This window comes from Notolabrus celidotus, chromosome 1 (assembly GCF_009762535.1).
Source record: "Notolabrus celidotus isolate fNotCel1 chromosome 1, fNotCel1.pri, whole genome shotgun sequence".
NCBI classification, from domain to species: domain Eukaryota; kingdom Metazoa; phylum Chordata; class Actinopteri; order Labriformes; family Labridae; genus Notolabrus; species Notolabrus celidotus.
The window spans coordinates 28295270-28434170 of NC_048272.1; the positions used below are offsets into that span (position 1 = coordinate 28295270).

Genomic DNA, 138901 nt, shown 5'->3' on the forward strand with positions numbered 1-138901 from the left:
TGTAAATAAACCACTACCCAGAGGGAAATTTTACTGCTCAAGGCTTTCTCTTCTAAGTCTCTGGAGACAAATCTGAGATTCTCACTTCAGCCTCATTCAAGTTTCAAATTGTTCTCATTCGTTTCTCATTAGTTTCTCCTAAAATTCACTAGGAGAAATAGTTGAGACCATGACATGAGTCTTATTTGAGACTTAAATGAGAGATCTCATTAATGGCTAATTTTCTTCCCTTTTTTAAATTATATTTTTGGCCTTTTTTGCCTTTATTTGACAGGACAGCTGAAGAGAGACAGGAAATGTGGGGAGTAGTGAGCGGAGGAAGACATGCAGGAAATGGTCAACCAGCCGGGAATCAAACCGGCGACCCCTGCGACGAGGACTGTAGCCTCTGTATGTGGGACGCTTAGACTGCTAGGCCACCAGCGCCCAAAAGAGTCCACCCTTTTAATTGTAATAATCTGGATATTTTAAATAAATCATCTGTCATACCTGGTATGAAATCTCTATCTTTTGTAATTTCTCTCAAATCCACTAAATCTTTGTGACGTGGTTTTGTTCTCAAACAGACTTGTAAAGGAAGGACCATATTGTGAAGTCAAAGAAGAGATCATTTCACATCTAAATAGCTGATCTTGCAAGTGGTTCAAATGTTTTAATGAGAAGTGTAAGTTTGTGGACAAGTACATTGAAATGTTAATTTTGCCAGGCACTATAAATGTTCATGAAAAGATGAGCTCAGGCTCTTTCTTTTCTCCATCTGAGCTCAACTTGAGACACAAAAACTGAGTCTGACAAAAACAAATGGATGAGGTTAGATTGAGACAATTGAGAGAGCTCCCTGATTTCTCCACCTGAGCTCAAAAGGAGTCACAACACTTGAGAAATACCTGAGAATCATTTCAGATTTTGACCAGATCTCCTTTTGAACTGAAAGGGAGACTAAGCTGAGACTTTTTGCAACTTTTTTTCTGGAGGAAAGAATGAGAAACAGGAGACATAAGCTATGGTCTCATTTTGCTTTCAAACAGATCTCATTGTTGTCTAGGAGACATAAATGAAACACTTTTGAGATCTCCTCTCTAAATTTCTTTTCCTATGGGTACTGCCCCTCCACAGTGCAGTCAATAGTTGTTGGTTTTTGCTGTATAACTTAAAGGCAAACAAATGACATCATGGTCTGAGACTTAAACTAGATTTTCTTTCAAATTAAGGACAGCATAAAGTGGAGGCATCATACCTGTCAAAATATCGGGATATTTGTTTCACTGTAAGGAAGTGTCTTTCAAATGTAAATGTTTATGCTTTTACATCTACAGCCCTCATTACTTTGTTGTTTCATGGTGAAGCCATTTGTTATGACCACTGTTTGGGAGTCCTCGTTTCCCTTCAGAGATGAACTCTGTTTTTCATGAGGCCTTTTAAGATTTCTTGATGAACCCTCTTACTTCTCCTGCCCATGCTCTCTGGAACATTTTCCAATCCTGCTTGTCCCGACCTGTCCATGAGCCTCCCTCAGCCTGTTCCGCTGATCCTGGTCACCTGAGGTCTACATCCATCTGCTCACACTCCCAAATCAACTCCACCTGCTAACACACCTGCATCTCATTTTCTTATTAGTCTTCAATGTAAATAACAAGCTCACCTTTCCCTTTACCAGGTTGTCACTTTCCATCTGTTACCTGTTTATCATCTGACTGCATTACCATTTTAAATGTGTTTAGTTACTTAGTCTGTTTAGTCTTTACCTTTAAGTATCCTTAAACTAAGTCATACCTTGGTGTTTGTATACAAGTCCTGAATACTACTCTCACATTCACATTTCTGTGTCAGCCTCAGTATGCCTGAAACCTAACCCTGAAACCTTTATCTAAAGTGTCATCTGAAAAAGTAAAGTCAGTCTATCCGGACACATCAAAGCTTTTATCAAAGCCTTGAAGGCATCCAATGCCTCCCTTATCTGGACTCCTAAAATGTAGTCATCACATCTTCACAGTCAGTGATGGTTTGCAGAAACAAGGATATCAGGTCACACAATGAGACAGGCTGTCTTTCAAGGTGTTCCTGTTGTTTTCATTGGTTAAACATATAGGAAAATTTACAAAAGTAATCTTGTAAAGAATTTAGAAATAAGAGCTTGGAATGAGAAAAATATCTTGCCTCCGTTCTCACAGAGGGAAACAAGGGAGAAAGTGGAGAGTGAAAAAACGATGTTGCAAGTTACAAAAATACCAGGAATTTAAAACAATGTTCGTTCTGATACGGATTTATTGCTAGGCTTATTTTCCTCAAGTCTAGTCTTAAAGTTACTTGTCAGGACCACAACAACAATTGTATTGAGAACTTTACATTCCTATGTACAGAGGTGGAGTCTTCACCAGAGCAGCCCCAGGTTCAGTTCCAGCCCTCAGCCCTATGTGCAGGACATTGTATAAAACTTTGGCTATCATTTGCTGTAGTACTTCAAACTTGATTGAATAATGTTGTAAACATCACTTAGATCCTGCAGGAATCTGCTAGTCTTCTCTCTAGCTTACTGCATGGTGATCATCAACAGACCCACCAGCCTGTGCCCTGGGCTGACTGTCCTACTTTGTGGCATCTGAACCCCATGCTGTAAAAACAAAAACATTCTTCTTTTATTAGTATTCTTTTGACTTTTTGTACATTCAGCAACAGATCTCCCTCATGTCTGATTATTTGTTTGGTCAGTTGTTTCCATAAATTGATGATCCCGCCTCCTAAAAAAGCTAATTTACTCACTGGCACACAACAGCGACAAAGAAACATTGCACGCCTATTGCACTGTTTAATTGATCCATCCACCTATTTTATTTGGAGTTGGTCCTCATGAAACAGGGTTGACCGACTACTTTACCCTTGCCATAAGGTCTATGACGTGAGTGTAGGATCAAGGGAGTGTTGAAAAATCCTTTGTTCTGAGGTGAACTCTCTTTCCGGAGGGATTAAAGTTGCCTCACTTCCCTCACATGTCAACAACTGCAACTGTTGTCATTAAAGTTCAGTTTGTCACCATTTGTCCGGTTAAGCTGCTTTAAGTTTTGGCTGTCCTTTCATGCCCACCAGGGTCCGTAAAGTGGCCTTCTTAAAGAGAACATGACATCATACACATCATAGCATTACCGTGATATGCACAGTATCTCAGTGCTTGTTTTAGTTCCCACAATAAAATCATGAATATCATCCAACGGATACTAACCATAGAAAAGATATCTGCATCCAAAAATGTAAAGCTGAAGCTATCAAATTATACAGATTTAGCGTTCCTATATCACATATTGATTTCTTCTTGCTATACTTGAAAAAACAACAATGGTGGACAATATTTGCAACTGGGTGTTATGATGGAGGTCAATGTGAGCTCAAAATTTAAACGTATGTATTAATGAAAGGTCTCCCACTTAATCTCCATTTTAACGGAGCGGACAGATATCCGCTTTAAAACAAGATTAGTCTAGCAAATTGTGTAACCTAATGAGCTCTTAGTTTTAATTACAGTTCAAAGTAAGGTCCCTTATTCCAGATCTGCTGCTAAGTATCACTGCCAACCAGCACACCACGGAATTAATGTGATTTTGACCTAATCCCATCAGAAGTCTCTGAAGCATAGGTATAAAAGCTAAAGTCAGGGTTGAAGCACCAGTCACCCAAGGAGGTTGTAAGTGACAAGAAAGGCCAACTGCTGGGGACCTCCTTCCAAGCACAGCATGGCAGAAGAGTGGGGAAAACAGTCATTTGCTGCCAGGAGGCACTATGAAGACACGACAAAGGGGAGTGTCTTCGTTTACACAAACAGCAATAATACCAGAGGTACAGTATCATCATTTTGTTTTTCACTGACTAAATAGATATGTCAATTATAGTAGTAGGAAGAAAAAAAAAAAAGGGATATAAAACATTCTGGACGACTTGCAGTGACAGCAGCAGGAACTCACATAATAGCAAAGCTGTTTTCCCATGAAGGATGATTAAATGTTATAACTTAACATCAGTATTGTTTTGTTCTTGAAACACACTTTATGTTTTGAGTGATATTGTGTTTGGTTTAAAGAATGAAATGCTAAATCTTTCAACTTCTGTGTTTTTAATGGTTAGTTTATTTTGTACTTCAAGAAATCTGTACTGCTCTATCAGTTCTCAAAATGTTATTGTACAATGTTGATCGCATTTCTTTTGTTAGGAAGCAGAATTACATAGAAATATACAGCTTAAGATTAATCGACAACATTTTGCCTCAGAGCTTTTTATAGCTCCTTTAGTTTACTCCTTGAGTTTACTCAGACAATTGAATCACATCCTGTTTTTTATTATTGTTATTGTTTTATGATTGATGAAATATAAACCAATTGGCTCAGAAGGAATGTGTGTTTAATTGTAAAGACCAAACAAAATTGAATATTTTGTCTCCACCATTAGAGTAAAGAACGCTTTACAGCATTTATATATTATTTAATACATGTATGTGCTGTCTCAGTAAAATATTGCTTCCAAGGCTTTACAAAATAAGACAATTTTAACTTATGAGAACACGAGATTCGTAATTGAGAAATGTTGTATAAACTTGTTGTCCTCTCCTTTTCCTCCCAGATCCTTTTGAGGGTCCCAATTACCACATTGCTCCGCGATGGGCTTACAATGTTGCAACATTTTGGATGCTTGTAGTGGTGTTCTTCTCAGTCCTCACCAATGGTCTCGTCTTAGTGGCCACAGCAAAGTTCAAGAAGCTCCGCCACCCTCTGAACTGGATCTTGGTCAATCTTGCAGTTGCAGATCTTGGAGAGACACTTTTTGCCAGCACCATCAGTGTATGCAACCAGATTTTTGGTTACTTCATTCTTGGACATCCAATGTGCAAGTTTGAGGGCTTTGTTGTCTCAACTTGTGGTAAGTGCAGACAGTTTATCTCTATGATAGCAAAGGTTTTGGTGACTATTTTTGGAGACAAACAGTGTCAGGCCGCAAGTTTAAGCTGAGTATCATGCTTTCTTGCACAGGTATTACAGGTCTCTGGTCCCTGACGATCATCTCCTGGGAAAGATGGGTTGTTGTGTGCAAACCCTTTGGAAATGTAAAGTTTGATGCCAAATGGGCCACAGGTGGAATAGTGTTTTCCTGGGTCTGGTCAGCAGCGTGGTGTGCTTGTCCCCTCTTTGGATGGAGCAGGTAGCCTGATGATTTATCTTCACTTTGAAACCAAGAGTTTTAAAATGATATGCCAAAAATGTTAATTTTACAATTTCTTGTATCAGGTTCTGGCCTCATGGACTGAAGACTTCCTGTGGACCTGATGTATTCAGTGGAAGTGATGACCCTGGAGTCCAGTCCTACATGATTGCTCTTATGATCACATGTTGTATCATTCCCCTGGCTATTATCATCTTGTGCTACCTTGCTGTCTGGATGGCCATCCGTGCTGTAAGTGTTCTCACCTTCATTTTCATAAACCTCCACATAAACCAGACCACAGACGGCCAGAATCTCACACTGTGCTGATGTGTTGGTCACAGGTTGCCATGCAGCAGAAAGAATCAGAGTCAACCCAGAAGGCTGAGAGAGAAGTATCCAGGATGGTCGTTGTGATGATCTTTGCATACTGTTTCTGCTGGGGACCTTACACCTTTTTTGCCTGCTACGCTGCAGCTAACCCTGGTTATGCTTTCCATCCTCTTGCTGCATCCATGCCTGCATATTTTGCCAAGAGCGCCACCATCTACAACCCTGTTATCTATGTCTTCATGAACCGACAGGTGGGCAGAAAAAATTCACATTGCTGTATCAAACAACGTTCAATGTCTTATTTTGATGTTCTTTGGGTACATTTTAAACATGCCTTATTATTCTCTCTTTCAGTTCCGCGAATGCATCATGAAGCTTTTTGGCAAAGAAGTGGATGAAGGCTCTGAAGTATCCACGTCAAAGACAGAGGTCTCCTCTGTGGCTCCTGCATAAATCTCCATGTTTTCCCTTTTGGAAAAAAAACTGAGAACCATTGTAATTTGTACAGTAAATATTTAATGTGTTTATTTTCTTTATATCCATTTTTTAGCAAAATGGTAGATTTCTTGCAAATACAAAACATGAAAAAAAAACAAAGCAAATAAATGCAAAGTATACTGACGAAAGTTTCCATTTCACAATTCTTGTGTTAAAAAATAAGACAAAATGCTAATGGACAAAGATTTGTCTTACAAAGAGAGAAGGTTGGTCTATCCATGATGCCCTCTAACGATGCATATTTTTTAGTTATATTCTGGACATTTTTGCCTTTATTGGATAGGACAGCTGAAGAGAAACGGGAAATGTGGGGAGTAGAGAGTAGGGGAAGACATGCAACAAATGGACGAGTCCGGGAGTCAAATTTGAGGTTTTATCAGCTGAGATAGTTTGCATTGTTCTTCAATGTCTGTAGTTCTTAAAATGTCATGTCCCCATGCAACCAATGATTCAGTGAGCACATTTAATAAGAGTGGTTTAAACATTATTTACAGGGTTCCACTTGCTTTTATTGCCCTCATAGTTTTGTTCTCAGTGTTCTACTTTTTTTCCTCTTTAATTTCCTTAAGCATTAGTGCAGCAGTAACAGTAAAGCAAAATTCAAAAATTGACAGGTGTGTTTTAAGTCCCACCAACACCTCTGCCATTTGCATTAATATTGCAAACTGGTTTGCTTTGAGTGGAAATTGGCAATTGTGGTAAAGTGGTAATACTTAAATTGAAAGTCATCCGCTTCTTTGCTCTGATAGTGGGCTGCTCTAAAAATGTAGAATGTGCGTTTTCTCAAAATTCCAGTGCTTTAGGAAAAAAATAGACAAAAACCTTAAATTCTTTTGCATTAGGATTTCTGCTCTTAAAGGTACAATGTGTGGTAATTAGCAAAACCTGACATGGATTAAAATATTCAAAGGTATGTTTAAATAATCACCTGAATCTAAAAATTGTTTCTGTTTCTGCTTACTTAGAATGAGCCTTTTATATCTGAATAGGGCGGATCCCAAGGCCGTTATCTGGCACGGCCATGTTTCTGCAGTAGAATGGAACTGACAAATTAAGTAAACAAGCCAACTTATTGTAAGACAAAAAGAAAAGAGTTGTTTTGGTGTGCAGTTGAATTTTTACACTTACAGTAGATGTTTTTGATGGTAAAAACTTGCTATTGGATCATACTTATCATGCATGAAGTATTTTTTCTAACTGCTAGGTGTCACTAGATATTCTAATGTCTTCACACCGTACCTTGAAGTGAAGAGTCTGTCGCTATTTAAACACAAATTTCTCTAAATCCTATTTTAAACATCTTGTTTTGATCATCTCTAGTATTCACTACAAGTAACAACAGATGGGCATATTGGCCTGAATGTAACATTCCTTGGTAACACAATACAGTGTCCAACTTCACACTTGTAAAAGCTTACATCCCCTGTTTTTTTCAAGCAACTCAACACAAAACAATTGACCTTCTGCATCACAATAACAAAAACATGCAAGTGCAACAAGTAGCCTCTATTTGTCAGTTCAATTTTTCCATCACTCAAAGATCATTCCCTGGATCCTTCACACTTGAAGCATTTAATCTCACACATAATTGTGTCTCACCTCTCATTGGGGAAAAGACTTTGCTGGATAGTTTGCCACTGAGATACCTGGACATCTTTGGCAAAGAGGAGGAGGGCTCTCTGCATCAGATGCCTGTTGCATTCAGTGCACCTCATGCATTCAGACTTCCTGCATCCCTCTGTCTCCCCCTTTTAGATTTGCTTAGCACTGCATGGTGACCTTGGCTTCCCTTCTCCACTTATTGTACAATCACTCGATGCTTGCCTAAATCATTCATCCCACAGTTAAATCGTCCCTCAAGTTCCAATCTCTCATTGATTTTGCTAAAACCACCAAATTGATTATTCAAAAATGTTGTAGGTAGGGTTGCCAACTGTCCTGTATTAGCTGGGACATCCCGTATATTGGGCTAAATTGGTTTGTTCCATTAGGGACCTCAATTGTCCCGTATATTGACTACTACCTCTTGTAAATACAGCATACTGCACTCTACAGATCCTAGATCAGATCAAACAACAGTGGATCATGTGCCAATCACACCTGCAAAAAAGTGTGGAGAGGATTTTTTCTCTGATGGCCATTAAATGGTCAGACTCAAGAAACAGATGCAGCACAGAGCTGATCAAAAATGAACTTCAAATATCTGTAAACTGTGACTTGTCATGTAAGGACTTCTCTCTGGCTGTGCAAAAGGACAAAAGACTGCTTGAGTCAGTCAAGAGCAGCAAAAAGTATCCATGGAAAAAGTACATTTGGCAAGTCATACTCCTCTTTTGCATTTAATTTGAATTGTGCCTGTTTTTTGATGTAAAGAGCCAAACTGTGGTTTCTCTGAGGTTTATTCATATGAGGTTACATGATGATACAGTAAGGATTAAAGGGAATATACACACTTTATGGATTTCCAGTTGAATCAGAATATGAATATACGCTGAATTCACACATCATGCTCACACCACCATGGCAACGTGCACCTGTCTCTTATTTAGTAGTGAGAAAGTTGGCAATCCTAGTTGTAGGCAAGACTGGACAGACAATGGACCCGACTCCCTGGGCGAACTCTTCACTTCATTAAAAGTAATCCTTATATTCTTCAACTCCAGTTTCTATCATTTTCCCCGCGGAGCTTTAGTTTTGCTTTTCTGTTGGCCAAATCCCACAGAAGCTGGGCTTCAAATCCCCACCGTCTCTTATTTTTTAATGTTATTTATTTTCACACCGTCTTTTATTTTGACACTGACCGGATACAGTGGGTGACGTCAGAGAGTGCGCATGTCAACCACCCGTACTGCTCACACGTGAAGAAAGTGGACCTCAAACTCTGGTGAACCAATGTCCAAAGCAAGTAAGTATTTCAGCTCTATGTACACAATGACTTCACTCCATGATATTCATTTTATTCTCCGTTTTCTTTGTCGCAGAACAAAAACGAACTAAGCGGCTCTTCCTCGGAAAACTCAAGGTAAGCACTGACAGGCTAATGTTGTCTACAACGAGCGACGAGTCAGCCTCTCAGCTGACATTTTACAGCGCCTAGGTCTAAAAGTGATTTGATATGTGCTAGATATTGTACATAAATTCAAGGTCAGCACCACTACAAGATACTTTTAGTCATTCTGGAGCTTTTTATATGTTGCTTCTTTGTAATTGTTTACGTCTTCACAGAGACTTCTCAGTTTGTATAGATCTACGGTGGCCCTGAAGGACAAAACAATTTTACAAAAGATGAAACACTTATACAAACTTGGAGACAAATTTACATTTTATAAAACATTTTTACATTTTATAAAACAAAATTACATCAGCAAAACACATTTACCAAGGCCAAAAGAAATTTTCATTTAAGAAAACAAATTTACAAAATCAAAATAAACACATTTACAAGTGGTGAGACAATTTTACCAATGGCGGAACACTTTTATCATTCCTGAAATAAATGTGCTTTTATTTTTAACATAAAGGGAATGTACCAAACACTGGAAGTGATCCAGTACCAAACAAAGTACCAGTACCAAACTCTCTGTTTGGTTTCTCTCCATCTAAACAAACTAAATGACCCCTCACTCGATCACTACCGGTATTTGATACATTCCCTCTCCGTTAAAAATGAATGTAAATTTGGTTCAGAAATGGTAAAAGGGTCCACCATCTGTAAAGTTGTCTCACCGCTTGTAAAAGTGTTTTGATTTTGTAAATTTGTTTTATAAAAGTCTCCAACTTTGTAAAAGTGTTTCATCTTTTGTAAATTTGTTTTGTCCTTCAGGGCCACCGTATAGATCAGATACTGTCGACATTTACATTACATACTCAAAATACATACACTATACGAGGCTAAAGAGGAAGCCTAATACAGATTTACAATACAATTTTCAAGTCAATGTTTTGATGTTTAGGCGATTATTCTACTAAATATTTGTGTGTGCTTTTTTTCAAGATCAATTTGCCATAGATTTGCTATGTTTCTTGTTTACAGAGCACAGATGGAAGAAAGGCTGATGCTTCCGGTCATACTAAGAATTCAGAGCAGCATGTCAAAAATCCCAGACATCCGGAGGAAATCCGGAAGCAAAGGGTAAACATTTGAAAGTCCTAAACTGAAAGGTTACATTGCACTGAGGTTGCATTGCAAATATCATCTAATTAATTGTGTTCCTCTTTAGCTCCAGGACCTCCAGGAAAAGCAGAGAAGGTCAAGAGAGCAGGAGCTGATGAAGAGGAGAAATTTACAAAGCTTTCAAAATGACATCCTACAACGACAAAGGCAGTTTGAGCAGAGGGTAATTCTCACCCTAATTAGTATGTATGTGAATTACACCTCAAATATCTGTTGTGATTTTTGTTTCCATCTTTGTTTTCACAGGAGACAGAGATGCAGAGTTTGGAGAAGCATGTTAATTTTGAGAATGAAAATTCAAGAAAGGCATATTACAGAGAGTTCAAAAAGGTATGTATGTTTGTTTACATTCCACAAACTCATCCACATCTGACATTATCACAGCTGGAGAGGCTCCTACATAGGATCACCACTCTGTAGTTTGAGCAAAGTGTCTCTCTTCAAACGGCTACTATAGTGCGAATTGATCCCACATTATGTATCCGTTTCCTATATGAATGTAATTCTAGGTACTACGGATGCACCGAAAGGAAAATACTCAACCGAACCGAAAATGAGGCAACCAAGGCCAAAAACAGAAACACCGGAAGAAATTATTACGCTGATTATTTGAAGGGAGTAGGCCATGCATCTTCTGTTTGTGTTGCACAGGCATTTTCTACGCCATTTATTAGCAGACACTTGAAGCTAGTTTGTATAGCAGTTTGAGCAAACTGGGTTAAAAGAGCTCAAAGTTAAAGACAGAAATGTCAAAAATGTTACAAGGTTGTCCCCGGTCTCCCCTACCATTGCATTTATGGCTCTGACTGTGTACTAACCTCACTAAAATCAAGGATCTCATTGAACATATCAGACAACGAGGGTGCATGCCCCTCATCTGGTTCAGAAAGACAAGTCCTTTTTTCTGCCCTTTGTTCTCCTTCCCATGCGCTGTGCACTTCTCCGTCTCCGATCGGGTTCTTCGCATCCATCGCGGCCTGGATCATTTCTTGTGTGCACTGCTTTATTCCCACATCCAAGTAAGGATCTTTATAACGCGGATCAAGTACAGTCGCGATGAAGTGCAGAGGATCCAAATAGATCTCAGTGAAACGTGTGCTGACAGACTCTAACAGTGTACTTTTCTTTGTTTTCACTTCGTGGTCCGTCTCAACCTCTTTGCTTAGAAGATGCTTTAGTGCTGCAATTAAAGGAAGAACGGATGTAGACATGTTGGTCCTTATCCATACAAGCGCGTACTGGCCGCGGTTTTAGCTTACGTCATCACAACATTCTGTTTTGGCCGTGTTGTTTCGGTGATAAAAGTCTTTCAGCCGAAAACCGAAAATGGACTTTTCGAATTTTCAGTGCATCCCTACTAGGTACCTTATTTGAAAAACAACATAACAAACATGGTGATGCTTTGTCTAATAAATACAATGAACGGGTTGATATCGAACTTGCATTATGTTCAGTAAAAACTCTTGAAGAGCTGAAGGGAGAATGGCAGGAAAACCAAAAGGGCTATCAAGAATGAGATGTTAACCTGTTAGCTTGGAGCTAGGAAGTTCTATGCTCTTGACCACAACATTTACAATTGCTTCCACTGAATGCAAAAAAAGATCAATAGGGTGGTTTATTGGATGCATAGTAAATACATATTTTGAATGAAGAAAAAGTCATCAACTTTTTAAGTTTTGAAAACGCCAGCTCCATTAGCCATCCTTAAAACAATAACACTGTGTTCAAAATGTTTTCAAAGGTAGTGGAGGCCTCAGATGTGATTCTGGAGGTTTTGGATGCACGTGATCCTCTTGGCTGTAGATGTCCTCAGGTGGAGCAGGCAGTCATTCAAAGTGGAACCAACAAGAAGATAGTTTTAGTGCTTAATAAAATTGGTAAGTTGCTTAAATATATTTAGGAGGCATGCATTTGTGAAATTGTCTTTATTTTTATATTTTTGATTGGATAACAAAGTAATTGCACGGGTATTTATTGACAGAGCGAAATATACAACGCTTTACTTTTACTTTGATAATAGATTTGGTGTCAAAGGAAATTGTGGAAAAGTGGATTAAATATCTTCGGAACGAGTTTCCTACCATCGCTTTCAAAGCATCCACTCAGCAACAGTCAAAGAACCTGGTATGCTATTAAATACTTTGTTTTCTGTGTTTTAGATCAAGTTATTGACTAGCATAATTTCACATGAACACCTTTCCCACTCTGATGCTCTGATGACAGAAACGCAGTAACGTACCAGTCACACAAGCCACCACCGAGCTTCTAAGTAGCAGTGCTTGTGTTGGTGCAGACTGCTTGATGAAGCTACTCGGCAACTACTGTCGGAATCTGGACATAAAGACAGCCATCACTGTAGGTGTTGTAGGTAAGCACCACATCTGGCAACTCCTCACTTTTGTGTGTGTGTGTGTGTGTGCGCGTGACACAAGGTTCAAAGTTAAGCTGTTTTCCCATTTCTGTTTTCTAGGTTTTCCTAATGTGGGAAAGAGTAGCTTGATTAACAGTCTGAAACGAGCACGTGCCTGTAGTGTTGGAGCCACTCCTGGCGTCACTAAGTAAGTATAAAGTAAGAGCCTGACTCCATGATCTTGTAAAATCCAGCAGATTTTCTAATAATCTTACTTGTCGGTTGTTGGATATCAGGTGTCTTCAACAGGTGCATTTGGACAAACACATTAAGCTCCTGGATTGCCCTGGTATTGTCATGGCAACTTCAACGACTGATGCAGCAATGATTCTACGGAACTGTGTGAAAATCGAGCAGCTTGTAGATCCCCTTTCTCCTGTAGAAGCCATTCTTCGACGCTGCAACAAGTCACAGGTATCTCTTGTTATGGATAAAAGCTTTTTACATGTTACTTGGCATTACGGCACAGCTACACAGAACATTGTCTGATTTGCAGATCACGGAGCACTATGGAGTTTCGGACTTTCACACAGCTCTGGAGTTCCTTTCAATGCTTGCTCGACGTCAAGGCAAACTTAGAAAAGGAGGACTGCCTGACACTGACAAAGCAGCTAAGAGTGTGCTTCTGGATTGGACCGGGTGGGTAAATGTAAAAATGTTAAATACTGACTGTAGATGATCAATCAGTGTTTTCAGCGTTGTGTTGACCCATCATCATTTGTTGTTATCTAGGGGAAGGATCAGCTACTTCACACACCCTCCAGAGACACACACTCTTCCCACACATGTCAGTGCTGAGATTGTTACAGAGATGAGTAAAGCGTTTGACTGGGATGAGCTGGAAAAGGGAAATCAGGAAGTTCTTGCAGGTAAAAATTGTAGTAACTAAAACAAATCTGTAGTTCATTTCTTTAAAAAATAGTCGCAGTTACTTAAGATTGCAAAATGCCTCCGTTAGAGAAAAGGCTTAAGGGGGCGTGGGCAACATTAACCTGGACTTATTGATCATTATTAAAACACCCTGAAGAAGCAGTTATGTCTCAAAAGTTACATTTTCTTTTAACCATGCTGCAGAGTCAGCTTGCCCTGATGTCCAAATGGGGTTCTGCATGGAAACCACGGGAATGACACAAGGTGGTCTGAGTGACCCATTTGCGGACTTGGAAATGGCTGGGAAGACCTATGAAGAGCCAGCATTTAACGATGAAAGTGAAGTGATGGAGGATGATCAAGACCCAGAGGTTTGGAAAAGTCACTGCTCAATGTATTCATTTATTCATAATGATTTGTTTTGCTGTTCACTCTTGTTACTGTGCTTTAATTAACTGAGCTTTATGTGTTGCTTCAAATAGTTCGGACCAATGACTGTGGAAATAAAATCCCAGAAGTCAAAGACTGACTCTGTAGCAAATGATGCTGCATCCAGGGCTCCAGGTTTGAAAGATATACTGCATGTAGATCCTCTGCAGCAGGGCCATGCACTCCTTGCTGCCAGCAAGAAAAGGAAAAAGCAACAAAAAAGAGCTGGTTCGTATTGATATTGGTCTCCATACTATATATAATATGATTTCATATGTTTTTTAATGTTCTAATTGTTAGAATTATTTTGATTGTTCAAGAAATGTTAAAAAAAACACACCTATACCCTCATACTACTTTTTGATGTAAACAGAGCTAGGGGCCCTTTTGCACTAAACATGCCTTTATCAACAGTTAAGTAGATTAAATTATAAATGTAAACTCACCCAGACAGGCCTGAGATTCTGTCTCATGGTCAAAATATGTAACATGTAATCACACACAGATTTGTGTCAGTTATTTGTTTTTTTCTCTATAGCTATAATGTCTCTTTAATCATGCAAATATTATTTTACATTTTTCTTTTTTTCCCTTCTGCAGACAAAATTGCCACCAAACTCTCTGACACTCTGACATCAGCGATGGATTTTTCATTTTCAGATAGTTAAAATAAACTGTTGAAATAATAGCAGAGTTTTGTCATTTGTAAAAGTGTTATGTTGAATCTAGTATCCTGTAAAAAAAAAGTGCAGATAAATGTACAAGTCCGTCCACAGATCCAAAACTCATGTTTAGTATTGATCCAAGCTTTTATGATTGGTTTAGAAGTTTAGATTCTGTTCAGAAGATGTTTGTAAGTCCTTCCAGGTGTTCTCTCTGTAGTTTAGGTACTGGTTGTTTTTTAAAAAAATATAATTTTAGCACAGCTTTCATCTCCAGCTGCCTGATATTTTCAATGTAAAGTGAGCCCTTGTTTTAGTTAAATATTACCATCTAAAACAGGGGTGTCGAACATACAGCCCGCGGGCCAAAGCTGGCCCACCAGAGGTTCCAATCCAGCCGGCGGATGACTTCCCAAAATGAAAAAATTACAGAGAAGACAATAACTGCAATTTTTCAATAAAAGTAACTGCTATATCAGATTTGTTCTCTGGGGGTTGCATACAACCATAGTGCTGATGGAGTGCACCTGAACAATGCAGGTGAGAGGGAAACCTGTGTGCTTGGTGTGTTTGCAGCAGGTTTCAGTGCTTACAGAATATAATATTTGGCCCCACTATGAGACTCATCATGGCAAAAAAAATACAATGGCTGTTTTAGTAAAAATATAGTTTATTAAATGTGAACATTTTCAGAATTTACTTGTTCTTTCTGCACTAATACAAAGGGGAAAAAATGGAGTTGTCCTTCTTTATAGGTTATTATGTTATGATTTTACTGGTCCGGCCCACTTGAGATGAAATTGGGCTGTATGGCACCTGATGTAAAATGTTTGACGCTCAGGTAAATGTGTTTTGAAAACCTGGAGCCTCACAGCTGTTCAGTTCCGGGTGAAGGAAGGATGACCTCAGACCGTCGGCCCAAGATAAACAACACTGGTCCTGTGGCTAAGTTAGCGACTGTCGAAGAGCTTCACCGACTTAAAATGGGCATGAAAGCGGAGGACTTCGGGGGTTTATGGCTTTGATTACATTAAACAAGCCTTTTGTCACAGTATGTTTTCATCTTGTTCTGAAGTAACTTATCAACCTAATTAGCTTTTGGACAAGTAAAAGGTACTCGTGCTACCTCGCTAACTAGCTCACTGCAACTTCCTATTTTCACTTCTTCCTGATCGCCTATCTGTAGCATCGAAACATCGCTGCTTGCTACAAAAATAACCATTATATTTCCGTTTGACTTCTCATACCCGCTCGAAAGCGTTTGTAATGTACATTAAAACACAGTAAGTGTATGTGTGTGTTTACTGACGCGGCCCGTTAGCAGCGCTGAGCTGTCAAGCTGTCAGGACGGTAGACTGGCTATAAATAGAGATTACGAACACAGCTCAAATAAAGCCAGCTAAACAGTTCATAAAGCGCTAGGTGGCTCATATAACCTCCCCTGACTAACATGACATACAGTGATGCAGCTCTTTTACTGTGTGATGCTAACTGTGTCCCGAGGAAACATTTCCCAGCAGCGTTGGCACAGTTCGCGTATTTACGCGCAGCAGGGCAAAGGTGACAGCCAGCTTCGCCTTTAACGACACAGTTGGAGTTATTAGCGCATAGTTTCCGTCAGAGTCGGTGAATATTACTTACAGTACATGAGAAAAATTACGATGTTAAAATCTCAGTGTTAACAGGAACTGTATGACTCCGTAACATCGAGTATCAGGGTGGAGAGTGTGCGCAAGTCAATACTTCGGGGTGCAAAGAGTGGGTGTAGTTACTGGGTATGGATTCAGGTGTGGGGTTAAGATATTTCTTGTATGTGCTGGGTGACAGAAATTCAATGAAACTAGTTGAGGATGTAGTGTGTTGATCATCTTAACTTAAAAATCACTCAAGCCTTCAGGAAGCTCACATTCACATAATCAGACGGGAACTCAATTCTTTTTGCGGATGGTGATTTTGAGAAAGCCAACATTTGTAAAGCAAGTAGGGTATTCACTTGATTCCAATTGATTCCATGTGCACATAATTATCAGTAAATAATGTTGGAGACTGAAGGAGCCCTGTGTCTAGCTGTATAAGATAAACCTGCAACATATTTTATACTCCAAATGAACCCTGCCGTATGCTATCCTGCTCAGTCAAACAGTCTATTTATTGTCCTGGTTGTGTTGCTTTCGTATGATAATGTGATTCACCTTTAGATACTATAAAGCTCATCTTTTAAATGTATTTTAAACTTAGCACATTAGTGCCACGGAGATCTGTTTTTGAAAACATAAAAAAGTGTATGTAATGTTTTGATTAGTCTCTAAAATATAACCAGGACAGTACCACAGATCATGATGAGGCTTGAGTTGTTTATTGCATATTTGAATCTAATGTTGCCACCCATCAAAATGTTTCCTCTGTTCTTTGATTTTGTTTCCTAGCTCCATCCCTAGATTGTGATACCTCTCTTCAGCCATGTCGTCACGTGTGTTGCTGCGTCAGCAGCTGATGCGAGAGCAAGCCCAGGAGCAGGAGAGACGTGAGGCCCAGCAGCAGGCCTCTGCCTCTCAGCTCCGGGCTTCTGATTCCACTCCAGCCATCTCCGTCACGCTGCACCCAAATGCTGCCCGCCCCCCTCCAGCACAGGTGCCTGTGGAGGTGCTGAAAGTAAGAGAATCCTGTTTGCGGTATTATCATCACTTATGTTTTCACTTAATAAAGTTGGAGTGTAGCCCTCAACAACTCTTCAAATGATCAGGTGCAGACCCACTTGGAAAACCCCACGAAGTACCACATTCAGCAAGCACAGAGGCAACAGGTGAAGCAGTACCTTTCCACCACACTGGGCAACATGGCAGTTACACAAACCATGGGTGTGTCCCCTGTGCCACAGTCCAGTTCTGCTCCAGAAGTTGCTCCAACTGCCAGCAGTGCCCCTAACAGTCCTATGGCTCTTCTCAACATCGGATCCAACAAGGAGGAAGTATGACAAATGTCTGCTTTGAAATGACTGCCCTAACTTCTTGTGTGTGGTTTTGATTTGCTGGTACAGCAGATTACACAACCTTGTCAACAGTCACTCTTCCACAAACTTCCACTACTTTTGGAGAAGTTAAATGTCTAACCTCCTGCTCACTGCTACCTTAATTACTTTTTGTTTGCTAAGCAATGATGTACCCAAAGGTCCCACTGTCATGATGCATGCTTTTGTTATCATACCCTTGTCGGCCTGTTGTCACAATAAGATGTTAAATACTGCACCCCCAGTTTAACCATACCACCACTTCTCCTGCACACTTCTCCCTCTCTCTTTGAAATCAAACCCCTTCAGAACTGTTAGCTTACACAGTGTTGACATTCAGTCCTCAAGTGGGTACACTTAACTGTTTTAGATGACTAATTACACTTTATACATGCTTATTACTTTCACATGTTTAAAGTCTTAACTGAGTAACTAACGTCCTCTGTCATTATCTAGATTGATGATGTGATTGATGACATCATAAGTCTTGAATCCAGTTTTAATGACGACATCATCACCTTGATTGACTCCGGTCTTCAGCTGCCCAGCACGGTATGGAAACCAGCAAACTTTTAACCATGTGTACTTTGTTTTGAATATTTATTTTTGACTTGTCCGGTTCCTCTTTAGACAAACAGGATAGCAAAATTGTTTTCAGACAGTCCTCACCCATGAAGTTTTTAAACATCAAGCCTTTTTTATGTGAATGGACAGTCTCCTTCATGTGAGGAATTCTGAAGACGTAGTAGTAAATAGACACTTTTGGCACTTGGTTACTATTTGTCACAAAAGTGCTGCCTGGGCGGGGCAAAACTGTCTGAAGATACAAGATAGGGAGAAGCGAAACAAAGCAGAAAGTACTCATCTGAAAGCATATTATAGCTGCTGGGTTAACTTCACTCTGTCACATAGACAGAGCTTGCCAACATTTTGCAGCTTATCAGAAAATGAGGATTATGGTCATGCTGTTGGAGGAAAAGATTAAAAAGCACAGTGAGGTAAATGCTGTCTTGTGAGCTTTAAAATAATATAAGTGTTATATATCAGAATATAATGTGATTTTTTTGTATTCTCTGTTTCATCCTGACAGAAGGTCTGTCATTTAAATCATTTTGATGTCCTTTAACACCATCTCTTACATGTGGCATATTTGGTATATTTCCACTCATGGAACCAGTTGCCTTTTACGTTTCACATTAACGCATAATTTTTCTTTTATGCATGATGGATTTGCTTTGTTTGTTCTCTCTCTGTAGCTCCCAGGAAATTTGTTGGATGTATACCATAGCCCTGGAATGGCCGCTCCTACTCTCACTGTCAGCAACTCCTGCCCTGCTGAAATTAAAAGGGAAATAACTGGTAAGTTTTCTTTATATCTTTTAATTTTAGAAGACCTGCTTTTTTTCAGTGTTTTAGATGCTTTTTGGCATAAGACACTGGATTTGTCTTCCAGATACAGATGCCAAAGCATTTATGAAAGAAAGGCAGAAGAAAGACAACCACAACCTCAGTAAGTGACGCTTTGATTCAGCTGTTTTTATTTATTTATTTATCCTCATCTGCATTCATCAGTGATTGCAGTTTTCATGAGAAATTAAAGGGTTTCAATTGTGATCACTATATATGTGATACTATATATATTTTTGTTAAATTCTTATCTTTAAACGAGAGAAGTCAGACGAAATTTCATTGTGCTTGTACAACGACAATAAAGCTGATTCTGATTCTGATTCTGACATTTTCACATCCGACTATGATAAATACCTCTCAGTCTTCACATGAATTATGTTAAATCTCTCACATAGTGATGACTGACTTTAGAAGAAATACTTCTCTATGCTTCCCCTGACTTTTGTTTCTTGTCCTCAGTTGAGAGGAGGCGAAGATTCAATATTAATGACCGTATAAAGGAGCTGGGTACTCTGATACCCAAATCAAGTGACCCGTAAGTGCAGTGTGATTTCTCAGAATGCTTATTTTTCCTTTGCTCAGTACTTCATGGATCTGAAAGTATTTGTCATTCATATGTAGACACACAGCTATTTTCTTACAAGATACATTTTTGTATTGTCTTTTTTTTTTCTCCTCTTCTCACTGCCTCTTTAAAATATATTCACCGATTTCACAATGATGACAGGGAGATGCGCTGGAATAAAGGCACCATTTTAAAAGCTTCTGTGGACTACATCAGAAAGTTACAGAAAGAGCAGCAGAGATCCAAAGATGTCGAGATGCGACAGAAAAAGCTGGAGCAGGCAAACCACGGTCTAATGTTGCGCATCCAGGTTAGTATGTAACTGTCAACTGTGTCAGACGGTTGGATTTACATGACTTCAAGTACAAAGATCGCTGAAGTGTCTAACTTGAAGTAGTTATAACAGTGACAGCTATAACAGTGATGCAAATGTGCAATAAGAATGTGTGTTGCATTTTAAGAAGTGTTTATACCTTAAGTTAGCATGCAACTTAGCCAGTCTCTGTGTAGACTAACATGTTTTGATGCTGAAATATGTAGCATTCAGTATTTTTATTTTGACTTAGGTTTAAACATGGCATCTAATGGTTGTATAATTCAATTAAAATAAAGTTATTTAAAGTTAAGCAGGGTTTATTTCAATCAAAAAGTGCATTAAGCATGTCCTGTGATCCTGATTTGACAGCAATGAACCTCAAAAAATAAGTGTGCCTAAAAAGGAGAAGAAACTAGAACCGAAAGTTTGTTCATTTTGTGGAAAGTAAAAAAAAGCTCTTTTATATCCTTAACTCGTTTCATTTAGGTTACACTGCTAAGATAAACTTTTTTAAGGCAAAGTTTTGTGAGGATAAAAAAGGCAAAAACTGGTGTTGGTAAATGATAAATTTGTCCAACTCATCTGAGTGTAAATGTGCTGCTGTGCCTATAGGAGCTGGAAATGCAGGCACGACTCCATGGCATCTCCACGCCAAACAGTGTCTCCTCTGGTCTGAGCTCTGATCCCTCCCTGCTCCAGCAGCAGGTCCAGCAAAGCAGCCAGTCTCTGCCTCCAAGCTCAGGAGCCTCCAACCATAACCTCCTTGGTATCAGACTGGCAGGCCTCGGACAGCCACTGCCAGCCTCCTTCTTGTCCCCGCCCTCCTCGGACTCTCCTGCAGGACTCACCATCAGCAGCCCCCTGGACCTGGGCAGCCTGAGCTTTGCTGAGCTTGACGACACCTCCGCCTCAGCACTTTACCCTGACGTGGGCTTGGGAGACATTCTTATGGACGACGGGTGTACCCTGTCTCCTGAGAGGGTGGGCGATCCACTGTTTTCTCCTTTGTCACCAGGTGCCTCTAAAACTAGCAGTCGCAGGAGCAGCCTTGAAATGGATGAAGACTTGTGATGAGCTCTGTGTGGCTATCAGAGACTTTCTGTAGGGACAAGAATGTCAAAAAGTGAGGTCTATCTTTTAATAACACAAAGCTATGTATAGGACCGTAGTATTGAACTTAGAAAAGCAAACATAGTTAACAATAAGATCGTAACTAACAAATGTTTTGCCATATAGACCTAATCATCATTGTCCCTGTATGGAGAAGGTCCAGTAACTATATATGGATTTAGAGATGCAATCTTATTAAAATGGAATATTGTAAAATAGGGGCATGGCATTAAGAAATGCATTCATACATAGTTTTTAAGATTTATTTCAGAGATCTAAGAGGGATATAAAGTTTGCTTGAATTTATTGTGCATTTATTTGTAAGAAAGGAAGCTGCGAGGGTTTTTCTCACAATAACATTGGCATACGACAAACTGATCAAGAGATGCCAACACACAGTATATATATTTTTTATTTCTGTTTTCTAAACTGACTGGAATCAGGGTTTATTAGGAGCATTCACATGCTTAACCATGTTGGGGATTGTTTCACCAGCACCTACAGAAGGGATCTTTGTATAGTGAATCGGCACATTGTGAAATATTTTCTGCATATTGTATATAAGAATGTTTTATTTTGAGCAATTTTATTGCACCTTATTTTATGGCAGTCTATGCATTTTATGAGAGCTTTTGTCTGTTTTTATTACTATTACACACAGTGGATGCCCAGGTTGCATGTATTTGTAATAACCCTTAAAAGCAGTGGGAAATCACTTGCTGCTGCAGCTAGTTAGCCAAAGCAGGTCTTCTTCCAGAGTAGCTACAATTACAAATCAGCATATACTTTTTTTAATATATTCACTCATATGATGAAAGTGCAAGACTGTTTGAGCGATGCAGAACAATTTTCTTTTTCAATAGTACTGTAGTTCATGACATTTTTTACATCTAAATAATAGTTAAGTAGTTTCTTGAGACTAAAATCTGTGTTGTCAAAACTTGTTTGTCTCTGTCATTCTTGGTGATCACAGAGTAATGTTACCTGTTAGCATGTTCTACCAAGACTATTGCTTTTTTATTGAAAGTAATATATCTTATAATAAACATTATTGCTCATTTTATGAATTCACAGGGCTTTAGCCTTTTTTCAACCAACCACTAGCCTCACCTCTGTAGTGATAAGGTGTAACTGTTGTGTGTGAAACCTCCAATTGAATTAGCCACAAACTCTAGAATGGCATTCAGTTGATCAAATGCTAAATCCAACATAATGTACAGTAAATGAATGTGTTGTTTTCATTTCACACTGACGCACTGTTTTTTTTTTCTTCTGTACAACCTCAGAGTAATTAAACTTTTAACTATTTTTTAAGCTGTGACGAACCTCAATGTAAAATGAGTTGAGGCATCCAGAACCCTGTTTTTTTTTAATAGAATGATTTAAAGGTGTCCTATCTGTTAACTCAGAACTTCCCTACATTGTTGTAAACTAAGAGCAGCTTTACTCCACAGCTTCGTGCTGCTAACTGCATTGCTCTTACGTTCATCTTTTTCCATGTAAACACAATATTAAAGATGTCTTATCCTGACAGGTTTTGAGTGCTAGCTTTGACTGTTAACCATAAACAGGTAGCATTTGTGTCTTGTCCCTCCAAGTTGGCTTTAGGACAATTTTAACAAATAAATGATTTCCAGTGATTCTTGTCTGAATGTGCTTGTTTGTTAGCAGCCTGCATCAGTGGTATAACATCTGAGAGATTTCCATAGCGAGGTCCAGACACTCTGTAGCCTGAAGGCAGATCTCACAGATTGAGCATTCACACTGGCAGCAGCAAATTCCCCAGCATCCACAGAAGTCACAGTGGTGAGTGATGTCCAGGAAAGGCTGCAGGCTGGAGGGCTGGCAGCTGCACAGGGACGAGCACAGCGACCAAACACACGCATTACACCCTCTCACCGTGGCCAGTAAACAGTCCAGAGGGTGACAGAAGAGGCAGGCCATAAGGATAGCAGCACAAATATCTCAGGGGATGTAGGGTAGTGAGAAAGACAAAGGGTCAGGGGATAGAAGAAAGTTTTAATTTGAGGAAACAAGCATCATGAAGTAGGATTTCAAAGGGATCACTAGTTTTCTGTCCTTACCGTCACTGTCTGGCTCCGTGTAGAGGGTCGTGGTTTTGGTGCTTTCCTGGCTCTTGGTGATTGATCTGAACGACTGATTTTCTTCATAGACTGTGCAGGCACCCACAGAGGGTGGTAGCAGGGGACCAAGAGGCTCTGGTTGGTCTTTCTCTACAGAGCACTGATGACTGCAGGATATTGCTCCAGTCACTCCACCTTATTGGTTGTTATGCAAGTTAGTGTCAACAAAAGCTTCAGCACCAGACATTTAAAAGAAACAAATAGAAATCTTGAATAAAACATTATTTTAAGAGGTAATAGCTATTAGTATAGAACTTGTATAAGTTACCTATTACTTTATTCGGGAATACATCCTCAAAGTTAGTTGAGTGAGTGTCCTCAGTGGGGGTCTGCTCGGAAACACTTGTGACCTGGGTCATAGATTCTGTAAAAACAGAGCAAAAGGAGGTTCAGTTTCTTAACAAACTACCAATCATTACTGACAATGAACCGTGTTCTCTGGAAACATACCCGTTAGAACTGTGATGGAGTCATCAGATATAACAAGTGAGTCTTGGATGTTTGGTTTATCATCAGTTCTATACAGTTTCTTTGTGTCTGGTGACTCAGAATTCATTGTAGCATCCACTTTTAGATGTTACTTGCTTTGATCTGAAGTTGGAGAAGACCACCCAAGGATGTAGAACAAGGGAAAACTACTGTAAAAGAAATGAGACTGGACCGGCAAGTCTTAGACCAAGTCATGAAGGTGTATTCCACCAACTGAAAAAAAAGGAAAATAACCTTTGCATTTCAATATTGCATTTACTCTTCTTCACCAAGATAATCTTGTGATATAATGATAATTAAAAACATATTCTCTGTTGATATCACAAGCCCAGAGTCAGGTCTGAAGCTATAAGGTTTTGTGGCTGTTAGTGATGAGTAGACAGCTTGGAAATGGCAGAGGTTAATCTATTATTAATCACCATCTGAGAAACATTTACAATGTAGATAAAAGGTGCAACATAGATATCCTGACAGCTAAAGAATGTAAGGCGATGAATTTGCTATTAGTTGACATTATATGTCTTAAGATAATACTAACGTTATGTGACAGTTATACTATTTTCTGATGGCATGTTTAGTGCCAAACAATCTTTTGTTTTCAAGATATGTACAATTAGATATTTGATTATTGTAACCAACAGGAAATAATCAAACTAATTATCCCACACTCATCCTGTGTTGCTCTCTGTATTATAGGACTTTCTTAAGAAAAATATTTTACTTACTTTTTATTTCATATTTTCGTAGTAGGCGAACCAGCTCAAAGTCCCGAATAGAGTTGCATCCATCACTGACTGTCAGCAGATAGCACTGGGGCTGAAGTTGCACTAAAGAGGCGCTTTGGCAGCGTCCGTGTCCGTGCCCCCCCGCCCCTTGTGTGTGTGTGTGTGTGTGTGTGTGTGTGTGTGTGTGTGTGTGTGTGTGTGTGTGTGTGTGTGTGTGTGTGTGTGTTTGTGTTTATAAATGCAAAATGCAAAGGTATTTCTTTTATAAAAATATAACTTTTTTTATCCTGCATAATGATAATGATAATGGAAAAGCAGGTCTCAACCTGATTATATGAAAGGCATTATGATGGATCATATTGGCCACATTAAGGAAAAAATATCCTTAAGATTTCAAGAATTGCATTTTTACTTCATATAGATACCTTACATATTGAAGCTGAAAACCAATGAACTACTGAGTTGTTGATTTTTTGTTCTCTCCTCTTCCTTTTTTTTCCCCACTCTGCTCTATTATTTATCCACTTCTTAATACTTTTTGACAATTGATTTAAGTAATAAAGTATTAATACTCTTAATACTGATTGTACTGTCTTGTCCATTTTGTTTCTTGTGGTGTGAATGAGTGTGATTGAATGAGTTGTCTAAGTTGGGTAGTTGTTTATAGTTGTGCATCTAAAATGTCCTTTTCCTTTTTTTTCCATAAACGGAAAAATTCAATAAAAATATTTGAAAAATAAGAATGAAAAAAAATTCTAGAATAAAGTCGTAATATAATGAGAAGTCATAATATTATAAGAATAAAGTCTGTTATGGATATAAAATTATAATAAATTAGAAGTTCTGGTTAACATTTGACTTATTTTGAAGGGATGAACAGTCAGATGCCTGTCCTCTCAAAATATTGTGCAAAGGGCTCGTAACACAGTGACTGTATTCTCGTAACACAGTGAATTTATTCTCATTACAAAATCACTTTTTTCTTACAACATTATCGCTTTTTGTTGCAATTTCATTTTTCTCCTCAATGTGGCCCTAATACCCCATTGTAGTGTGAATCTTGAAAAAATGTTGAATCTTTTCACTCACATCTTTACGGAAGCCCTAAAAGGACATGATAAAAAACATTTATTTTCTCAGTTTTCTGGAGATAATGAGTTAATTTTCTTGTTATCTCGAGAAAACGAAGCTTGTTATCTTGAAATAACAAGAAAAACGAGTCGAGGTCTCGCGAAAAGAAATAAAATATATTTTTTATCTCGAGAAAACAGAGAAAATAAATGTATGTAATCAAGTCATTTTAGGGCTACTGTACATTTGGTAAAGAGTGACTTCAGGTAATGGGAAAGGCCTGTTTTCAGTTTCTTTCATTGTTTTTTTCTTTTTGCTTGTTTTTGTTTCTCCAACATTGTTTAGAAAATTTTGCAAAGTAAAAAATTACAATACATTTTGTTAAGAGACATTTATTTTACAGGTTGAAGATCAAAAACACAAAAAGCGAGCCTCGTCTCTGGATAAAATGGGATTATTAATCTCATTTTAATTCATTTTAATTGCTAATAACTTTTTAATAACTGTTACTTTATAGGCTCTTGTTTGCTTTATTTATTTATTTATTCATTTTTTTTGCACTGTCCACTTTGCTACTGTGACCGATGAATTTCCCCTTTGTGGGACGAGTACAGGACTATCTTATCTTATCTTATTATAAAGAAAAATAAGTACAGATCTCGACATAACAAGCTTTGTTTTCTCGAGATAACGACAAAATTAACTCGAAAAAATAATAATAATACTAAATGTATTTAATCATGCCCTTTTAGAGCTTCCGTACATGTCATGACAAAAGTGTTTTGATTTTTTTAACACGTTTGTACAACAGATGGCGCTGTTCTATTCGGGACGTTAATGTCAAACCATAGAAGAAGAAAACTGACCAATGGCCGATGATAGTTTAACGAATGGTAACGAGTTCAGCCGACTGGGGCCGAAGTTTAGCCAATGATGTTCCGCTTCATCCAAACATCTCACTAGCTTCAGAGCTAGCCCAGTAGATTCAGTGTTTTCTTTTGTAATGTATTGAATGCCTTTTCACTTATTTTAAATACAAACACAACTATCCCAGATCGCAACAATGGTAAGTATTCAAAAACGATGATCATGCATTTACAATGTTCAAATCGTAAGAGAAAGAGCTAATTCAGCTTCGATAGCTTTACATGGACGAGCGCTAACTTTACTCTGTCGCAGTCGGATATATTGATGATGTTTGAATAAAAGTCATTTGGTTACTACAGAGAGATGATTCAGTCTGTTGTAACAACTTTGTGATGATAAGGCACAGCAAGGCAAGCTTTCTCCCGGGGTCTACTGTAAACTGTAGTTAAGCTAACTGACTACTGTGCTAGCTAACCTGAGCTCATAACATTACGGGGAGCTGCTGTGTGTGTAACCTAAATTGAGACCCTGTTATGTCGTTTGGGTCCAGTAAACTCTAGATTGCTGATCAACTCGTCAAATGTGGCGCAGGAAATCAAGTTATCTGAATATCACTACATGAAAGCTTTTAGATAGTACAAACAACAAATTTAAAAAGGCATAACTTCGATCGCTAGCCCTGAAGCTGTGCTTGAAGGGAGTTGGTGCAAGAAACAAACATTAGCCTAAGTACATTTGATTCTCTGTTGACGTTTAGTTTCAGCGGGGGAAAAGTCCGATGGAGCGAATTGTGCATTGGTCAAGCTGTAACTAGTACACTAGTCCAAGCATCCTTTTGAAATCTAGTGCTGTGACAAAGGTCTAAGTAATGCATAGTCACTGAGGCTCTGAAAAAAAATCACTAATGTACTATGGTTTTGAATCATGGTGCATGTCGTTCTTTTCAGGATAGCGAAATGTCAGATATTGACCATGCACCAGGGCCAGAGACCAGCAGTATGGATGGAGAGAATGCACCACTGTACTGTATCTGCAGGAAACCCGACATCAACTGTTTCATGATGTAAGTAAATAACAGTTATTGTTATTACTCCATTAATGCAGATGAATTCAGAAGTACTCATATAATTTTCATGTGCTTCTTTGTCTGTCAGCGGCTGTGATAACTGTAATGAGTGGTTCCATGGACACTGCATCAACATCACAGAGAAGACTGCAAAGGCAATCCGAGAATGGTACTGCACGAACTGCAGAGGTGATGAGTTATATTGTTGTTATCACAGTATGAATCATTTCATGCGATAAATATACTATTAAAACCGTTTAATGAAATAACATGGTTGTTTTTTTCTCACTGTCACTAGGTGAAAACTCGTCACTGGAAATAAAGTATAGATCCAAGAAACCCAAAGAGAAGGACACTGAGCCTGACAGAACTGAAAAATCCTACAGCACCCCGAGTACTCCAGACTATAAGAGTGAAAGGCGGCGTGGATCTAAAGTAAGCTGAAGTGATCAAGACTAGGGGTGCAACAATACGTGTATCTGTATCGAACCGTTTGATACAGTGGTCACGGTTCAGTACGCCCTATGAACCGAATGATACGCAATTTTATATTTATTTGATCAACTTCTGACGAGGCGCTCTGTGCTGAAAGGTCTAAACCTTGTTCTTTTATTTAACAGACTAAATGTCCTCATGTTATTTATCTTATATACATGACGTGATGTCATTTCTGTCTTTACAGGGTCGCACGTTCACAATTCTCCTCTGCTCTCTATCGCGCACGACAGATGCGCAGACAGACAGACAGACAGACAGACACACACACACACACACACACACACACACACACACACACACACACACACACACACACACACACACACACACAAACACATACAAACACACACAGAAAACATACACACAAAAACACACACACACACACACACACAACCCCCCCATATACAGCAGAACATGTGGCAGGTATAGCTGCCCCTGATACATTTAATTTAATTTCAAAACTGTGCTTTTGAGCTGAAACAAATATTGGTAATTTCAATAAACAACAAGTAAAAAGGCATGGAAACGTCTCTTTTCTGTATCGAAAACGTATCGAACTAATCGAACCGAACCGTGGATTTTGTGTATCGTTGCACCCCTAATCAAGACCACTGCAAATACACATGATTTATGGCTATATAAATGATAAATGGACTGTTTATATAGCTCTGATCCACTGACCACTGTTATTGCATCAGCCTATATTGTCTATTGTTTAATGTTCTCAGGTGAAGCGTTCAGTCCGTATGTGTGGGGAATGTGAGCCCTGCAGAAGGACTGAGGACTGTGCTCAGTGTGACTTCTGCAAGGACATGAAGAAGTTTGGAGGCCCAAACAAAATCAGACAGAAGTGCAGGTTTAGGCAATGTGAGGTTCGAGCCAGGGTAAGTTACTGTTTCTTAGTTTTCTTTTAATAAGCCTATTCCAGCAAAGTGAGGATTAATATTTAACAATTCTGCTCTGTTCAGTTGTTTTTCTTGATGTAAATGTCTATGCATTCAAGCTACGATAATCTTTTACCAGAACGTTCTTTGTTGTAAGAGGGGTATCATTCATGAAGAAGCTTCAAAGGTACCAGCTCTATAACACAGAAAAGTTTTTAAGTAGAAACTTACATGGTTGATCTTTTTTCAATCATCAAAGCATTTAGCACTCACTGATCTCTGATGTATTTGTGCATTCCCTTGTGGCTACTTTGAAAATGTGCAACATGCAGTTTGTTGTTTTTCACAGAAAATGCTGCGCGTGAAGGACGAAGAACTATCTCTGCAAGAAAGGAGAGAGAACCACAGACGGAGACGGTACTCTGACGACTATGACAGTGAAGCAGAACTCTACCAGCAGTATAAGGCAGCAGGAATCAATAATAGCCTGGTAAGTAATATTTGACATCTCACCACTTCTGCTGCAAAAAAGGACTCCTCATTTTAGTTGCACATCCTCGGGATCTTAATTTCAAAACCTGCCAAACTCAACTCTGTTGTCCCTGGAGGGAAATTTGTTTTGCATCCATATTAAAACAGAAACATGGTAGAGAGGTAGGCAAAGACTCAGTTACCAAAATAACATTACAACACAATAGTGCAAGAAAACATCGACTGACAAAAGCCAGGGCTTTCTGAAACTGTTATTAAAACCAAAATCCTTTAGCGTAAAACTGCTTTCAATGCAGAATCATTCTATTTGATTTTTTTGATGGCCTGTAAGTTCACCATGCCAGACTTTTCCTTTGGTAATCAAACATTTTTTTTCTATCCGCTCACCCAGACATGGGCTACTGATGACGATGATGAGCCCCCTTTCAGTCCAGTCATGCGCAAGAAAGCTGTGAAGGTGAAGCATGTCAAAAGACGAGAAAAGAAGTTTGACAAAAAGGTTGGTACTTCTAATTAAAAACGTTATGAATATTTATAACAGACACTGTAAGATCATGTGTGCTTAACCCTGTTTTTGAACTCTTTAGAAGGAGGCACGACGTCACAAACAGAAGCAGAAGCACAAAGACAAAACCAGATACAGTGAGAAGGGAGAGCTCCGGGATAACACAGGTCAGCGTCAGTGTCTAGGGCCAAACTGTGTGGAAGCAGCAAGAGCCAACTCCAAATACTGCTCTGAGGATTGTGGCATGAAGTTAGCAGCAAAGTAAGAAATCTTACCTTTACCTTTTTTTTTTTTTTACCTTTTCATGCATGAGTGTATTGCTATCAGGGCTGATACATTTTTTTAGGACAAGCTTTAAATGGACTAAGTCAAAATTTTCAGCAAGTTTAGTGAGAGCAGTAATAATCCCTGATTGAATCACATTATAGTACAATGGCTCCACCTAGTGCTAGAATAATTAAATGCTCCGTCAAAGTAGCTTTTGTACAACACTGTTTTGTGATGGGGACTTATGAACCAGAATCTGTGCCTTTTAATCCACAGCCGGATTTATGAGATCCTCCCTCAGCGTATCCAGCAGTGGCAGCAGAGTCCCTGCATCGCTGAGGAGCATGGTAAAAAGCAACTTGAGCGCATTCGTAAGGAACAGCAGAATGCCCGGCTGCGTCTCACAGAAATGGAGCGGCGCTTTCATGAACTCGAAGGCATCATTGCCAAGGCCAAGCAGCAGGCGGTTCAGCAGGACGAGGAGGTGAGCTGGCTGATTGTTTTCTTTCTTTGTCAACAATTGGATTATCCTAAGTGTTTTTTCATGTTCACAAGTTTTTTGTTCCTGTGCCTTGGTTCCTGTTAAAGATAGGTCTGGATTAAGTTATCATTCAGACGTCCTCTGTTTATTTGAAGCTACTAAAAGAGAAACGATAACCCTGTTTTAACAAAATCCGTTACATGTGTTTACAGGTGAATGAAGGTGACAGTGAGGACACAGACCTGCAGATTTTCTGTGTCTCTTGTAGTCATCCAATCAATCCAAAAGTGGCGCTGAGACATATGGAGAGATGTTACGCAAAGGTTTTATTTTTTATATTGTCTTTTATGTTTCAAAGAATGGATGAAAGCACTCACAAAAGCACATAGACTACACTTAACTTTCCTTTTCTAATTATTGTCTTACAGTATGAGAGTCAGACGTCCTTTGGTTCCATGTACCCTACAAGAATAGAGGGGTAAGACAAATAAAATACTTTCAGTTTGAAATATCATCACTTGTCCTGTTACTTAATTATCTCTTTTTTCCACAGAGCAACCAGACTGTTCTGTGATGTGTACAATCCCCAAAGCAAAACATATTGTAAGAGGCTTCAGGTTTTGTGTCCAGAACACTCGAGAGATCCTAAGGTCAGTGTGAACCCTTCAGTCATTTACAATTTTCAAAGATTTCAGCCTCACTAAGAACTTATTAAGTTATTGAACGAGTTAACCTGCTACACATGAAGCAGTATTTATGGGGAGAATTTAACATTATGATTTTGTTTGGGGACTAGATCCCAGTGGATGAGGTGTGCGGATGTCCTCTGGTGAAGAATGTGTTTGAGCTGACTGGAGATTACTGCAGAGTCTCCAAAAGGAAATGCAACAAACATTACAACTGGGAAAAGCTGAGGAGAGCAGAAGTTGACCTGGAAAGGGTCAGAGTGGTGAGTCACACTTTGCGTAGGTGAAGGACAGATCTTGGACTTTTTGTTTTTTGAGTTGTTGTCAATCTGATGGTAAATACATTTTAAACAATGGTTAAGAACAACTCATTTTAACAGCATGTTTTCTAATCTTCGTCCACAGTGGTACAAGTTGGACGAGCTCTTTGAACAGGAGCGTAATGTCAGGACTGCAATGACCAACAGAGCTGGTCTGCTCGCTCTGATGCTGCACCAAACTATTCAGCATGATCCCATTACGACTGATCTCAGGACTAACAAAGATAGGTAGTGGAACTTGTCTGCATCTCAGAATCTCTGTATGCAACATGGCTTTGAACTTAATAACTACCATTTGAACGATTTTATAACTAGATGATTATTTTAAAACCTTTGTATGAGTATTAACTTGAAGATGTTAACGGATGGATATATATTTTTTGATTGGTAGATGAATTGCTGTTTTGAAACTGCTGGTTTTGGTATGATTGACCTGAATAAACATCTTAAAGTGCTAAGATGTGTGTGTGTTAATGATGTACCTGTTATTTTCAACTTTATTTTATTTCACTCTGCAAGTTTAACTTGTGTTGGTCAGGGTTCCCACGCGTCCTGGAAAACCTGGAAAACAGTTGACCAGTTTTCCAGTACTGGAAAACACCTGGAAAATGGGAGAAAAAGTAAAATGTCCTGGAAAATCACATATAGTCCTGGAAAATGATTCCAACATGGCTGCGTGCGACCTGACCCTATTAACAAAACACATCCCCATTCATTGAAAGTTGAGTGCACACTGTGCTGGAAAAGACAGCGACACTGCACAACTTTTTTCACATCTTTTCTCCTTCACTTCATAATCATGCATTCACATAAAACGGAGGAATATTGTTTATGTTTTATGGTACATTAACCTTGTAGAGCGCTCTTTTGATTCAAAGAGTCTTATATTTAAGTTATAGTGTGATCAGTGGAGTCGGGCAGAGAGCTTGGGGGTCTGTGCCTCACAACTTTCTCTGCAGGCTGAAAGCTCAATTACGGTACTCTAGCTCAGTTGTTCTCAAAGTGGGGTCCTGGGACCCCTGGGGATCCGCGAACCATAGCAGGGGGTCCGTGAAATAATTTGAATACATTTCTAATAAATTATAAAATTGTGCTGTGTCATTACAAAACAGCATATACACCATTGTTATGATACCATTTAGTGGCTTGAAGGGATATGTGAGTCTTGCGACTGTTAATTTTCTGAAAGCGTTTAAGATCAATTACTTGAAAAGTATAAATGCTGTCATGTTGAGTCCACAAGGAATTAAATGACCCTCTGTTTTAAAGTATACAAGTTGTATTTACTTGATTCAAATTAAAGTGTTATCTGTTTATCACTATGGTACAGGTCTGAAGTATTTACATTGATACGTTTTACAATACAAATAGTTCCAAGAGCAACTAAGAGTGCAAATGGTAGTAAGCATGTGCTTTAGTGATGGGAAGTTCGGCTCTTTTCAGAGAGCCGTCTCTTTTAACTCGGCTCCCAAAGAAGAGCCGGCTCTTTCAACTCCCGAACAGCTCTTAATTTAGGATCTTTTGTAGCCGTATATTTTACCTTAATTTTGCAAAAAACTAATGGTTTGTGTGTTAAAAACCCTTTTACATGCAGTGTTTTTATGAGACACTTTATAATTGCCCAATAGTGTGCATTTGTCCTGTTACAAGACCATTCTCACCCTGATCCTAGGGTTATGATTAGGGTTAGGGTTTTGATTGGGGTTAGGGTTGTGATTAGGGTTAGGGTTGTGATTAGGGTTAGGGTTGTGATTAGGGTTAGGGTTAGGGTTGTGATTAGGGTTAGGGTTGTGATTATCGTTAGGTTAAGGTTATGATTAGGGTTAGGGTTGTGATTAGGGATAGGGTTAAGGTTAGAGTTAGGGTTGTGATTGGGGATAGGCTTCGGGTTGTGATTAGGGTTAGGGTTGTGATTAGGGATAGGGTTAGGGTTGTGATTAGGGTTAGGGTTGTGATTAGGGATAGGGTTAAGGTTAGGGTTAGGGTTGTGATTGGGGATAGGCTTAGGGTTGTGATTAGGGATAGGGTTAGGGTTGTGATTAGGGATAGGGTTATGGTTAGAGTTAGGATTGTGATTAGGGATAGGGTTAGTGTTGTAATTAGGGTTAGGGTTGTGATTAGGGATAGGGTTAGGGTTGTGATTAGGGTTAGGGTTAGGGTTATGATGAGGGTTAGAGTTAGGGTTGTGATTAGGGTTAGGGTTGAGATTAGGGTTAGGGTTGAGATTAGGGATAGAGTTAGGGTTAGGGCTGTGATAAGGGTTAGGGTTAGGGTTGTGATTGGGGATAGGGTTAGGGTTATGATTAGGGTTAGGGTTGTGATTAGGGTTAGGGTTGAGATTAGGGTTAAGGTTGAGATTAGGGATAGAGTTAGGGTTAGGGCTGTGATTAGGGTTAGGGTTGTGATTAAGGATAGGGTTGTGATTAGGGATAGGGCTAGGGTTGTGGTTAGGGTTATGATTAGGATTAGGGTTATGGTTAGGAATAGGGTTAGGGTTATGATTAGGATTAGAGTAAGGGTTATTATTAGGGTTCGGGTTAGGATTAGGTTTATGATTAGGGTTGGGATTAAGGTTATGATTAGGATTTGGGTTCAGGTTATGATAAGGGTTAAGGTTATGATTAGGGTTAGGATTAGGGTTGTGATTAGGGATAGGGTTCAGGTTATGATAAGGGTTAGGGTTAGGGTTGTGATTAGGGTTAGGGTTAGGGTTGTGATTAGGGTTAGGGTTGTGATTAGGGATAGGGTTAGGGTTAGGGTTGTGATTGGGGATAGGCTTAGGCTTGTGATTAGGGTTAGGGTTGTGATTAAGGATAGGGTTAGGGTTAGGGTTGTGATTAGGGATAGGGTTAGGGTTGTGATTAGGGTTTGGGTTGTGATTAGGGATAGGGTTAGGGTTGTGATTAGGGTTTGGGTTGTGATTAGGGATAGGGTTAGGGTTGTGATTAGGGATAGGTAAGTATGTAAGAGATGATTTCATTGATAGCCATAGACTACATGTCTTTTAATGTAGACTTCCACTGAGAGGAACATATTAAACTATTTAGGAACTAAATTTGGAACTAAATTTAGACTGTCATACCAGCTTGATCATCAATAAAAATGTCCTGGAAATGTCCTGGAAAATGATCTCTGGAAAAGAGTGGGAACCCTGGTTGGTGTTTTCAGAAATTAACTTCACCCGCCCCAATGTTGTTAGACAGGGCAAAATGCAGTACAATAATGATGTATAATGCAGTGTGATGCATTGTAGTATCTAAGTTGATTTTTCAGTTTTGGTTACATTGCCCACATAAAAAGACCTGTGTGTTCCTGTGTATATTTTTTGAGTTCTCATGAAAAAGCGTTATAAGCTCGTGACAAACCAATTTCACTGACTGCATTTGATCTTATGTCTTTATTATGATTATCAGAATTGTTATTTTAGAATAGCAATTATTATTAGGCTACAATTCACACAAGCTCACCAAAATTGTATGCTAGAAGATTGTAAAATTGTTGCCTGGTCTGATGAGTCAATTTGTGCTGCAACATTGGGAGAGCAGGGTCAGAAGTTGGTGTACATAACATGAAAGCATGGATCCATCCTGACTTTCATCAACAGTTCAGGCGGCTTGTGGCTGTTTGATGTGAGGAATCTTTGCACACTTTGCGCCCCTCATTAACAACTGAGCATAATTTTAACACCACAGCCTTCCATCTGATGACTTCTTCCAGAAAAATCACTCCTTTGGGATGTGGTTGAACAGACGATTTGTATCATAGCAGATGATGAGATATCTGCAGCACAGAATACACAGGAATAACAACATCGGTCTATGCAGGAAACCAAACCTCTCGAAGATGTCCAAGGTGGGCTAAGATAATTCACTCCCTTCTGTTTTCACTTGTGTTTATTGGATAGGCACCTGTGTCAATTTGTTGTTCGCTGTAGGCAATTTGTCTTAACTGTGTAAAGCACTTTGAATTGCTCTTTGTATGAATGGTGCTTTATAAATAAACTTGCCTTGCCTAGGTAGTAAAAATTCAAAATATGATGATCTAAATAATTATTCAGAATTTCCCCCAAACTAATCAAACCCATGAATGTTGCTCTGTTGTATGATGGAAACACTTTATTGATAAGGAGTGTTCACACATGATGCATTTTTTTAATGAACAACTGGAGGACATGAAGTGTTGTGATCTACATGTCAGGGTGATGACTGACATACATTCATCTCCTAGTCATTAGGAGATGACTGTTTGATAAAAAAAAAAATCAGATTAAAAACAACTTCATCAACAAAATTTAAGTTGTATTTCAATGCAACATCAAATAGGGCACTATTTCCAAATTGAGCATGTTCATTCATAAAATATATTATTTGCAAGCCATACAAGGGGGTACTTAGCTGAAATGTTTTTTGAAAGGGGGTACACAAGCCAAAAAAGTTTTAGAACCCCTGTCCTAGTGTACTGTTTTCAACTGTTCAGTACGGTGGCCCTGAAGGACAAAACAAATTTACAAAAGATGAAACACTTTTACAAAGTTGGAGACAAATTTACATTTTGGAAATAATTTTTTTTACATTTTATAAAAAACAATTACATCAGCAAAACACTTTAACCAAGGCCAAAACAAATTTACATTTAAGAAAACAAATTTACAAAAGATTAAACACTTTTACCATTTCTGAAACAAATTAACATTTCATTTTTAAAGAAAGGGAATGTACCAAATACCAGAAGTGATCGAGTGAGGGGTCATTTAGTTTGTTTGGATGAAACAGCCTCAGACCACATAGCCTCAAGCAAAACGGAGTCTGGCTAAAAGGAGTCAGACTTAAGGCTGATTTATACTTCTGCGTCGCCCCTATGAAGCAGGGGCTCACGAGGACATGAGCACCGCATACTTGTGCGTCGTGGCACAGCAATTCACCGCCGAAGCGCTTGAGGGCTGTGTGGGCTCTCTCATAGCCAGTTGCCTGTTTCCGGCCCCTCTACAATCTCTGTTTACTTTTCCACAGTGATTCAGAGCGTGTTATGTTAATCTACAGCTGCATGTTGCTGTTTATCATACAGACATGATTACATGAAGAATAGAGAGGAGGAGATGAAATACACAGCCGATGAGCAGCCGATGTCCGGGATCCCAGAAGTGCTGTAAATGCGGGAAATACAATGCCGCAGAGCGGACCAATCACAGGGCTTGTGGTCCACGTCGATCCTACAGGTAATTACATTTTAGAGGAGGTGCACATCAGCTACGTGCGAAAGGCCTCTGCGTCAAGCGTGCCGGATACGGCCCTGGTGGTGAAGCTTTCAGCAGTGTGTCTGCCCCCCGGTGGCTGGCTGCAGTAGAGGTAAAAAAATCTGTCAGTCAAACTTTAAAAAATAAATACATGTCATACAAATGTTGCTCTCATCCGTATGCTGTGGTGATATGAAGTTAGTATTTGACTGTTTTGTCTTCAAGGCCTCTTTTTCCTGAAAAGTTTCTTTTTCGTTAGTTATTAGAGGTTAAAAAACGGGGTTTTACTTCCGGCGTTCACAGCCGCCGTAGAGGGAAACTTTAAAGGACACACAGCGTCTTGTGACGCTACGCTGTAGGGCTTCACAGGCTCTGGCTGCACAATGGCTGCGCCCAGGAGCGGGATTTTTTGGCTTCAGAACTGTACAACGGTAAGAGGCGGAGCAGCGCTGTCCATTTTTATTTACAGTCTATGCTCCGCGTAGGTACGGTGGCTATGCGAACCTCCGGCGTAGGCTGGCGGTTCAATGCAGAAGTATAAATCAGGCTTTAATGGGAGAAGTGTTCCGTGGTTTGTAAAATTGTCTCTAACTTTGTTAAAGTGTTTCATCTTTTGTAAATTTGTTGATCTAAATGTAAATTTGTTGATCTAAATGTAAATTTGTTTTGGCACTGGTAAAGTGTTTGCTGATGCAATTTTGTTTTATAAAATGTAAAAATGTTTTCCAAAATGTAAATTTGTCTCCAACTTTGTAAAAGTGTCTCATCTTTTCTAAATTTGTTTTGTCCTTCAGGGCCACCGTAGTTCAGTCAGTATTGTTTGAGTCCTTCCCTATGGTCCTTCCCGTAGTGGTTTTAGCTCCCTCTGTAGGCCGGGTCAGATCCTACATCCATGTTCCAGGAGAATTTGCATCCTGGTGTCAAGCCACCCCGAGTCCAACAACCGTTTCCGACAATGCTAGCTGAATGCATGGTAGCTAGCTGGGTACGTGTGAAGTGAACTGGTGCCCAGTGTGAAAAGAGAGCTAGGCATCTGGGGAACTTTAACTTGAAGGTGTGTGTCCTGTTTTGTCCAATCTTACCGCTAACATCTGTAGAATGACGGCGATACACAGAACTTAAAGGAGGAACGCGTTAGCTGAACGTGGCTAACGTACATATTATTATGGCTAACGATGGCTAACTGATCTTAGCTATACTGCTTCACTAGCCTTTCAATGTTTCACCAACCGAATGCAATCTGTATTACCTCCTCAATGCTGGGTTGTCGCCTAAATAACATATTGAAAAAACATCGACAACACCAGGGAACCAGCACTTTCAACAGCACCGGTTAGCTTGTATTGCTAACGTTGTGTCTGGTTAGCATTAGCTGTGTAGAAGATCCAGCTCATTAACTTGGATACGCTTCGACTCTTTGGTGGAGAATTAGATTTGAAACATCAAGACCTCCAGTGAGTTTGCGCTGTGGATCATTTTAAATGCAGTGTGTACCATTCATTCATGTTTCTATCATCGAGGCATTTCCGTCGCGTAATTGAAAGCAATAGAACAAATGTCTGCAACTCTATGTTATTATGAGCCACAAGCATCAAGCTGCATTGGACCTACAGTGTGTACATTTAGTAACTCAACAATATTCTCTTTTTCTTCCAGGCTCTGTCCATGAACATTTGAAAGCGTACAGGCCAAGGTCATGTGGTTGGATCAATAGCCAGTGTGTCACTAAATACATCTAAAGGAAATGCATGATCGACTGTAGAGGATAGTTAATTTGCACCCAGGTAAAACAAACACTAAACATAAGGGTGCATCAATGAATGAAGAACTGCTTCAGAGTCCTGTCCCTGACAGAGAGCATGTGGAGGAAGATGCAGCACAAAGCCCAGAGAAGAAAAGCCAAGCAGAAACCCCCGCTGAGGCAGCAGCACCGGCTCAGGAGCCCTTGGCTTCCCCAGACGTTTCGGATATAAAGGAAAAGCCCACCTCAGGAACATTAGAGGAAGTCTCAGCAGAGGTAAAGGATGAGACTAACACCGCTGGTTTAGAGCCTCCTACAGACTGGTTTGAGCCACTTGAGGATGACGATGAGGGCAGCGATTGTAGGAATGAACTGGAGGAAGAGAGCCTTGCTGGAGAAAGTGAAAGAAGTGAGGGCGGGGAGAAGGCCCTTAGAAAAGTGAATAGGTAAGTTGAATGATGTTGCTTTACTCCAAACTGTGGTCATGTTGTGATAGTGTAATGTGCTGTGATAGTGTGATAAGATGTATTAATTAATCAACTTGTTTGTTTCATAGTGTCTCCAACTGTGGTCTTAAATTACTGCTTTGTCTTTGGAATATATTGTCATTGTTTTGTTCATGTGTATCATTATCTTCATATCAATTAATCAATCTTTACTGGCATAGCGCCAAATCACAACAAACGTTATCCCAAGACGCTTTTACAAACATAGGAGGTCTAGACCACTCTATGTGTATATCATGGTACAGGCAGTGGAGTGGCATGTGTGCGAAGACTCTTTACTGATGTTCTGATTGTATGTGACAGGATGTATATTTGAATAAAGGGGATTCAAATGAGCTCATCTAAACCTGCTGGCAATTTTGTCTCAATCGATAAACCTAACATGTTTTTCAATTTTTTCATTAATTTTATTTTATTCAGGCTGCTTATCCCCCGTCGGAAACGAACGCATCCTGATGAAGGATGGGTCGAATGGCCAATACTTGGAGACGGATGGAAACGCAAAGAAGTGGTTAGGCGCTCAGGCAGTAGCATTGGCCAGAAAGATGTATATTACGTAAGGTATGTAAAGTCTAGTAAAATGCTCATATACATATATATAAAACATATTTTAGATCTGAAATTCTATGCATCGATTTGTTAAAGATTTAAAATGTGAGTCAGATGGACACAACAGATTTTTCATACATTTTATTTGGCTGTTTTTGTGTGACATGTCATGGAGTTATATATTGTTTAATAGATTAGTTTGCAGTAAAATGAATAAGACAAGGACTTGTAAGTTATAGCCCATATACATTCTTACAAATGGTCTTATACATGTTGTTATAATACCTGCCATCAGGGTCCATGTAACTGTATAAAAGGATGTTTTAGGTCATTTCAAATTTTTGTGTTTCCTTTACAGTCCAAAGGGAGAACGAGTGAGAAGCCGAGTAGAACTGATTTCAGTGCTGCAGGGTCAGCTTGACATGTCTACCTTTGAATACAAGACAGGAAAGTTCCTTGAGGGCGAAGCACCGCCCAAAGGAATTCGACATAGAGTGAAGGTAGTGACCTCTTTTATTACTTTGAACAGAGAACAGGGATATGTATATGCCTGATAGTGATTTTTCTCTCCTTCCTTTCCAGAAAAAGGTCCGGGAGCGTTCCTCTTCTGAGTCCAGCTGGATGGAAAGAGGGGAGGGGGCTGACACCCCAGACTCCTACCATAGACCTACCCCCAGTTTGGCGCCCAAAAGTTTCTATTTAGCACACAATCAGACGAATGTCTCCTCTCAGAGTATGACAGTAACTTCATACCCGATCCCTAAAAAGGAGAATCGACCATTTGTAGAAAAAATTAAACTCCCTCCCCCTTCGGCAACCAAACCAGCCATGCTCCCATCTGTGAATGGACAACTTGGGACAGAAGACAGCATACTGTGAGTCTGTAACTTCAGTTAATATTCCAATCAGATACCTGTAATATTACTTCTGCATAAGTAATTAATTCGGCTCTTGAGAATTTCTTTGTAATCAAAAGGTTTGCTATTGGTACGTTTTTGCTAAATTCAGATGGACTGAGTGTTGTCCTTCTCCCCTGCAGGATCTGTTCCAGATGCGGTATTTCCTTCACAGGCACGTGGTATGACAAACAGAGGAAGAGGCCCTGCTGTCCCTCCTGCTGGGGTATGTTAGTTTATGAGTGAAGCAAAAATTTAGTAAAGAATATGGAAAATACAATCATGTTAACAGTTCAGGTGAGGTAAATTGCGGAATTGCTAATCCTGCAATGTCTGTTTTTCAGCTGCATCGAAGACAATAGAGCATCCGCTGATTCGATTTAGAAAGGTAAAGCAGTGTCTGTAAAAACAAACAGCTACATCTTAACAACCTTCATTATCTTATCATTCAGGGACCTTTCAATCACACAGTGTTTTTTGTTTTTTTTTTACCATGGATTGGCCGGTCTCACCTTATGTGAATATTCATAACATTTAAGAAATTGTCAAGTTTGTTCCATTTTAAGAAAGTAGAAAAGTCAGCACGTTAAATGTCTTAATCTAGGTAGAATAGTGTTCAGGTTGTTGGTCTATATGCCCAGATTAAAATATGTTAAAGGACATTTTGTGTCTGACTTTTATACTTACTTTTTGTCTTACAAGGTTTTTCATTTAGCTTGGAAAAAAAAGAAAGTTCATATTCACAACAAACAAATTGTTTGTTTTTGCCTGAAATCACTAAAATGTGTAAAAAACAAACAAACAAAAAAAACTACAGGGATATACAAATGACCACCTGCTTTATCTATCCCTCCTGTCACCTGTAGTGGATCCCTTGTGGACAGTGTGTTGGATGCCGCAACACAATCAATTGTGGGCAGTGTGCCAACTGCAAGCATGGACTGCAGAGCCCAGACACCCGGAAACGCTTATGCCGGAAACGAAAATGTATATGTCCAATTCGCAAGGTAAGCTGTCAGGTACCCAGCAGTTATTGATTATTATTGTTTCGTCACTTTTACATTCACACTTTGATTCCCTGCCTGTTCCTTTAGAATCCTGGAAGTGGAGCTGGGAGCTTCTTGCAACATAATTTTTTAAATGACATTCCTGATACATTTGATGACAGCATGAGTTACCAGGTAATGTTTACTTTTTTGGCTGAAGAGTCAAAGATATTCAAGTGCTGTCCACACAAGCTGCCTGATGATTTGTAGAATATGATACGAATATGAACGTGTCTAAAATGTCCATGACAGTGTTAGAATAAACATTGTCGTCCAGTGACAAAATAAAAACAGGGTTCACTTTGTGGTTGAAAATTTCACATTGATTGTTTGCTGTGTTTATAAAAGCCAAGAATACTAGACTGACTGAAAGCTTGTTGGTTGTAACAATACATCTTTTATTTTGCAGAGTGAAAGTACAGACTCACAGGTAACTCTTTGTAATATATTTATTGACGGTTCTCAATATTGTTTCTATGCCATTTCCCAAGACTCATTCAAAGTGTTTTAATCACACAGCAATTAGGTCTCAAAAGCAGCGACACAGAGAACTTCTCTGTCAATGTGGACGTTGATGATGACGACGACATGTCAACTGACGATGACGATGATGTGAGTTTATTTTTGCTTTTTTTACCCGTGTCCTGTAAACCGGGAAACACTATGTGAGACCCAGATTGAACCAAAAGCTATTTTTAACAGCAGTTTTTTTTCGGACATTTAGTGAGAGATTGTTGATTTCTCTTTCAGAAAGAAGCAGTTTGAGAATGTATTTTCATAATAAGCTCCCAAACCACGTCTATACTCTGCTGTCTGTATTCTCAGTTTTGTTTGCCGTAGTTTGGTCGGATATCGACTTATTATTCAGTTTCAGATCATTCACTGAAGTGGTACAAGAAGATAAGATCTCTGGTTTGGAAAGGGTGATGAGAAGATTCATGACACATTTTAGGAAAGGTTACCACAGGTTTTATCTGAATGTATCAATAAATCTCTTTAAAATAAAGCTGTGAAAAACAGCTGTTTCGTGTCAGGATGCCAGAACATTTAGTCGACTTTGACACTCTTTGAAGTTACATATCTAGGCAGCTTTTGTAACTTGGCAAAGTGCAGCAATTACCATGTTCATTTAAAAGGATATTTGCATTTCTCAATTTTTCCATAGTTTTAAGTGCTGTGATTTGTTTAAATGTACATGGAGGAATGCTGGTTTCTCTCTTTGACCTACAGAAACACTTGGGTGATACGTTTTTAGGTACTTGACATCTATTTTTTGTATTACTACACCAGGATAATATGACTTAAGTGAAAGACTTCTGAGTTTGATTTAGGTTGACGCTTTTATATTAGCTCCTCTTCCTACAAAGTCAAAAAACTATGTCATTAGTAACATTCATACTGAATTGTGCGTAGGGTTACAAAGGGGTGGAAAATTTCCGGCAAATTTCCATGGGAAGTTAAGCTTGGGAATTTAGGAAATATTCCAAATTGGAAATTATGGGAATTGACTGGGAATTGAGGGTAATTTAATGGAAAGGTATCACGTCCAAGCATACATATTTGTTTTGTTATAAGCAGACATCCATCGAAAATAATACAATTAAAACTGATTTATTAGTAAGTAGAACTTAATCAAGTGTTAAATATTTTATTGAACAATCATTTCTTTCATTGAAAAACAAAAACATGAATGTTGAGTTAATATTACTCATCCCCCGACCCAACCCATTCAAAAATTAACAAAAATGCAATCCCAAAAAAGTCCCATCCAAAATGTTAAATGAAGAGCCCCTCTCCCTCCAAAAAAGTCCCATTCAACATGAAAATAAAAAGTGCATGAAGGGGGCGTGGTCTCATAGATATTCAACAATACTTACATGAAATCGGGTTGTTTTAGTCAGGATTATGCTAAAATATATTTTCCCCAACTATATTTAAGTTCCCTATTAAGAGCCAACCTTCAATTTAGTAAATTCCTGTTTTATTCCCATAAATTCCCATGGAGAGTTTCCAATTTTGAAAATTCCAGGAATTTTGCCACCGGAATTTTGCAACCCTAATTGTGCGATCATCCTTGTTTTCAGTGGCATAAGAAGCGTAAGCGGCGATCCTGTGGAGAATGTAAAGCGTGCCTCTGCAGGAAAGACTGTGGCACATGTGACTTCTGCATAGACAAACCTAAGTTCGGAGGAAGCAACAAGAAGAGACAGAAATGTCGACTGCGTCAGTGTCAGAGGCAGGCAATGGTAAGACAAAAACCTGTTTTAAAATTTGTTAGTTGTTTCTTGCGATAAAAGTATGACAGTTTGTGTCTTCTCATCTTTTTGTGCAGAGACACCTGCTGCCTTTCCAGATGGGACAGGCTGAGTTTGCGACTGAAGGTGCAGGGCTGCCAGGCAGGCCTAGACCTCACTACACATACAGTCGAAAGTCAGGGGTCAAGAAAACCAAAGGATCACAAATGGGCTTTGACGTATCTGATGACGATGATGACAGTAACATCCAACCAGTGAGTTCCCAGTGCCATTGGTGGTCAGATACTTGAGCTTGTAGGAGTAGTTTTTCAATATAGTTGCATCATCCTGCAAAGCTTGCAAATGAGTATTTACCTCTTCTCTTTCTGGTTTTGTTTCACTGTTGTAGATGAGTTGGAGCTCTGAGCCTGCAGCTGGGAGCAAACAACCCCACGAGCTGATTAACAAAAACAACCATTCAAATTTGCAGGTTTGAAAACACATAGTCAACATGTTTCTGCTTTCTTTTATCAGCCTTAATGTCAGTCTGTTTTTTTGTTTGTTTTTTTAGGAATTGAACTTTCCAGATGTTGGACAGCGAAATGGATTATCAAACAAAGGCACTCACACCAGCAACCACAACAACCCTGAACATGTAAGCTACATTTTCCAAACTTTTCTGCATGTTTGTTACTGTGATTGGTCTCTGTGAATAAACAGTACATTTTGGAGTCTTTTGCTTGCCACAACTGTATTGGAGATAGAGATGTAGCGTTCCTCTGGCTGATGATATGATAACTCGTACTGCACAATGATCTTTGTCATCATGGCCTCTTCTTTACCCTTTCCCTCCACAATCACTAAACCTTTACTTATGCCACTGCTCCAGTGCTTTCCTGTGGTCTGTGGCTCAGTGTGATGAATCCAAGCAGGCTTCCACTATATTTGACTTTTTTGACTTTGGTAAAACTATCAGAACCTCAAAGTGTTGTAACTCATAATACATTTTGTAGCATTTCTGCACAGTTTGACAGTGTTAGCATGGAGAGGAAACATGAAGACAGAGAGAGAAGCAGCATGCAACAAAGGCCGACTGAGAGTATTTCTGATATGGTATTGCGCCTTAACAGCTTGGCACCAGGCCACACCTAAAAGTTAATTAGATCTTATAAAAGAGATGTAGCACTGCCAAGCTATTTGCACTTTCTCCTTTCCCTCTCTTCTTGGCTGTCCTTGAGTTTGTTCACGTGACCATTTATTTTACCACATGATCAGATAAAAATATCTTAACCTCCTTGTCAGTCGTGAAAGCTACAACTTTGAATCTCTTATTTGTGCCTCATTTATGTTAAAGAGATAAATTGTCTTATTTGACCCATCAACAACCACAGTATCATCAATCCTCCTGATGAGGATAGGGACAAGGACAAAATATTTTTGAAGTGGGGTTATATGAGTTTTATGGCACTAGTTTGTACTAGCTACAATGGATGCCTGTCAGTTCAACCCCTTTAAGAGAAACTTCATGGAGAAAGGCACACAAGCTAGGCTACAGTTTCTACACATGGGGTCAGTGCTGCCCAAGCAGCAACCTCCGGTCTTAAACGATGAAGCCCATTTCTGGCTGCAGAAACACCGGAAACCACATAGACACCAATTCAAAAAAGACGATCTTTGCACAATTAACAAACATGTTTACAGCCTGGTTCAAAAAACGGCTTAGCTCTACGAAACTAATTTCTCTATCAGCACACACTGTACGGGGGGTGAATTTTTTTTCTAACGCAACGGTTCAGAACATTTTAAGATTATGAGTTTTTACCCAAATAAGGACATGACTGACTTGTCTTCTGGTCGGGAACCATAGACTGTAAATAAAATGGACAGCGTTGCTCCGCCTCTTACCGTTGTACAGTTCTGAAGCCAAAAAATCCTGCTCCTGGGCGCCGCCATTGTGCAGCCAGAGCCTGTGAAGCCACTGTAATAAGCTCCGCCTTACAGCGTGACGTCACAAGACGCTGTGTGTCCTTTGAAGTTTCACTCTACAGCGGCTGTGAATCAAAGGAAACCCGGAAGTAAAACCCCGTTTTTTAAACTCTAATAACTAATGAAAAAGAAACTTTTCAGGAAAAATTGGACTTGGTCACAAAACAGTTCAATAATAACTACATGTAATTTACAGCATACGGATGTGAGAAACATTCATACGACGTGTATTTATTTTTTAAAGTTTGACTGCTCCCCTATTGAAATGAATGTGGGAGACAGATTTTTTGACCTACACTGCAGCCAGCCACCAGGAGGCAGACACACTGCTGAAAGCCTCACCACCAGGGCCGTGTCCGGCACGCTTGTCGGGAACACAAGCTGTTGGTTAGGAGGCTCAAACTCCGCCCCTTTACGTCACACTCTGCCTGGTTGAGTTCTGCATTTCCAATATGGCTGCCGCCGTCGATTGGCTTCCAAACAGCGCTCGGGAACAGATGGGTGACGTCACAGATACTACGTCCATTTTTTATACAGTCTATGGTTCTGCCACATAATTTAGCCAAAGACTCCGACCCACACAGTCATCTCGGTTAAGGTATACGCCCTACTGGGATTTTTTTCGGGACTATTTGCGAACACAACACAGACGTGTTCTGCCGCCTGCAGACAGCAGAACTGAACCCATCTGCAGAAATCTGTAGCCTAGCTTGCATGCTGATGCTCATTACAGGGGCCGAGCTGAGTCTTATCCATTGTGGCTAGTACAATTACTAGTGACATAAAACTCATACAACCCGACTTCAAAAAATCTGAAACATCCCTTTAATGCATCTGAAATTATAGCTTCATTTTGATATTTAAGATCTATAACTACTCTAATGTCGATTTTTCCCGTCAGCTGTTCAAGTCAATGGTCCTTGACCTCTCAATCTTGACCTATCTAGGTCCCTCCAAGAAGATGGACTACAACTGAACCCCTCGCAGGCAGAGATGGTCCAAGAGAAATTGAAGAAGAAGATGACGATGATGATGATGACGACGATGATGACGATGATGATGATGATGATGATGATGATGAAGAAGAGGAGGAGTTTCCCATGGTGAGTGTTATGTTAAGATTTTTCATATTAGTGTCTTGAAGGCTATAGATAATGCAAAATCTTTGTGTACTTATTTTCATCCTCTCACTTTCTGCAGATCACACAGATCTATAGTTTGGCAGATAACCCCGTGGGGAGTGGTGCGGAGAATGAAAACCAGCTAATGAAACTGTTACACTCTTTGCGCACCTCAGTATTGCCCATACTTTGGTATGCCATAATGGTGGAGGGCCCGCAGCTTCAGCTCATCCAGTGTTCCAAACAGTCCAGTATGGCCGACACTATTGTGCTAATAGACCCAGACTTCTGCTTCCAGGTGACGGTCCAGAAACAGCCACTGCACCCCACACACCCGCTCTACGACACCTACCCAGCACAATTATCCTCAGTGACTGAAGTCGTTAATCTGCTTTTGGGCCTGGATCAGTATGTTGTGTGCCACGGACTGTCTCCCAAAGCGCGTTTATCAAACAAGGACCCGGTCATCCTGGAGCGGGCATCAACATGTGACTTCTTAGTGAGAAAGAATATGCGCATTTGTGATAACTGCAGATCACTCCGAGGACTTTAACATCAGCAGAGACTAAGGGAAGTCCTGGTGCAACTCTGTGCCATTTTCTTGTTTAGATGTAATACATATGACATTTTACAGATTTACCTCTGGACCGTAATAGTATGACTTTAAATATCTGAAGAATCACCAAAGGCATTCCAGGTGCTGTGACATTATATTTCTTACTGACGTACTGTTGTGTTGGTGTGGGGCTTTTCTCGATGACTGTTGAATCAGATTATTGGCAGTGTGCTGGATATATCTGACATCCATCAGCCCACTGTGTGCTGATTGTGCTCCGGGTTTATTCACACTCTTACTTGAGGAATCTATAGCCCTCACCCTCAGGGTTCAAACACTTTTGAGTTGTCATTTAAATGCAGATTTTTTTCTCTCTGCCGAAAATGAATATGTTCTTATCTTTTCAGCAGTAACGTTTTACACCATACCCACACTGTTGTTATGCTAGTGTGAACCATATTAAATGGAGTTTGTCAAACTATGTTTTTGGGAAAGAAAAGGTTTTGTTTTCATTTTGTGGACCCCTTCCAATTCAAAGTAAACAATATTTTCTGATCTGCTGAGAAGCAGCTTCTTTGTAAGTGTGCTCTTGACTTCTCTTAATAATATTTAGTTAATTTGTATCTGTTTCATCAGCCCCATCAAAGGCAGAGATATTGTCGTTTGAAACACTGGTATCATCTTTATGTTAAATCCCTCAACCATTGTGAATACCAGAATATGAAGCAAAGGAGATGATCCTCATCTACAAGATTGTAGTATTATACATAAATGAATTGGAATGATTGGATGAAGGAACAAGGGGTTAAAAAAGTAAATGTGTACACCCAAAGCCACTAAGCAGCACCAACTAAGGACAACAGAAAGCTCAATATCCTGTGGAGTCTAAAGGTCAGTAATGATGGCACACATGGTTCCCTGGCTGCAACAACATACCATGTAGAGACAACAACTGTTGCTTGAACAGCTCTGTCGGAGAGGGCAAAGGTTAAAGAGCTAATAAAGGGAACCCCAAGACGCTGGAGGTAGTGATTGCGTGGAGACTTGTAATACACAGAAACCGAGTCAGGGACAAGATCTATGGTTAGATGGGCTTAAAACAGCGATGTTATTGTCCTGTGGTCCAGACAACAGTTCACTCTGGCCTTCATTACATTCCCAAAATGCCATTACTCAGACTGTTGTAGTTCAGATTTTTTGATATGGAAGATTTTTTTTTCTCATTAGCCTTTGAAAAACTTCACGTCCTCCACATTAATCGACCCTTTCAAAAATGACATGAGAGTGTAAAAATAGTAAAAGCAACGAAAGCTGACCAAATCATTGACACAGTCCCAGCTGTTTTAAATCAAAACCAGATAAATGTTGAAATTTGAAAATATGGGGATATTGGTATTGATAGTTTTTTTTAGTTCACTGTTATAGAAAGTATTCTCCAAAATTGTATTCTGAAATGAAAAGTGTAGCCCAAATTAATCTACATGATGACCGTGTTAGTTATTACACTGTTAGACTGGTTTTGTGTCAGAATATGGACCTGCATCCCTCTATTTCTGTTCTTGAATAATATGATGATTGCAGTTTTATGTTTTTTTAAATATATATTTATTTTTTCTATTGCAAGCCTTTTGTTGTTGTTTTTTTAATTGTACAATAACTCAAGTTCCCTCCTGTCCTTATCCCCATTAGTATGTTTCTAGGATAACATGATGTCTGACAATATCAAAGTTTATGCACTCATCAAACAGTTTATCAGATTTATTTTTGTTGTCTTGATTTCATCATGTAATTGTGCTGACAAATGTTTGGGATCAGCTTATTATTCTTCATTTTAGTTATTGAGACCTAAAAATAAAACATTCAAACAATTGAAAAAGTTTTTTGGCATTTCCTGTTTGCCTTTTAGAGGACAGAACCCAAGAGCCTATTGTTAAATATTCATCTATGGGCATACATAATTACATTACTGCCGCTTCAACTTCATACTCCCATTGTTTCTTTCTTGTGTTTGGGGTCTGAGCAGATGGAATCACGGTTAACTCAGCCAGCTTTAAGTTTCCCTTTCTGTCAGAGTGGGTCACTTGTGATTTATTTATTGATTTAACAAATAAGAATTGCCAAGCCGGCATATATTTATTTAGATGCTTCAATTTGTAGTCCACCAGGTCTAAATGTCTACAATGAAGCGTCTCTGACACCCTGCTTAATTAATATAGCTGAAATACGATAGCTTGTTATGTAGGTTTGTAAAATGATAAGCATTGTTGTCAACAAACTAATGTGAAAATGATTTATTAGTTACTACTTTAAGCACTTCATTTTTTTTGTTTTGTTGTATCATTGCTATGTTTTGATAATGCTTTGTATTTGACATAGTTTGAAATTAACAGTTGTCCACAGTATATGTAAGTATTAAGGGTTGGAGAAGACTGAGTATGTTGTAGCACTTTTTGCTTCAGCACCTGTAACTCACTGACTTTTTGAGCTGGAGTTCTCAAGATTTATTCAAATTACCCATGTTTTTTTTTTTCAATCCAATTCAAACCTCTGCAAGAATGTTTTAGACCTCATAGGTTGATGTCAAATACATGTTGTTCCTTCATTGCAACACATGGTGAGGTAAGTAGGAACAGTTATCCAAAAGAAACAAAAACATAGGACACACCATGTGATATGATCAAAAAAGCTTTGGTGATATATAAAACAATCCAAAACTTAGTGTCTCTCTCTGTGAAGGACCTGAACTCAAATCTACCCTCTCTTTCACTCCGAGGTGCATTTGCATGTGTGTAAGTGTGAACTAGTCTACAAGAATAAACTCTGTCAATATTGAATTTGCATAATGAACACTATAACTATATACTTATAATAACATAGCTGTATAAGTAATGATTTATTTGTTTTACATTTATGTAAAATTCCATTTATGGCCTAAAAAGTGTGCTAGCTCAGCCATCCAAGAATGCACATTAGTATTTTTAACGGCAGACAAACTGATTGCAGTATGTAGTACATACTGTCTGAGTGTGTAGTAGTATGTTGTACCTTTATATTTGGATTCAAACAGATCCATGGACAACATGACAGCTCATAAAAAGAGAAGCCAAATTATGTAGAGCTCCCCCCACACCCACACACTTAGTGGTTGCATTATAGGCCACAAAGCCAGCCTCCTCCATGTTACAGAGGGACATTGGTCAAACTATAAAAACAAAATACTCATTAAATACATTTTTTTCTTGGATATGGTTTCTGTCATTATATATTGCCCTACTGTGTGACCACATCAGAGCCTTTTTTAAAACATTGGCAGGCACTCCAATGTCAACCTTTTTTCCCCACTGCCTAGGAATTCTGAAAAATTATTAAAGTCAGAAAATGTAATCAGTGGTCTGTAAAGTGATAGCTGTAACACTATTCAGAGATGTGTTGTACCTATTTCCAGCCAACTCTTATGTTATCCGTGGAAATGGTGGTGTTGCAGCTCTCTCCATAACCCTTTGTAGACATCCACAAAATTCCAGAAAATGTCCCCAAATTACCTGTGTGAGCTGAATGTGTGAAGACAAACAGTGGATTTTTTCATCCCAACTTCATCTGGAATATTTCCTTCTTGCACCCTGTATAATTTCGAGGTTAAGTCTGTGTGGGCTCATATGACAATGCAGCAACTATTTTCCAGAGAATTCCCTTTTTATCACACCGCTACTTTCTCCTTTTGCATTGTCCAAGTAGTCGGAGCATGTTGTGGTACTCTATAACTGAAACTTTTCCAAGATTTCAGGAGAGGCGTATACCTTGATAGACTGATGTCTGCTATCAAAAAATACTCTCACTGGTGACAATTGCCCAGGATTCTAGTTTGACAAATGCATAGAGTAGTGCATTTTGATAAGAAACACTATGTGATATGACACTGGTGTAAACCGAGAGGATGAAAATAACATCAAAAGGCAATGAGACTCTTTTATACATTCATCTCCTCTTCAATGTGTTCTTCTTCACTCATTTGTTAATGCTGTGGTTGTATTCAATTACTCGTCACATTAATAAAAAGGCAAAAACTGTTGTAAAGGCATCTGAATCCATCCGCAATATTTTAAAATAAACTTTAATGTGATCATTGACAACAACATAATGGTGAATTTACAAACAGGCACTTCTGAAACAAAAATAAAGAGAATAAGATATAAAGTAAATTAAAACATACAGAAGAGTCAAATTAAAGGATCTGAGATTTTTGATTGCATATGTGAAAACAACTCGTGTTACAACCATACCCGGTCTCCCCGACAAAATGTTTGTACTTTATAAAGAAATTTAGAATGTAATTCTTTTGACGTTTTCTTTAATAATCAAATTTTGAAATGATGAAAAATGTTTGTTTGTTTGTTTGTTGCCGAGTTCGTTGATTGATTAATTGATTTACTTTCTTTCTTACTTACCTATGCACGCCTACTTGTTTATTAGGAATACTCATCAGCAGCCAGCTGCTAATTAAGATACATTTGCATTTATCACAATGCGGTAACAATAACAGTTTCCATGTCAGGATTCAGATTCTTTGAATATAAGAAGGTCCTGTGCCCACAAGGAGAATTAAACTGTTTTCAAATGTATATTCACAGAAGATCTTGATGAGAGGAAAATTATCGGATCAATCTTTTTTTTCGACCATTCAGCGTTATTGTGAGCGTGCCTTCACAACAACCGGATACCAATATTAGTATCACGGGGATTATCTGGCGCACATTGAAGACATGTTACATCTGGGAGGGGCGTCATTGCTGTGACGGTGTCGAGTCCGATCGCTGTGTAAAATACAGGGTTTTCATCCGGTGCAAAAGGGAAAGCTTTCTCCTCTCTGAAAGCAGGTCTGCTGAGATGCGCAGGGCTTCGACATAGCGGAGGTCGCAAGGCTGCTGCTGAATTACAATTGGGATACATAGCCACCATGAACGAGGGGCTCTCCTGTGTTTTTCGAATTATCACACGTTCAATCAATTGAACCTTTTCCTGAGGAGGATTGCTTTCCCGTGGTCCCACACAGGAATGTTTTTTCTCGTCTTGGTTTTGCTACAGAGGACCATGGAGACCTCCGATGGCATCGGTCATGCTCTGTGGTAAGAGGGGATTCTGCTCTAAGATGTCCTTCTCATCCTAACTGGGCGTTTTAATGAATAGCCGTCAACACAACCTATATTCTCTCTTACAAATGCATGGCCTGCAGACGACACCACGAGACGTTATTTGCTATTGTATTCTCATGTGGACGCGCACCAACCTTACCGTAATGGTCGGGTTTGTCATCGTGTCAGTCAGTGGCACACCTGCTGTATGATGTTGCTCTCATTAATTAGTCCAGTGTGTTCATTATGAGCCGGTGCTGCCGTCTGCAATTGCAGGATGTCTGCTGTTGCAGGCTCAGTACTAGGAGCTTTACTAAACACATGTTTTGTGTTCTACACGCTGAGCAGGATAACACGACTGTAAATACAAAGGACTGTATGACATGAAATTCAATATATCTCTTTCATGGATGCTTGTGTTGCAGCCTGCCCCATTGCCTGTAAGGAGGAACATCTTGGTTGGATGGCAAGGATTGAATTCAAACGGACAGTCTTCAATGACTTAATGTGTCATGCTTCTTGGGAATAAACAACTTCCCCCTAATGCTGCATTGTTGTGGAGTGAAATTGTCTGAAGCATGCTGCTACTGCTGTCTGCTGGGCCTTATTGATTTCACTGCTCTCATACATAAATACTGCTTGTTCTCTTGCAGCAGTTAAGCCCTATTATTAACAGATTCCTGAGCAAGGATGGCTGTCTGGATCTGACAAAACTCAGACAAATGGTGTTGTGTGGGTCAGTCAGTGCCTTCGGGGTGATTCACTACTAGTCCACCCTTTGGTCTGCCTGGGAAACACCTCTGTTTTCATAAAAGGATTTTCCACTTTGCTGTCAAGCATTTTTTTGAAAGTGCTCATTGTTCCAACTTTGGGGTTATTGTGTTTGGAGGGTCTTTGAATTCTTGGATGATCAAGCAATTGTCAAGAGGTTTGATCAAGGTGTTTTATTGCAGGGAGAGTTAGCAGGCCATTCAGGGGAGTTTGTGTTTGTTTTCTCTCCTCTCTGATGACTTTTATCTTTAAATGTGTAGCATGTCACTCTCCCTTCTTTAAAGGGTTTTCATCCTACTTTGTGCGTCACAATTCAACCAGACACCCAGGAATTGGACCGTGACCCAGATTGGTAAAAACACAATGATATTCTTCTGCCCTTTAGTTTCATGAAGGTGACACTGCTCCCTTATGATGCCCTAAAGACATGGACTGATATGTTTTTAGCAACTGGTTTAGTAGAGTTCACTGGCTATGATGCAGGTTGGTTTCTTGATGTATTTGCTCAGGGAATCTAATCCCAGACCTTATCAACTGAAAATATTCTGGAGCATTGCTGCCAAAGAGAAGACAGAGAATTCACCTACATTTCTTCAGTCAGAAAACACAAAGATTCAGATCAGGCCGCTGTGCATGTTCAGTCATGGATGTAAATCTCTGGCCATGGCTGCACATCTTATGCAGCTCAGAACTTCCTTCAAATTCAAACAAGCTGGACTACAGCAACAGTGAAACATGAAATGAGTTTTGAATTCATACTGTACAGAATTCCCTCCAGGTGTTACAGAGCAAAGGGGAAATGTATAGGAATAATCCCCTCAGACACTGGAGCCACATTCCTTTCTTTATTACTCCCCCCACCTCAGCTTAGCTGAATCCAGGTGGATAGCAATCACCAAGATGGCTTTGTTTCGACCGTGGTAGTCATGTCAAATGTGCAAAGGTGAGCATCAAGGCCAGGGAGGGAAAATATCGAGGCACACGATTGGTCAGTCTGAGCTAAGCTGCCCTGCTGTGTGCCGATAAGCGTGTTATAAATCAGTTTTTCATGGATACAGAGAGCACAAGAGAAGATCATATTAATACAGGAGGGAGGGGGAAGGGTCAGCTGACCTTCTATAAGCCTTTTACAGTGCTGTGGTTGGGGTTGATCAGGTGTAGGTAGTTAAGTAAATCTTCTGCATTGAGTCTGTATTTCTGACACTGGCTGATTCTTGGCCATGCAGAAAGCTGAATAACATTGCTCTTTTTTGCCTTAGGTTAAAAATACAAAACACATTTGAATGCTGAAATTTCTATTCCTTCTGTTCTTCAACAGAACTCAACAATACAGTTAGCACATCCTGACAGTTTAATGCAGTAGAGCAGCTTAAGGGTGCAGGTTAAGGTCTTGTTGTTTTGTCTATTATACGTTAATACAGTGAGGTCCAGAGGCTGGATGCTTTAAGACTACAGAGTGTAATGCCACATTTTGTGACAAAAAATATGTGACATGAATATTTATAATCCAAAAAGCACTGTCAAGTCTTGACTCCAGACTTCTACACAACTCTGGCAGGAGCTGTAATGTTGTAACCCTGCTGTGCTTACCATGTGTATGCTCACAACAGCAGCAGCTGTGTCAACACCAACAGTCAACATGAGGGCTGCTGGCCTCACCTGTCTGTAGAAAGTGGGAGGTGAAACTTCAGCTGCTCTTTTACATCTCAGCTGCTCTCTGCCTGTTGAAAGAAACTGACACACATGTCTTGTATTCATTACCATATGCAACAGATTTGAGGTTGTTGCATGTTGCAACAGAATCTGTTGCAATTCTGTTTAATATTAAGCCATGATGCACTGTAAGCCATGAATATAGCGGTTACATAAATACTGTTGACAACAGAGGAGGGATTCTGGGACTCTTTGGTCAGATAAAAGCTAACACTAGAGAGAATGAATCTCTTTAAGATCTTGGAGGCAATGTGTTTATCAAGGGATGAGAACGCTGCATGTAAAACTGTTGCCTGTAGTCATTTAGCTTTGCTATGACTGTTGCTATCCATGTAATACAAACGACTCCTTAGCTGAAGAGAGAGAGAGCAGTGTTGACATGGTAGGATTGGACCTACCTTGCCGGCTTCAGCGTTAAGCCTGTCAGACTTGAATACTAAACTCCTCTCTGATTTGCATTTGAGCGATGCACACGGCACAGGGGCAACTCACTACCATCACACAGCTCATGTTTTAAACAACATGGCTCCCTTAGTGCTATCTTTACCACCAGCCAGAGATCCCTCATCCCCCATACACATGCTAAGTCAACATGTGTTTCACGATGTAGTTGCATTCATATCTCTTGTACTCATTTCTCCTTTGATCCCTCCTTTGATGCAGCTCTCTGTGACTCTGCTTATCTGATTCTTCATTGTGCGCCATCTCTCCTGCAGGCTTCTCTCCGGAATGTGATGCTGTCTCGAGTTGCTGTCCCTGTACATCTGCACACATCTGTACACCAGATGTTTAAGCTGTTAGAGCTTAACTTCAACCGGTAAGTCTATTGATTTTGTAAGGTGTGCCATTTGTTACACTAAGAAGTAGTCAGACAGAGGTACCTGTTGCTGTTAAGGATTAACTCTTGGGTCTTTTTTCTGTTATTTCAAATAAATGGTAAAAGCTGTTTTTTTTTATAGAAAGACCTGCCAGAGTGTTTCAGCCAGCTCATGTCAAATCTTTAATAAACTGGATGAAGTGACTGAAGGCTACGCATCAGGCTACACTCAAGACTGAAGTGTAACCTGGTGCATATCCTTTGCTTAACAACATACAATTATGTGATAATGGTAAATGGTAAAGCATAGACTGTAATACACATTGGGTGTTTTGTTGAGCAGAATGTCATGCCTGTAGCTCATTGGATGCAAACAGTGTGATTAGCCTGCTGTTTTTGTGGACATGTAATCTTTGTAGACACTGTCAATATGGCGAGCGGCATATCTGCACACTTTATGTTTAGCTTCTATAGGTGTTTGCTGCTCTTAAGAAAATCTATGTACACAAAAGTCCTTAAGTTTACACTGTGACTTAGAAAGGCCAGTCAATGCTAACATTAGCCACCAGTAACTTCTTTTAAACCACTGAGTGAAAGTCGAAGTGAAAGCCCTTTGCCTGTTAAAGAGGACATCAGTGGGTCCTATTGTTAATGAATTTGGCTCCATATTTGTCAGAAAATAACTTATACGAAATAAAAGTTACACCGTAACACTTTCAATCTCTCTCTACAGTGGTAAAGGCAGTATGAATGAAATGTAACCCAGAACACAGGAGCTGAAGGTTGTTTAGATCTGAAAGAGACAAAGGCACATTTTGGTGAGTGAAAGGGATAACACTTGGTTTCCAAGCAAATGTTTTGGTTAAGGGGGAAAGCCAGCCTTTTGGCTCCGTTATTCAGCTGCCAAGTGACCATCCACACAAAAAGCAGAAGTCTGTGTTGTCTCTTGACTACTACTTTCTGGGAGTTTTAGTGTTCAGCCTTGTTAAGGTCAGACTTGCCCATTCCCAGGTTAAACTTATTCTTAGTTTATTAGATCAACTTAAAATCGAATTATCACAGCCTCCTTTTTTGTGCAACAGGGATCATGTGATGACCTTTTGTCTGCGCGGCAGTCGTAACTCTGCCACTTGTTTGTGAGAAAGGCTCCTACTTGTCTGTCAGTGGGAGGTCAAGCATGCTGTGGGTTTTCACAGGAACAGGAGCAAACAGCAGTATACTGGTTTGGTTCCAAGACAGGAGAAAACTAGGTACAACTATTTCAAGTATGTCCTCATAAGAAATAAGACTTTTTCTTTCTGTTGTTTGAGTGAGGAAAACAGAACACTTTGTCTTTCTGACCCTGCAAAAAAGCAGTGAGTTTTAGAGCAGAGCTCTGAGACAGCTCAGAGTTACTGATAGATAAATGTTTCCTTTTGAAAGATGTGATGCTGGCAGATGAAGTCTTTGGAAGGGTAATTTTGATTCAGCCCTTGAGGGCTTCCGTCTAGATTTGTGGGTTGAATGGAGTCGATTTATGATATACTCGACTGGCAGGATCCTTGTTTATGGCAGCGATTTGTGAGCGGCGTTGAGCGATAGGCTTTTGGCAGAAAAAGCAATTGCTATTTTTGGATGTCAAGTCTCTATTGGGTATTAGGGAAGAGGCTTTGTTAATAATGAACCTCCTTTGTATGGGGAGAGTGCACACGAAACACTGCTCATTTGTGTCAGTTCAGTCACAGTTCTTGTCTTGTTTTGTTTTTTCAACGAGGTCTTGTTATTTTTAAAGAGCCAGTATGTTATTGTCCTTCTCAATAGAACTACCTCTGATGAAGCTATAAACTACACCCCAAGTAATTTAATTCAAAGTGTGTTGCATGTAAAATATAATATTTATGACTGCAGCAAAGAGAAAACTCCCCTGAACATTGTTTTTTTGTCTCTCCTGTTATTTATTCCATCACTTTGCTCTTGGCTCTCTCTCTTTCGTTACAGTATCTATTGAGCTACTGAGACAGAAAACACACAGGGATTAAGTTTCTCCCCTCCGTTTCTGTCCATACATTATTAATGTGACTTTTCCTGTATTTTTTTTCCCTTCTCTTTTCAAATTAATTGGTTACTAATTGAATCTCAGAGCTAATTTTAGAGTAGTGCTCATATCTAGAATGCCTGAAGCGGCAAGTTATAATCTTACTGTTATTGAACTTGTAATATTTTCTAAATATTCCATGAAACTGGTTCAATGCAGGGTTTTTTTTTACATGCCTTTACATTATGTTAGTAGTTTTTATGGCAGCTGCTCTCATCCTGATTATAGATTGTTTTTACTACTTGCAATATGACAAGTTGACTTTTTCTTTCCTGACACTGATGGTTTTGTATTAAGTGGTCTTTTCTATAGACTGTACTCATAATGATATTTTTTATTCCTTTAAGGTTTAAGCTGTAGACACCTGGACAGAGGTGCAGCGGCTCCCCCTGATGGTACCTGGAGTAATCTGATCTAGGAGACATCCATGCTTCTCTACTGCTGATTTGCAAGAAATGCAACCACCATTGACTCTCCAGCTCAAGAAAACAGATGGCTGATACTGCAAGGTGAGAGAAAGGAAAGCAACTAAGAAAGTGTCGACCATCCTCAGCAGAAGCTTAACCTAATTTACCTTTCCCTCAGGTTGGGGCGCAGCTGGAGGTGTGAGTTGTAAAGTTCCCGTATTGACATCACATGGAGGTCAAAGGACATCTGATCACATCCATGGGTTTGGGGGCTCCTGGTGAGTAATAATGACTTAAATGACTCACAACGTGAAGATGGACACTCTCGTGTCTGGACGAGCCTGAAATGGCCTGGCTAATCCGTCAGCTCGTGTTGTTTTTCTCACAGTTTAACAAAAGGAAAACAAAAGGGTTTTCATGGGAACAGCCAGCTGAAAAAACAGCTGTATGTGTGAAGGCCTTTTGTTCATGTACTGTCACAACAGCTGTCAGATAATCTTATCAGAGCGCCAAGACACTGATATCAGACAGCATATCATTTGAAACAGACACAAAACAACCAAAGGGAAACAGCAACAACAATGCATTTTCATGTTAATAAGATTGATTGAAATAGTACCATTTTTTTTATTTGAATCCTTGAAACAATAACAGTGATTCAGCACTGTTCAGGCTCCTGTTGCTAGAGAAGTGGCCTGTAATTTTTAAACATTTCTCATGGTTCACTCCTCATAACTTTTCTCTATCTTTAGCTCTTGACAACAATCTAGTGGTCGTAAATATACACTTTGTATAAACTTTTAAAAAATATTCATTACTTCCCTTAAGCAAAAAGACAAAAAAATGTGTTATCAACACTTCACACAATGTCCCTGTGGAATTGGGGATGCAGTTTTTACCACACATGCAATTTGTGCATTTATTTGGGACTATTTTTAGCTTTGGATGAACACTCATTTTTTAACTGTGTTTACAGGGTTGACTCAAAATATACTACAATACTCATGTCAAGGGGAACAAAGGAACATAAACTTAGTGTAACAATGTGCCACACTGGAATATTGTCTGCAGCTTTTGTAATAAGTATCCTTGTATGACATATATGTATTTGCACACACAGGACATGTCAATGATGTTTACTTCATTTTTGGTCTCAGTCTTTTCAATGAATCTGTTGACCATAAAAATTGTTGAATATTGTACACCTTCAACTTTAGATCAGTCTTTTTGAGATGCATGTGCTTTTCTGTCCAGATGTTCAAGGCTGCCAGGACAGCAAGCTGCAAGCTGAGAGGATTGCAGCTCTCCAAGAGAGGAAGCAGGCCCTAGAGGCTCTGCTCAACACCAGAGTGGGAGAACTCAAACAAGTCTGCCTGCAGGAAGCAGTGAGTGGCCCTGGCTTCACTTTTGAGACACTCCAGGCTGGTGTTACATTTTAAACTCAAGTGTTTTAATGGAGGTGCAGTTTGTTATTTTCTTCATTTATTGAGTTTTTACCACATAGCCTACAACATGTAAGGGATATTTTTAATAATCTGCAGATTTGAACTCCAGAGCTGAGGTGCAGCTGGTTGAGCATCAGTGTGTTTTCTGCTGGTTGCATACAGGGATCTCTTGATTGCTCCAGAGAATGTGTCAGCATGTCTTAATGAAACCACAGCTGCTTCAGCAACCCATAAACAGCTGTTTAATACATCTTGTGTTTTCAGTTGGATGCAGGGTAGCACACTGTTGTTCTCCGTTCTGAGATTCACAAGTTGTCTCGTCTGCTTTGAGTGTAGCTAGAAGTTTGAAGCACTACTCAACTGCAGGTATATCCTATTTTAGTCTTAGAGGTTAATGATAGTAGAAAAGAAGTGATTTCTGATCTGTCTATTTCTGTGCAGCCAAGTACCTAAAGGGTGTTTTTATCGAGGCTCAGAGTAATCTGTTAAGTGGTGTGACCTTATATAACACATGGGAATGCACAGCCAGTGTTAAAAGAAAGATTTTAGTCAGTGAAAGCTAATAAATGTCCTCTGCAGGAGCTGACTGGTAAGTTGCCACGTACATTCCCCCTGGAGACGGGAGAGAAACCCCCACTGGTGCAGCGCAGAACTGGCCTGCCGCCCAACACCAAGGCAGAGGTAAGTCAACACCTTGAATATCAATTGTGTGTACGCAGCAGCTGTAGTTCTTTGTGTACTCGTGGTCTAATATGTCCGTCTGTCCCTGGCTGCAGGATGAGGCTGCCCAAAAGAAACAGATGAAAGCCATCTTCACGGGTGCTCTGTACAGACACTCAGAATCAGACCGAAATGTACCAAATAGTAAAAGAACAGTTCATCGGGGCTGTCACACAGGTATAACTACTAATCACCAAAAACAAACCTACTGAAAAAAACTAAACCAAAGCAAATCTTCACTGTCAGTCTTTTTTTTTGCTTTGCACTTATACAAAGAAAATATATCAGAATTAGTTCTGCTTTATCTTCATCCTGAATGTTTTGTTGTCTTTCAGAAGATACTGTCATGTCAGAGAGTACAAGCTCCATGTCAGATTCCACATCCCACGACAATGGTGAGTCAACCCAATACAAACTGTCTTTTAAGATCACTCTTGTTTTGAGTTGATACTGTATGAACATTCAAAATGAGTTTTACTGACACAGTAGTTGGTACAAAGCCAATAGATTAAGCTTCATGTATATTAATTGTTAACCCAAAATAGGAAACTTGACTTGTTTGCTTTTAATGAATGTGATCAATGTTTATCATCATCTTAGGTTGTCTTCATTAATAGATAGCTACTTTGTTTTCTTTCTCCCAAAAGAATCATCTCCAAGTGTGGCCGCTGACCAACGCTCTCTATCCCAGCCTCGGCTCACTGTGGGCAGCCCTGACCACAGGATCAGCAGGAAGCTGTCTCCAGTCGAGATTTACTACGAGATGAGGACACGCCGCAACTCCGTCACAAGTTCTGTCAGGTAGTTTGCTGAAATTCACTCACAAACCTTTTCAGCCTACCAGAATGCACCTATACCATGCTATGAATACATGTTAAATGGACCATTGTTTTCTTGTGTGACTTTTTTTTACAGCCCAACTCACTCTTTGCCCAGAAGTGCATCTAACGTTGAAGGTAGAAGTGTCCCAGCTACTCCTCTTTTGGCCCGAACTGCTCCAATCAGTGTTCATGTCAGGTAATCCATGAAACAGTGCTGCCTTTGTCTGATGCAGCACAGCTACAGCTCCATCCCACTGTGATAACTGTGTGCTTGGAAATGGCTTGATGACTTAGCAGAGACATAGAGTCAGGGTTGTAATAACGATTAGTGTCATATTTAGCTACTGAGGGCTTGAGCTCATCATTTGGTGTTAAAGCATATAAATAGTCTCCCTTAAGTGATTTTTGAAATGCAATTATGTTTTTTTTTATTAAAAAATGTTCTCTGTCACTTAGATTCCTCTCCTAATGTAAACTGTTGCTGTACTTATCTCTGCTGTAGGTCTGATGCAGCAGGTGGGAATGGGTTAAAGCAGTGGTCGGGTAGCCTCGATGTGCCCTATATGATTCCACTGGCCCAGGAGGGTTCTTCTTCTGACCGCCGAAGTTGCCCGTACAGCTCCCGTGCCAGGCGCAGTAACAGCTCCGAAGCCCTGCTAGATAGATCAAGCCTTCCTGATGACCCAGCTCCCAGAAACGGCATGCCCCCTAAAGGAGGGCCCTACAAGAGTTCAGAGACACTGACTGATGGGAAATTGCGACAAATCCACCTGGGCAGCCCTGAGAGACATGTGGGTGGCTCGGTGGAACAGGCCAAACTGCGTCTATCCATGGGCGGCAGAGGGGCTGGTGGAGGCTACAATGAGATACTAATGGACTACATTTGGGGGAAGCAGCAGAGGATGCAAGTTCAGAACCATCTTTATCAGTCCACAGGCAGGATCTGGCAGGACGCGCCATCTCCTCGCTCCTCCACTGCTGCTGTGCCTCCCCATGCCAACGGCTTCTCTCATTCCCAGGTGCATCTACCAAGCGCTGCGACTCCCTACAGCCCCATGGTCCTACGAGGGTCCCAAGCAGAGCTACGCAGGGTCAAAGTGACCAGAACCAAATCTTGTGGACCTTTTATTCCTTTGCAGCAACACACCCAGGATGGCATTCTGCTGTCAGCCTACGAGTCTCCTCTTCCTGCCTCAGGCACCACCACATCCTCCATCCCTAACCTCCATCCTTATCAGACTGAGCTGTCTGGCCCCTCATTCAGCCGCAGACCCCCACAGTTCTCTCTTCCCACCCCAGAAGACTCAACGAGAAGCTTGCATAAAGCGCTGGCTCTGGAGGGTTTGAGAGACTGGTACCTGAGGAATGCCCTTGGATATCCTCCTGCAGCCACAAAGGGTCAGGAGGCAGGAATCTCTCGCCTCTCACACCCCCATCCACTGGTGCACCAGGCCCAGTCAGTTCAAGGGGAAGGCACCAACCTCCACAGATCTCAAATACCCCAGTCAGCCAGCTTCCATGGTCACCCGCTGCATGGAAGGTGAGGAATTTTTATTTTCTTGCTGTTGCTTTGCTAAGATTTATTCTTAGTTGTGAAAATAAACTCATACATTACTAAAACGGCAAGAGCATTTTCTTTCATTATAGCAGAAGAGAGTTTGTACTCACAGTTTATTGAACTGCGTTTACAAAATTGCTTGTTTATAAAACACAGGAACTCACAAAGTGTTTACCGCTGAGATTTGCTTTAATATCTTTCTCAATGGAAGCTGGAAGCAAACCGGGCAGCTGAACAGTTTACTTTACTCCTACTCCAATCCCAACATCTCAGCCGTCATGCTGCGATTTCAAAAGTCGGTTTTGGTGTGTTTGTATTTCAGTCTGTCAAATGCAAACCCAGCTTCCATGATGTTAGATGCTCTCTGATTATAAACAGTCCTTTATTACTCATGGGCTTCCTTGAATTACCTTGAATGGCTCTTGAGAGACAACATTTATGTGTCTATAAAACTTTGACAGATGAAAAGATGAAATGTGAAAATAAAGTAAGGAGGCCCCTGACATAGTTTTTCCCTTCCTTTATTTTCAGCATGGGTTAAAAAAAACCTCTCCAGGCTACTCTGTTATGTACTGACCATGATTCATACTTTTTCCCTTGTGAAGATATCGTATTCTCACGGTGGTTTCCCCCCTCATTTATTGCTTCTTGTTTGTGGAGAGCTGTATTGATTCATCTCGCCTTCCCAACAGGTCGATGGAGTTCTCTCTCTATCAGGAGACTCCTCATCCACAGATGCAAGAAGTGACCCCAAAGGAACCCAGTGCGGACCCAGGCACCCTAGTCTGATGCAGCAGAACACACACACACACACACACACACACACACACACACACACACACACACACACACACACACACACACACACACACACACACATAAGTGAAAACACTGTAGCCTCTCACACATAGTGTCTCAGACTCACATAGTCCGACACATGTAGACAAGCCGATACAATGTGACCTCAACAGCGAAGCGAAACATGGCAACCTCAGCAGAAAAAGACTGAAACACGATGACAAACTGTAGCTGTACAGTGAGAAAAAAAGCCTTGGCAAGTTCCCTGTGTTACAACAGATCCTACCAGTATGTGAACCTCTAACCCGGTGTTCTCATGGATGTGCACTGGAGCTGACTTATCTAACCTCAGTATGGTCATACTGTATGTGGTTCAACATGAGCAGGAAACCCCTGAGAAGTCTATCAAGATATACTTTTTTACAGAATATATTCAACTCCAAATCACTATTTTGTATCTTATGAGATATAAAGAACAGTTATATTCAAGAGGTAATTTATTGCTCATTATTGGTGACAAACAAAGATGTTATATGAGCTAACATCATTTTAAAAGTATTACCACATGCTGTTGAATGTTTGTTTGTTAACTATATAAACCGCAAAAAACATGCTTCAGTCTTCATCTGATGTTAATTTCACAGCCATTCGTATTGTTCATGATTGATAAATGAAATGGGGGCCATGAACCGTAGCATACTGGAGTAGCAGACAGGAGTGCCTAAAATGTGTGAATATCGAAACTGAACCCTGGTTAGAAAACTTTAAAGTGCTTTCTAGTGATCTGAAATACTAGCACTAAGCCTCTGTGAGCTTAGTCTAATCAAAAACTGAAAGCAGGTCACGATGTCACTAAATTAGGGTATGTGGAATGATGTCATGTACGTATATCTAATGACTTTTCAGTTTGTTTTCTAGATGCAGCTGGTGCTAGCTAACAAATATAGCTTTGTCTGATCTGACCTTGACAGAAACTTTAGACCAGTTTTAGGAAAAAAACGAGGGCTATTTGGAGACCTACTGTATAGCAGTAGCATGACTGTGTGACAGTAATCTAATGATATCTAGTCTTTTTTTCTGCATTTAGTTGTAGAGGATTTGAGTGTCATATGGAGCACTTTATGAACATCTTAAGCCTTAAATCCCCATGAAATTGTCACTAGGAGAGATGACAGAAATGAGGAAGATTTTGACAGGGTTTGCAATCTGGAAATGTTTGAAATATGGGTTTTGTCGACATCTGCTGAAGGTCTACCTGAGTTTTAGTCTGTATATAGCGTGGGTTGTACTGATGAGTTTCTAGCTGATATTTTATTCCTGAACTACTAACAGTATAATTTTTGGACTAACCACACAATATGTAATCAGAATAACCTCCCGAATTCATTTCACCCCTAAAGGAGCACTATGTGATTAGTTGTATAATGTGAGGCTGGTGGTGTGAACAGAATAGGGCTGCTGCAGTTTTGAATGACGGTGTGAGCAGGTCTCACACCAGTAGATTTGTTAATAAGAATTCATGCTTTCGGAATTTTGTATTTGTAATGATTTTAACTCATGTTTGCTTGGTCTTGTGTTTTTTGAAAAGAAAAAAAACGTTTGAAAATCCAGGGTAGTTATGTGTCATGATCTATTTCTTAGTTTGTATCAGATGTAGTAGAATTATCTGATATGAACCCCACAGAAATGAGAATTACAATGAAAATCCTCAAGAAAAATGACATTATCTGTCTTCATGTACATTTTTGTTCATTTTGTGTACTCAATCTTTGGCCATCTTGAGACTCATATGAATGTAATTATTTTCTCTTCTCATAAGTGATGTTTTATTTCTACTCTGTCACAAAGTGTAGCAAACTGTGGAATGTTTACCTGGTTTCTTTTGCGGTCAGATGTGTTCACATCCTCTCAGTATCCTGCTCCATGCAGCCTCTTCCAGCTGGTTAATTCCTGAAATCTAAGACCAAACTGCTGTGCACTGGGGGTCATAAATGTATTTTTCATATAATGTACTCTGTGATGAACTCTCAGTTGAAAATAAATGATATAAATTTAGCTCTGAAGCAAATTTATTCAAACTATATTATATTTATGAACATATAACCTTTTGTAGCTATCCAGTGTAGCATTCATCAGTGTGAGAAACTGTGTGTTTAAAACATTTCATTCAGCAGTGTGATGTGCTAATATTTGATTCTTTTTTCATTAGATATTTAAGTGCAGCTGTTTTCTCTATTCCTCCTCTCTTTATAACAAGGCCTATGACTTAAGACTAAATGTGGCCTGCTCTATACTGTATGTATGAGACTGTGCATTCATTCTACTTAATAAAGTGTCATGTTGAGATCAACACACAAATGGGTCAGACATGGTTGTTTATTGTGAGGCATAACAAGCCTGCAATAATGACAGTAGAGACATTTTGCTAGAGTAAAAATGTGAAGGTTTTCTGTTTGTCAAGCTTATCTATAAGGAAAGAGACCATGGAAACTGAACAGATTTTTATTGTTGTACTACCATTAAAATTTCACTTGGAATGTGCTCTCACTCAAACAGATGTTAAATCCGATCCTTGTTCTCCCCATACCTTGGGTATTGATTGCCCATCCCGAGACAGCTTTGCGCATCCACCTAAAGGGGTTTTTCATTTTTGTTACAGCTTCAAGGCAGATATTTGGACTTGTTATAGCAGGAAATGTTGCATTACGGAAGCCCTAAAAGGACATGATTAAATACTTTTATTTTAAATTGTTTTCTCGAGACCTTGACTTATTTTTCTCTTCATCTCAAGATAACAAGGTTTGTTTTCGAGAGATAAAAAGCAAATAAATTGAGATCTCGAGAAAACAGAGAAAACAAAATTTTATGTAGTCATGTTCTTTATAAGAACCCACCGTGACACAGGTGTCTCCGCCCCTTTAAGCCTTGTGGGCAGGTCTTCAAAATGCTTAAATCTTCATTTTTTTCCCATAAAGTCCCTAAGTGACATCTACCCAACTTCCTGTTGCAGTCATGTGACTCTGCCTTCATTGTTGTGCCAGTGACCTCACTTCCAATATGACTGTGCACCAGGCTAATGCATGAGTCAGATCTTGCTAATTTTGGAAAGCTTGATTTGTGTGTCAAAGGTATGTTTCAACCCCAAAAAATTATGAATTTGTTAAATTAACATGTTCTGTCATACATTAGACCAGTTTTAAATACATTTTTTGGAAAGCTTTACATGAAACAAGAAGAGATAAAATCGCTGTGACAAATATGTCACATCAGGCTTTTATTCCTAAAATTATCATGGAAAATCCCATGTGACATATTTGTCACAATCAAAGAAAATGGTAGAATATTGCTAAATTACTTGAGCAAATTAAATAATTGTTAACCAATGTATTCATTACAGTTGAAGCCAAAGAATATTCATACAAATATGAACAAAAAATCTCTTTTTAAATTCATTAAATTAGTTCATAAAAATATGTTGAGAAACTTTTCATGCAAAAGTTTTTAAGCCTTTCCCAAAAAATGTAAGTCAGCATTTATAGAGAACTTTGATTAGTTACACACACAAGTAAGATGTTTTTCCTATTTTAATTCAATTTCATTGAAATTTGATTGTAGTATGGATAAAAAGAAGCAATACAGTCTTCAGGATGCTCTGAAAATCATCACTGGAGATGACAGTGATTTTGAGGGATGTGAAGATAGCTCAGATGAAGATCCTGATGACCCTGATTATACCCCCAACAAAAAAGAGATTGAGACTGAAGAGTCAAGTTGCTCTAGTGATTCAGACAGTGGCGAATCAAGTGATTTGGATGAACAGCAACCAAGCGTGAACCCGAGGCAGCAAGCAACAACTGTCCAAAGAAAAGAAAAGGAAGAGAAGAAGACATTTTCCTGGAGGCAGAAATCTTTTGAAACACCTGATTGCCCATTCAAAGGAGAAGATGCCAGTCTACCTGACACTCTCCATACTCCTCTGGAGTATTTCAGAAAGTTCATCACAGCAGAAATGCTCCAGTTACTGAAGGAACAAACAAACTTGTACAGTGTACAAAAATCAGAAAGGCACAGCAATGCTAACACTACTGTGAAAGAACTGGAAATACTAATTGGCCTCTATCTGCAAATCAGACAAGGCATTTGTGGAGGTCAGCAGGCCACACATTGTGCAGGAGTACAACACATTCATGGGGGGCATAGACCTCATTGATGCATGCGTCGCAAGAACCAAGTACCACATGAGATCACGGAGGTGGTACCTCTACCTGTTCTGGCAAACCATTATGTTAGGCCTGGTCAATGCATGGTTCCTTTACCGCCGTGACTGCAAACTCCTTGATGTCAGAAAGCCCCTGAAACAAAGGAACTTCCAAGCAGAGATTGCCACGAGCCTGATTCTCTTGCATTCACAGAGGGGGCGCCCAGCATTTGACAGCCCATCTCCACCACCACTACCACGCAAGAGAGTCCGTACAGGAGTTCCAGATGATGTTCGAACTGACCACATTGCACACTGGCCTGGGAAATGTGAGAAACGAGGTCGTTGCAAACTCTGCAAGGTCAATGCAACCACCACCTTCTGTGAGAAATGCGACGTGCGTCTTTGCTTCACAGAGGAGCGAAATTGCTTCAAGTCATACCATTTGGCCTAAGCTAATCTGCTAAAAGGAAGTTACTGTGAAAAAACTGTTCAGAAATGGTGCTGATAATGCAATAGAAGCGTTATTTTTCAGCAGTCCTTTTATTTACTGTTCTCAAAAACATGTTTTAGCAGGTTTTCTGCGTAAATCTGTTATTTATTGTTCAGTTGCTCTCTAATGCCCTAAAAATCTGGATTGAGAACGCCAAAATTGTTATTAAACCTTTTGAAAAGGTATTGTTTCTGTTTAAATGCAAATAAATGCAAATGTTGGTTATAAAGCAACAAAAGTTTGTATCTCATTCATTTTCAAATGAAGAAAAAAAATCACAGTAAACACCCAATGTGACAAATTTGTCACTTTTCAGATTTTTGACACAAGGGGGTGCTATTGAAAAAAAAAGTTTAGAAATGTGTTATTTGTGGTCCATTTGGTCTGTTCTGTAACACACATAATTTTCCTGAAAGGGGAAATGGGTGTGGGTTCTTATGGGTTAAGGTTCTGTACTAAAAATAAAAGGAGCAATTCTATACATATGTACTGAAGCCCCAAAAGGACGGTAAAAATCATTTATTTTCTCAGTTTTCTCTAGATATTGAGTTAATCTTCTTGTTATCTCGAGAAAACAAAGCTTGTTATCTTGAAATAACAAGAAAAACGAGTCGAGATCTCAAGAAAAGAAGTGAAATACATTTTTTATCTCGAGAAAACAGAAAATAAATGTATTTAATCATGTCCTTTTAGGGCTACCGTAGATTTGGAAAAGAGTGACTTCAGGTAATAGGTTGCTTGTAAGCTTGTTTTTTTCTCAAACATTGTTTAGAAAATTTTGCCTCAGTAAAAAGTAAAAATACATTTGGTTCCGAGATATTTATTTTTCAGGTTGAAGATCAAATCAACAAAAGGCGAGCCTAGTCTCTGTATAAAATGAGATTAATGTTCCCATTATAGAGAAAAATGAGTAGAGATCTCTACATAACATGCTTTGTTTTCTCAAGATAACGAGAAAATTAACTTGTAAAATGTATTTAATCATGTCCTTTTAGGGCTTCCATATTGCATACTGCTACCTGTTGATACGGGTATTTATTACTGGCAATCATCGTGGATGTTTAATTTGATTATCCTATAATGAACTATCATGGGGTTATATGGCAGTCATAGAAAAAATAATGTCTAACTTAACAGATAAGACACTGACATCCTTAACACCCCTAGAAATAGAGGCGGTAGCCACATAGCGATAAATGCCAGTACAGCAGAAGCAGCAACAGCTTGCTATTCTTGGACTTGAGTGTTTTTCAGTCACACAGGCCGGAGTGAGGAACACGGCGCCTGGGTGAAGGGGACCTTTTATTTCCTACGTAAAAAATATAAAAGCTGGATATATCACTCTGAAGGGTAAGTAGGTTTCTCTGCTACTGCTGGTCAGGCTATTTATTATGTGAGACCAAACTAAAAGGGCACGTGAACCAATTCTCTTCGTCAAATTCAGCCACATGTTCTCACTAAAAGTCACGCGCCTGGTAGAACTTCACGTCCTGCTAAACTTTCAGAATAAATCTGTGTGATAGTGTCTGCTGTACACAGTCAATGGCAGCTGTGGGTCAGAAAGCAGAAGAAGCCACAGCAGTAATGGCTGGTAAACGCAGTGTGAAATACTCTGTCAAAATGCTGCCTAACATTTTATACAGAAGTCCTAAAAGGACATAATTAAATACATTATTTTCTCTGTTTTCTCAAGATAACCATTCAAACTTGTTTTCTAATGATCACAACTCATTTTTCTCGTTATCTCAAGATAACAAGCCTAGTTTGCTCGAGATATTGAGAAAAATAAGTCGAGATCTGGAGAAAACGGATCAAATCAAATGTATTTTAGTACAGAAGCCCTAAAAGGACATGTTTAGATAAATTGTGTTTTCACAGTTTTCTGGAGATAATGAGTTAAAATCAGTTGTTTTCTCAAGATCTCAACATAACTTTCTCATTATCTTGAGAAAAAAAAGACTTTTTACCTCAAGATTTTGACTTATTTATCTTGTCATAACTGGATAATTTTGTTTTCTCTTGATAACAGGATAAATTATCTTGAGGTAATTAGAAAAATAAGTTGAGAAAACCTGAATCGAGGACTTGCTTTGTTAGTTGGCAAAGCAACATCAAGCTGCCTTACATTAATTATCATAAAAAGATATTGCAGTTGTTTTAAATAAATAAACATTGAAGATTTTAGTTTTACATTTCTCTAGGTTTCCCTAGCTTTTTTCAGCCAATGAGTTTATGTTTTTTTATCAATACAATGAAAAAAATGCAGTATGAGACAATGTGAAAAAACAATCAACGTGTTAAATGTTTAACCTGAGACTGTAAATTCCAGCCACATATTTTTTTGTAACAAAATACTTCTGCTTGATGTTTCTCAAAAGAACATGACTTATTGGAAGTGTCAGCCTTTCATGTTTACATCTGCATTGCTCATACTGTGGAGGTCCATGCAAAATCAAGGAGAGTTCAGTTGCAGCTGGGCTAGTGTCAGGAGCTATTTACGTTGACATGCCATTCATCTAGCTAAAAATAAACATACACATTCACTGGCTCTTTTGAAATGTCATTGCAAACAGACTCCTGCAACCAGTGTCTGTAAGCACAACCTTGTGAGAGACAACAGTAGTGATATTTGTATAAAAGATGTGAGTTACTGAAGTGTTGAAATAATACTTTTTATGTTGTAGCCCTCTCCTGAGTGATGCTGTGATCTGAGCCCATCTTCAGCCTGTTTGTACTCTTCAGCCACCAGGAAAACATGTCATCGTCATATGCTGCTGCCATAACAGCCCTTGTTTCAGACAGCTCTTCCATTAAACCAGCCCAACCCAGCCCTGAACAATCCCCCAACCCAGAGGGGAGTCCTGAACGCCCCCCCCTGCGTAGTAAACCTGCCCACAGCACTCCATCTGCACATCCTCAGTCACTTGAGCCTGTAGGATCTTACGATGAGCAACAGGAGAACCCTGCAGACTATGACATAGGTATTTGGCACCCCAACACCAAACTCCACACCTCACTGAGATCTTTTCTTTGATTCAGGCTGTGTATTGTTTTACAGGAGGTTACTACCGGGTTGAAATCGGGGATATTTTTGTTGACCGTTACCAAGTGGTTAAAAAGTTGGGATGGGGTCACTTCTCTACTGTATGGCTTTGCTGGGATATGGAGTAAGTAAAGATTTTACCCATTGACTGATCTTATAACATAATAACATCATGTAGTGATTATATGATAAACATAAAAGTAGATAACTAACATAATTGTCTGCATGCAGGAAGAGGCGTTTTGTGGCTCTGAAGGTGGTGAAGAGTGCTCAAACATTCACAGAGACGGCATTGGATGAGATCAAACTTCTAAACTGTGTCAGTGCGACCATATTGTTTTCATTTAATATGTGTACTCAATAGTTTTATGTCTTTTACGATACACAAATAGTGTTACTGACTGGAGTGTTGTTGATGCTTGTGACACTTAACACAGAGACATCACTGTTTACACTGTGGGGGTTGTAGAGCAGAAAGATTTAAGGATAAGTTAGTGGCTAAAGATGATATCTCTGATATTTTATGAAAATCTTTTATAAGAGTGTTTGATGGAAAGAACATAATTTAACAGTTTTATAAGAGAACATTTGGGAAAATTGGAACATTTTGCACTGTGCCCACACTTAGCATGGAGGCTGTAGTTATTTGAATTAAATTCAAATAGTGACCATTTTATTACACTTCCATAGATCTATGGAAGCCATTGGATTGAGCTGTGACCGTCTCATACTTTTCATACTCTAATATTTACACTTTATGACCAACAGGTTAGGGACAGTGATCCCAAAGATCCAAAGCGTGAGAGAGTTGTGCGTCTCATTGATGACTTTAGGATCGCTGGAGTAAATGGGGAGCGTATCCTTAACAAAACATAATGTTTTGCCCTCTAACTTGAGGTGTAAGTTTTACGTTTCTATTATTTCTATTCTTAAACTCTTGTTCCAATTGGTGTGACAATACACTTTGAATCATACACCATCAAAATATAAAATAACATCAAACTACAGTGATAGAATGAAACCTTGTGTCAAAGTGTTTAAAAACACCCTAACAGTTTAGGATTTACAATGTGAAACCAGATCCTTAATTGCTCACCAGATGTCTGCATGGTATTGGAGGTGCTTGGACACCAGCTGCTGAGGTGGATCGTTAAATCAAACTACACTGGCCTCCCCTTACCCTGTGTAAAAAGCATCCTCAGACAGGTGCTGTGCAACTCTTAATATCATCTTAAATCATCCTTCTTGTCTCTCCACATTAAATGTGCTTTTCTTTTGAACTAATAATAGTTTTGCTCCTAATTGATTTGGGTTGCACTGTAACTGACTGTATTCACATTTCTTATCACAGGTTCTGCAGGGTTTAGATTACTTGCATTCTAAATGCAAGATTATCCACACGGACATCAAGCCAGAAAACATCCTCCTGAGAGTGGGAGAGGCTTACATTCAGAAACTGGCGGCTAACACCAAGCTGTGGCAGCTGCCAGTGTCCTCTGCTTTCACTAGCTCCCCAGGTTAGTGATGCTGCTTCTGCAGTGGTTGTATCAGATGAAATGAAACCTAAATGTTCACTGCTGATGCTTTTTTAATCAATTTTTCAAATTTTGTGAATCTTTCCCTGATGATGTTTTCACTTCCTGTCAGTGAACAGAAGCTCCAGAGAAAAACAGGTGCACAAACAACACATTTATTCTTCATCATTTTACTTTGATGTATTGACTTTTCTTAAGATTGGATTTTGACTCATGCATTTTTATGGCTTCTTAAGAATTTGTCCAACTTATTGGGGAAGCTGACTGGGGTTTTCCACAGTCTTGGCGAATGGGTAAGATGGATGCCTTAATTTGTTTTTCCACCTGAGCCTTTGAATAACATCCTAACAATAACTACAGCTAAATTAGGATATCACACAAAATGTTTTAAGGCAGAGTATCAGACATTTAACTAAGGACATTGTCAGAGTACAGTCCTGTATGAGCCCACAGCAAATAGAGTTATGACGACTGTGTTTGATAAAAACATCTGTGATGTTTATGAAGGGGTGATTGGACATGTGTTATTCCTTTATACACATGTCTATCTAGTTTCAACATTATGTAAACAATACAACTATTTTAACATATTATGCCCAATTTAAAAAAGGGCAAGCCTCAAAGTAATTTTCTGTGTTTGTGTCTCATTATGAGAGCTTTGATTATACGAGAATTGTTCATGGCAGTGCTTGTATCTTGTGATTCTATCACTTCTAGATGCAAGGGATGGAAACACTGAAATACTTGATAATTAGATTTCAACATGTGACGTGCTCACTTGTTGCAGCTCTTTCATTTTTCAATCATGCTGCTGCTTCTGTAGGGATTTTTATTGTGTTAGTCGTCTATAAGAGGACACAACTGCAGATTTTGATGTCCTTTTTGCAAACTGTGTTGTAGCTGTGTCACAATTTCGTATTCAGACAGTAACATATGGGTGAAAACACTTGTTATGGCTTTTATTAACTAAAGAATATAGATATAAACAATATTGCTGAGGGACTGCATGACTTTTCAGTCTGTAACACTGTATTAAACACGTTCACAAAAAAAACAACTAGATAAAAGGTTGGAAAGTAGGTCAAACTTCTTTAATGTACCAGAACTGAGTTTGAGGCAACAATTAGTCAGATAAGGCGGCTTAAGTTTTTCTGATTTGTTTCTAAAACTATGACAGTTTATTAAACATTTTTTAGATGATAGTTTTACTCACCACTGACTTCTCATTGTTTCCCACGACTTGCTGCATTTCTGCAGTCTAGTAGAATGTCCAGCAGCCCGATGAAGCGACTAACAAGGAAAGAGAAGAGTCGACGTGGACAGAAGAGTGTACCTGAGAACCATCAAAAAGACAAACTATGTGTATCATTCTCTGAAGATGCTGCTCCATCCAGCGCCCAAAGCTCCAAGCGTCACTCAAAGCTCACAGGCCTCTCTAACCTTATGTTTAGAAGGCACAGTATGCTCTTTGAGGATGGACCGGACCATGCACCAAAAAACCACAGAGCTTCCATGTGCTCGTGGCCAAACCTCAACACAGATGATCCAGTCACTAGTTCTAGATCTGTGCTATTACACCAGACTGACAGAAGGCTATTACCTTCACCATCCTCCTCCCGTGGTCAGTCTTATGATATCTGTGATTATACTCTTGCAAATATCTGTTCCTAAGTTTGCATGTCTAAATGAGCTGATGTTTACAAAGTATTTGACTGCACTGTCAGGATAAAGAAATATTCAGTATTATTTGTCAGAGCTCACTTTCTTTTTTGTACTTTAGTGGTCAGGGACTCAGATGTGCTCTTGGACCTGCTAAAGCCCCAAAATGCTGATCAAATTCTCATCAAGATTGCTGACCTGGGCAATGCCTGCTGGGTGGTGAGTAAAGTGATAATTATCAGACGCTTTTATTTCCAAAGTGCTCATATTTACTATGCTTGATAATGAAAACGCAGCTGCCAGATATTTTCAGTGAGACAAGGCTGTTCAGGCTGGTTTATTCATGCCACTGCTACCTAGTGGTGGTGCTGGTGCTCTGCATTTGATTTCCTTAGTGGAAAAGACCATGAAGATGTTTTTCCAACAGTTCATTTTAAAAACATGTCCTTACTATGCTCAAGGTATTAAATAATCCATCCACTTGGTTCAACAGAAATTTGACAGCTTCTGGATGGATTGATATTTTTTTTTACAACATTCAGATCTTTCCCTTAGCACTGAGAGATGTGCATTGCATTTGTCTGTGAAATGTCTACAACCGTTTAACTGATCTCCATGGAATTTGGTTCAAGCATTCATTCCTGCCTTAGGTTTAGGCTTAACCCTGAACTGCCCCTAGTGACTGAACCATCAGTGTGTGATTAAGATTAGTTGATACTGATAGACTCTCTACATAGCAGCCTCTGCCATCAGTGTGAGTGTTTCGTGAATGGGTGAATGTGACCTGTAATGTGGTCAGAATACTAAAGAAAGTGTTATATAAACACAGCCTATTTTCCATTTTAGCATTTAGGTTGAAATGTAAACAATCTAATGATCTCCTGACTTTCCATCAAACACACTGACAGAGTTACTTCAAACATTTTTTGTAGGGCCATATACCAAAAAGGCTACTGACATTCATCTAATTCAACTGATCATCACATTCATTCGACTAAGTCCAAATAAAAGCTAAAGTTATCCCATGACAGTCATACATAAAGCAGGTCAGTGTGGTAGGGTGACCCAGCCGTGAGGCGATCGTCCAGCGGAGCAGTGACCAGAAATGAGGCTTCGAACTCAGTATCAAAGTTTACACACAAAGTTTATTCATGCAGCATGAGAGAGAAGTTACAGCATACTCAAGAGCATCTGAAGTTCTCCGCTGAATGACAGAGATGCTCAATACTTTATAGTTCTTCAAACATAAGGGAGGAAAAAGGGAGGGGGGAAACATGTGTACGTGTGACCTTAATACAGTTGTTCATATGTAAGGAAGAAGAAAGGGAGGGGGAGAAAGGAGGGGGGGTAACAGGTGTGGGTGAGTTGCAATCAAGGGTGAGCAAAGGTCATGTCGGGTAAATACAATACTCAGGAAGCAACAGGGACATTTACCTTAGTCTAGTGATTTTCAAAAAGCGCACGTCTGCACATATTCCCATTCATCTTATGACATTCGGTTATCAAAAGCACATATCAACAATTCTTAAAAGCGTACATCGGCTCTTTTATCTACCAACACATTTAGCATAGTTACCAAAAATCCCCTTCGCTTAGCTTTTAAATGTAATATAAAGCTAGGATTGGTTCTTTGATCTTTGCAATACAACATATAAATAGATGAACTTTTCCACCTCTAAGCTGAACCTACATTGAATCTTGCAGAAACTGGGGCTCTGACCTCAGTCTCACCTTTATTCAGAGATCTGCACAGATCTCTGGCCTTATGCCTTACTATTTGCTGGTTTCTTCAATAAAACATATAAAATGGAAAACATATGAATATAATTGTTAAAAGAAGAATACATGAGCATAATAAGAAAAACATGATTATATTTAAAGAAAATGCATGATTATAATAGAGGATATTAATCAAGATTCCACATCAGACATTCGCCATATAGTTTAAAGAAAGGGATGTGTTTGTCGTGAACGACTTGGCTGAGTCAGCTGCTGTTCGTGAACGATAAGAGTCGGCTCCAGTTAGAGAGCTGGTTTCCATTTTTCCCCCCTAATTCAATACATGACGGAATAAAGAGACGATCTGCACTGACTGCTGACTGCTGACTGCTGCGTCAAATTATGTCCTGTGCAACTAAAGAGATGCAGGAGGAGGGTAGATGACGATGTTCAGAGGACTGGTGTTAAGTGGTATAGTATTAACATTTTTGTTTTATTACCAAACATCATGTAAAATAGTGTTTCATTCTGGGAATGATACAGTTCATCATAATTACTGTTAATAATTTCAGTAAAATACATATTAGTCACAGGTCACATTGCTACAAAGGGCTAATTTAGTTAATGCCAAAATGGTATCATGGCTGGCTCTTGTTGCTGAAATGTCTTTCAAAGAGGCAGACCACTCGAGCAGAACCTGAATTACTGGTGAACAGCCATATTCATGCTTTTACATGCCTACACGCTGAACTTATGCAGTGAACATGGTAACAACTGCTCATCAGCAGCATTCAATACTTAATCAGTGGGGCTCACGTTGTTTAGATCCTTTAACGTCTTCCACCCACCCATCATCCATCCATCCATCCATCCATCCATCCATCCATCCATCCATCCATCCATCCATCCATCCATCCATCCATCCATCCATCCATCTTCCTCCACTTATCTGTCTTCTATCTATCTTCCTTCGCATGGCCTTTAACATCTTGTGATTTTAATTTTTCTTTAAACCAACTTCTGTTGTTTTGATTTCATCAAAGACCCTTATATCATTTTGCAACTGGTAAGGCAAGTTTATTTATAAAACACCATTCATACAAAGATAAATTCAAAGTACTGTACAGAGTTAAAAACAAAACAAAAACCAGAACAGTAACAATCAACAACCAACAAAAACATACAGCAATCTCTTCAAACATTAGAATTTTATATTTGGCCAGTTATGTTTGATCTACTCTCTCTCTCTCTCTCTCTCTCTCTCTCTCTCTCTCTCTCTCTCTCTCTCTCTCTCTCTCTCTCTCTCTCTCTCTCTCTCTCTCTCTCTCTCTCTCTCTCTCTCTCATACAATAATAATTGTTATAGTAATGCTCATTTATGTGGTCTCCTGCATGTAATTATATCATGTTAGTTAAGATAGTAAGAAGTATATGATTACAAAGATTTTTTTCTCATATACACAGTTAAGTATGTTTTAATTTGACGATTCATGTGCAGTGTTGTTTATAGTAATAAATATAGGTTATTCAATTATGCAATAATAGAGTCTTGTTTCTCTCTGGTCTCCAGCACAAACACTTCACTGAGGACATCCAGACGTGTCAGTACCGCTCTGTGGAGGTTCTGATTGGTGCTGATTACAGCACGCCAGCTGACATCTGGAGCACTGCCTGTATGGTGAGCAGAGGCTCAAGAGAATTATTCTTGTCTCTTTTTGTTAATTTCTCATAATTTTTTACAATCATCTCATTTTTTGTCCCTTGAGGCTTTTGAGCTCGCCACAGGGGACTATCTGTTTGACCCCGAAGCGGGACCAACATTCACCCGAGAGGAAGGTTTGTGTTGACTACAACATCTTGTTATGTCCTTGCTTAAACTAAATCTGCTTACAAAACAGGAAACTCTTTTTCTCTCAGATCACATTGCCCACATCATTGAACTGCTGGGACCCCTCCCATCTCACTTTGCCCTCTCTGGGAGGAATTCCAAAAAATACTTCAACCGTAAAGGTAAAACATATTTTTTAAAGCATAAATATTAGGCACAAAGCACTACAAACATAAGACTTTAAAAAAGTGAAAATGCTCATCATGTTGTCAGATAACCTGTACTTGATATCTGTACTCAGACATGTTTCCTCTCATAGTCATACTCCATTTGTCATGATGAGGAAAGTTTTTGTGATTAGTTCTGAGAAGTTTGAGATCACTATGAGCATTCTTCTTACTCTGGTCAGGAAATCTGCGACACATTTCAAAGCTGAAGCCATGGAGCCTATTTGAGATTCTGCTGGATAAGTACGAGTGGCCGCGTGAGGAAGCCCTTCAGTTCAGCTCCTTCCTCCTGACCATGCTGGAGCTGCTGCCAGAGGAGAGAGCCACAGCTGCCCAGTGTCTCAAACACCCCTGGATCACCTCCTGATGTTCTGGTTCTGTCTTGTTCAGAACCCAGTGGACTAGCTCTCTTTCCTGGAGCAAGCTCAGACACACTGAAAGTGTCATGGGACTCAGATAGCCATGGGACATGTAGAAATTGTCCGCAGCTGGCATTATGAGCCCATTATTTGCCTTTTTTTAGTATTTTAATAGCTGTCACATCTAGTTCAGCAATGTCACAAGAAGATGTCATACTGGAAAACTGAGTTCTTAAATTATAAAAAACTAACAAAAAAATGGTTTGTTGTCATTTTAAAGAAAATTATACCAATATTTGATCTGAAGAAATGTGTGTCTGCACCGAAAGTTTAATGATAAACTAGTGGGAGTTATAAGATGGATTATATGCACAGCACAGTCTTGAAACTTTCAACTCAAAGGATTGCTCTGATAATTTACCAAAGAAAACGTCATTAAGGAAAAAACAAAAGAACAAACTGCAATCCTTGATGGAAACCTAATTTGAATTACCTTGGGGGAAAAGGTGAAAATGTTACCAAATAGGTATGAAGTAATTACTCAAACATAGGTTACAACACCACTCACAGTTTAAAGAAGAAATCATTGAACACCCTCCAGTAGCTGGATGTTTTTTTCTCAATACACCAGCATCTACATGTATCTGTGTTTGCATATGTTCTGCAGACGGTAGAGATTGGGTCCCTTGTGCATTCCTTGCATGCTCAGTTTCAGCGGAGCTCCGTGGGGGGATGGAAGGGGAGGAGTTAGTCTCTTATAGATGCAGACATATGTCCGGCTGTAAGAGAACTCACAGATCTTCCTCTGGAAGCGAGAGGAGGTGAGAAGTGGACAGGGAGCACAGCCTGCCCAGACGTGTAAGTCTTATTTTCCTAAAGATTTTAATGAGAAATCCTTTCATGCTGTGTTTTTTTTAGAGCTTAACAAGTGTTTGTTCTTGTGTTGCTCAGGGGAGATCATGGATTAGTCTGGTTTTAATTTCAGTACTGTACAGCATGTGCAATTGTATACTGTAACACTGGGAAATGCAGAATAGAACAATCTTGTCATTCTTTTTGTTCTTTTACATGAAAACTTTCTGTGACATGATTTGCATAGGGATTTAATTCTCTTTGAAAGCATGCACAGCATGTTACATGTGGATTTGTCTCATAACACCATGATTAAATATGCAAGTGTGTGTTTCTCAAGTCGTGAAATGACTATTCTGCATTTCTGAATCCCTTGGTTGTGAGAACGTTAGGATGAAAGCAAAGTAAAGGTTGAAGTCCCTGGCTCTGCCTTTTGTGACACAGCTCTTAACCCCCAGCCAGTTGCCATGCAACTCAAACTCCTGATCAAAAGGAATTACCTCAACCACCACTGGTCTTTCACGGTTCCATTATTAGTGCAAGGTAATGCCGTTTCCAGCCGTAGTCTTTGCTGATTCCCTGCAGAAGGGGCTCTTGTTTAGGATTCTGGCTGTGTTTCTCTTTTCCTTTCTGCTCTTTTCTTTCTTATTCATCACTGCTGGAGATAACTAAATAAACTAACTGTTCCAGAGAGCAGAAAAGACTGCTCACACAGCACTGTTTTATACGTTTACCAGTGCCTTGTGAATCTAATATTAAATGATATGATCACACTGAGGTGTGTGGGTGTGCAGATTGAACCTGTCAGCTGCAGCTGATAATGAAAACAGGAGCAGACACAGTATTGTACTCAGCATAGTAAACACCCATATCATTAGCCTCACACAAAGGGACACCTCTCCCTTCAAATAAAAGGAGATATGAGGGCTTTCTTTTATCAGATGAAGGTGGCTGCGTTGTTAATGTGCTGTGCCTGCAGTTTGTTCCTCACAGCTTCTACCCATAACACCACAATTAACCATACTGACTGATGTTTGCTCTCTGCCTTGGCTGCAGGATGTGGCTGACTCTTCTTTACAGTTGTACTGGTGGAGCAGCTCTTCTGTATGCTCTGTACAGATGGATCATCCCTGCTGCTGTGCAGTATCATGGAGGGCTGGCACTCATATGGCATGATGTCATTGTGGAGTGGATGTTGGACACTCTGACCCAGTCTACACGTCCTCAGGTTTGCATTCTATAATAAGTGTTCACCTCTTACTAGAGCAGCTTTGCCAAATTCAGAACTGCAATATTGGGGGGAGGGGGGTATTTCCAAAATGAAATTTGATAAAAGGCTGTTCCTGCTGCTTGACTGACACCTGCCCCGCAACAGTGTTTTAAGACATTCAGAACAACTGCATAGAAATAGTTAGTCCTCTTGCTCATGGTCTTGTTTGCTATTGTTGATCATAAAGAGGCATCACTTTTAATTTCAGTCTGTGTTATGACCAGCTTTGGATTTTTCACAGGAGCTTTAATAACACTGTCTCCCTAAAATCAGTTTAAAAATAACTCAATGAAAAGTAATGAAGTTATTAATCCCTGAAGGGGGAAATTCAGGTGTCTGGCAGATAAAATTATGAAAATCACCTAAAACAAGTAATTTGGGTGTCTGTCAGCTCATCTCCCATTGGCTAGAGAGTTATGAAGCCTAATGGCTGCAGGGATGAATGATTTTCTCAGTCCTGCTGCCCAGGGAGATGAGCCGTCCACTGCTTCTGTTTCTCTGGTCCACAAAGAAGTTGTGAAGTGGATGATCTATGTAATTTAGAATGGCCTCTAGCTTCTTATGTGTGCATCTCTCCACCACAGCCTTCAGTGAGTCCAGCCTGGTTCCATCTTTTTTTATGTTATAAAAAAGACAATGAATTAGAAAATTAGAATTTTGTTCTAACGTGACGGTTCAGAAGATATTAAGATTACGAGTTTTGCCCAAATAAGGGCATGACTGACGACTCCCGGTGGGGAACGCATAGCTGTTGGCTAGGAGGCTCAAACCCCTCCTTTTTACGTCACACAATGCCTGGTTGAGTTACGCATTTCAATATGGCTGCCGCCATCGATTGGCCTCAAAACAGCGCTCAGGTGTTGCTCAGATGGGTGACGTCACGGATACTACGTCCATATTTTATACAGTCTATGGGTCAGGTCTATCACGTAATTTGGCCAATTTTAAGAAACCAAAACACTTATTCCAGTGGAAGTTGAAGTTGAATTTAAATAATTTTCAGTGCTCTACTTTGCAGTCAAAAAGCCCATTTGTTTTTTGCACTATTCTCAGACGTGACAAATAAGTTCCTTCATCTACAGGATGCTAATCTGCTGTTCAGATCTGCAGGCTTTTAAAGAGACATAAATACAATCTGAAAAATGAGTGAGTGAGTTTGATAACGACAATGACATGGTGTTTATTGTGGGAACAAGAGGACACTCTTTATGATCCAGAGTTTACAGAGGAAATGAGATTCAACGAACTGGAGGTAAGAGGGCACACATTTTAGTTGTAACTGGACAGCAGGAGAAATCCCCAGGTACCCAGTGGTATGTCTGTAAACTGTGAACCCATTCACACACAAAAAAAAGCTACTGATGGCATCTGTGTGACTTACTCACAACAGTATTTAAGAATACAGAACACAGAAACAAAGTTACCGTGTGCTCAGCGATGTAATGTGGTAAACTCCTGGTGCTCTTGAATAACAACGCGAAAAAAACTTGTCGGAAATAAGGGCGAAGCCACGGGGGCTTTCTTCAGGCACAGTATTTAAGGATCTTTCTGATTCAGGGGATGCCAGCTGATCACATTTGGCTGCAGTGTGCATCACTCAGGAACCAGAGTTCCCTGCCATACTGAACACTGCTGTTTTACCCACTTTCTTCAATTTTCAGAAGTTAAACAAGAAAACCAGACAAGCCGAATGGCAGTTTGCGCAGAAATAAACTCTACAGCCATTATTGTGTCTGCCTGATTTAATCTAAGATGCCAATATGTTAGTATCTGAGATACAAAATGATCACAATTCAATCCATTCTCAATATGTGTACAGGGCAAAAATCAAGTTGACCTGCTATAGGTTAGATCAGCTGATCAGTGCACTGCGTGTAGAGAAACACAAATGTGAATAGTGCAAAAACAAATGGGCTTTCTGATGGCAAACTGACACACTGACATTTTTCTTAATGGAGTGCACACCTACACCTACACCTATTGTCTGGGTCAGTGTTTGTTAAAATTGGCGTCTATAGCAGGTGATGGCCTAGCTTCCATGCTGGTTCTTCAGCTGTTTTTTCAACAAAGGGGCAGAGCTGACCGGCATCTCCTGCAGGTAATACACTTACTATCAACAAGTACCTCAAAACCCCACTTCGAAAAGACAGACCTATCCTGTTACAGGGAAATCCCATGCCCTGTAGAGCAAAGTGCACACATGCATGCTGTGAGGTTACACAGCCATGCTTATTTATCATGCAGGCTGAGAGGCCTGTGTGAAAGTTGACATAGCGTATCACCACTGCGTGTGAAAGCCCCTTGACAAAACTCAAATATTTCTTCATGTAGAACGGCTACAAATGCCAGATCCCAAAATGAAGCAGTTTGATAATTTTGTTATATGAAACATTTGAATTCCACCTCCAAAACCAGAAAGTGCAAAACAGAAGTAAACCATGCCATTGGCTTAAGAGAAGATGTGCCAAGTGAAAACACCATGTATTAATGAGATGGAGGGGTGTTTGGACAGTTGAAATAAGAAATGCTCTTGTAGGTGAAATTTGAGGAGTAACTTTACGTAAATGTATTTGAGTTATGTCATTTTTTTTACTCTATTGCACAAGTTAAGATCATTTGCAGAGCAGGTAGGAGTCTGAGGTGAGTTAAATCGTTACAAGTCATGAATCCTTCACTCTTGGTAGGAGCCAGCTGCTATACAACAGGAGGTTGAAGTCGAAGTTAAATCAGATGTTGAGGAGTAGTGCTATTGTACGAAGAGCATTCTGAGCAGCAAGGGCCCAAGTGGCACTGTGTAGAGCTCTGTCCCTAACTTTGGTTAACACTTCCATTTCACATTTTGCTACTCCCCCACAAGAATTATTCTTATTTCCTCATCCCCCAGGCCTGCATAATGGTACACATGTGTTTTCTACTCTCTGAAAATAAACACTTGGATTGCAGTTTGGATTTTTGCCAAATTTTTTAGCCAAAACAACTAGGCCACGCTTACAAATCCCTTTATATAGCAAAGGAGATGCAGCATATGTTATCTAGTCTACCTTGAACTAACCCAGAACTAAAGGTTTATGGAAATCTAATCTTTAAAGGATGCCTTTCAAACTTGTGCATCAGAGCGATGAGAAATTTGACATATGGGGCCTATATAAGGAGAGGATCATTCAGGTCCACCCTGACTACATTATACAGAATGTCTTCTCAATGATGTTTAGCTCTAGACCCTCTTTCTTCTCCCTTCTTTCTACTTTTATCCCTCCTCTGTTATACACTTAACACAACAAAGGTGTTAAGCTACGGCTGCTATAGACCCTGATCAAGATCTTCTTTTTGCCACGTTCAAATGAAACAAATTACCATCTGAAAGAAAGAGGTTTAGCTGAGCTGTATGTTTTTTTTGATTGGATTTTTAAAGAGACACAGTTTTACAGTTTTGAGTGTGTTCACATGCAATCATTCTCACACAAGATGGAATAAACTCAATTAAAGGAACACCAACAAATGAAATATTTACCCTGAATAAAGGTTTACAACTGAGCACTTATTTTATGATGTCTGCTTATGAATCAAGTAGAAAGGGATTATAGATTAATTATTAATGTTTGGTTACATGGTAGTAAAGTGGTACTATTTCTCTCTCTCTTCAGCGGCTCCTGGGTGCAGTACAAAAGAATGCCACTAGAGGGGACCCTCGTAGCGTGGTCAGAGCCATCGATCAGTTCTGCAGACAGAAGGAGTGGGCCATGAACGTGGGGGATGAGAAAGGTATTTATTTGTCTTCATGTGACAATATGCTGTCATCTGTTTTAATATATCCTCTCTTGAACTTTTGGTTTCTACTTTTCCTTAATGTATTTATTTCACCACAGGCTGTATTCTTGACTCAGTGGTGTCTGAGGTAAACCCGGCCACTGTGCTGGAACTGGGAACCTACTGTGGATACTCTACAGTGCGGATTGCAAGCCTGCTTTCCCCTCATGCCAAGCTCATCACCCTTGAATTTAATCCAGACTTTGCTGCAATTGCCCGTCAAGTCATTGCTTGGGCAGGGCTAGAAGAAAAGGTGAGGTCAGATGTCTTCACACAGAATAAAGAACATATCTTACCTAGAGTTTAAAGGTCAGAATCAACCTGTTTCCTCTTTCTAGGTCCACTTAGTTGTAGGAGCATCTGGTGACTGGATCCCAAAAATGAAGGAGCAGTTTGGGTTGAATACATTTGATTTTGTTTTCCTGGACCACTGGAAGGATCGTTACCTTCCTGACACAAAACTGATTGAGGCAAGTTTATAATGCTCATTATCTTTTAATGTTGTCTTATTTTTTTCTGCCACTGACAAACTATTTTTCCTTTTTCATCAGGAGTGTGGCCTCCTCAGAAAAGGAAGCATCCTGCTGGCTGACAATGTCATCTGCCCAGGAGCTCCTGAGTACCTGGAATATGTCCGCAGCAGCTCACAATATGAAAGCCAGTACTTTAAATCTCACCTGGAGTACACCAAAGTGGAGGATGGCTTGGAGAAGTCTGTCTTCTTGGGGTAGTTTGCAACAAAATAATCTCATGTTTTACACAGGAACTAACAAACCAGACACCTTTAACTCTCAGGTTTACTGAACACATTTATAATCTGTAAAATCTGTTTTTCTAATATATTATAGCGTGAGTTCACTTGAAATAAAAATGTCATGTTGGGAAAAATGTTTGTGAGTTGTAAACTTTATTCATTCAGGCACCATAGGATGGAAATCCTAGTACATAAAAAGGGCATTAATATGTCTATAAAGGTGCATAAAACGGAAGTACTGTTTCTGGGTTCAAGCATCTAATGGACAAATGATGACCTGCAAACTGATCTGGGGCCTGCTTTCCCCATGCGCATTGGCTGTAATCAATAATAAATATAATCCAGCTGCATCCTGTGCACAACAAAAAGCCTGTTTGGTCCTCAGATATTCTCTTCCATTGTGCCAGTGTTGACAGGTGTGTGAGGAGAGGTAGTATGTGTCTTTTGGGGAGAGAGAGAGAGAGAGAGAGAAAGAGAGAGAGAGAGAGAGAGAGAGAGAGAGAGAGAGAGAGAGAGAGAGTCAAATGGCTGCTCTTCTAATCTCTCAAAGTGACAGAGTTCCATCATACTGTTGTTGGGGCGGTGGGGGTGGGGGATATTTGGTTTAGCTGTATGAAAAAAAAAAAAAAAGAAATGGGCTGGTCCACGTAGTGCTTTCTTCACAGACGCCTGCATGATAATCCCAATCTGTGGCCATTAGTGTGCTGAGAGAACTAACAAGAAGCGGGTTCAAAAGAGAGTGACAGAGAGAAAGGGAGAGAGAGAGAGAGCGCGCAAGAGAGAGTGACAGAGAGTGAGCGGAATGAGGGGGGTGTCGGTGGGGGGAGTGCCTGCACAGAGATGCACGCAGAGGGAAAGAACGACATAGGGAGAGAGAGAGAGCTTTTAAGGGATTTGGCAGTGATTTGTTGAATCTCACTGCTGTTATATTGCGTTTTTTTTCCCGACACGTTTCCTTGACTTTGCCATGATACTACAGCCTGAAGCCACAAAAGTCAGTGTTATCATTTTGTCTTCATCCATTCAAAACTACTTCTTTTTTAGTGCATTGCGCTCAGTGTGTTCTGGTTATTTTAGAGAGTGCACAACGGCGGTCTGAGATGACAGAGGATTTAGTTATTGTGAGGAGAGGAGAGCCTGGCCTCTAAGTATATAGTCACGTTTCACACCATGGACAGAGGCCTGTTGGAAGAGTTCATGTGATGGATAAAATGAAGAGTGGTCAATGAAGAATGGACAGGTAAGTAGTGTCTTTACTTGAAGGTTGCATGTAATGTACATTTTTATAAGGCACATTTTATGCAACAGTTGTGTGGTCTATAACGCTTAAATCTCTGCAGATGTACACTCTCCTTATGTTGGTCTTGATAATCTTTCCAAGTAGTTTGAATAATTCCAACTTTACAAGTGCGCTCAGAAATATAGACAGATTCAGAATTATATGAATGAGTTTAATGCAGAGAATGCAATTTCAGAGGAAAATCCAATTTGTGTGCATAAGAAAATATTTGATGTCGGTTTTTATTCATTAAATACAATTTATTGGAAAAAAATATTTAAGATGAAATTAACTTCATATGATTGTCGTATGGTCAAGATCTGCAGAAAAACCTTAAATATTTTAACACAGATGATAATCCATTTTTTTTTTCTTTCAGTGGTATTTTTTTCTAAAAGGTCCTCATGAGATAAGATTAACCTGCTCCAACTTTTGGAGCATGAAATGCGGTATAAAGCTTTGGTAGATGTTTTCTGTTTTGCAAAATTTATAGTGTTTTCCATCATGGGCTCTCAGCTCTCCATGATAAAAGCTTCCAATTTTCTCTCTTCTGCACATTCTGTCATCCAGCATGCTGGCTAAAATCAACACAACCTTCCTATGGTTTTTGCATTAATAGCTTTTATATTGTCCTTTATGATATAGTTTCAAAGTTTGGGTCACAGAAACATACTGCAGCCTTATGTCACATTTTCAAACAAAATTTTTGTGAAAAATGAAGAAATCTCCAAGCATCTTCTTTTCCTTCTTCAACATCACTGATCTATTGACAGGTCTACAGTTACAGTGTCATGTTGTGCAGACATGAAACATTAGATAGGCCCGTGGAAGAAATGGAAAGCTACAAAAAAATTAGATTTTTTAATTGATTAATTTATTTAATATATTTTTTGCTCCAGTAACAAGACATTTTTTTTTTACCTGTTGAGGTAAACATGAGTTTCCTTTTCCTTTCCTTTTTTGTTTTTGTAAATAAGAACCCAGAATTCATGCAAAAGTAACAGGAACTGTATTTAACAAGTTATCAAACACATTAATTTTCATCTTATTGAACTACTTTTATCTGATATAACTATGCAATACTGATGGTTGTCTGTAATTATTTTACAGTGGCATTGCTTAATGCAGATTTCACAAAAATTCAGAATATGAATGTTCAACGACTTATTTAAACACTATGGAAAGAAAATGTAACTTCATAGCTGAATTATAAGCATACAATGACGACAGACAACATAAAATGATCAAATGAGTTTCATAGAAACTTAATTTTTGCATTTCTTTCAGTAAAGATGAGTTTGAATATGATTCTTACTGTCATTATGATGAGATGGTGATCAAACCTTGAATTCCCTCTCTGACTGCCCCCAGGTGTCAAAGGTAGAGGGAGTGGCCGGGTGCTATCAGTACCTCTGCTGGTCATCATGACATCAGAGGCTCACTCATCCCATCAGTGCTGCTGGCTCAGTTCACCTTCGGGGCACCAAACATGGCTCCGGCTGATGTGGGTGCTGCTGGTGAGCATTGGCTCAAGCTCATGGGCTCAGCAGGGCGTCCAACCCCAGTCCATCAAAATTGAGGGTGACATCACCTTGGGTGGGCTGTTCCCTGTGCACTCCAGGGGCCCTGCAGGAGTGCCCTGTGGAGATGTCAAGAAAGAAAAGGGGATCCATCGTTTGGAGGCCATGCTGTATGCTTTGGACCAGATTAACAGTGACCCGGACCTGCTGCCCAACATCACTCTGGGAGCCCGCATTCTGGACACTTGCTCCAGAGACACATACGCCTTGGAGCAGTCACTCACCTTCGTGCAGGCCCTCATCCAGAAGGACACATCAGATGTGCGCTGCTCAAATGGAGAGCCTCCCATCATCCCCAAGCCAGAGAGGGTGGTCGGAGTGATTGGGGCATCTGGCAGCTCAGTCTCTATCATGGTGGCCAATGTTCTCAGACTGTTTGCAGTGAGTTTCCTTTCCCTTCCTGTTTTCATAGACCACAAATAGACATTTTATTTAAATATTTCCTTTGTTTGGTAGTAAACTGGTAGAGTGAATCCAGGTGAATGTCACTATCTGTGATTTCCTTTCATGATTAATCCCAAAGGGGACATAAGGGCACGAGCTAAAGGCTGGGTTCAAAGTCGCGGGGTTGGGATCTCCCTGTTTGCCCAAAATAAATTTAAAGGGGTCCAAAATAATGAAAGAAGTTGAAAACAGTTAAAACTTTACCAAAAATTATGATATTATAAAACTTTCGTCAGTGTTATTTAATCATTTATCAATCAATTTATTCATATTCTTTCCTTTGGATAACTGTTATTCTGTGAAGCACTTTGGGCTGCATGTTTTATGTATGAGTGATAACGACTTGTTCCACACACTGCAACATGAGCCCTCCCAATTTGATAAGCTATACTGCTAAACAACCAAAGTAAATGTGTACATACCGTGTATCTTACAATTAATATATAGAGATTTCTTGTATTACCCACCTTTAAATCCTTCTGATTAAATTAATGATTAGGGCATCATTGTTACTTCACATAAGACGTTCAAGAGTTGGTGAATGACTTTCTCTCTTAGAGTCCGCCAAGACTTTGACAATAGCCATCAACTTTCAGGTTGACTTCTGTTATCTTTTGTGTTAAGTGATTCTGAAATTCCTCTCATGCATCTGAACACAAACAAACACTCAATCTAGCTGAACTTCATCCTCTTTTTCACTTTGGGGCTAGGGTGTATGTTAACACAAAGTTGTCTTTCATTTGAAGTCCACTATTGGATGATGAGTGGGCCTTTATTGTCTGTACTCTTTTTTATTTAAGTTATATTTTGGGGCTTTTTCCCTTTATTTATAGGACAGCTGAAGAAAGACAGGAAACGTGGGGAGCAGAGAGTGGGGGAAGACATGCAGCAAATGGTCAAAACCAGCGACCTCTGTGTCGAGGACTATAGCATCTGTATATGGGGCTCACTTAGACTGCTAGGCCACTGGTGCCCCGATTGTCTGTATTCTTAAGCATGGCCTAGGTAGAGTTAAGTTACAGTTCAGTTAGACATGTTACAAACCTATTTTACAAATATCGATTTACTGGTGTACCTGGATCTTGTTTCTGCTGTATAGACACTTCTGCACATTCTAATAATTTGAAGCACATCATTTAAAACAATCAATTATGTGGCAGAGCTTCCCATGTTGATAGTTGGTTCATATCCTTGGATTCAAAGTCCATTGTTAGTGTTAGCCTCTGCACGCTAATCCCTTTTATGTGTTCAGTGTAGAGTTTTTTTTGACAGATGATTGACCTCTGATAATTGATTACACTGCTTATAGTGATGAATGGACAGTGAGTCTGTGTAAATCCCACATTATGTCATGTTCTCATCCACTTACTGACATAGCCTGTCATCTACAAACATTTGAAAAATATTAGTGTGGATTAAATTGGCTAAATTAATTTTTACGCATAAAATGACACGTTACTTGTCTAAGTGCCCCTTTCTGGAGCTCTCTTTATAGTGATGATGTCAAGTTAAGAGCCAAGGAAGCGCAGCTTTCATACAGGCAGATGTTAACTACAGAATTATAGATCCCAACCTCCACTAAGCCCCTCTCATCAGCTCAGGACCCTGGGCTGAAAATAGAGCATTAGGGCATCGGGATGACATTGGTTCTGGGATAACAGCAACTTGTAACATGGAGCGTGGAGTAGATTTAACTAAATGGTATGTTTCCTACTGCTGTCCATATGTGCTGCTCTCCGGAGCGCGGATGCTTCTTGACTCATATCAACTTTATGTTGAACATCTGCTCTCAGCCAGAGCTGGAGGAGCTTCAGCATCCTCCATACATACTCTCATCATGTTGGCTGTAATTCATGGAAACTGAATCTGTTGGTCATTTTATATCATTCTAACAAAGTCTGAATGACAACTTTGTTTGACACTCAACAAATCAAACTGTTAAATAACAGCACATTAAACAGATGATTAGCTCGAGCAACAAGAGGGTTACACACATAGTTCATTCTTTTGAATAGAACCTCGAAGAAATGCCCTTAATTGTGGCATTGATGAATGACCATCCGGCTAAAGACAGTATCATTTAATGACCCTTAACTTAAGTATTTTCTGTATTCACTGTAAACTAAATATCTTCAGATTTTAACCACTGTTCAGACGTATGAACACTTTTTAGAGGGTGGTGGCAAAGCACATTATATTCTTACCTGTTTTTGACATTTTATAAACGCAACTACTCCAAAAGAATCTGCACAGTAACATTTTAGTAATATCGATGGCTTTATAATAATATACACTAAATGTAGTGTGTTTTCAGTCTTTTGCAAATTGATATGACTCTCAAGCACACAACATGCTTATCCATTTTTTTTATGATCTTGGGCAAGTTTTCAATAGATAAATCATTCTGCAGCCACATTTTCTTGATGATCAAAAAAACCTATGCTTTCTCAAAACATCTGAATATCTGCACTCTCTCCTGTTTAACCTTTAGTTCAGTTTAATAAGGCCATTAGGTCAGAGCTAAACCACTATCATGTTTCCTTGGCCTGGATCCCAGAATATCCGCTATCTATCTATGAACCGACAGTGAGAAGAGTTCAGTAGTGCTGGATTGTAAGTGGATACTTGTTACTGATACAGCTCATTGATTGTACACAGTAAATTGGTGCAGATGCTTTTACAGGATTCATTTGGACAGGATTATGTGCTGCCTTGTTCTTTACAAATTTCTATGCAAACAATTGTATCGCCTTGTTGCCACTAGCAGAAACTCTTCTGGACACATTTCTTATGTCCGCAGATCGATAAAACACCAATGGAAGCTATTGGGTTTTGTGTATGTGTGTGTGTGTGTGTGTGTGTGTGTGTGTGTGTGTGTGTGTGTGTGTGTGTGTGTGAGTGAAGGGGAGGTCAACAATCACCTCTGGCTGAAGATGTGTTCTGTAACATGAAGGCTGAACAGTAGATCCAACTTTGACTGGGTTGACAAACAGGAGTAAATTGAAGCTGCACGTGGCCACTGGAATTAAATATATTGTATGGCTTACAGCTGAGAAATGCTAGCCCTTTTCCAGTCTCTTGATCTCTGTCTCTCCCTCTGTGCTTAACGTAATTTGACTAAAACCCCTATAATCCTTCCAGATAATCTGTGAAATGGTTCTCTCGCTCCTCTCTCCTTCTCCCTTCACTACCCCTTGTGTCTACCTTTCTCTCCTAGTCCCCTTCAGAGGGCCTGGCGTTAAGCCACGCTTGGGGCCCGGCATTAGTAGGGTCAGGGTTGAGACTATCAAAATAAACTGTGTCATTAAAGAACCAGCACACCAGCAATTAATCTTCTCATCCATTTTTCCCCACAAACAAATGCTCTTACAGCTGTAGTTTCTACCATCTGTACTTCCCTGTGACGTTATGTGCTCAGTACAGAGCAGACTGAGCAAACAGCACTGAGAAAGTTGCCTCGTTTTTTGAAATGATGGGTGAACAGGACCTTCAGAAGATCATACGTCTCTACGAAACTCCACTTTTGGGATTTCAGTGCACCATAACTTGTTACTATTAATGTGAAAGATCTCCATTTGACACTGTTAAGGTTTTGTGAGTGAGTAAGTGGTGAATCATCCTCTGACATGGGTCACTGCCTCTTCTAGTCATTCTTTTACCTTTTGTATTTTATATTAGCCTAATAGTCAGAGACACTTAGTTTTTCCACTTGACTGGACCCTTTCATCACCACTCACCCATCCATGTGTCTCAGATCCCCCAGATCAGCTACGCCTCCACTGCCCCGGAGCTGAGCGACAACAGCCGCTATGAGTTCTTCTCTCGTGTGGTACCTCCAGACTCCTACCAGGCTCAAGCCATGGTGGACATCGTCAAAGCCATGGGCTGGAACTACGTCTCTACAATTGCCTCTGAGGGCAACTATGGAGAGAGTGGTGTGGATGCCTTCCTCCAGATATCCAGAGAAGCAGGTTGTGTTTCTGGCCTCATAAATATGAACTCACTGCCATGGCAATAGAGGATTATTCACTTATCAAGCCACGTTGTTCTTACTCATTTGAAGACTAAAATAGGAACAAAAAAATCCTTTAATACACAAGGACTAACAGGGTGAACAGAAGTCGTCACCTGGTGTGGCTTTAAAACATCAAATAGAATGACTAGAGATCATATTTTTTTATTATCAAAGACACAGATATCGTTCATAATCAAAAATGATGGACAGTTTACTGTAAAAGCAGAACGTTGTTTTCTGCCCCTCTAGTGATGTGGTTGGTGCACCGTATTGGTCCAGGCTGAAATCTTACCTCCACAGGATTGGTAAAATTCACTGTTATTTCTATCTATGGTCCCAAAAGGATGATTCCAAATGACTTGGGTGATCCCATTTCTTTTTTGTTTTAACTAAAATAGCTTGAAGACCAATAAATTGCCACAAAATGTGATTGAACAGGGACAGTCTTTTTCATGATCTTTTGACTTTTCCTCTATAAAAACATTATATTTTAAAATTGACCAATAAATCGGTTTATGATTGACAGTTAGCCCCTCCTGCACTATGAGTTTAGGACTGCCTATCAGCAACATGGAATTAGTTAACAACAAACAATCCTTTTGGCTGTAGACTAAGTACTTGAATGTTTCTCAAAGAAATAACCTCAGAGAAGTGTTTCTTTATTCAGACATGTGCTCTAGTTTCTGTACTTTCTAAGACTGTCTGTGCCCTTTATGTGTAAACTAAGACTTAAAATAGCTCTAGGCTACAACCATGCTTGCAGTTAAATGACTGTACTCTAAGTGGCATAAGCTGACATTAAACAAGAAATGCTAAGATCAGTTTGCTAACTAGCTTCCAAGTAACAATGCATGTGTTATGTTTATCGTATTAGCCACCTCAGTTTTGTTAAGAAATTTGAATGCTGACATTTGCTGATAAGGCTGATACGGATTTGAACGGCTTGGCAAGATCTGTAGCCATAAACCAAAATATTGGACATATAAGAGTTTTGATGTCAAGTTTTGTTTTATGAAAATTCAGACCATCACCATTCACATTGAGGGGTGGCCTTATTAAGTTTAAGCAATATCAACACATCCTAAATCCTCCTCTGCAACTTATAACATACTTTTTATTTTTTCAGCTATTTAATAGCTTTTATTTTTGAGATTATATTTCTGTGCTATGGGAGAGAAAGCTGGGATGTACACTTACAATACAAAATATTCCTTATGTCTGTGACACAGGGGGGCTGTGTATTGGACAGTCCATAAAGATTCCCAGAGAGCCCAGACCAGGGGAATTTGAGAAGATCATCAAGAGACTGATGGAGACCTCCAATGCTCGAGGGGTCATCATCTTTGCCAACGAGGATGACATCAAGTGAGTCAAGCTCTGCCGCTCATCATCTTAGAGACAGAGAACTAGCTGGGAGTCAAAATGTGCACAATAATACTGTTTCATATTAAGTAATCAAGTCTAATTTTTAATGATGATATTGGTATCTAGCAGATGAGTAAAGCTGCTGTTGTACAATAAATTACAATCTGTCCTCCTCCAGACGAGTGTTGCAGGCTGCCAAAAAGGCTAATCTGACAGGCCACTTCCTGTTTGTTGGCTCGGATAGCTGGGGGGCCAAGAGCTCCCCCATTCAAGACCAGGAGGAGGTGGCTGAAGGGGCTGTGACTATCCTGCCCAAAAGAGCCTCTATTGATGGTAGGGCGAATTTATTCTAACAAATATTACATTGAACTCTAACTAACTCCAGACCTAAATATTATCCACGATAAAATGAGCACATTGATAGATGAGTCTTATATGAATACCACAAACTGAGGAGAGGATTTAAAATAACACATTTTCGGTTTATCCTCCAAGTCACTAAAATCAGTATGTAGAGTTGTTTCAGTATTTTATGGTGGAAATTAGATACTTTTCTAATTTTATAGCATTTTTAGACTGGTATGAATTTGATAAATGTGGAATCAAAGCATGTGTGACACTGAAATAATCATGCAATAAAGTCAAGTTTGTGAAACTGTTTAGGGTTCGACCAGTACTTCAGTTCAAGATCCTTAGAAAACAACAGAAGAAACATCTGGTTTGCGGAATTCTGGGAGGATGACTTCAAATGCAAATTAACTCGCCCTGGTATAAAGTATGATCTTGGCAGAAGAAAATGTACAGGTGAGGGGGCCACAAGTTGTAGAAGACTTAATGCTAGTTTTCATCTTGTTCTGTGTTGTTTTATCATTATGCTCTATTTGACATCTGCCGTCCTTCAGGTGAAGAAAGAATCAGCCGAGACTCTCAGTACGAGCAGGAGGGCAAGGTGCAGTTTGTCATAGATGCTGTGTACGCCATGGCCCACGCCTTACACAGCATGCACCTGGACTTATGTCCTGGCTCCATGGGTGTCTGCGAGAAGATGGACCCAGTGGAGGGACGGATGCTTCTCCAATACATTCGTTCTGTCAACTTCAATGGTGAGCTTACGAAATTGCATAATTCAGTGCTTTTTCTTCGGTCTCTGGAAGTTTGTCTGGAAGAAATCTTTTGATTTCTTTACATTTTGTTCCTGCTACACACTGGAAAAAAATGACTTTAGAAGATGTGAGCTTGCAAAACACCTTACTACATTTCCGCAGAAGGTTTGAAAAGAAGCAAATTAAAGACAGAAAAACCATGGAAGGGAGGTCAGCTCTAAGGTCTTGAAATGTCTGTGCTGATGTACCTAGCAACAGCAGACAGCACATTTCTTCAAGGCCACATCCCTTCCCTAGGGCTGCCTCCTTGCTCTTCCCTATACACAATGCTCCCGCTTTTCATCCTCGTCTTTCATAAAAAAGTCAAGGTTTAGAAATAGAAAAAAAAATGTTCTATGAAAGCATCCTATTTACTGCTCTCTGCTTGCTGGATGACCTTGCCTTGTGTGGAAGATTTTCTGTTTGAGCGCCTGCAGGGACCTGAGACCAACATTCAATCATGTTAGGGCAACAGAGCAGAGTGCACTGGAAGACTGTATGCATGGAGGAGAGACTTCACTAAAGAGCATCCTGCACTCAGTTTTCACATGATTGCACAAGACTGAAGATAAGCAAACACAAGCTGTATTCAACTGTGTGTGAGTGTTGTCTCTGCCACTAAAGATGGGGATGCTTGTCTACAGTTAAGAGAGCTGGAATTTCAGATGTTTTCTGACTCACTACTTATTGGCAGTACACAGGGCATTAAAACTTTGTGTCTATCAAACAGGCAGCGCAGGAACTGGAGTAATGTTCAATGAAAATGGTGATGCTCCTGGTCGATATGACATCTTCCAGTACCAAATGTCAAATGTCAGCAACCCTGGCTACAAGGATATCGGCCAGTGGACGAACCACCTCCGACTCAATGTAAATATTATTTTTTGTCCATTTTGATTACAACTTCCATAAATTGTTAGACTCTTTGAGAAGATACTACTCCCATGTCTGTAGGCTAACACTGGAGCTAGATGCCTAGCTTAGCTTAGATTGGTAATGTGAAAACAACTGGCTAGGCTTTGTCTATAAATACAGTTTTAAATTTTAAGAAATTAACACATTCAAAATCTGTCAAAAGCAGCAGTGTCAAAGTGTAACATTGTGGTGAAATGTTTCAGACTCTATCTTGACCAAATGCAATAACTTTCTGGAATCAGAAGCTAGCAATCTCTGTTTCTCTTAAATATCAACCTAAGCTTACCTGTTGTTCACTCTAGCAACATGGTAAATGTAGTATCGATCCCAGCTGACACATAGCACGAAAGCCAGAGTTGGTTAAATGTTCAACTTATCCTCATGAGTTTCTCCATATGTTATGTCCCCTATTGTCAAGATAAAAAAAATATTGATTTAAGTCAATTATTTTGAAAGCCTTTAAGCATATTCAATCAGAATATATATGTTTTGCATTCTGAATGGGTCCATTTGCCTTCCAAAATGTGATTATTTTGACAGAAAGGGGAAAGAGTCCAGCGCCAACTAGCTAATCAGAATACCACATATCGCTGACCTACAGCCAGTTAATTAAGCATCTTGATCCTTATGCCCTGGCACAGTATATTAAAATGATGCACCCATTCTAAAATAAGTGATTGGTGACCGATTAATGGTTTAAAACAGGCAACATATAAAAAGTGTCTACCTGAATTAAGGCCATCAGTTTCAGTCTTACAACTTCATCCTTCCCAGTCAAGTGCAATTAGACAAAGTTGTGTTTTCACCTCTACTCTAGCCAGAGGAGATGCAGTGGTCAGGAGGTGACCGTAAGATCCCAGAGTCGGTGTGCAGTTTCCCCTGTGAGTCTGGAGAGAGGAAGAAGATGGTGAAAGGTGTTCCCTGCTGCTGGCATTGCGAGCTCTGCGATGGCTACCAGTACCTTCTGGATGAGTTCTCCTGTGATATGTGCCCCTTCGACATGAGGCCCCTAAAGAACCGCACCGGCTGCCGGCCCACGCCCATCATTAAGCTGGAGTGGAGCTCTCCCTGGGCCATCATTCCTGTCTTCCTGGCAATCCTGGGCATTCTGGCCACCACTGGAGTCATCGTCACCTTCATCCGCTTTAACGACACACCAATTGTTCGAGCATCTGGCAGAGAGCTCAGCTACGTGCTGCTTACAGGCATCTTCCTCATCTACCTCATTACCTTTCTCATGATAGCCGAGCCTAGTACGGCAGTGTGCGCCTTCAGGAGGCTGCTGCTAGGACTTGGCATGTGCATCAGCTACTCTGCCATGCTCACCAAGACCAATCGTATCTACCGCATCTTTGAACAGGGTAAGAAGTCGGTCACACCCCCAAAGTTCATCAGTCCAACCTCTCAGCTGATAATCACCTTCATACTCATCTCAGTGCAGGTAAGTATACACATGGATGCCACTTTCACACACATCATCCAAATCCTTTGTAGCACTAATGCTCCTTTTCTCTGCAGGTATTCGGGGTGTTCATCTGGTTTGGTGTTATGCCCCCCCACACCATCATTGACTACGAGGAGCAGAAGCCCCCAAACCCAGAGTTTGCCCGTGGAGTCCTTAAGTGTGACATGTCTGATCTGTCCCTCATCCTGTGTCTGAGCTACAGTATTGTGCTGATGATCACTTGCACTGTGTACGCCATCAAGAGCAGAGGAGTTCCTGAAACCTTCAACGAAGCCAAACCCATCGGCTTCACCATGTACACCACCTGTATCATCTGGCTGGCCTTCGTACCAATCTTCTTTGGCACAGCACAGTCTACTGAAAAGGTGAGAAACTTGACATTTTATGTTCATTAGGTCCAGTGGCCATTCATGGGATTATTCAGTAGTAAAGTTTTATGCCGTTCAATATTTTTAGTCCACTTAAATTCTGAGGGAAGTAAATTGTTACCTGGAAGATCAAAAATAACCATCTGCATACTTGGAACTACATACATATCCTTAAAAATGGTGCATTATTACTATTAAAATGCTGCTTATACATTAAGGCATGAGTCATGTGTTGGAGCTGTTATCTGCTCTATGTCTGCTTATTGCAGTTATGTGTCTGTTAGAGCTGTCAGTGCATATTTCAGGGCATGCACATGAAAATCAGCAAAGATGGTGGTACTGGCAGATTTACAGAAATTTTGCACTTGTTCATTCTGCTCTTGTGGTTGTAATCTTGATCAACAGATTGTTTTGCTTGCTTGTTTTGTCTTGTTGCACAGTTTAATTCAAATTAACCTAAGAAGATAAATTGTGATAACTCAGCTCTGATCATTTATATTAATGGCAGGCTTTCCAGTGATCTGTTGAATCAGAATTATGCAATACACAATAACATACAGTAGTTGTAAGAGAGTAAATGAATTCCTCAGATGTTCAAAGGGAAACCTGAGTTTGTGCCTGTCACATTGCATTTGCCTCCTTCTGAACTCACAGGACATCCTGCCTCCACTGTACTGACTGCTGAGTTTAATTTTGCTTGTGGGCTATTTCTGCCGTCACTAAGTCAGGGACTGTTGGGGGAATATTTGAAAAACAGAGATATGCTTTGACTAATGGAGAGCTGTATTATGAATCAGTCAGGCTGAAACAATTAAAGCCTGAGGTGCTCTCAAAGTCTTTTCACCTCCCCCGAATGGAAATGAAGGGAATTAAGAAAAGGATGGAGGGAGAGAAAGGAGGTCAGATGAGCTGAGAGATTGTAGGAACCCCTCGTAGACCAATTCAGCCATCCCATTCAATTAATCATCACTTAGAAAAGAGCTAAATATAGACACCAACTTTTGTCCAGCTGACGGCTGTTATCCTCCATCATGTGTATGACCACGTATACGAAGATATGATTTACCTGCTTGATGTCTGTATTCACATATGGGGGAAGCACTCACTGTTTGTGAATCAGTGTCTCTGCTCGCCTTGGGCCAAGCGCATGAATACAATCCACTTTGTGCACATAAATCATCACAGCTCCTTTTTGAAATTGAGAGGTCATTTAGGAGGACTGGATAAAAAAGCTTGGGACTATATAGGCATCGGCCTGTGAGATACCAGGTTGTGCTAATGCTGCGAGGGATAGTGTACAATTTATGACTTATTTATGGCACAAATATATCTTATTTATGGCACGTATGGCTTGATTTATTTATGACCTGTACCGTTTGCTGGAATAATGAGTTCATAATTTATTGGAGGCAGATCTCAGGAGCAGTCACTTCACATTATTACTGTCGGATTTGCAATAAGAGGTAGAACAGTAAGGAGTATACATGGTCAAAGCCCATAAATAGAGCCTCCTTCCCTGACTACATTTACTGGGTCATAAATCATTCATCAGGGGAAAACACTACCTCCTGCGCTTGTAGATGAAAATTGTAAAGGCAGCATTTTGACAACCTCAGATAACATATTGTTTATCATTTTGTCAGATCATTTGATTAGAACCTAACTGCACATTAATGGGGATTCAAAGAATTATGCCAAAATCACATCAGAATTGTCTCAATAAGTGTGCATATAGGGACCTTTCTGACCTGTTTGTGTTTCTCTGTTGCAGATGTTCATTCAGACCACCACCCTGACAGTGTCCATGAGCCTGAGTGCCACAGTGTCCCTGGGCATGCTCTATATCCCCAAAGTCTATGTCATCATCTTCCATCCAGAACAGAACGTCCAAAAGAGAAAGCGCAGTTTCAAAGCTGTGGTCCAAGCAGCCACCGTGTCCACACATCTGTCCCAGAAGTCCAACGACAAACAAAATGGAGAGTCCAAGATCGTGCCCGACAGATCACAGTAAAACAAAGTGAACTAGGTCCACGTTTTATCACCTAACACCACAAGCTGACACTGAGATAACTAGTGATAAGTGAAAAAGAACAAACAAACAGGTAGCTTCATACTTAAGTTTTGGCTGCCCCCCCCCCCCCAACTTTTTTTAACTTTCACTTGAAACACCACTGAAGGGTTCTTGGACGTTTCTAAACATTCTTACTCAGATAACTCAGATCTGCTGAACCTTTGACGATGCACAAATGATAAACAAATGCTCACCTTTAAACAGACAACATTTTAGTACACTTGAACAGGAACTGGAAGGATGTACAGCCATCCTGAATGGACAAGTTAAGATGTTTTTTGTTTAACATCCTTGTGTACACCTCAATGTGATAAAGAGGTAGAGTTTGTTTTACCTTTCCCCGGGAAACCACAGAGGACATATGATGGACTGCATGACAGCTCCAAAAGAGTGAAGCCAAAAAATGTAGAGCTCTCGTTGTGATTGGCTCTAGCAAAAATCCAAACACTGCCTCCTCCATTACAACAGATGGGTCAAACTACAATATTAAACTACATATCAAATAACTTTTTTTCTCACCATGCTTTCTGCAATTACAGTTACCGGTAGTTCTTTTCATGCTGATGCAAGTGTCCATTTTTGGAGAAGCTTAAGCCTGATTTATACTTCTGCGTCGCAGGGGCTGACGTGGACATGAGCACTACATACTTGTGTGTCGATGTGTCTGTGTCACGCAGCAATTCTGCACGAAAACACTTGAGGGCAGAGCAGTCTCTCTGATAGTCGGGTCACCTGTTTCCGGCCCTGCTATGTTTTCTGTTCTGTTTAAAGCATGTTATGTTATTTTACAGCTGATATGTGTTACTGTTTATCGTACGGCAATGATTACAGAAAAGAGAGGACACGTCTGAGGCAAGCGGCAACCTCCGGTCTAAAAATATGAGTCAATGCGGAAGTGTTAAAAGCTGCAGTTCATCGAGGATCCGCTTGAGGCTGGCTCCGGAAGTACCGGAAGTCACATACACATGAATGGGGAAAAGACGATCTTTACAGCAGAAATAAACATGTTTACAGCCTGGTACAAAGACGAGTGTAGTCTGAATAGCTAATTTCTCGACGTCCTCTCACTGTGAGGGGGGTGAATTTTTTTCTAATTCGGCAATTTCGAAGATATTGAGATTACCAGTCTTCCAATGAGAGGCACAGCTGCCTGTGGGAACACTGCAGCTGTTGGCTAGGAGGCTCAAAGCCCGCCTCTTTACGTCACACTGGCTCGACAGAAGCAATATGGCTGCCGCTGCCGATTAGCTTCAAAACAGCTCTTCAGAAACAGATGGGTGACGTCACGGATACTACGTCCATATTTTTTACAGTCTATGGTCGGAGGAGATGAAATACACGGCCGATATGTGGCCGATGTGCGGTGATCCCGGAAGTGCTGTTAATGCGGGAAATACAATGTCATCGAGTGGACCAATCACAAGACTTGCGGTCCGCGTCAATTTAACGCATAATTACATTTTGGAGGAGGTGTGCGTCGGCTACATACGTAGGCCTCTGCGTACGTACGGAAGCTGATGCAGAAGTATAATTCAGGCTTTAGTCTTATTTATTTGATGAGGATGTGACATCATGATTGACAGCTCTGTTGAAAAATGTGTCATCTCTAGCATTCCTGACCAAAATAACAGAGCAAATGAAAAGCGGTTAGAGAAAATGAAAAAAGAAAAAAAGAAAACTACCAGTCTTCAAACTTTCATAGTCACAAGTGTCCGCTTCAAATCAACACACAATATGTTCAGCTTTGAACTGTACAGACCTGAGGTACCGTTCACAGTAGACTGACTCCACTGAACTATGACTGTCTATCTATACGTTAAATGGGTGCTTTGGTTAGCGAAAGGGATGTGACATTGATTTCATGACTCCAACAGCTAGACTGTTTTTTGCCCTTGCTACAAATACGTCACCAGTGCAACATATCTGTGCACAGTATTTGGCTTCATCTTTTTTTTACAATAAGAGACTGACGGAGGCGCGTTGTCCATATTTATATGCAGTCAATGTGGGAAAAGCTGTTTAAATGATGACCTTTGCCCTACAGGAAGGTGTTAATGTGTGAGGAATCCCAAGGGTGAGGATGAGATCATTGTTTACCGACTCCAGTTGCACTGCATGGATTGTGTTTTTGTATATATGAATGTTCTGAAATAACGTTTGTATGGGATGTAGTGACTTTTCTTCTGATTACACTGGAAGGAACTAGGTTTTAAAATGCACCAGCACCTCCTGTTACTATTTATGATGAAGACCACAAGGAAACTATAATTAAATCAGTAAACACTAACCACTCAGAGGAGAATCATTCATTATCCAATCACAAATTTAACAATGCATTTCAACTAAGCTATTATTGTGTACACATTTATGATGATACCAGCTGTTTTTTATTGTGGAAACTGTAAATTCATGGGTGCAGACAGGATACGAGTGATTGTGAACAGGATACGTATGTTCTGCCTGGTACTTTTACTTCTCCATCGGTCATAACAATCTTTGGAATTTCCTTATATTGTTTATTTAAATACAATGCTTTCTTCTCAAGGTCAGCCTGCAAAAAAAAAGCTAAAATAATAGACACGTTCTTATAGATAAGACAGATTCAAGCTATTGTTTGTATTTAATTGATTTCATTCATTTCTACAAAGAAGTCATTTAATATGAGATAAACACTGAAGTTAATTCTTTCTTGTACATTATTTTCAGCTTCCTTTTTTTTTAACTTGATCATATTGTGAAACTCAGGTTTAATAGATGTTTTAGATAACACTTGATTTGTGGATTACATTCTGTGCTGGCACATTTGAGTACATATGGATCAAATATCTACAACTTGCAGCGCATTTATCCTCGCAGTAAAGCTCAACTGTTTCACTAGAGTTCCATGTCTGTGTATGAAAACACTGTTTATACTGCCCTCTGCAGGCCAGCACACCTCAATGGTTGTGATAAAAGCACAGTCAGGACAAATGTTTTGTGGACTCCACACAAACCTTAATTAAAAAAGCTCTTGTTTATTTGTGTTGACTTACATCTGACAGGGCCATCAAAACTGAAATACCTACAGTATATTTACATGTAGGGGTTTAAGGAGACGGCTCTTGAATAAGTGCGAAAAATAAATGACTATTTTTCAGAGCACAGAAAGATGATGCAGCGGTGGTTACAAATGACAACACATAGTACTGGCATTCAAATGGTCCTCAAATCAGTTTGTCTATGACACACAGCGACACTCACATAATAATGACAACAACAACAAAACAGAAGGCTGTTCAAAATCCACACACACAAAAGTTTATAAGTTTAAATCAACACTAAAAAAATATACACAGCAAGTTGTCACCCAAAGGCTCAGCCTCTGTTTGCAGGTTTGTGGCTTTCGAAAAAGTTAAATAGTGGGGTTCTGCTTGGAACCAGCAGCAGAACTGCTCCCAGGTGGGTTATCCAAAGCCAAACATCCTACATAACACGCAGGGATCTGACCTTTGACTCCACATCAGGAAACAGGTCAGAACTCACTCAAGGAAGCTGTCCAGAGTCAGGCAGGTTGCAATTTTGGTCAGAGGCCTGGTTACTTTTTTCCTTTTAGCTTTCATCAGTGGGCGAATCTCTGATAAAGGTGACTGCAGTGAAATGAACAGTTAAGGAATTCAAAGTTGTTTGTTCAGTCCTAATCAAAGTAAAGATAAACACCAGAATTTTAACCTTTTTTTTTGTTTCTTTTCCTTGACACCTAAACATCTCCAAAACAAGTACTTACAAGCGCCTTTATATTGAACATACATTTGGGTTTTGAGAGCTTCGACTAGAGGAACAAGGTTAAGGTTTTTTAAGCCACCTGACACATGTAATTAATGTTTAATATTCTAGCTCTTTTTGGTTGTCCTGGAACAAAAAATATCTGTCTCTTTACCAGCTTGATTCTTCTGTTCTTCTATCAGATATTTACTCACTGCTTCTGTCTGCCATTTGGTGATGAGAGAGTCAACAGTGACTTAAAAGAAAATGTAAATGATTTATAAAAAGTCTAAATTTGTTTAACTTGTCAACTTTAACATGTAGATAGACAGTCAAACTGTACTTGTAAACAGCTCTACCATTAAAAAAATGTAACTGATGGTCTAGTCATTTAAATTCTAAACTGTGAGACAGTATGATCCCAGTGACTGAAAAAGGATACAGGTTGGATGAATTTAGTGCGTCCTCCTAAACCATCGTAACCAGTTCTCAGCTGAAACAAGAAAAAAAATGTCATCAAACCCTTTAAGGACACATTCCACTTTCAAATATAGATTAAGCATGTGTTGGAATACATACAGTCGCAGACTTCCTCTGTGGATCCAACATGCTACCAAAGGTCTTCTTTCTGAAGAGGAGGGAGTTCTTCAAAAAAGGATCCATGGATTCTTCATCTTGAACCTGAGGTAAGAGAAATGTTAAGGGGTGTGCACACCTGATTTGAAAACGGACATGTTTGAGTAATATTTATAAACCTACCTTGCTTGGAACTAAACTTTTCTCAATATGTTTTGGAACAGAAGACCTAAATGAAAATAAAACATAGCATTCTAAATAATGTACGGAATAAAAGCATTTCTACTTTGCTCTATCAGAAAAAAAGGTACACGCAATGTGGAGTCAAAAACACTTCTCCCCACAGTCAGCCATGTTTTACTTACACCGAAGGGTTGAGCCGCATCTTCTTTGATGGAACTTGTGTCGGCCTCTTGGCCACATTATCTGGCGTTGTGATGTCATAAGTCATGTTGAGGTCAACATCCTCGTTACCTGAAGGCTGGTGGAGGTGAGGGTGCTTCAGCTCCATTGGGGCTGGGCTAAAAGACAAGCAGAGACATTCACCGGTATATCCTGCACAGATGTGTATGATGTTTTTGTGAAAGACAAGTCAAAACAGGATTTCTCTCCAGTGGCTGCGAGATGCACCTTTCAAAAACAAGTCGACTCAGGGCTTCGTTCGTCCGTGTCGGGGTGCTGAGAGTCCTCTGAAGAAACTCCACTTTCTTCTTCAGACTCTGGAACCATAAACATACAGAAGTTACTATCATCCTTTTTTCACATACAGAAAGAACAACCCCATTTCCATAAGAGCTGGGGTGCTATGTAAAATGTTGATAAAACTGAATTTCATAATAGTTTAAAGCCTTTGTTTAATTGCAAGTTGTCAAAAGACAACATTTCAAATGCTGAAACTAAAAATATTTGATTGTTTTATTAAAAACAACCCTGCTAGTTTAAATCTGAAGCCAGCAACACTTTTCAAAACAGCTGGGACCTTGACAACACAACACTGAAAAAGTTGTGCTTAGAACAAACACCAACTAAATAGTTAAGTTTGCAACAGGTAAGTAGCATCTTTGGGTATAAAAGGGCATCCAAGAAAGGCTCAGAAGAAAAGATGAGTCTCTCACTCTGTGAATTGAGCAACAATTCCAAGAATAATGTTTCTCAGCATAAAACTAGAAAGAATTTGGGGATTCATAGCATCTGCAGAAATCAATAGGATCAATTTCCAAAACCAAAACTGGCTGTGATCTTTAGGCCCTCAGGCAGCACTGCATTAAAAACAGACATGACTCTACAATGGAAATCACTGCATGGGCTTAAAATCACTTCTAATAACCATTTTTTGTGAACAGTTGGTTGTTCCGTCCACAAATGCAGGTTAAACTGTACCATGCAAAGAGAAAAACATAAACATAATCCAGAAACACTGGCATCTTATCTGGGCTTGAGCTTCTTTAAGATGGACTGAGGTGGAGTGGAAAACTAGCAGACAAATCAAAGTTTGACATTCTTTTTGGAAATCATGGACACTTCATCCTCCAATCTAAAAAGACGAGGGACGTATTGGCTTTTTAGCAGCATACGCATTCCCATATCATAAGTCCACGCGTAGCTTACACACCTGGAAAGGCACCATTGATGCTTAAAATTATATACAAGTTTCAGAGCACCATATGCTGCCATCCAGACAATGTATTTTCATGGAAGAACTTGAATCATACAGCAAGAAGAAACAAAATGTTGCATTACAACAGAATGGCTCTGTAGTAGAAGAGTCCAGGTGCTAAACCGGCCAGCCTGCAGCACTACTGAAAACATTTGGTGCATCATGGCACAAAAATATGACAAAAGAGACCTTGAACTGTTGAGCAGCTGAAATACAGTATCAGGCATGACTGGGACAACATTTCAAGCTAAACATTTACAAAGTGTGGTTTAAAGAAGAGGTGATGCAAAACAATAGTTAACATACACCTGTCTCAACTGTTTTGAAATGTGTTGCTGACATCAAAGTTAACATGAGCAGATATTTTTCAGGATTTTTTCTCAGATTCAACATCTGATCTTTTGGTTTACACTTCTTTCGTAATATCGGCTTCATATGATTTGCAAACCATCAAATTCCAAGTTCATGAACATTGAACAAAGCGCCCCAGCTTTTATATAACTGAGGTTGTAAATGCATATTCTTGAAAGAGGAATTTCCCTTACTGAGATCTCCTTGTCAGCGTTGGACAGATCGCTCTGCAAAGACTTAATTTCCTCTTTGTTCTGTTTTGCCTCCATTGAGGCTTTATGCAACTTAAAAAACAAAGAAAAAGTTTGATTTCAGAAATTTTACATTCAACAATGGATTCCTCGGGGTAGTGCCGCGTATAACATAAAATTACCCTATTGTTCGAGGTGAGCACCTCTCTCTTCAGCTTCTCACACATGTCATTTGATGATTTTATGTTTCCTTTTAGATTATCATACTCTCTGAAAAGGAAGGGAGAGATATTTACAGTAAACAATGTGTGAAAATGACTTAAAATAGCCATAGCCACTGGACTCCTTACTTTTTGAGTGAGATACAGTAGATGGAGAGCTGCTCCACTGCTGCCTGGCTGATGCCCATGTCTGTGATCATGGATTCCACCTCAGCTCTCTGGCCCTGCAACAAGACCTCCAAGCTGAAGGAAAACAAGCACTATTACTGCACAGCATGAGTGTATCTGTTACAGAGACAACACTGTACTACAAATTGCTTTTATATATCTTTATAAACCAACACTTTTATCTGAGAAGAATTGTGTTTTTTGCAGCACTGGTTGGGCCTTAAGGTAAAAGAGCATGCCCCACATATAGAGGATACAGTCCTCATTGCAGCAGACGCTGAGTCGACCCCAAGTCACGACTCTTTGCTGCATGTCTTCTAACACTCTACCTCCCAAATGTTCCCTGTCTCTCCTCAGCTGTCTGATCACTAAAAACAAAAATGCCCAAAATAAAACTTTAAAAAAACATGAATTCTGATCGGCATATTACAATTCTGATACTACTTTGAATTTCATATCTACTGAACTTTGCTAACCTTTGGAAAAAGAACAATACAATGCTATCAATGACAGTATTTGCTAGTAAATCCAAAAAGGAGATTTTAATTTTGTGTAGCCACAAACTCCAAATGTGATTAGACAGGACCTGAATTATTAAAATACCTTTCAAAGGTTTTCATTTTGGTCCTGAGTCGTCTTGCCTCGTCCTTTGCTACCTGAATATCATTCTGTTGGCTCTCTAGGAATGTCATCTGTTTCTGTGAGAAAAAGAAAAAGATTTTTACTGTCTGAGTTATGAGTCAGAACTGAACAGGATTTCATCTAAAATTGACCAGGCAGCTTACTCTGAGGGCAGAACAGAGCATCTCTTTCTCCATAATATCTTTCCGCACACTGTCCAGGTCTCTCTTCTGCTTGTCCACAGTGTCCTTCAAACCGTCCACCACCTTCTGTTTGTCCCGCAAGTCTCGCTCTACAAATTGATCAGACAGGTGAAATAGTTGTGCTTCCTTCTTGAAATAATCAGGCATACAAAAACATTGTTGTATTTCTTACCTCTAGAGCTTGAAAGCACCTTCATCCTATCAAGCTCATTCTGTGAAAGGACAAAACACACACATAGAAACATAAATATAACATCTAATTGAACCAATACAATGCAAAGACAAGAGGGATTATCAATAGCAACTGTCTGATTCTAAAAGGCACAAATGGAATTACTGATATACCTTACTTAAATCATGTCTTCAAATAAAGACTGTTTTGTGGTTTAGATGCTCAAAGTTTAGTACCTGCAAGCTCTCGGGGTCCACTGTGCCATCATCCTCTCCACTGATGTCAAAGAACAGTTTAGTGATAATGTGTCTGGTACTGACCTATAGACAGTGGTGGACAAAGTACCCAGCTTCATTACTTAAGTCAAAGTATAGATACTCAAGGTGAAATATTACTCCAATACAAGGGAAAGTTGTTCAGTCAAATTAGTACTTGAGTTAAAGTACTGGAGTTGGCTACTTGCTTTGAAAAATACCTAAGTATTCAAAGAACTTCTTAAAAAAATTCTCAAAATGTTGTATTTTCACAAAGCATGAGCGCAGTCAAGAATACATAGGAGTACATTTGGTTGCAGTATGTTTGTTTAGAAACCATTACTTGAAATCTTTAAAAACTATACCATGGAATAAAAACAGAAACTAAGTTACTCCAAGCACAGACAACTTAGTTTGAAATGTTCATCTGGAATGAAACAAATGTTATGTAGCTCAACACGCTCTCTCAGGTTAGACAGTGAATGTTTGTATATTTGGGCAGAGTGGGAAACAGGGAGAACATTTCAAAACCTCTAACATGGGCTGAAGATATGACCATGGGTGCTCAGGTGGAGAATTACAGCCATCATTACCACCTCTAAATGAACTGCCTGATCTGAGTGAAATTTACTCTGTGTTTGCCCCACACTAAATAATGGAGAAGCATGGTATACAGGTACGACTAAACCACTGAGACAAACAGAGCTACACTAACACAATTACTGTCTTTGGGATCAGATTTCAGATAGGAGAAGGAAATTCATGAGCTGACTTCAAAGCAAAAGTAGTGAGTAACTAGAGCATTGATAGAAATGTAGTGGAGTCAAAAGTACAATAATTGTCTTCTGAATGTAGTGGAGTAAAAGCAGTAAGTATCCCCAAAAAATAATACTCAAGTAAAGTACAGATACTCAAAAAAATGTACTTAAGTACTGTACTCAAGTAAATTTACTCTGTTACTGTCTACCACTGCCTATAGATAAAGGACAAAGGTATATAAGTTCTTCTGTTTGACTGGATCAATTCAACCTGTGCTGAGAGAAAGCAGTTTGGTGGTGTCTGGATTCTTGTGTTACAGCAACATTACCTGTTTTCTACATTGGGGACAGGTTTTAGTGGGGGCCTTCTGAAACCACTGCAGCAGGCTATAAGAAGAAATGATAGAGTGAATCAAACACCATTTAAATCAACGCCAGAGATGATACATAATTGTTGAAAGTTTGATTTAATAAATCAAATTACCAGTCATAGTGAAAAGTGTGTCCGCAGTGGATAGCAGCAACATCTTTGGAGTTATCGAAGAAGTCCGAGCAGATTGTGCAGTGAGCTCGGATAGGCATTTTACTCTCAGTATCACCCTGTTATGAATAGTAAGGCAAACCATATTACTCAACATGAAACGGTATTACTTGAGCATAATGAGAGTACACGCTACATTACATTGTTTGGCTATGGTTGTAACGTTAGCTGTGATGTAACCTCAGCCATGCTAACATAGGTTAGCTTTCATGAGCGTTGCTGTTCAAAGAGTTTCCTTACTTACGAAACACAGACGTAAATTTACTACAGAGTCCTGTTCTGAAATCAAGGCTCCATTATCTATACGGGAATGAACATTTAAATGTGTTGAATTATCACATTTCGTGTTAAGATAAACACAATGTTTCTGCTACGTCGTTCTTCCGCGCTGTACGTTCAAACGTAACTCCGCCCCTAAACGATGCATTCAGGTGCTGCTCGGAAAAAAGTCCTCTATAAATGATAATGAATAAATAATCAGTAATACTTTACTGTTTTCATGTATTTTAAAAGTAGAAAACGGAGCATATTCAATATAAGCAAAAGATTAAAATAATATAACGTGACTTTGTGTCAAACCAATTGTACCTTAATTCAGAGAAGCTAAGATTTATCACCAGGGGCGTCGTAGTTGGGTGGGGGGGCGTTTAAAAATGTACTCAAAGTAAAAAGAAGTTGGTTTAAAATGTACTTTAAGCAAAAGTTACTTAGTTACTTTTATTTTAACAACTGATCTCTCGTGGAGTGCAATAAGCACACAAAGATTTTATTTTCAAAGTTGTTGTCTCTCGCGCGATGCGTTTCTTATCGTTTTTTTTATTTAAGCATTGCCTTACAGATCAAGTTTGGGATTACCATGACCTGGATGACTGAGAACCTTCACAGACATATTTAAGCCTACGTTTTTTTTTTTACTCAGTAATGGATATGTTTTGAAATGTAGCAAATTACAATACTAAACATAAAAGCTACTTAAGTAAATGGTAAAAGTATAGATTTCAAAAACTACTTAAAAAGTAGTAAGTACACAAAAAAACTACTCAATTACAGTAACGTGAGTAAATGTAATTTGTTACTTTACACCTCTGAAAATAAGATGTTAAAACTCAACACAGGAAATTAAACTAACCAAAATAAAATAAATTTCTAAGAGAATAAAACACTAAAATATTAAACCAAAAATAAGATGCTATACTTAAAATAAATAAATACATGAATAAATAAATAAGTACATAAATAAATAAAAAAGAATAAAAGTGACTACATTTTGAACCAGATAATAAATAAATAAATAAATAAAAATGTTAAGAATAAAACTCAGTTAAAAGCGAGACTAAAAAGGTGGCTCTTGAGTTTGCTTTAAAATGTTTATGCTCTGTGCAGCCCTCAGATCTTTTACAACTTTTTCTATTTACTACTTCAGGAAATTATCAAGCATAGAACTACAAATCCCAGAATTCTTTCTTCCGCAGTCTATGCGTAGGGCATGTCGACTAGCAAAGAAAAACTAGTTTTGCACTGTCTTGTCCTTGCCTGTTAGCTAGTTTCACTAAATGTGTAAGGCGAGTTGTGGAGCGCCACGAACACATGTAGACGGCCCCGGAAATGAAAGGTAATGTTTCTGAGGTGTTTATAGAGTCAGGAGAGATCTTTATAAGAGTTAAGCGATGGAGAATACTCAGCTAACTGTTAGCTTTAGATGCTGTTGAGTATCTGCTAAAGTTAGCGATCAATGTTGAAGTTCTTCATCAGCATATCTAAGACGGAAGTCTGCTCTTATCCAAAGAATATATATTAAAGAAGCTTGGTGTGAACACGAAGTTAGTGTTATACATTAACAAGAGTTCCCAATGTGTTCATCCAATTGTATAGCACACTTTGTAGCACTGAGGTCGATTAAAGTTAGAGCACTGACAGGGTTAAAGCCAGGCAGTAAAATGTAATAACTCGAACACTGGGAGTCATCATAACAGTAAAGTTTAAGCATCGCCTGATCTTTGATCTGTCTCAATCTCGTCGAGAGGTAGAGACCTATGACCTCTTAACCCTCCTGTTATGATCGTTTCTCTGGAACAGCAATAATGGTCCTGGGTCATATTCATTTATCCAAGTGCCAGAACCCATAAAAAATCCCAATAGCCTATACCTTTTTAAATCTAATTTTTTCTCCATTATCAACCATTTAAATCAATATTTAGTCCATTGGTGTTCTTTAATTCTCACAGATCATGGTTCAATGAGGCACTTAACCTGACCCTTCTCCTCTTTGTCCTCTGGGGTAGAATGAATCAGAAGGTCTAAAACACAGCTCTTATTGAATATTTAGCACTGAATATTGAATGCTGTTGAATGTTGAATGATATTGTTGACTTGAATTATTTGTTGTGATTAGCTGTGGCTACATTATCTTTAAAAACAAAAAAAAAAAAAAAAAAAAAAAACCTGGCGCTTCTTCTGGCACTAGATGGCAGAACCTGTGGCCCATCAACTTGAAGCACTTTGTCGCACTTACTAAGGTTTAACCCTCCAGTCTAAATTCTTGCTTGGGTTGTTCATGAAATTGTAGAATTGTAGGATAACTCACTTGTTTTTCATTGAAATGAATGTTACAACTTTTTTTAATGTACATTGGAAAGACCTAGATATAAATATGATAGTTTTACATGACATAGATTTTTGTTTATTTTTTATTTTACATTTAGAATTGTATATGAAGTGATGTTGATAAATTAACACAACACCTCTTCTGTCAAATGCTGCCCAGATTTTTATGCTCTATTTAGCTGGTTTGGAAGGCATATATTGCCTAAAATAGACTTTGAAAAGGGTCTATTTGACCCGCAACATAACAGGAGGCTTAAGGTTTCTCTCCGTCTCTCCTGCTAGGTGTGTGTCCCTGTCATAAGTAGCTGTGATGGATGGAGAAGCCCCAAGGGCGGCTGTGTCCTGGGAGAATGGTTTACTGGTTCCTGTGGACCACCTCCGCTGCGAGAGGGCGGACAGCCCCACACCAGGTCTGGTTGAGGGAACTGAACCAGGTAAGGCTGATCCATTCAGGACTTCTTTCGGGTTGTAAGCTGGCTGATCTGCAGTGTAACTTTGATGTCAATGATATTTTCTCATATCACCTATTGTTTTAAAACTTGGTCACACACAACAGCCAGCACTTTACAACCCATCAAGTATCTCTTTAAGAAGACCATCAACATTTTAGACAGGAAACCTCTCAACTTCCATTATTGCAATATAGTCAGGAAGTATAATGTTTTAAACATTGAAAATGTTCAAACCTTCACTGACATCTGTCTGTGAACTGTTGAAATGTTGATTAATGTGCATTGTCCGAATCAAATAAACTCAAATTCAATTAAAAGTCTTGATCATCTAGGATTGAAAAGCTTTAATAAACTGAGATTCAGTCTGGCTCAGACGTGTTTTCTTTGCAGCAATAAGTTAATGACAACAGTGACAGCCACGCTCTTCCCACAGTCTTTCCCTTCAATGCTACCTCATTTCCTGTTCTCCATGTGACATTTACTAAATACCCAAAATGTTTACAGTACACGAGTACAGGAGTGACTTTACACCTGTGTCCTCAATACAGAGAAACAGCTTCCAGTTGGACTGGTCATTCTACTGTCAAGCATCCAAAGTAATATCTCTTGCAACTGGCATGGTTTAACTCTTTGTTGTTGTATAATTATTTACCATCTGGTCGGATTCTAAGTTTTACGAATATTGCTCAATTTAACCAAATGGTTTTCATTTGGAGACAGGAGATGTTTTGCTATGAGAAAAATGGGCAAAAACTTTATTGTAGTACTAATCTGTAACTACTAAATGGGTAAAAAGCATAGGTAAAAAGTAACAACACGCTTGGTAACACTTTGCAGTGTCTATCTCTTCAGTGAAATAATTTGGATCAAAAAGTTCTTCATTGATATCTTTATAGCCATACCACACAGGTAGAGTTTGTGTGTGTGTGTGTGTGTGTGTGTGTGTGTGTGTGTGTGTGTGTGTGTGTGTGTGTGTGTGTGTGTGTGTGTGTGTGTGTGTGTGTGTGCGCGCGCGCGTGTGTTCGCGAGCATGTAAGTGTATGACCGAGACAAAGACACACGCAGAGAGAGAGACAGTAATAACGTATCTTTGTTCATGCCAATAAAGCAAAATTTAAATGAATTGAATTGAGAGGGATAAGACAAGAGCTTGAATTTATCTTACTGTTGCTGCTCTAAAAACATATTGCCTTCAGTATTATTTGGTTGTTTTATTTTGTCACTAGTAACATATGAAAATAGTCAAATAAGCAGTATTGAGGCAGTTTCTTGACTGATAAACCAGCGTACAAAATCAGATTTTTTTAAGCTATATTTTTGGGCTTTTTACACCTTTTATTATATAGAGGAGAAGACAGTGGATAGTGTAGGATACTGGGAGACAGTGTGGGGGGAATGACATGCGGGAAAGAGGCCTCAGGCTGGATTCGAAACTGGGCCGCCTCCAACAAATCAGATATTTTTTTGACTGTATTTTTTTACAGGACAAAACTCTGTCTGATAAATTGAAACTGTATGAATTATGAGACTCAAAGGAATCATTTGCTAAAGCCACCTTGATTAGCTTAGTTGTCCCAATATGAGGCTGTCTCACGGTCTCACACAATGCATGGAACAACATCATGCATGGTTAAAGCCCCATAATGCACTTCTTTACAAGCACTGTAAATGTTTCCATATATCTATGGAACCGACCAGTTTGTCTTTGAAGTGGCACTTTCAAGTTTTTTCTCCTCTCCTGATCATTCTCACCTTTGTGTGGACATTTGGTTTTGAATGATGCAAAAAAGAGAAGAAGCAGATTTGGACAAGCCACACAAAAGGGGAAATAAATCAGAATCAAAATCACAATCAGAAATACTTTATGTATCCCGGGGGGGAGGGGAATTCAGTTGTTACAGAATGCTCTTATACACAGTATGAAAAAAGTCAAAATATTAATAGAAAGAAGAAAGGGTTCCCTGAGTCTAAGTTTTTTCAACTAGAACAAAAAAACTTAAACTTTGACAACAAAATGGATCAATGGCTCCTTCATGGCGTCATGGGAGAAAAGCACACAAACTTTAACCTGGTCTTTTAAGCCAGGCCTATAGATAGATATTGCTCTGTGGTTTTATTAAGAGTTACTGTACTTATGTATCACTTTCACTTCCATGCTGTATTATTATCCCTACATCAATGCAGGTGCTGGTCAGAAGAGTGCCATGTTTGTCCGTGCACAGTCTTTTGAAGATCTGACCGCGGAGACTGAGGAATTAATTCAGAGGGAGGCTCAACTGGAGAAACCCATCGAGTCTGCAGAGGAGCTTGAAGGGCTGGTGGGAGAGAAAGGCATAGAGGAGCAGCACAACAACGAAGGTCCATCTGAAAGCAGGACTAAGGAGGAAGATGTTTCAAGTGAGGCATGGAGAAGCCACAGAAAACATGTGTTTGTGCTGAGCGAGGCAGGAAAGCCAATCTACTCCCGCTACGGCACAGAGGAGGCTCTGTCCAGCACCATGGGAGTGATGATGGCCCTCGTGTCGTTCGTTGAAGCAGAGAAGAACATCATTCGCTCCATCCATGCAGGTCAGAATACACTTGATAAATTAAAAATGCATTTCATGAACATGTTCTGAATCCATGTCAACTCTGTAAACATTGTATGTGTCAGATGGCTGCAAAGTGGTTTTCCTCGCCAGGAGTCCTCTGGTCCTGGTGGGCGTGTCCCGAACCTGTCAGTCGGACAAGGAGTTGCTGCGGGAGTTACAGTACATCTACTACCAGATCGTCAGCCTGCTCACCCTCACCCAGCTCAACCACATCTTCCAGCACAAGCAGAACTACGACCTGCGCCGCCTGCTGGCTGGCTCAGAGTATCTCACTGACAACCTACTGCAACGGCTAGACCGAGACCCTGGTCTGCTGCTTAGCGCTGTCACCTGCCTGCCTCTGCCCAGCTCCACCAGGGACGTGGTGTCATCGAGCCTACAGGCTGCTAAAGCCAAAAACCTGGTGTTCTCCATCCTGCTGGCAGGGGATCGCTTGGTCACTCTGGTGAGGAAGAAGGATCAATTCCTGCATCACATAGACTTGAACCTGGTCTTCAACCTCGTAGGCTCCTCATCATCTTTCCGGGAGGGTGAAGGCTGGACACCCATCTGTCTGCCAAAGTTCAACACTGCAGGATTTTTCCATGCTCACATTTCATATCTGGAGCCAGCTTCTGATCTCTGCCTCATACTGGTATCAACTGATCGTGAGGACTTTTTTAACATGTCCGACTGCAAGCAGCGATTTCTGGAGAGGTTAAACAAGCGCAGTGCCTACCAGTCCCTGAAGGAGGCGCTCAAATGTCCCAGCTACTGTGTGGAGCAGGTCGGCATCCCAGAGCTGAGGCACTTTCTGTACAAATCAAAGAGCTCAGGGCTGTACACCAGGTGAGTAGTATATCCACTGGAACCTTCTATTACATTGAATCTAGTGTTGTTTTTCTTTATTTGAAACCTGCTGTAAGTTTATAATGTCATTCTCTATGTCTTTGTTTGATTCCTGGAGTCCCCCTTTGATGTAAGTATTTTTCTCCTGCCTTTTATAAAGAACTCATTTTTTCAACAGCCCAGCGTATCCTGCAGTTTACCAGACTGATGAGGAGCAGGAAAGGCTGATGGGATTGTACCAGGACCTTCACAGCCGCTTGCATCATCCAACCAGACCTCTCCGCTCCTTATATCGCTGTACTGAAAGTGAAAACCTGATGGCATGGGTAAGTCTGGCATTGCATGGTGAAATTAATTAGAATTTTCTTTGTGTATTTCACTTGATCAGTTGAATGAATGGATGAAAAGGTTTTTTTTTAGACTAATATCATTATATAATATACTTGACGTGTGATGATAAACTTAAACAGAGTAAGCAACAGTAATGATGGAGGAAATATATTAAATCACAGTCATCTCAAGTGTAAAAGAATTCGCTACATGCACTCTCCCTTCTTTTTCACCACGTCATCATCCTTCTGAAAAGGAGGAACAGCTGTCCTGAATATGTTCCCATTTATATTACAATGATATTCATTTTGTAGTTACATAGAGGAGAAGTATTTGATAATACAAGTTGCATAGAGTCAGTGCACGCTTGTTCATAAAAAGCTGAACTTGTTGTAACATGAGGAGAAAACTTAGTACAGGACTCAGAGATTTCCACTTTTTTTCTTGACTCTTAACTTGAATGAATTTATGTTTTATATTTTGTGTATTTAAACCGGCATGTGAAATCTGAGAAATGTAATTTTAATAATGAGATAACACATCACCCTTTAACAACTACCATCTTATCCCACCTTGTCTTTGCAGGTGACAAGTGGCTTCGAGCTCTACCTCTGCTTTAGTCCTCTCGGGACCAAGGCCTTAGCCGTCTCTGCGGTCACTAAGTTGCTAAAGTGGATCAGGAAGGAGGAGGATCGCCTCTTCATCCTAAGTCCTCTCACATACTGAGTCTTGGCTCATGAAGCTTGTGTTAACAACATCACTAAATAATGCACTAGTCAGTTCAGTGTTGAGAAAGGTTGGTAAAGCTAAGCTTTATTGTTGCCTGTAGGTTCATATAATCTGACTTACAGGTCTATGATGAGATGGGTCGTGCAGTCTGAGTGCGTTAAAGCTGTATTTTAGCTGGCTAGCTTTTATAACTTCAAATGTATGAGAACAACAGATGGGAGTTGCGTCATCATTATGGATGACAGAACAACATACTGTGATGTTGGTATGCTTTTAGAGTTGTTATAGATACATAATTATTTTACTGTAACAGACCTGTTATGCCTCTCAGAATAAGATAAATGCTGCCTATGTTTTTTAAATGCTATGCTTGGTTCTTAAAAAAATAAATTGAAGAACTGGAACCTATTGAGGACCTGCAGAAGAATGGTACCTTGTCATAAGACATACCGTCAAAAAAATGGATGCAGCACATTCCTGCGTTCTCTTGACAGAATGACCAATTACTGTATGAACCATGATCATTTTACCTTCATGCACTTTTTTTTAAGCAAAAAGCACTCCAAGAGAAATTGTGTTTATAAATCTGTAACCTGTTTACTGCTGTCATTTTATTGTGTAAGATGTTATATTAATATAACTAAATTTATGTCCAATAGTCATTTTTCTGTTCATTAGAAGTTTTTTATATTAACACCTAACAGTAAGTATAATAAGCACCACAATTAAGAAAAGTATTGTGTGATATTTTATCTACTTTTGTCTAATCAAGGTTTGCTGCATTTCATTGGATCCTGCTTTGCTGAGGGAGCCCAATGTTGCCACATCTGCCTCTGCTAATCATGCCTTAAAATCATGCCTTAAATCTTGTCTTTTTTTCCAAAGCCAATAAAAATTGTAAAATTGTAAAAATGTAGATGCAGGTTTAGGGCTGCTTTGCAATTGAACAACTATTATATATGAATAAATAAATAAACAGTGAGTAATAAAAAAGGCTGCTTAACAAGTTCTGTGTCTGTATTTACTCTTACATATGTTAGCTTTGTAGCAACATTACAATTTGATAACTTTACTGTAGTATCACTGTAATAATACATTTGCCAGTTTTATTAAAGGGTGTGTGTTTGTAGTGAACTGTCATTCATGCCATAAATGTTCAGTAAACCATCGTAGGACAAAGCAGTAGACATGCTGGTCTGTTGCCAAAACAATAAGGAAACACTTGATAGCGTGATACAAGCTGTCAAGTGGAAAAAGAGGAAATGCACTGCAGATACTCTTAAATTGGTTGCCAGAAATGAACACACCATTTAAACTACCTTAAGCAACACGAGCATCAGTTCAGCTCTGCTTTATTTGTAAAGCTTTGCGCTTTACAGAGAGATCCACATGTGATGCCGTCGCCTTCGTACTAGCTTTATTATCATTTTAATTTTTATCACATTTTATTCTTCTTTTATTGTTCTACTCTCCGAATATCTCATTTACTGCCTTTATAGCTTTTATTCATCTTGATTTATGTATTTATTTTACTGCTTTTCTCTGCGTATCCTTGAATGCTATTGATGATTTTATCTCTGTTTTGCTTTCATTTCACCTTATTGCTGTTACCCCTCTTTTAATGCTTTATTCCTTTCTACTGCTTGTAGCCCCTTTTTATCCCTTCTTTCCTTTTATATTTTGAATTGTCTTACTTTCTTGGTCCCTTTGGTCTCAGCTCTTGTCTTTGGGTTCTTGTGTTGCCTGTGTTGAATCATTGTTTGGGTCTTTTGTGTTTGTTTTCCTAATGGCTGATTTTAATTTTGTCTAAACTCTGTCTGCTGTAGAGTACTCTTTGTGTTATGTGCTCTGACCTTTATGAGGCAGTTTGTAAACCGTGGTTTTTAAAAGGTGCTATATAAATAAAGGTATTATTGTATTATTATTATTATTATTATTATTATTATTATTATTATTATTATTATTATTATTATTATTATTATTATTCTTGAGTGAACATGAAACGGTGGCAAGGAAAGACTACCTTCCAGCAAGTAGGAACCTCGCGCAGAGCCAGTCTCATTGGTAAACAGCCACCACTCTTCACTATATGGGCTGTAAAGGTAGAATGAATGGAAGGGTAGACAGAGAGAGATGGTTAGAGAAATAAAAATGCCATACAGTGAATTTCATACAGCTATCGGGCTTGTTTACACGATGCCAATCCAAAGTCCTAATAATAACAATAACAACGACTATACAGCTTTGACTGAAGATTATTGTATCAGTTAAAACAATCAGGTCTAATATCAGCACTAACTTTAATAGCCTATTGATTATGATGGCGTCATGTAGGATACGCGACTATGAGAGGCTGGTGAACAGGTCTCATGTGGGTCTACTTATTGTGCCGCTGCCGTATGGAGAGGGAGGAGCGAGGTAAAGCGCCATCACTCAGGCTCATTCTGAAAGTAGAACCAACACTAACTTTACGTCCTGGCGATGTGGTTTGGCAACAGACGAGCAGGCTCTATCTTTTATTTCATTATTACCATTGTCTTTAAGCGGAGATTCACCTGATCGTGTTATCTTGAATCTGTCAGAGGAAAGGTCAGTCACCCTCATGCGTCCTCGGAGAAGTTAGACAAGCACCGAAGCTGTCAGTGATTGTTTCCCTGAAGAGGAAGTTTTCTAACCTGAACAGGTAAGCTTTCCTTCACACTCACAACTTCATGTCCCATGTAGGAAAAACTGAAATGGACTTCCATCCGGCACAAAATACCCTTCAGTTTGCTCATGATGGAGACATCATGGCAAACAAGCACAAACTGAAGGACAACAAAAAATATTCTTGAAAAAAATTAAATATATGAAGCTATTTTTACTAATCCACATGATTCAAATGAATATGATTGTTCTTAAAAGTTTGTCTGAGTGTTGGCTTGTAATGTTATAAAGCTGCAGTATGGAAACTAGCTCAGTGTGGCATGTTGTGTATTTGTAGTGGTGTACTTAGAACCAGATTATTTAAGAGGGGTCTGTCAGTTGCATTTACTTTTCCATTGAGTGTAATATTATGAAATTGTAATTAAGAATAGTTATATTATAATTATACAACCATGCATAATGCCCACAGAGCTGTGTCATTTCTAGCCTTTCTTGTTTTGTGCAGCTGATGGCATCAAACACCTTCCTATACATGTGCATCAGAAGAAAAACACATAACATTGGTGTGACAGGTTAAGAAAAATGAGTATGATCAATTATTAATCAACTTGAATAAACTAAGCAAAATAAATAATTCTTTATCTATAAATGGTGTTTTAATTGGGGCGGCTGTGGCTCAGTGGGTAGAGTCGGTCGTCTATCAATTGGAAGGTTGGCGGTTCGATCCCAGCTCCGGCAGTCACATGCTGAAGTGTCCTTGAGCAAGACACTGAACCCCAAATTGCTCCCGCTGTTGTTCAGCGGTGTGTGAATGTGTACGAATGAGATTAGCTAATACTGATGGTCCCTTACATTAACAGCCTTTACCATAAGTGAGTGAATGAGTAGGAATGGGTGCATGCGATGAGTAGTGTGTAAAAGAGCTTTGAGTAGTCAGACAGACTAGAAAAGCGCTATATAAGTACAAGTCCATATACCATTTTACCAATTGAGTAAACAGAGAGCTGCTGTGTCTCCTTGCTGGCTGGTTCTAGCAGTAGTCCTGGGTTTGAGAAACAGTTCCCACCTTTGAATCAATACATGAATCCTTGGGGTGCAATATATTCTGACCATTGATTGTATGCACAGCAGACTGCCTCTTCACATCCCTGTGGATATCTTTAGAGGGATTAATGAAAGAGAGGTGCTCTTCCTTACTCAAATGAACTGTCAACTAAGTGCTTGCATGCACTGATTCCATAAATGCTGCAGTCAAACAATGTCTCCATCCTCCTCACTGTAGTCCTCCAGGTCAGTTTTAAAAGAAATGATTGGAAAGAAACATGTTTGTTGTATTTTTGGAGCGACAAACTGGTAGATATTTGTTGGCGCAACAATAAAGATGCAAAACCAGGAAGCAGATGTTGAGGTGAATATTAAAATTCACAATATATGAAAATATCATTATGTTGAAGCATCTTCTATGTTGTCCTCACTAACAGTGAGAAATGTAGTGCACACAATATCACACCTTTCATTTATGTAAGAGATACAAAATATCTGCATGCTGACCAGCCTCTTAATAGCACTGTGTACCATGACTGGAAAGCCAATTTCAACCATTAGCTTTACTAACCATGAACATGAAAGTGTCAATCAGTGCCATTACTATGTATACTCATGTCCTCTAACCTTAACCTCAGTTTCACATGGAGCTGCAAATGTTAAAATGTAACACTACAGAAGTGGTATTCTGTGAATAATTAATGTAAAGTCATCAGACTCTTCATCTTAAGCTTTTTGCATAAGACTGCTCATAGCAAGAATGATATCTTCCCTTTGATTTTTTTAAGGATTGTTCTCTGCTGCTACATGAAAATAAAACTATGCTGATGAGATTCTCCTACACGAGCAAAGTTGCGTTTTCTTCTTCACCTGGGACTTAATAAGGCACATGGCGCCGTATGACCATCAGTCCGTGCACACCTTTCCTCCTGAAAAGCACGTAGTGGTTGTGACAGGAATGCAAAGTAGAGAGGCCGGGGCTCTTAAATACAGCCTTACCATGATGTTTCTGGTTAATGATCCACCAAACAGTGCCTGTTGGGGATGGGGAAAGGCTCTGAGTTTGAAACATGGTTCCATATGGTTGGTTGTTGTATCAGGACTGAAGAGGATAATGCCAAGTTTCTTTCAACAGGATGGTGCAATAAAGTCCTATCACTTTGTCAGAGACAGATAGATGGGATATTGGGTCAACCAGAGTAAACATGAACTGGCAGATATGACTTGTGCAGGAAATCACAATGGACTTGGTTTATCTACTGGCAACCATGCCTACCTTCACAAAAATAGCTCTCTTTTGATCATGTAAACATTTCCTTTCATTGTTTGGGGTGGGTCAGAGGAAGCTTCAAACTTTACGACCACATGTGCTGTTGTAATCATTTGGTTCAGCCAAAATGTTATTTGTCACATCAGATCATTTAACCACAGAAGAGAAAAGTTGAGTGATCTAAGAGGCACCATTTCTAAAAAAAAATGTGTGTGATGAGAGTCTATTTAGTATTCAGAAAATGGATGGTCTAGTTTTGAAATGCAAAGGTTTACTTTGAATGATGGTGAGATACTGTTAAACCCCCCCCCAAAAAAGCAATGCAGTCTGAGTATAGGCAGTCGCAAATTGAAGGATAGTTCAGACATTATGGAAACATTCAGATTTTCTTTCATGATGGGAATTTGATAGAAAGACTAACACTTAACTCATACTTTATGGTTAACATGAATCAGAGGCCATAAGATGCATATTGTAGCTTTGCTTATTAATAAGACCTATAACTGGGAAAAACTGTTATAGAAAGGAGAAAGAATGGCTTACCATCACGTGTGTGATTGACTAATCAATTAAGGGATGATTACATTATTTTTCAATATAACTGAAATTATTCTTTATTGGATTCTACTTCTGTTTTTACTTCTAAAATCTTGATAAACCTTTGTTTTCTTTAAAGTTGTATACTTTTTAAGTTGCATTAACAAACACTGTTCTGTCATTTCTCTTCATTTAGGCGTCAGCCGCTGGTGTGAGGATGCTTTTCTCTGAAGAACAGACCTGGAGGTAACCCCGCATTGACTTTGCTGTTACCCACCCTCTCATCCAGGAGTGGAGATGGTCCACTGGACCACACAATGGGGGACATGCGTCTGGTTCCAGACTCTTCTGGCCTTTGCCCTGGCCAACTGTTCCTCACTTGCCCCCAACCCAGTCAACTACTCTGTAGTTTACACCATGCCATTTTTCCAGGCCAAGAGCCCCATCCAGAACATAGTCAACAACTCATTTTATCAGGAGGTGTATGTTGCTTCTCAGAATGTGATTGAGGCTGTCAACAGGAGCTTGGAGAAGGTGTGGGAGCTTAGCACTGGGCCAGTGGGAAGCCCGCAGTGTCAAATATGCAATTTGTGTGAAGTTGATAAAGATCCCAATTTCCTAGAGGACACAAACAATCAGGTCTTGCTGCTGGATACTCTCTTCATGTATTTATACTCTTGTGGAAGTTCTCAATATGGTGTATGCTATTTTCACCAACTTACCTCAGATGGGGAGTCCCCTTCTCTTTCTAAGTGTTTGTTCAGGAAGGATTCAAACTCTGCCGCCTACTGTCCTGACTGTGTGGCTAGCCCTCTGGGTACCAAAGTGACAATGGTTGAAGAGGGTCAGACAGTGTACTTCTTCGTTGCCACCACTGTCAATGATAGTGTGACCCAGCGTTATGGAAGGAAGTCTTTATCTGTGCGTCGACCACTGGCGACAGAGGATGGGTTTTACAGTGACGTGCGTGGCCTGACAGTTCTCCCTGTCTTGCGAAGGACATACCACATAGAATACGTCTACAGCTTTTTCACTCAGGAGTTTGTCTACTTCCTCTCAGTTCAGCGAGAGAGCCCTGATCAGGGCTCATCACCATTTCAGACCCGCCTGGGCCGTCTCCCACGGAATGAATGGGAGATGAAGAGGTACCGTGAGGTGATCCTAGAGTGTCGCTTTGAACCGAAACGCCGCAGAAGGAATGCTGCCAGTGAACCATATAAGGATGTGGTTTACAATGTGGTTCAAGCAGCCCATTTTGGCAAGGCTGGCAGGGAGCTGGCAGAGGAGCTAGGGGCAGAGGAGGAAGATGACATCCTCTACGGGGTTTTTGCTGTTACTGATGACAATGGGATGACAGAACACGACTCCGCCCTGTGCGCCTTCCCAATGGACAACGTGAACAAAGCCATCGCAGATGGGGTGGATGACTGCTGTGAGTCTGGACCAGAGCAGCTCTCCAGAGGGCTCTGCCATTTTCAACCTTGTGAGAGCTGTCCACATGAGGTAAGACCTTCAGCCTATACACAGCCAGTCCAGGTAATTAATTCAATGACATCTCAGGTCTGTGTGTGATGAGACTGTATGATTGTATTCAAGATACAGTTGAAGAGATGAAAACAGACAAATGTCCTATTCACAGGGGAATGGTTAGAGGAAAAATATGTTGACTGTCCTGTATAAAGTGATACATGTGTCCCAGCAACACATCTCTAGCTTTTTGAATGACTTTAGGGAAGTCTACTTGCAGTTACAGTTCTGTCAGTGATAGAGTTACAAGAAGCAAAAATCAGTGAATCTTCATTGAATCAGTGATCACAAATGAAAACAAATCATCATTCACTGAAGTAACACTAACACTCATGATGCCCTATCTCACACTCAGCACAGAGCAGCATATGGCAAAATGCAAGTGTCATTGAAAAGAATCCATCTATTTTTGTGTTCAGCATCCACCTTGTGCAGGGAGCAAGTGCACTTTTGCCTGCTTAATGTTCACCCTGATCTCAAACTGAGTCAGGCACATTGGTGGCCCCTTGCTTCAGAAAGCAGCAAGAGCGTGAGCAACTGACCAAAAAAAAAAACTTGGTCCAAACACAATGGACAGTACTTCACTGCAATTTGAAAGATCCTTTCAATAGGTAGTTAGATGAGCATATATAACACATTTAAACTCTTGTGGTTGAACACAACAGTGCTCCTTTACGCCTGTACGAAATGTCTGTGAAGTGTCCAACTGCAGGTGCACCCGTTTTTAAAGAGAATGCATGGGGGATGACAATTTGATGGGTGTGATTTATGTTACGCCCAACACATGATTAAAATACTTCATACAATCCCACAGGTATGCAACACTTTTTTAATAAGGATTTAAAGCAACAGCTGTGTGAAATGCTCTGTTTTTTTAAAGTCCCCTCGATGTGTGTCAATAAAAAAAGTGAAAATATTTTTATTCATTTCTGATGATGACAATAGTTGTCAGAAATGCAAATTCAATTTGAGCTTATTTAGACATCACTTTCTGGTTCAGGGCATTATTTGGTTTGAGAAGAATTTTGGGGGAAAATTTGGGTTTGTTGCTGAATGTTGAATCGATTAAGCCGTACAGTGGGAGTAAACTTGATGTTCCTGGAAACAGAGGAAAAATAGCCAGGACAAAGAAGAAAAAGAAAGAACCTCTTGCTCATTTAAACACGTTGTGTCTCGTTAGTTTGATACATGGCCAGGAGCAATAATTTTCTGGAGTCTTGACGTCACTGTGAGGTTGTCACACAACCTCAAGGGATTGATAAATTATACTAGCTGTAATAATTGATCTGCATAGTCGCTGTTGGGTGGATTTTTTTTAAAATCTCAAGTTGCAGGCAGGCTTAGAGTTTTCCTGTGCCTCCATCTCTGTGCTAAACTAAGCTAAGCTAAAAAAAAAACTGTCTGTTGCTCTAGCTCCATGCTTTGCATCACCCTCATCAGGGTGATATCAATATTTTCATCCACCTTTGTTAAAAATATCCTTGATGAGTTTATTTGAAACAGGCCCTGAACACTTCTCTTTATTTCACTAATGGTAACACGTCATGGTGAAGATGTTTCCACTGTGGTGACAAGGGCTGATTTACTAAACCACATTAAAACTTACTCTTGGAGCTGGAAGGATAATTTACTTTATGGACATTCTCTTTTAATGTGTCAGACCTTGTTGTTGACTTGCCTATGAATGGAATCTTATGGACCATTTACAATATTTTGCATACCAGTCAACAGAGGACTAAAACTACAACTACTCTGATTACATTTAATAGAGATCCACTGTAAGGTTAAGATAAAAAAAAAACTTTAAGAGGGAAAGGTGGAAAAGGTCAGTGTACATACCTATTACTATTAAAGATCAAAATGATAAACATTGGATGGATGCCAGCTGGGAGTGAGGGGAGTTTTCTTTATGACATTTTTATTGCACCAAACCAGCGACGCCTCAAATAAGAGAGGGAGAGGTTGTAAAAATACACACTGCATGGTTTCAGTGTGTTTAGTAATATTTCAAGCCAAAGTATTCTCATTATATATTTATATATATACTTTCAGATGTCTTGTTAATTGGCTTGATGCTGTTGCTGTGTGCTGTTTATCCTTATACATCACATAAAGGTTTTCTACATTTATTTAATGTGATCAGAAGGTTTTCTTAAGTTTGACTGCATGGGATTGGAAAAATAGGCTTGAATCTTCAAGACAACTGATGTGACTCAAAAATCCTTTGGGCTCATCCATGTTTAAGGAAAGCTGCGTGATCACTTGTTTTCCATTTTTGGGATAGAGTAAATATCTTGTGTAAACCTAGAAGTTTTGAAAAGATAAATATTTACTTGGGCTGGGAAAATTTCCATCTAAGACTAGTTTGTTTGATTTTGTTTCTAGTCTGAATGTTGAGTCATAACAATCTAAATATTTTAACCCTGGTGATCCCATTTCTTAGAAGATTGCACTGACAACATCCTCTATACCTACTGTGCTTTCCATCATTTTTATTTTGTTTTTGAATATGTGAGACATTATACAATCATTACATTCAATGATGTGGAGCACCTTAGTTTCAATGAGAGTATTTCTGATAATCACAAACAACTATGTTTTTTTGCTCTCACTGAAATAAGAAAACATGCTTCTGCTTAGCATATGGTTGCACATATAGTTAATATAAAGATTTAGTCCACAGTTATTTTACTTAATGTAATTCAGATATGTTACTCCTTGAAGGTAACTAAGACTTTGTTTTTTCTCATGACCATGTCGTGAGGTTCAGCATGTGTCTTAAAGCTCTTCCAGTTTTCATATTTTTCTAATATTAGATCATTAGAATTTGAGTTTTAAGGATGAGTAAAAACTCATTTTAACCTATTTTTTAGTTTCCTTTATGCTTTGCAGGTTATTGACTTCACTATTTATTAATATGGTTTTTACTTAACTCACATAAAACACTGACAGATGCATTTCATCCAATAACTTTTGCATTCTCTTGTTTGATTTTCAGTTTTCTTTGTCTTTTTGGATTCCCATGAAAAATATTCTGCATGTGATTTCTTGCTGTTTTAATGTATTGAATTTAGTAATATGAAGCATTATTTACACAAAGACTCCTCCTAATCAGGCCGTGTTCCACCCTGCTTAGTGTCTATAGCTACAAGGCAATCCTTCTGTCACTAACAAAGCGCAAAATCATTCATCATAGCTTACTTGATTACAAAATGATTATAGTATTATGGCACATCTAAGCAAACATCTGGGCCATCATAGCTTGTTTTTAAAATTTAAAGGAAAAAATATGGTCTTAGAATGTGGAGCTCATCACAGCTAAATTAATATCAGATTGAGCTATCACGCTAATTTAAGGTATTTTATTAAATCAGACTGGATGCTGGAAACATTGTGTGAGAGACTCTGATTTAACTCCTTTAGTACGGCTTTAAAGCAGCATGAAGAGAAATGTGATGTTGTAATACATCTGCTTACTATTGAGACATGTTTCCATAAAGCTTAATGTCTGGATAATGTTTAATCAGTACTAGTATTACATTCTACCTGCTGACTTCTTCTAGAGCTTTCTACAATTTCAGGGTCTTCAGAGGCATGTAGCAGGCTTATTTTGAAACTGCTTTCTCCACCACTAGACCCAGAGTTTAGATTGTTTAGTCTTCTGCTTGACTCTTATTTAGTACTTTTCTAAGATAAGAATAATATAAATAATATTTTAACCCTGTAAATGGCCAAACTTTAGATACACTAAATCTGAAGCACCTCAGGAGGTAAGCGGTCACTTGTCCTTGTCTGTCCCTGGATTTGAAGGTACCATCACCTGTTGTGGATCCTACTACAATAGTACTTCTTTTTCCATCGTCTGTCTTATTTTGATCTCCTCTGCTGTTTGTGGATTTCTTCCTAGAGCATGGAGAACAATGCCACATGCAGAGACCATCCTACTATGGTGTCAAAGCCGTACTACAGAGTGGACCTCTTCAATCGGCAGATGACTGATGTCCTGCTCACATCTCTGCTGGTCACAACCATAGAGAACAAGACTGTGGCTCATATCGGCACCTCTACTGGACGCCTGCTGCAGGTAGGAAAGATTTAAACAATATATTTTTTTATCACCCCTTTTTATGCTTGTCTTCACATGCGAAACACATACGATCTGATATTCTTACTGAGGTTTATCAAGATACTTTGTTGTTTCTGTGTTTGCAGCTTGTATTGACGAGATCCAGCCCAATAATCTTCGCCAACTACTCTTTGGTTGAGAACAAGAGAGTCTCTTCTATCGCTGCTGTCTACTCATCAGAGTATCTTCTCTTTGTTGTTGAAGATAAGGTAAATGACACATCCCGTGTCTTAGAATTACAGTAAAGGATTATGTCTTCAAAGATTTTAAAACATGGATAGTTACTTAGTGGGTATAATTTCCATCTGATGTAACAACTCTTTGAGACAATTTTTCACCCACAGTTTAAAGACATGCATGTTTGATGCATTAATGACCCTTTATTGCTCTGGAGACCTCTGGGACTTCTGTGACCTCTGTGACCCAGGGAATGAATAAGTGGAGAACCAATCAATGCACTCGATACAGCTTTGTAGTGTTGGGCAGAGCGCATATTAAGCTGATGCTGGATCAGTAATCACATGGCAAAACTGTGTGTAATTGAGATTCAGATACAACAAGAAAAGGAAGCACAGCTTCCAGGCCTGCTCATTTTATGATCATTTTAAACCTTGTAAAGGAAAGCGCAGTGAAGGACTTCTATTCCTTTCAAATTGTGTATTTTTTCCTGACCCTTAACATTTGGAATTTTCCTTGCTGAAGATTATTTAGGCAGTGATGGTTTTGCAGTGGCCTCTTACATTAGGATGATGCCATGACATGTGCATTCAAGAGATGATTTAAGTGAAGTAGCTTTTTTTATCATGAGTATCTTGGCTCAGTGGGTAGACTCGGTCATCTATCAATAGGAAGGTTTGCGGTCCATGAATGTAAAGAGTAGTGTAAAAGTGCTTTGAGTGTTCAGAAAGACTAGAAGTGTTTTGTAAGTACAAGTCCATTTACTATAATGTAGATATGTAAATATATTCTTCTACAGTACATATCAGCAAAAAGAATGAGCCTCATATGTGCAGTCTGGTGCTGAATAAGTATCAGTATCAGCTTACATCTTTCTCTTGACATGGAAGGAATAAATCATGAAGGAGTAAACTAAAGTAATTCCATTCAGTGGATTATTTAAAAGCCTCATTATTAATGAAATAGCACTGGGTATCCCTCCCCTCAGATTGGTTTTGTCACCAAAGAATTTGTTTCATCTCTCCTTTTCAGATGTTCCAGGTGCCTCAGAGAGGGCCGGGCTGTCAACACTTCTTGACTTGCGCTATGTGTCTGACAGCCCCTAAGTTTATGGGCTGTGGCTGGTGCTCTGGAGTGTGCTCCTGGGAGAGCGAGTGTCACAGTCACTGGAGGAACGAGTCCTGCCCACCAGGGATCACTGGGGTGAGATTTGTTCTTTAAGGCAGTGTGCAAACATGTCTCTGTGCCACTAAATATTTCATTTCAGGGTGGCGCCATATATTCTGTTTTATTGACGCAGTTCTTTCCACGGACTGCTCCCCCTGATGGTCAAACAGAGCTTATGGTGTGTGGATGGGAGTTCCAGTCTCCTTTAAGACCTACCATTACCCCCAGAACCCACCTGATTAGACTGGGTCAGACAGCCTGCACTGTGCTTCCAGTCAAAAGTAACATCACACAGTGAGTGTCCATGCAGAGTGTGTCCTCATACAAAGTGCAATCTATTTAAAACGTTTTTGGGACTTAGTTCTGAAGACAGCTGGACTGTACTGACATGCTAATGTTTTCATGCTGATGCTAAGCAGATTGTTTATAAGCGTGCTAGCATGCCAACAATTCTTAGTAAGCACTAAAAACATACTGCTGATGCGAATGGAAATTACATACGTTTTGATAAAGCTGAGTGAAATACTGTAGCTTATGTGAAACTATTATGTGCTTATTCATTTAAACTCATTTTTTTATAGATTCACCAGCAAACTAGTTCCTTGAAAACAATTTTGAATACAGGCAGACAACTTTTTTAAACAAATCTTACAAAAATTCTATTTGTGGATCTTGCTTTGACACTTTTTATTCGACCTAAAATCGAATTACCTGCTTCTCTGTAGCCTGGTGTGCAAGATTCGCTCTGGGGTCACAGACCTGTCAAAACCAGTCAATATTACCGTGGAGGTCCATGAGGGGAAGGTGGACGGTCGTTACTCTATTGACGGGAAGGCGGAACTGCCAGGATTTACATTTGTGGTAATCTCTAAATTCTTCTGCTTATGCTTATATCCTTCTTTTTTAACAGCAAATTAGCTTGAAGTATATCTATCAGGTATTTAATAACCAAAAACTATTTAACAAACTCTGCCATCAGATTCCAAACATCACAGAAATCCAGCCCAACTATGGGCCTCGTGTTGGGGGAACTCTCATCACAGTGACTGGGCCTCACTTGGACGCTGGGAAGACCAGAAAAGTCACTCTTAATGACATGCCCTGTCCCATAAAAAGGTGTGTGAGTGATGTCTGTTTTCATGGACTCAGGTCACATTTTGAAGTCGCTTTTGACTTGCAGCTTTTTTTAAGATACCTTTCTTTCTAGTAGTTAAAGATGATGAGTTACTGCTTGGAACATTTTTATTCCCATGATTAAGCAACATGTTCCAACTTGTATGTAAAATAAAGGTTTGAGATCATACAGGCAAAGTCTTGAAAACACCTTGGCATCCACAGGCTGACTCAGAACGCTGCTATTTTTTTTGCTGTTGATCTTCTGTTTTCTAATTGAACATAGAAACCTTTTTCAAAGCTCAAAGCTTTTCTTCAGGAGTTATTTACTTATTTCTGTCTCATCACAGTGTCACAGAGCCTAAAGGCGATGTGTCCTCCATCATCTGTCTGTCCCAGCAAATCTCAGAGGTGAGGGATGTTCCTCTGAGTGTTTTTATCGACAAGTCTCCGGTTCTTACAACAAAGGTGTTTTACTACAAAGAAAACCCAAAGGTTACTGCTGTCCTGCCCAGCTGTAGTTTTGACAGGTAGGCCACTGAGACCTTGAGTTCAAAAGGCTGATGTGTATCTTGATGTGGAAATGAAGAGAAAAATATTGCATTCACAACAAATATGTTCTTTTCATTGTATTTATGTAAATATTCAACCATCAGGGGACATGATATTAACTCCCCTGACATGAAAACCTTACCATCTCTATTTGTTTTCGTTGAAGGGGGTCTAAGATTGTGATTGAGGGGGAGAACCTGGATTCTGTTTACCGCACCTTCATCCGCTTTAAACCCAATGAGAGTCACTTAAAGCCTGTGACAAGGGTAAAGTATTAATTGTAATTTAGATATTTTAAAGGTATTTTCCTTTAATTCATCCAAAGTTTAGGTTTCCTTAACTTACCCCTTACTTTTACTGTTTGAGCTAGAATTAAACTCTGTCACTTTGTTTTTCAGGAGTGCATAGGCAAGTCCCTGCCTACAAGGATGGAGTGTCTCTCTCCTGTGTTCCACAGAGACGAAACAGAAGAAGGAGAGCTTTCCTTTGACATGGACGGAGCTCTGGGGCTTTGGAACAAAGAGTTCTCTTATCACCCCTATGGCCAGCCCATACCTTTTGAAACTGAGGGCCATGTGCTGAATTTATACCCTGGATTTGATGAGGTGTCATTACATGTAAGAGACAGTTGTAGAGATATTTCCTTTTGAATGAATATCATTGAATATCTTTGTAAAACCCTGATTTTCTTCTATGTTCACAGCATCAAAAGCTGAATCTGGTGAGCTCCTGTATGACCATCATTATGACGGTGGCAGGTGTAAATTGTGATGCTAAAGTCCTGGATAATGAAATCACCTGCAGGATACCCAAAAATATGACCATCACCAGTGAGGGGCTGCCAGTGAAGGTAAAGACAATGATTAACTGGCTGAGGTATCAGGATCCAGCATGTAACAGGAGTCCAATCAAATTTGTGCAATGTATAGAAACCAAGGGAAGCAACTGTTCAAAAGGATAGACTGATAAAAGTCAAATACCGAAATCAATACAGTTCAATGTTTTTTTCTCATCACAAAATACTGAGGATAAATTCTGTCATATTAGCTCACCTTCATACTAGCAGGGACTTCATCATTTTTGCAAGTCTTGAAAATCAGAGAAGGTAGAAAGTTCAGCATTTGAGGAATACTGATACCAATCTAATGTCGGTTTAAATGTGACCTCCAGGCTACTAGCAGGAAGCAGTTAGCTTGGTTAGCAAAAACCCACATAGCTGAGAAACAGTGTGGCTTTGTCTAAATACAAAAAGTCTTTATTGACAGGAGAGTGTTGTTCCATCCATCCATCAATCAATCTAGTTTGCCACATTTCTTGGGCCTTGTAAGTTAGTTGAGCTACCTCTCCTCACCAACTTAATTCAACTTCTAGGGGATTCGGAGGTGTTACAAAACTATATATCTCCAGTCTGCTCTGGCTTTACTCCCATACCCAGAAAACATCCAAAGAAATGTGGCCCCTGATACAGGGCTCCTTACACTAGGATCCCAGCAGGCCTACACAGGAATTTAATTTATTCAGTTTATATTTATGACCTTATTGTTACTATTGAAGCTTATGACCGTAGAATGGTCATTTAAACTTACTCATTAGCAAAACACCAACCATGCTGCATTACGAAGAGCAACCACATCCCCAAATGAACCCTTAGCTAATTAGAATCTCTCACATTTTGGGCTATGAAGTCTGTGTGCTGTGTGAAATTTGTTTTTCTTAGGCAAAATAATGCTTTAACTTACTCAAGATAAAGAGCAGTAATACTGCAGTATTAATAATTTTCTGTGTCTATGATGGACCCTTCTTTAGATCTCCATCAACGGACAGGTCCACAACGTTGGTGTGGTGGTGAGGGTCAACAACCACTACATGGTGGGCATTGTTCTGGGGATCCTGGCGGCTCTTGTGGCTGGGGCGGTGCTGGCCTTTGTCGTCATGAAACACTTGAGGAAGAAGAAGAAAGGTGGGCTCCTCTCTGTTCTGTGGACCTTGGTCCCTCTTGTTTTTACAACAGTACGCAGCAGTGGGTGGGGTTTTGGGCTGAATCCCTCAAGTCTTTCAACCAGAACATCCCTGGTGTAGCATAAGATGTACCAATGTCCTGCTCTTCGGGTTGATGATTGAAAAGTATTGTGAAATGTTTTTCAGCCTCCATGGTAGAGAGCCGCTTGGCTGACAGTGTGAACCGCTCTATAACAAATAACGTGGAGCTGTCTCCTGTTGGGGACTACAGGAGAGGTGACTATCCAAGCACTGAGTTCTTCAGCTTATCTCTTTACAACTCACAACCTGTCTCAACTGTCATTATTAATCTCCTCTCTCTGAACTTCTACCAGTAGTATCTCTGAATCCCCCCACCCCGCTGGTGGGCCAGGTGGTGTTCCCCAGTCTGGCTTATGCTGCAGGCAGCATTGATCCTACCCTCACTCCCCTCATGCCTCAAGATAAGATCTCCATCTCCAGTTTCAGGCCAGAGCTGCTGGAGGAGGTGAAGGATGTTCTTATTCCTGCTCAGATGCTGCTGGTGCAGCACCACCGCATCATAGGGAAGGGTAAGCAACCCCATGGTCTCTATCTGAAACTAAAAACTTGTCTTATACAAGTTGTTTCATACAATCTGTATTCATGTGTCATTGTATCTCTACCTGCAGGTCATTTTGGGACCGTCTATCATGGCTATTTCACAGATCACAACAACAGAGAAATTCACTGCGCTGTCAAGTCTTTGAATAGTGAGTAGTATCTGCTGTGTAAGTGTAACATATACACCTTATATAAGTGCACAGAAAGACTCCGTAGCTCTTCTGGTTTGAGAGAAATGGACACAACATTTTAAATGTTTTCAGAGTACACTTCTAAAGCTGCTCTTCAGTATGGTGTTTTCAGTATCCTCCTTTCCATAATGTTTATATGTTTACGAGTGTTTGTGTGTGTGTGTTATCAGGAATAACAGATGTTGAGGAGGTGGAGCAGTTTCTGAAGGAAGGCATCATAATGAAGGGTTTCCACCACAGCAATGTGCTTTCTCTGCTGGGCATACTCCTGCCAAAGGAAGGGCTCCCTCTAGTGGTGCTACCATACATGAAGCATGGGGACCTGCGGCACTTCATACGCTGCGAGAAGAGGGTGTGACTCATTGCAATTATTCAGAATTATGCACAGCTCTCTGTTTACTTTCAACTGTTTCTCTGACAATAAGTAACATTCACATCCGTTCTAAGTTAGTTTTTTTGTGATGTTTCTGTGGATTCATTTAGAACCCTACTGTTAAGGATCTAATCGGGTTCGGGCTGCAGGTTGCCAAGGGGATGGAATACTTGGCTCAGAAGAAGTTTGTGCACAGAGACCTTGCGGCACGTAATTGCATGTGAGTCACCAAGATGTGCAGAGAAACAGGACTTTATTTTAAAAAAGGGGCCTGAATCTCTCTTTGATTTTTCATGGTGCATGTTAGTTTAAGATTGTAACATCAGAATGCTCAGTTACAATGTTTTATAACAAAAATGTCATCTGAATTTTCTTTGTCTTAGGCTGGACGAGTCATACACGGTCAAGGTGGCAGACTTTGGCATGGCCAGAGATGTTTTTGATAAGGAGTATTACAGTGTTCAGGATCACAGGAAAGCTAAGCTGCCAGTCAAGTGGATGGCTATTGAGAGTCTGAAGACACAGAAATTTACCTCCAAGTCTGATGTGGTGAGCTAATTAATATCTTCTACTATGGGCACCCTACTTATATTAACTTATTGCAATGAGAATAAAACATATTCTGTCCTTTAACAAAATTAGTGATCACCTACCAAATTACAAATCTTTTTTTTTTTTTGAGAAGTAGCAGTATTCTTTTTAACTACTTGGACAGTGAGGTCATCAGGCCTTTGGTAAATGGTAAATAGACAGTGTTTATATAGCAGTTTCTCTTGTCTTCTGACCACTCAAAGCGCTTTTACATTACATGTCACATTCATACACTGATGGCAGAGGCTGCTATGCAAAATGCTCATCAGTTTAAAAAACACCTGGCACAGCCACCAGGGTCCTTTAGTTTAGTTTAGTCTTGCTCAAACACACTTCTGCATGTGGACAGCGGGACCTAGGAGAAAATCCATAACCTTCCCGTTGAGATACGACCAACTCTACCACTGAGCCACTACCTGGTCTTTAAAAGACAATTCAAACATAAATAACAAGTGGGAAAAAAAACATCTTTTCTGTTGAAAGGAAAGCAATCTAAGGTAGACAAGGAAAGACAAGAGTACTGACATTTTTTTTAAGATTTGGGATTTATTTTTCTTACCTTTTAATTTTGTCACACAATGCTACCTGTGACATTGTGCTTTCTGTACCTTTGCCTCTCCTGATGCAGTGGTCCTTTGGTGTGCTGATGTGGGAGATGCTGACCAGAGGAGCCAGCCCTTACCCAGAGGTGGACCCTTATGACATTACACATTACTTACTGAAAGGCAGGAGGCTACCCCAGCCTCAGTACTGCCCTGACCCCTTGTAAGTCCTTTGAATATGTCATGATTTCTATTTCTTTTCAATGTTAAAAACATGAGGTCACATACATTCTTTGTAAAACGCCACAGAATGAATCTCTGCTTTAATTTGAATACTCATACTGCAATAACCCTAATGCAGACCCTCACCACCAAGATAGTGAAGGGAACGGTTCAGAGTTCAGAGTTGTGAAAACAAGATGTTCCTATGATCACTCAGTAGTGTGAAACTCGTGAATTGTCCACTACTGGGTATTCTAATATGGTTAGGCAATGCAGTTTGGGAGTTAATGTGTATTTCAACAAGACACCTCAAAGAAAAATGCCTCCCTCACACACACACACACACACACACACACACACACACACACACACACACACACACACACACACACACCAAACACACACTGACCGCAAAACCTCTTGCACCGGTGTTTGTGCGTTTTTAATGATAAATCTTGTGGTCTGGAAGGGAAACAATTTACAGATTTATAGAGCATGAATCACCCATTTATATCCACTGTCCACTCTGACCTGTTAGCACATCCATTTTGGGTGAAGAGTCACATAAATGAGTTGATTAAGTACACCACTGCACTCTTACACCAGATATTTATCATTACTTCACTTGCAACAAAGTTAACTGTTTGGTCAGACATGTCAATCAAGCACTGTGAGACATAAAAGAAAACAAACCTTTATGCTTCTTATCTCTTCTGTGAAGGTTAACAGAGTTCAGAACTTCCACAATGTGTAAAAATTGAACTTAGTGAAACAATCGTTGATTATTTTTATACTCAGAGATAATATAAAGGTCAAAATTGGCCATTCACTGGTTGTTCAGACACAAACTGTTTTCTCTCAGGTACAGCGTGATGCTTCAATGCTGGGACCCTGATCCCGAACTGAGGCCCAGCTTTGCCACATTGGTGTCAGCCGTCTCTACCATTCTGTCTGGCCTGGAGGGAGAACACTACATCAGTCTGAACATCACCTATGTGAACCTGGACCAACCCCGGCCTTACCCCGCCCTCACTGAGTCTGCTGACGAATATGACTCCACAGATGTTGAAGACTCATGCTCAGTCTCTTCCTGAGCCTCTCTTCTCAGACTTTACACGGATATCAGTAATAGCAGCAAGAGCATAAAAAGGAAACCTTGTTATGCCACCACAGTGTCTCTTATCAGAAAGCATCTGAAACAATTCCAGTTCCTGTTTCAAATGTTTGTGTGCATGAAAGTGGCTTTTAAATACCTTCAACTGGCATAGAAGATCCTCAGGCGAACATGAAAGTGTGTGCTTTTTAAGACTAGCTGAGTGAAGTTAAAGAACAGGTACTTCCATGCTACAAGATGTCACTGATGATACATGTAACCAGTTTTTAGTTATAGTATATAAGCTAACCCAACAAATCAAGTCTGGTTAACACTTGTTACATACTCCATGAGAAGCTGGCTTACACAGCGTGCAGCTTCACCAGCTAGCTTGTGAAAGAAAAAGAAAGACCTGTTTCAGACTATTCAGATATACAAGTCTGTCTCACATATCATTTTATTTCTTGCCCAGCTAGAATTATATAAATTACAATTACAAAGTCAGTGTTTCCCAGTGTTGCTAACAGTATTGAGGAAATAAGTAAAAGGAAGCCAAACCACAATGGAAAGTTAAGTCCATGATACTCTGTTCCACATTTCTTTATTTTACAGCTTATAATGTACCAGTACAGCACCAGGGCAAACAGTTTTAGTTGGCCTATGTTTGCCCACATTTGTATTTCAACAGTGCAGGATATCTGACTTCACGAGTCCTGCACAGAAACCACGACCAAACTTCACTGTCTTTAATCCATAATGTATATGTAGTGACTGTTGGAGGTGGACATGAGACGGAGAATATTTCTGTACCCTGTTCAACCATAAAGGTGCATCCAGCTCTTAGTGCTCTGTGTTCCTGTGACTATACACCACTGATTACACTGAATTATTTATTTTTCTACCTACAGCATAGTATACTGTTACATCACCAAGCCCGTGTATTTATATGTTTTGGCATTACATCCACACTTTTGCTTCAATTTTTTTGTCAGTGTACTGAAAGTTATTTTGATTTATACCACAATGCTCCAAGGCATAATGTTCTGCAAACTGTCACTCATTTACTTGTATATCTGACACAATGTCTTAAACTTAGTGTAATAAAATAAGTATTTATTTGTTTATAGATTTGTTCTCATGCTGTGGACTTGAAGTAAATGTTTGAAACTATTAACTGTCTGCCTTTGCAGTCCCTCTAAGTCACAGAAACATGTCCATATGTGTTGTTTGTTAAGAGTTAACTCATTGTCCTTTGCTGCATTTTTCCTCCAGAGGGCAGTGTTCTGTCAAAAATTGGAGAGCAGTGCTCCTGAAAATGTTCCCAGAAAAATGGATGCAGCTTTTTTTGTGTGCATTCAGTAACATTGGAATGTGAATCCCAAGTCTCTCCTTCATCTTTAAAATCTGCCCAATAAGTATTTTTGAATATGATATTAAAAGCACTACGATCAAGCATCCATTATTTCATATTTTCCTGCTCTTTCAATCGGTCTGCCATGAGACATTTGGCAGAAGCAAAAGACTGCATTCTCAATTGAATGAGCTGAAGTGACAGCCAACATAGACAAACAAACTGCCAATCTCATAAATAAGCCAAACAAATGTTTTACCAACATACTGCAACAGCTCCCTGTGCTGTAAACAGATACGACACACAACTAGCACACTTTCCCCACAACAGACCCAGAGTTAAATCAAACCAGAGAAAATACAAATCATTAAGATTTCTCTTTTGGCATGCTGCCAAGAACAAAACTCAATCCTCATGTGGTGAGGCCTTTGATATAAGTGAGGAAAGTGAGCCCAGCTTATGTTGTCAAAATGTGTGTGCGTGTACCTGTGTGTGTGAGAGGCCACTGTGCAGAGCAGAGCCCACAGGATCCACATTAGAGAAGATCATCCCCTCTTTCTATCTCTCCTTTTCTCTCTCCTTTTCTCTCTCTGTATTATCTGAGCTATAAAAAGTGCAGGACCTGAAAAGAGCTGCTGTCAGCTCTGTGACCATCTCAAGCTTTGTGGCTTTTCTTCTGAGCTGGGTTCACAGTTATTGCCCTTGTTATGGGTTTCTAAACGAGTAATTCAAGCACGTTGGATACATTTTTCTACTTTCTTGTCCTCTGTTGTACCTTATCATGTTCACTTAAACTTATAATGTGTGATGAGACAGTTGCTGCTGCTTAAGTAGAGAGGATGT

At 39.6% G+C, this 138901-nt stretch overlaps 12 protein-coding genes across 22 annotated transcripts; 11 read left to right on the top strand and 1 right to left on the bottom strand.

Annotated features, from left to right (window-relative positions):
* The first annotated feature begins 3358 nt into the window (after positions 1-3358).
* Positions 3359-6090, top strand: LOC117811606 (red-sensitive opsin). The gene is made up of 6 exons (XM_034681990.1): positions 3359-3828; positions 4606-4902; positions 5013-5181; positions 5268-5433; positions 5526-5765; positions 5869-6090. Exons 1-6 carry the CDS (start codon positions 3726-3728, stop codon positions 5965-5967), a joined length of 1074 nt encoding a protein of 357 aa, XP_034537881.1. The 5' UTR covers positions 3359-3725; the 3' UTR covers positions 5968-6090.
* A 2701-nt stretch (positions 6091-8791) lies between these two features.
* On the top strand, positions 8792-14581 carry gnl3l (guanine nucleotide binding protein-like 3 (nucleolar)-like). Its single transcript, XM_034681978.1, has 15 exons — positions 8792-8917; positions 8994-9034; positions 10046-10144; positions 10233-10349; positions 10433-10516; positions 11928-12063; positions 12207-12310; positions 12410-12554; positions 12657-12744; positions 12833-13010; positions 13093-13235; positions 13329-13465; positions 13671-13837; positions 13949-14123; positions 14496-14581. The coding sequence occupies exons 1-15, from the start codon at positions 8905-8907 to the stop codon at positions 14561-14563; spliced, it is 1695 nt and encodes a 564-aa protein (XP_034537869.1). The 5' UTR covers positions 8792-8904; the 3' UTR covers positions 14564-14581.
* Positions 14582-15431: 850 nt separating this feature from the next.
* tfe3b (transcription factor binding to IGHM enhancer 3b) lies at positions 15432-22605 on the top strand. Of its 2 annotated transcripts, none has more exons than XM_034688813.1 (9): positions 15432-15670; positions 16984-17209; positions 17301-17525; positions 18021-18116; positions 18821-18923; positions 19018-19074; positions 19434-19509; positions 19702-19849; positions 20468-22605. In XM_034688813.1, the coding sequence occupies exons 2-9, from the start codon at positions 17018-17020 to the stop codon at positions 20924-20926; spliced, it is 1356 nt and encodes a 451-aa protein (XP_034544704.1). In that variant the 5' UTR covers positions 15432-15670; positions 16984-17017; the 3' UTR covers positions 20927-22605. The 2 variants fall into 2 exon arrangements, with proteins under 2 accessions (XP_034544704.1, XP_034544698.1); XM_034688807.1 differs by having other exon boundaries at positions 15432-15608.
* Positions 22606-26264: 3659 nt separating this feature from the next.
* On the top strand, positions 26265-31918 carry cxxc1b (CXXC finger protein 1b). 2 transcript variants are annotated; one of them, XM_034690339.1, is made up of 15 exons: positions 26265-26460; positions 27209-27324; positions 27416-27516; positions 27626-27762; positions 28554-28709; positions 28849-28896; positions 29059-29199; positions 29593-29700; positions 29789-29967; positions 30250-30457; positions 30667-30777; positions 30883-30932; positions 31008-31104; positions 31251-31403; positions 31546-31918. In XM_034690339.1, the coding sequence occupies exons 1-15, from the start codon at positions 26458-26460 to the stop codon at positions 31690-31692; spliced, it is 1755 nt and encodes a 584-aa protein (XP_034546230.1). In that variant the 5' UTR covers positions 26265-26457; the 3' UTR covers positions 31693-31918. The 2 variants fall into 2 exon arrangements, with proteins under 2 accessions (XP_034546230.1, XP_034546237.1); XM_034690346.1 differs by lacking the exon at positions 28849-28896 and having other exon boundaries at positions 26267-26460.
* Positions 31919-37506: 5588 nt separating this feature from the next.
* mbd1b (methyl-CpG binding domain protein 1b) lies at positions 37507-47883 on the top strand. 3 transcript variants are annotated; one of them, XM_034683079.1, is made up of 17 exons: positions 37507-37747; positions 38350-38880; positions 39361-39501; positions 39848-39989; positions 40072-40364; positions 40529-40611; positions 40730-40773; positions 41252-41392; positions 41480-41566; positions 41841-41861; positions 41951-42043; positions 43516-43677; positions 43764-43940; positions 44075-44155; positions 44237-44320; positions 46599-46754; positions 46852-47883. In XM_034683079.1, exons 2-17 carry the CDS (start codon positions 38510-38512, stop codon positions 47323-47325), a joined length of 2550 nt encoding a protein of 849 aa, XP_034538970.1. In that variant the 5' UTR covers positions 37507-37747; positions 38350-38509; the 3' UTR covers positions 47326-47883. The 3 variants fall into 3 exon arrangements, with proteins under 3 accessions (XP_034538970.1, XP_034538987.1, XP_034538978.1); XM_034683096.1 differs by having other exon boundaries at positions 37534-37678; XM_034683087.1 differs by lacking the exon at positions 37507-37747 and adding an exon at positions 37832-38147.
* A 3949-nt stretch (positions 47884-51832) lies between these two features.
* Positions 51833-65931, top strand: ccdc120 (coiled-coil domain containing 120). 2 transcript variants are annotated; one of them, XM_034694199.1, is made up of 13 exons: positions 52019-52451; positions 55658-55758; positions 56492-56576; positions 58180-58341; positions 58418-58517; positions 59494-59624; positions 60264-60365; positions 60461-60581; positions 60740-60799; positions 61052-61205; positions 61320-61421; positions 61728-62765; positions 63476-65931. In XM_034694199.1, exons 5-13 carry the CDS (start codon positions 58469-58471, stop codon positions 63570-63572), a joined length of 1854 nt encoding a protein of 617 aa, XP_034550090.1. In that variant the 5' UTR covers positions 52019-52451; positions 55658-55758; positions 56492-56576; positions 58180-58341; positions 58418-58468; the 3' UTR covers positions 63573-65931. The 2 variants fall into 2 exon arrangements, with proteins under 2 accessions (XP_034550011.1, XP_034550090.1); XM_034694120.1 differs by lacking the exon at positions 56492-56576 and having other exon boundaries at positions 51833-52451.
* A 3371-nt stretch (positions 65932-69302) lies between these two features.
* LOC117822957 (SRSF protein kinase 2-like) lies at positions 69303-78883 on the top strand. The gene is made up of 15 exons (XM_034697944.1): positions 69303-69622; positions 70957-71253; positions 71331-71439; positions 71547-71634; positions 72084-72171; positions 72415-72521; positions 72667-72832; positions 72963-72988; positions 73087-73143; positions 74108-74471; positions 74631-74728; positions 77798-77905; positions 77994-78063; positions 78145-78237; positions 78465-78883. The coding sequence occupies exons 2-15, from the start codon at positions 71028-71030 to the stop codon at positions 78647-78649; spliced, it is 1785 nt and encodes a 594-aa protein (XP_034553835.1). The 5' UTR covers positions 69303-69622; positions 70957-71027; the 3' UTR covers positions 78650-78883.
* A 547-nt stretch (positions 78884-79430) lies between these two features.
* On the top strand, positions 79431-85458 carry comtb (catechol-O-methyltransferase b). 4 transcript variants are annotated; one of them, XM_034697954.1, is made up of 6 exons: positions 79431-79499; positions 80550-80721; positions 84408-84525; positions 84630-84823; positions 84909-85040; positions 85122-85458. In XM_034697954.1, exons 2-6 carry the CDS (start codon positions 80551-80553, stop codon positions 85299-85301), a joined length of 795 nt encoding a protein of 264 aa, XP_034553845.1. In that variant the 5' UTR covers positions 79431-79499; position 80550; the 3' UTR covers positions 85302-85458. The 4 variants fall into 4 exon arrangements, with proteins under 4 accessions (XP_034553845.1, XP_034553853.1, XP_034553862.1 ...); XM_034697971.1 differs by lacking the exons at positions 79431-79499; positions 80550-80721 and adding exons at positions 81649-81678; positions 82782-82861; XM_034697962.1 differs by lacking the exons at positions 79431-79499; positions 80550-80721 and adding an exon at positions 81646-82015.
* A 987-nt stretch (positions 85459-86445) lies between these two features.
* grm6b (glutamate receptor, metabotropic 6b) lies at positions 86446-100474 on the top strand. The gene is made up of 11 exons (XM_034690484.1): positions 86446-86564; positions 87975-88564; positions 92382-92598; positions 93872-94007; positions 94186-94340; positions 94671-94811; positions 94910-95110; positions 95880-96019; positions 96882-97505; positions 97583-97894; positions 99669-100474. The coding sequence occupies exons 2-11, from the start codon at positions 88028-88030 to the stop codon at positions 99906-99908; spliced, it is 2703 nt and encodes a 900-aa protein (XP_034546375.1). The 5' UTR covers positions 86446-86564; positions 87975-88027; the 3' UTR covers positions 99909-100474.
* A 2488-nt stretch (positions 100475-102962) lies between these two features.
* Positions 102963-109849, bottom strand: traip (TRAF-interacting protein). 2 transcript variants are annotated; one of them, XM_034690493.1, is made up of 16 exons: positions 109667-109849; positions 109366-109481; positions 109211-109268; positions 108106-108189; positions 107870-107909; positions 107659-107786; positions 107477-107571; positions 106835-106948; positions 106667-106754; positions 106488-106577; positions 104916-105004; positions 104651-104806; positions 104469-104514; positions 104289-104390; positions 104152-104202; positions 102963-103594 (listed from the first exon to the last, which is right to left on the bottom strand). In XM_034690493.1, exons 2-16 carry the CDS (start codon positions 109461-109463, stop codon positions 103487-103489), a joined length of 1347 nt encoding a protein of 448 aa, XP_034546384.1. In that variant the 5' UTR covers positions 109464-109481; positions 109667-109849; the 3' UTR covers positions 102963-103486. The 2 variants fall into 2 exon arrangements, with proteins under 2 accessions (XP_034546384.1, XP_034546392.1); XM_034690501.1 differs by having other exon boundaries at positions 109663-109849.
* A 1025-nt stretch (positions 109850-110874) lies between these two features.
* On the top strand, positions 110875-117962 carry mon1a (MON1 secretory trafficking family member A). Its single transcript, XM_034691058.1, has 6 exons — positions 110875-111034; positions 112309-112460; positions 114663-115046; positions 115132-115897; positions 116076-116223; positions 116813-117962. Exons 2-6 carry the CDS (start codon positions 112337-112339, stop codon positions 116951-116953), a joined length of 1563 nt encoding a protein of 520 aa, XP_034546949.1. The 5' UTR covers positions 110875-111034; positions 112309-112336; the 3' UTR covers positions 116954-117962.
* A 1406-nt stretch (positions 117963-119368) lies between these two features.
* mst1rb (macrophage stimulating 1 receptor b) lies at positions 119369-138164 on the top strand. 2 transcript variants are annotated; one of them, XM_034705781.1, is made up of 21 exons: positions 119369-119639; positions 122650-123956; positions 127888-128064; positions 128193-128315; positions 129316-129486; positions 129584-129744; positions 130176-130311; positions 130430-130566; positions 130914-131093; positions 131282-131381; positions 131514-131732; positions 131819-131965; positions 132922-133075; positions 133261-133350; positions 133449-133664; positions 133764-133844; positions 134057-134238; positions 134370-134479; positions 134643-134808; positions 135479-135615; positions 136477-138164. In XM_034705781.1, exons 2-21 carry the CDS (start codon positions 122751-122753, stop codon positions 136706-136708), a joined length of 4125 nt encoding a protein of 1374 aa, XP_034561672.1. In that variant the 5' UTR covers positions 119369-119639; positions 122650-122750; the 3' UTR covers positions 136709-138164. The 2 variants fall into 2 exon arrangements, with proteins under 2 accessions (XP_034561672.1, XP_034561733.1); XM_034705842.1 differs by having other exon boundaries at positions 133452-133664.
* Positions 138165-138901: the final 737 nt, after the last annotated feature.

What these genes read in the sequence shown, in the direction of transcription:
- LOC117811606 (XM_034681990.1), top strand. Translation starts at nt 3,726, where the DNA reads ATGGCAGAAGAGTGGGGAAAACAGTCATTTGCTGCCAGGAGGCACTAT. An exon ending in TCTGGATGGCCATCCGTGCT is followed by an intron (nt 5,434 to 5,525) that starts GTAAGTGTTCTC and finishes TGTTGGTCACAG; the next exon opens with GTTGCCATGCAGCAGAAAGA. An exon ending in ATGTCTTCATGAACCGACAG is followed by an intron (nt 5,766 to 5,868) that starts GTGGGCAGAAAA and finishes TCTCTCTTTCAG; the next exon opens with TTCCGCGAATGCATCATGAA.
- gnl3l (XM_034681978.1), top strand. An exon ending in TCTTCCTCGGAAAACTCAAG is followed by an intron (nt 9,035 to 10,045) that starts GTAAGCACTGAC and finishes TCTTGTTTACAG; the next exon opens with AGCACAGATGGAAGAAAGGC. An exon ending in GCCACTCCTGGCGTCACTAA is followed by an intron (nt 12,745 to 12,832) that starts GTAAGTATAAAG and finishes GTTGGATATCAG; the next exon opens with GTGTCTTCAACAGGTGCATT.
- tfe3b (XM_034688813.1), top strand. Translation starts at nt 17,018, where the DNA reads ATGTCGTCACGTGTGTTGCTGCGTCAGCAGCTGATGCGAGAGCAAGCC. An exon ending in TGCCTGTGGAGGTGCTGAAA is followed by an intron (nt 17,210 to 17,300) that starts GTAAGAGAATCC and finishes TCAAATGATCAG; the next exon opens with GTGCAGACCCACTTGGAAAA. An exon ending in ATACCCAAATCAAGTGACCC is followed by an intron (nt 19,510 to 19,701) that starts GTAAGTGCAGTG and finishes CAATGATGACAG; the next exon opens with GGAGATGCGCTGGAATAAAG.
- cxxc1b (XM_034690339.1), top strand. An exon ending in TACCCTACAAGAATAGAGGG is followed by an intron (nt 30,933 to 31,007) that starts GTAAGACAAATA and finishes TTTTTTCCACAG; the next exon opens with AGCAACCAGACTGTTCTGTG. An exon ending in AACACTCGAGAGATCCTAAG is followed by an intron (nt 31,105 to 31,250) that starts GTCAGTGTGAAC and finishes TTTGGGGACTAG; the next exon opens with ATCCCAGTGGATGAGGTGTG.
- mbd1b (XM_034683079.1), top strand. Translation starts at nt 38,510, where the DNA reads ATGAATGAAGAACTGCTTCAGAGTCCTGTCCCTGACAGAGAGCATGTG. An exon ending in GAATTCGACATAGAGTGAAG is followed by an intron (nt 39,990 to 40,071) that starts GTAGTGACCTCT and finishes CTTCCTTTCCAG; the next exon opens with AAAAAGGTCCGGGAGCGTTC. An exon ending in AAGAGGAGGAGTTTCCCATG is followed by an intron (nt 46,755 to 46,851) that starts GTGAGTGTTATG and finishes CACTTTCTGCAG; the next exon opens with ATCACACAGATCTATAGTTT.
- ccdc120 (XM_034694120.1), top strand. Translation starts at nt 58,469, where the DNA reads ATGGAGGTCAAAGGACATCTGATCACATCCATGGGTTTGGGGGCTCCT. An exon ending in CGCCCAACACCAAGGCAGAG is followed by an intron (nt 60,366 to 60,460) that starts GTAAGTCAACAC and finishes CCCTGGCTGCAG; the next exon opens with GATGAGGCTGCCCAAAAGAA. An exon ending in CCAATCAGTGTTCATGTCAG is followed by an intron (nt 61,422 to 61,727) that starts GTAATCCATGAA and finishes TCTCTGCTGTAG; the next exon opens with GTCTGATGCAGCAGGTGGGA.
- LOC117822957 (XM_034697944.1), top strand. Translation starts at nt 71,028, where the DNA reads ATGTCATCGTCATATGCTGCTGCCATAACAGCCCTTGTTTCAGACAGC. An exon ending in TAAAAAGCATCCTCAGACAG is followed by an intron (nt 72,522 to 72,666) that starts GTGCTGTGCAAC and finishes TTCTTATCACAG; the next exon opens with GTTCTGCAGGGTTTAGATTA. An exon ending in AAAATACTTCAACCGTAAAG is followed by an intron (nt 78,238 to 78,464) that starts GTAAAACATATT and finishes TACTCTGGTCAG; the next exon opens with GAAATCTGCGACACATTTCA.
- comtb (XM_034697954.1), top strand. Translation starts at nt 80,551, where the DNA reads ATGTGGCTGACTCTTCTTTACAGTTGTACTGGTGGAGCAGCTCTTCTG. An exon ending in GGGCAGGGCTAGAAGAAAAG is followed by an intron (nt 84,824 to 84,908) that starts GTGAGGTCAGAT and finishes TCCTCTTTCTAG; the next exon opens with GTCCACTTAGTTGTAGGAGC. An exon ending in CTGACACAAAACTGATTGAG is followed by an intron (nt 85,041 to 85,121) that starts GCAAGTTTATAA and finishes CTTTTTCATCAG; the next exon opens with GAGTGTGGCCTCCTCAGAAA.
- grm6b (XM_034690484.1), top strand. Translation starts at nt 88,028, where the DNA reads ATGACATCAGAGGCTCACTCATCCCATCAGTGCTGCTGGCTCAGTTCA. An exon ending in TCATACTCATCTCAGTGCAG is followed by an intron (nt 97,506 to 97,582) that starts GTAAGTATACAC and finishes TTTTCTCTGCAG; the next exon opens with GTATTCGGGGTGTTCATCTG. An exon ending in CAGCACAGTCTACTGAAAAG is followed by an intron (nt 97,895 to 99,668) that starts GTGAGAAACTTG and finishes TCTCTGTTGCAG; the next exon opens with ATGTTCATTCAGACCACCAC.
- traip (XM_034690493.1), bottom strand. Translation starts at nt 109,463, where the DNA reads ATGCCTATCCGAGCTCACTGCACAATCTGCTCGGACTTCTTCGATAAC. An exon ending in CACACTTTTCACTATGACTG is followed by an intron (nt 109,269 to 109,365) that starts GTAATTTGATTT and finishes TTCTTCTTATAG; the next exon opens with CCTGCTGCAGTGGTTTCAGA. An exon ending in ATGCGGCTCAACCCTTCGGT is followed by an intron (nt 104,515 to 104,650) that starts GTAAGTAAAACA and finishes ATTTTCATTTAG; the next exon opens with GTCTTCTGTTCCAAAACATA.
- mon1a (XM_034691058.1), top strand. Translation starts at nt 112,337, where the DNA reads ATGGATGGAGAAGCCCCAAGGGCGGCTGTGTCCTGGGAGAATGGTTTA. An exon ending in AGCTCAGGGCTGTACACCAG is followed by an intron (nt 115,898 to 116,075) that starts GTGAGTAGTATA and finishes TTTTTTCAACAG; the next exon opens with CCCAGCGTATCCTGCAGTTT. An exon ending in GTGAAAACCTGATGGCATGG is followed by an intron (nt 116,224 to 116,812) that starts GTAAGTCTGGCA and finishes TTGTCTTTGCAG; the next exon opens with GTGACAAGTGGCTTCGAGCT.
- mst1rb (XM_034705781.1), top strand. Translation starts at nt 122,751, where the DNA reads ATGGTCCACTGGACCACACAATGGGGGACATGCGTCTGGTTCCAGACT. An exon ending in TGCCAGGATTTACATTTGTG is followed by an intron (nt 130,312 to 130,429) that starts GTAATCTCTAAA and finishes CTCTGCCATCAG; the next exon opens with ATTCCAAACATCACAGAAAT. An exon ending in TCATACGCTGCGAGAAGAGG is followed by an intron (nt 134,239 to 134,369) that starts GTGTGACTCATT and finishes GGATTCATTTAG; the next exon opens with AACCCTACTGTTAAGGATCT.